At 47.0% G+C, this 127191-nt stretch overlaps 3 protein-coding genes across 7 annotated transcripts in view; 1 reads left to right on the top strand and 2 right to left on the bottom strand.

Annotated features, from left to right (window-relative positions):
• Positions 1–23801: 23801 nt before the first annotated feature.
• PECAM1 (platelet and endothelial cell adhesion molecule 1) lies at positions 23802–87848 on the bottom strand. 4 transcript variants are annotated; one of them, XM_040439015.1, is made up of 15 exons: positions 87657–87843; positions 87529–87555; positions 82046–82339; positions 81582–81869; positions 74458–74730; positions 72889–73173; positions 68639–68932; positions 68136–68423; positions 67671–67778; positions 66161–66188; positions 66004–66074; positions 65650–65706; positions 65488–65556; positions 27197–27219; positions 23802–24592 (listed from the first exon to the last, which is right to left on the bottom strand). In XM_040439015.1, exons 1-15 carry the CDS (start codon positions 87688–87690, stop codon positions 24554–24556), a joined length of 2178 nt encoding a protein of 725 aa, XP_040294949.1. In that variant the 5' UTR covers positions 87691–87843; the 3' UTR covers positions 23802–24553. The 4 variants fall into 4 exon arrangements, with proteins under 4 accessions (XP_040294949.1, XP_040294951.1, XP_040294948.1 ...); XM_040439017.1 differs by lacking the exon at positions 65650–65706 and having other exon boundaries at positions 87657–87845; XM_040439014.1 differs by lacking the exons at positions 23802–24592; positions 27197–27219 and adding an exon at positions 65291–65332 and having other exon boundaries at positions 65402–65556; positions 87657–87846.
• Positions 87849–112414: 24566 nt separating this feature from the next.
• Positions 112415–114289, top strand: LOC121005830. Its single transcript, XM_040438592.1, has 3 exons — positions 112415–112436; positions 112723–113386; positions 113963–114289. Exons 1-3 carry the CDS (start codon positions 112415–112417, stop codon positions 114234–114236), a joined length of 960 nt encoding a protein of 319 aa, XP_040294526.1. The 3' UTR covers positions 114237–114289.
• Positions 114290–114475: 186 nt separating this feature from the next.
• LOC121004805 (ABC-type organic anion transporter ABCA8-like) overlaps positions 114476–127191 on the bottom strand; it is a 525268-nt gene continuing 512552 nt past the window's right edge. For both annotated transcript variants that reach the window (XM_040437168.1, XM_040437167.1), the window contains exons 30-39: positions 120744–120864; positions 120240–120331; positions 116460–116617; positions 116278–116353; positions 116075–116169; positions 115725–115844; positions 115475–115615; positions 115319–115398; positions 115003–115058; positions 114476–114826 (exon numbers count right to left, since the gene is read on the bottom strand). In XM_040437168.1, coding sequence (XP_040293102.1) covers positions 114734–114826; positions 115003–115058; positions 115319–115398; positions 115475–115615; positions 115725–115844; positions 116075–116169; positions 116278–116353; positions 116460–116617; positions 120240–120331; positions 120744–120864 — 1032 coding nt within the window. In that variant the 3' untranslated portion in view covers positions 114476–114733. The remainder of the gene's footprint in view (positions 114827–115002; positions 115059–115318; positions 115399–115474; positions 115616–115724; positions 115845–116074; positions 116170–116277; positions 116354–116459; positions 116618–120239; positions 120332–120743; positions 120865–127191) is intronic.

Genomic DNA, 127191 nt, shown 5'->3' with positions numbered 1-127191 from the left:
TCCAGTGTGACCACCAGTGCGGTGTACGATACACAGTCCAGTGTGACCACCAGTGCGGTGTGCGATACACAGTCCAGTGTGACCACCAGTGCGGTGTACGATACACAGTCCAGTGTGACCACCAGTGCGGTGTACGATACACAGTCCAGTGTGACCACCAGTGTGCGATACACAGTCCACTGTGACCACCAGTGCAGTGTACGATACACAGTCCACTGTGACCACCAGTGCAGTGTACGATACACAGTCCAGTGTGACCACCAGTGCGGTGTACGATACACAGTCCAGTGTGACCACCAGTGTACGATACACAGTCCACTGTGACCACCAGTGCGGTGTACGTTACACAGTCCACTGTGACCACCAGTGCAGTGTACGATACACAGTCCAGTGTGACCACCAGTGCGGTGTACGATACACAGTACAGTGTGACCACCAGTGTGCGATACACAGTACAGTGTGATACAGATGAGTGAATTTTTCTACATTTGTTTCAGATCCAGTTCTATCGATTTGGTTGGAAGATTTAATTTGGGTGCAAATAAATTCAACCCTGAAAATTGGGGCAAGACACTGAGGTCTCCTTTTTTTTTATTTAGATGAGCAGGCAGACAGCGGCAGTGACATCACTGGGCCGGTGATACACAGCTGGTGGCATCTATCCATTGTCAGCAGCTGTCATCTATGTGCCCGATTCATTTTCACAAACCTGATCTTTTTCCACACTTGACAATTTTCCACTACAGCCCCCAACATTCTCACACGTGGATGATGATCGTGATTGTTTACCAGACATTTTATTGTGAGGTCTATTAAAACAAAGAGAAGTCACAGGTTTGGGGTACTGATTATTATTAAATGAGGAAAATTTGCATCATGTTTTTGTGGAAAAAAAGGAGCAATTGCACAACTCCACGACCAAAATATACGCTGCTGGTGGTGCTGGAAAATACTCCTATTTGTACACATATTAACTGGAAAAAATGGTGCAGTTAGACAACATCTACAGCCAAAATATACCCTGCTGGTGACGCAGGAGAATACTCACTGTGCACCTATGGGTTCTAGAAGCTTTGCAACAGATTTTTGGGAAAAAGAGTAAATTACACAGAGACCAGTGAACCATGATGCTTAATAAAACATAAGCTAGTAGATTTATATTATTTTATATTAATTGGGTGCTGGCTTGCTCCTGCACATAAAGGAGTGGACAGCAGAGTCCCTGAGGGACATTTATCCGGACTGCTGATCCCTGTGCGCCGGAGCAGATGCCTCTTAATGAGTAAGTCATATTTCTGGCAGTCCATGTGCCAGAAACTGAAGTCTATGCCAGCCGTAGGCAGATTGTAGCATAATTTATAGTAAATCTGCCCCCCCCCTCCCACTACGCCCTTACCATTTATATAAAAAAGTCCCAAACTATGGCGTAAATACAGGGAGTGCAGAATTATTAGGTAAGTTGTATTTTTGAGGATTAATTTTATTATTGAACAACAACCATGTTCTCAATGAACCCAAAAAACGCATTAATATCAAAGCTGAATATTTTTGGAAGTAGTTTTTAGTTTGTTTTTAGTTTTAGCTATTTTAGGGGGATATCTGTGTGCAGGTGACTATTACTGTGCATAATTATTAGGCAACTTAACAAAAAACAAATATATACCCATTTCAATTATTTATTTTTACCAGTGAAACCAATATAACATCTCAACATTCACAAATATACATTTCTGACATTCAAAAACAAAACAAAAACAAATCAGTGACCAATATAGCCACCTTTCTTTGCAAGGACACTCAAAAGCCTGCCATCCATGGATTCTGTCAGTGTTTTGATCTGTTCACCATCAACATTGCGTGCAGCAGCAACCACAGCCTCCCAGACACTGTTCAGAGAGGTGTACTGTTTTCCCTCCTTGTAAATCTCACATTTGATGATGGACCACAGGTTCTCAATGGGGTTCAGATCAGGTGAACAAGGAGGCCATGTCATTAGATTTTCTTCTTTTATACCCTTTCTTGCCAGCCACGCTGTGGAGTACTTGGACGCGTGTGATGGAGCATTGTCCTGCATGAAAATCATGTTTTTCTTGAAGGATGCAGACTTCTTCCTGTACCACTGCTTGAAGAAGGTGTCTTCCAGAAACTGGCAGTAGGATTGGGAGTTGAGCTTGACTCCATCCTCAACCCGAAAAGGCCCCACAAGCTCATCTTTGATGATACCAGCCCAAACCAATACTCCACCTCCACCTTGCTGGCGTCTGAGTCGGACTGGAGCTCTCTGCCCTTTACCAATCCAGCCACGGGCCCATCCATCTGGCCCATCAAGACTCACTCTCATTTCATCAGTCCATAAAACCTTAGAAAAATCAGTCTTGAGATATTTCTTGGCCCAGTCTTGACGTTTCAGCTTGTGTGTCTTGTTCAGTGGTGGTCGTCTTTCAGCCTTTCTTACCTTGGCCATGTCTCTGAGTATTGCACACCTTGTGCTTTTGGGCACTCCAGTGATGTTGCAGCTCTGAAATATGGCCAAACTGGTGGCAAGTGGCATCTTGGCAGCTGCACGCTTGACTTTTCTCAGTTCATGGGCAGTTATTTTGCGCCTTGGTTTTTCCACACGCTTCTTGCGACCCTGTTGACTATTTTGAATGAAATGCTTGATTGTTCGATGATCACGCTTCAGAAGCTTTGCAATTTTAAGAGTGCTGCATCCCTCTGCAAGATATCTCACTATTTTTGACTTTTCTGAGCCTGTCAAGTCCTTCTTTTGCCAAAGGAAAGGAAGTTGCCTAATAATTATGCACACCTAATATAGGGTGTTGATGTCATTAGACCACACCCCTTCTCATTACAGAGATGCACATCACCTAATATGCTTAATTGGTAGTAGGCTTTCGAGCCTATACAGCTTGGAGTAAGACAACATGCATAAAGAGGATGATGTGGTCAAAATACTCATTTGCCTAATAATTCTGCACGCAGTGTATGTGGCGCTCAATAATTTGCAACTTTTTTTTAATGCCTCAATAGTGGGGTAAACACTTTAGCAAATGACCCTCTGTATGTAAGTGAAGAGCTCCAGCCCTGACCGTAACAGACATATAATACAGTGACTGCCCCAAATAATTCAATCAGCTTAAAGGGGTTGTCTCACCTGGAACATTAGTGGCGTATCGCTAGCATATGACACCAAGGTCAGATTGGTGTGGGCCCCACCTCTAGAATGAATCTCCCAAACAGAACAAGCGCGCGCGGTGCACGCACGGCCACCCTTTGTTTGATTCTACAGGAGTACTGGCTCGGCTTTTTCCAGCAGTTCCACAGGAATGAATGGAGAGGTGGCCTCGCTTCCCTTTCCCTACACTGTCCCTGTAATACCCTGTACTGTACGTTTTGTGTGTCTAATTGCTGTGTCCGTGACAGAGACGCCCTGTCAAATCATTGGCTGAGCTCAAAATGGCGTCTCTGCCAGTGGCTCCTGGGGGGCCCAAGGCAGCTGCCTCTTGAGCCCTGTTGGCCAGTGGTGTAGCGTGAGGAAGGGCGTTCCTCTGGGTGCAAAATTCCAGGGGTGCGCTAGCAGTGCCGCACCGCCAAATAGGCAAAGTGAGGCGATAGCCCTAGGCGGCGCGGCCCTGGTGACAAGTGGGGGGCGGCAGCAGCAGGGCACAGGGAGATGAGCGCTTCCATTGTTGAAGCGCTCATCCCCATAGTCATCTGTATCGCCGTCCTCAGATGTGCTGCAGCAAGGGAGGGAGAAGCGTCTCCCTTCCCCGTTCCTCTGATAGGCTGCAGGCCTAGTGCCTGCAGCCTATCAGAGGCCGGTGCAGGCGGCGCAATGATGTCATCGCGCCACCTGAGCAGTACAGCGTAGGACACAGGCCGGAAGAGTCCCTGAGGGGGACTCAGGGACTGCCATCGCTGCCAGCCTGATGGAGGTAAGTATAAGTGTTTAACTTTTTTATATGGTAATACTTACTAGCACATGATTGGGGGACATCTACGGGGGCACTTGTTACTAGAACATGATTGGGGGGCATCTATGGGGGCTCCTGTTACTGGCACATGATTGGGGGGCATCTATGGGGGCACTTGTTACTAGCACATGATTGGGGGGCATCTATGGAGGCACTTGTTACTAGCACATGATTGGGGGGCATCTATGGGGGCACTTGTTACTAGAACATGATTGGGGGGCATCTATGGGGGCTCCTGTTACTGGCACTTGATTGGGGGGCATCTATGGGGCACTTGTTACTGGCACATGATTGAGGGGCATCTATGGGGCACTTGTTACTGGCACATGATTGGGGGGCATCTATGGGGCACTTGTTACTGGCACATGATTGGGGGGCATCTATGGGGGCACTTGTTACTGGCACATGATTGGTAGGCATCTATGGGGGTACTTGTTACTGGCACATGATTGGGGGGCGTCTATAGCAGCACTTGTTACTGCCACATGATTGGAGGCATCTATGGGGGCATCTACTGAGGCCACAAAGAAGGGGTATTTTATATGGGAGGCTCTGTATAGGGGCATTTTATACTGGGGCACATTATGGTGGGTACTATGGGGAAGGGGAGAGAGGAGTACTATGGGCTCATATATGGGGGGCACTGAGAAGGGGTATTTTATACTTGCAAATTATGGGGGACACTGAGGGCATCTGCTGGGGCACTATATATGGGGCATTTTATACTGGTACATTATGTGGGGCACTAGGAAGAAGGGGGAAGAGGAGCACTATGGGGAAATTTACTGGGGGCACTATATAGGGGTATTTTATACTGGCACATTATGGGGGCACTATGGGGACATTAGCTTAACTGGGGGCATTAAAAGGGGGTATTTTTTGCACTGCCACATTATAAGGAGAATTGTTACTACTGGGGGGGCATTATGATGGCCTTTATTACTACTGGGGGTCTATGGGGAACATGATTACTAGTATGGGCACTACGTGAGCATTATTACTTCTGGGGCACAGTGGGGACATGTTGGGGTCACTGTAGGAGCACTATTACTACCATGTGTGCTCTAGCAGAGAATTATTACTATTGGTGGGACTTTTAGGAGCACTGTGGGGGCACCTTGGCACAGTATCAGCTTACCACAATTATTTTTGGGGGATGTTATATTTGCACTATTAGTGTCAGGGGCACTGTTTTCTGGGCGCAGTTATTTTAGGGCACCGTGTGCCAATATTTATTGAAGGGCACTATCTTCATGGTACTAGTATTATCAGTGGGTTTATCTGTTTCTGCAGTATAGTATTGGGGAGCACAGCGGCACAGTATTGGGGGTAGTAGGATGATTTGTCCAGAAGATGATGGAAAAGTAGTAAACTAAGATTTTGATTGTCAAACTGCAGAGACGAGAAATGGTGTCTGGTCTGAAGGTCTGAAAGGAGATGATGAGGAAAGAGAACGTCTACATCAAAGGATGTAAGAGGAATGGGGCGCTGTAATACCCTGGATGTAGGGGTGGATGGAGGGGTTAGTAGTACAGTACTATCTGCACACTGTAAAAAAAAAAAAGTACTCTGCAAAATACTATATATTTGTGTCAGAAGTTGTGCTTTTTTAGAATAATGATACAGCCATTTTATTAGATACTTTTGTGCTGATTCAGGGACACTATAGTCACCAGAACCACAGCAGGTAAACGTCGTAGTTCTGGTGTCTATAGCATGTCTCTGCAAGCTTTTCAGAAAAAAAACCAGTATTTACATTACTGCCCAGGAACATGTCTAGTGGCCACTCATCATTATTAAAGTGTACTACTCTACCAGGTGTGTGGATTATTTTTCATGTGTGTGTGTTGTGGTGGAGGACGTGACTGCATTCTAGGGTGTGGGAAGGTGGGATCCAGGGGACCCAAGTAAATTCTTGCCCAGGGTCCAATCAATATTAAAGACGGTCCAAATTAAAATGGTTAAAACCAGAGGTCCTTCTTAACAACGCCCTCAGGAGTAGCCCCAAGCCAGATCTGTTGAGTAGACATGGTGGTTCCATGAGGGGAAACTCTGGAAGTTCTGGAGCTTTAATGCCCCTTGTGGGCAGAGACTGTGTGCCGTGTCTCCAGGTCTCCTGGATTATAGGGCTTTGTGGACGGTTTTATTTCCTGTTTGGACATATTATTTTAGGAACCGTACATGTTGGAGCTGTTCCCTCGTCATTCAATCTCTTCACCGAACGAATCAGTACAGCATTAAAGGGTTAAACAACCCTCTCTATAAGGAGTGTTTAGAGGGGATATCACAGTGGAGATACCCAAGTGTACAAAAAACACAAGATCCACAGTAAGGTCCACCAGCTCCATCATCTGTTGGGTCTGGGTGCACTCACCTTGTGGTTCGCAGGGGAACATTGACCGCTTTGTAGTAGGACACATTGAATCTATTGGGAATCTGATGCTCCCTGGTGTCAGCAGGGCGTTGTGGTCGCTTTAAATTGACGGTGCTGAATTGTTGCCTCCAGAAAAATGACTTTTAGATTTCTGGCCGCAGCTAGTATCTCCACTAGGTGGCACCGCCGTTCCATCCTACAGGTCCAGATGGCACCGACAAGGACAGTATTGAGTAGTTTATGTAAAATTCCATATACCATAGTGAGAGATGTAAAGACGGCAAGCGCCGCTGCTCATAATAAGACGCAGGGTAACAAGCGGGTGTCTTAGTACACTTTATACTGGTGATATCATATGCGTTAAATTGTGGGACACTGTCTTTACGTCGAGGTTCTGGAACCTGAAGCAACACTCATGGGCCAAACTATTCCATAAAGCAGGGGTGTGGAAATTTTTTTTTTAAAAACTACTTGTCGAAGGACTAAAGCGGGGGCTCGATCTACTTGTCCCTCATGAAAATCTACTTGTCCTGATACAAAAAATTATTTTAAATCCAAACTATATTTCCACGCAGCGCCACGCTTCCTTGTGCAGGGAGGTGGCTGGCTTGCGTTCCAGTCTTTGTGGTGTGAAATGACTCTAAGTTTAGTCCTCGTTCACACCAGATGATTCTGTCCAGAATGCACTACATGGCGGCCGGCTCACTATGTTGTGGGGCAGGAGGGGGCGTGATGATCCATTGAAGTGAATGGCACCGTAGCCACAGCCGCAGGCGATCGGAGGCACAGGATCGCAAGGCACAATTATGCCTGAGGTTTGTTTGGACTGGACCGCAGCCATAATGTGCCTTGCGATCCTGTGCAGCCGTTGGGCATGGTTATGGTGCCAATCACTTCATCAGACCACTACGCCCCCTCCTGCCCCACAATATAGTTAGCCGGTGCAGTGCATTCCGGACAGAATCAGGCCGGAACGCACTGCCTGGTGTGAACGAGGCCTTAATGTGATCACAGCTCGGGTGCCGGGAATGTTTCTACAATGTTTGCATTGGTGGGCAGTGCGCCCTCCCCTCCCCAGTATTAAAATCATTGGTGGGCAGTGCGCCCCCCCCTCCCCAGTATTAAAATCATTGGTGGGCAGTGCGCCCTCCCCGGTATTAAAATCATTGGTGGGCAGTGCGCTCTCCTCCCCCCATCATTGGTGGCAGCGGCAGTTCCAATCGGAGTCCCAGCAGTGTAATGCTGGGGCTCTGATCGGTTACCATGGCAGCCAGGACGCTACTGAAGTCCTGTCTGCATGGTCAGTTACTCTGCGGCAATATACTTACATGCGCTGTGACCGCCCGGCGCACATGTAAGTATATTGCTGCAGAGTAACTGACCATGGCAGACAGGACTTCAGTAGTGTCCTGGCTGCCATGGTAACCGATCGGAGCCCCAGCATTACACTGCTGGACTCCGATCGGAACTGCCGCTGCCACCAATGATGGGGTGGGTGGGGAGGGTGCACTGCCCACCAATGATTTTAATACCGGGGGGGGCTGGGGCGCACTGCCCACCAATGATTTTAATACCGGGGAGGGCTGGGCGCACTGCCCACCAATGCAAACATTGTAGAAACATTCCCGGCACCCGACCTCTGACAGGGAGCTGCCGTCCGCGCAATTAACCCCTTCAGGTGCCGCGGATGGCAGCGCCCTGTCAGAGGTGCGTCCCCATCACCATGGGAACACCTCGGGTTTAGAATATACCATCGGATCGGAGTTTTCTCCAATCCGATGGTATATTTTAACTTCAAGCGTCCCCATCACCATGGGAACGCCTCTCCACGCCCAGCTCATCGCCGATCCACTGCTCCGGTAAACAAAGCCATCTCAGCCCTGCTACTTGCCCGCAGCAGGGCTAAGCTACTGAACAAACTACCTGCCCGGCGCCTGGAACTACATGTCCCGGGTGTCGGGCGATACGATTTCCACACCCCTGCATAAAGGGAAGGGGTTGCTGGAACTTTGAGTGGAATGTTCCTTTAAGAAAATAAGTTTCCAGGGAACCCGACGTGTTTGGTGAAAAACTTTCCTAAATTTGCGGTTTGGGAAAAGTGAAAGCCAAAGAGATGGAGGAAGTGATTGTCTTCTCCTTCCTGCACATTCCACAAACAAGTTGTTTTGTCCCCTGGCGAACAGTACATGGAGTCATCGCCCCCCCCATGACGTGGTCAGTCAGGGTGTGGTGAACCCCGCCACCACTCCCCTCTATTGTTATCATAAAAATTACCGGCCACTTATCCAACAATGGGACACCAATGTCCTAAGACTTCTTCCAAGATCACCTTGACTTGTGGAAAATCCCCATTGTCCTTGGTGTAGTCTAAACATCCCAAGAGCTTTGGGCCTTGCCATCGTGCCAACACCCGGACGTGAAGGGTTAATTCTGAAAATTGCCAAAATATTTTTGTTTTAGAATAGTCTCAAAGGGAGAAAAAAAACTTGAATGTATGATGTCCTCAACAATATGGCCGCCTAGGAACATACACAACAGACAGAATACATCTGTGGAAAGCGAGCCAAGAACGTAGATCTGGTTAACAGGGCACTCAATGCCAGGCAGCTGCTGCAAAGCTGCAAAGGGTCATTATAAGCATAGGAAGAGGTCTTTACAGTAAGTGTGCTCAAAGCCCTCTCTTAAACTACTCAGGACACCTGTAACCCACATATCTAGGTATGGCTGCTAGCAGTTATTCATAGTAAAGGTAGTTAAGCTGTGGAGAGGATGGATTCTTTACAGTAACAGGCATTCATCTATGAGACACCTATGTGAGAATGGTAAGAGATGATAAATAGTGGAGTGTATATGAGTAAGGATTCTCTATCCTACAGTAAGAGCTGTTAGACTGGAAGGCATATGAGAAGGGATTTTTTGCACTGAAAGGGGTTCAGCTGTGGAAGGCTTAAGAGAAAGGGTTCTTTATTGTAAGAGTGATTGTTCTGTTGAATTACTACAAGAAGATTCTTTACTGTAAAAGCAGTGAAATGCTTATGAGAAGAGATTCCCGACAACACCACCAGACTGCCTATGAGGAAAGGATCTTTATGGTAACAGTGGTTAAACTATGGAATGGTTATAAGGAAGAGGTTTTAACAGTAAGAGTGAGCACAATGTGTAATGCTTATGAGATGAGGTTCTTTACAGTAAGAGTGGTCACAATGCGTAATGTTTATGAGGCAGTGTTTTTATAGAGAAGAGAGGTCTCAATGTGTATTGTCTATAAGAAATTCTTTAGGCCCCTTGCAGACGAGCGTGTCCGGATTAGGTCCGGATGCGTCCCGGTGCATTGCGGAAAACCCGCGCGAGTAGGTACACAATTGCAGTCAGTTTTGACTGCGATTGCGTTCCGTTGTTCAGTTTTGATCGCACGGGTTCAATGCGTTTTGCACGCGCGTGATAAAAAACTGAATGTGGTACCCAGACCCGAACTTCTTCACAGAAGTTCAGGTTTGGGTTCAAGGTTGTGTAGATTGTATTATTTCCCCTTATAACATGGTAATAAGGGAAAACAAGTACAATAGGGCTGGAGGGGTTAAAAAAAATTAAAAATAATTTAACTCACCTTAATCCACTAGTTAGCGCAGCCTGGCTTCTCTTCTGTCTTCATCTGTGAGGAATGGGACCTTTGATGACGTCACTGCGCTCATCACATGGTCCATCACATGCTATTTTTTTACCATGGTGATGGATTATGTGAGACGGACCATGTGATGAGTGTAGTGATGTCATCAAAGGTCCTATTCCTCACAGAACAAGACAGAAGAGATGCTGGCTGCGCGAACAAGTGGATTAAGGTGAGTTAAATTATTTTTTCGCTCGTGTGAAAGAGGCCTAAGAGTGGTCACAATGAATAAGGCTTATAAGAAGGGGCTCTTTACAGTAAAAGTGGTTAAACTGAAGACTACATGCATGCAATGTAATGACTATGAAAAAGGGTTCTTTACAGTAAGAGAAACCACCCCGTGTAATGCTTATAAAAGGAGGTTCTTTACAGTAAGTGCGGTCACATTGTAATGCTTAGGAGAAAGGCTTCTTCACAGTAAAAGTGGTGAAACTATGGACTACCTATATAGAAGGCTTTTTTTTTTTTACTGTAGAACTTATAAACAGGGGAATGCCTTTGAAGAGGGGTCCCTTACAGCATATTTGGATACACAATGTAATGCCTATGAGAGGGGAAACTTTACAGTAAGAGTGGCCCTGCTGTGTAATCAGAAGGGTTCTTTATAGTAAAAGTTGTTAAGCCGTGAACCACAGATACAAAGGGCTTCTTTACTGTAGAACCTATAAACCGTGAAATGCTTATGTGAAGGGATTCTCTGCAATAAGAGCAGTTAAACTTCCCTGCCTATGAGAATGGACTATTCATGTTAAAAGTGGTTAAGGAAGGATTCTTTACAGCAAGAGTGATCAACACTATGTAATTCTTAAGAGAAGAGTAAGAGTGTTCACACTGTGTAATGCCTATAAAGAAGGTGTTCTTTACAATAAGAGTGATCATGCTGTGTAATGTTTATGAGAAGGGATTCTTTACAGTAGGAGCGATCAGGCTGTGCAATGTTTATGAGAAGGGATTCTTTACAGTAGGAGTGATCAGGCTGTGCAATGTTTACGAGAAGGGATTCTTTACAGTAGGAGCGATCAGGCTGTGCAATGTTTATGAGAAGGGATTCTTTACAGTAAGAGTGATCAGGCTGTGCAATGTTTATGAGAAGGGATTCTTTACAGTAGGAGCGATCAGGCTGTGCAATGTTTATGAGAAGGGATTCTTTACAGTAAGAGCGATCAGGCTGTGCAATGTTTATGAGAAGGGATTCTTTACAGTAGGAGTGATCAGGCTGTGCAATGTTTATGAGAAGGGATTCTTTACAGTAGGAGTGATCAGGCTGTGCAATGTTTATGAGAAGGGATTCTTTACAGTAAGAGTGATCAGGCTGTGCAATGTTTATGAGAAGGGATTCTTTACAGTAAGAGTGATCAGGCTGTGCAATGTTTATGAGAAGGGATTCTTTACAGTAAGAGTGATCAGGCTGTGCAATGTTTATGAGAAGGGATTCTTTACAGTAAGAGTGATCAGGCTGTGCAATGTTTATGAGAAGGGATTCTTTACAGTAGGAGTGATCAGGCTGTGCAATGTTTATGAGAAGGGATTCTTTACAGTAGGAGTGATCAGGCTGTGCAATGTTTATGAGAAGGGATTCTTTACAGTAAGAGTGATCAGGCTGTGCAATGTTTATGAGAAGGGATTCTTTACAGTAAGAGTGATCAGGCTGTGCAATGTTTATGAGAAGGGATTCTTTACAGTAGGAGTGATCAGGCTGTGCAATGTTTATGAGAAGGGATTCTTTACAGTAAGAGTTATCAGGCTGTGTAATGTTTATGAGAAGAGGTACTTTATGGCAAGAATGTTTATGCTGTGTAATGCCTATGAAGAAGGGGTTCTTTACAGTAAGGGTGATCACATTGTGTAATACCTAGTATTCTAGCACAATCAAAAAGCTGTCCCATGGCCTATAAATGGTTAATAAAATTAAACTATCTTATATTCAGCTCGCCGATCCCTTGCCGCGGCCATTCTGACGGAGTCCGGTCCCCGTTGTGCTCCATTTCCTGCTTCTGTCCTCGACATGACAGGAAATGCTGGGAATGGTGCTCAGCCAATCACTGGTCAATTACCATGTGAACGGCGGCGGGAGATCAGCAAGATGAATATAAGACGGTGGAAGATTTTTTAACCATTTATAGGCCATGGAACAGCATTCTGATTGTGCTGTTATACCCCTTTAAGAAAAGGATGGGCTACTTATGTCTAAGGTTATTGACATTTATGATCTATTGCAAAGAGATGTGGAGCAACATGACTCCCTGCCTCTTGACCTGCCCGGGTCAGCAACTTCGGAACAGAGGCTACTCCCAGATGTAGTGGTTTGGTGGCCCTAAAGTGAAGTCCATATCTCCGTACTCCGTACCGTTAAAATCAGGGCCGTCTTTAATGCGGGGCCCAAGGCAGCTGCCTCTTGAGTCCTGCTGGCCAGTGGCGTAGCGTGAGGGGGGCCGTTGCCCCAGGCCCAAAATTCCAAGGGGCGCTAGCAGGGCCGCACCGCCAATTAGGCAAAGTGAGGCCATGGCCCCAGGCGGCGCGGCCCTGGTGACAAGTGGGGGGTGGTGGCAGGGCATAGGGAGATGAGCGCTACTCCATAGTCATTTGTATTGCTGTCCTCAGGACAGATAGAAGGAGGCGTCTCCCTCCCCGTTCTTCTGATAGGCTGCAGGCCTAGTGCAGGGGGCGCGATTGTGTCATTGGGCCGTACAGCACGGGACACAGGTCGGAAGAGGCAAGTGTTTAATTTTTATATGGTACTACTTACTGGCACATGATTGGGGGGCATCTATGGGGGCACTTGTTACTGGCACATGATTGGGGGGCATCTTTGGGGGTACTTGTTACTGGCACATGATTAGGGGACATCTACGGGGGCACTTGTTATTGGCACATGATTGGGGGCATCTATGGGGGCACTTGTTACTGGCACATGATTGGGGGGCATCTACGGGGGCACTTGTTATTGGCACATGATTGGGGGCATCTATGGGGGCACTTGTTACTGGCACATGATTGGGGGGCATCTATGGAGGCACTTGTTACTGGCACATGATTGGGGGACATCTATGGAGGCACTTGTTACTGGCACATGATTGGGGGACATCTATGGAGGCACTTGTTACTGGCACATGATTGGGGGGCATCTATAGTGGCACTTGTTACTGGCACATGATTGGGGGGCATCTATAGTGGCACTTGTTACTGGCACATTATCGGGGGGCATTTGTTACTGGCACATTATTGGGGGGCATCTATGGGGCACTTTTTACTGGCACATTATTAGGAGGCACTATGGGGGCACTTCTTACTGGCACATTATTGGGGGCATCTACTGAGGCCACAAAGAAGGGGTATTTTATATGGGGGCTCTGTATAGGGGCATTTTATACTGGGGCACATTATGGTGTTTTGGTGTTTTGATGGACGTTTGTCTTTTTTCAACCGTATTAACTATGTAACTATGGTGGGTACTATGGGGAAGGGGAGAGAGGAGTCCTATGGGCTCATCTATGGGGGGCACTGAGAAGGGTATTTTATACTTGCAAATTATGGGGAACACTGAGGGCATCTACTGGGGCACTATATATGGGGCATTTTATACTGGTACATTATGGGGGCACTAGGAAGAAGGGAGGGGAGTAGCACTATGGGGGCATTTACTGGGGGCACTATATAGGGGTATTTTATACTGGCACATAATGGGGGCACTATGGGGACATTAGCTCAACTGGGGGCATTAAAAGGGGGTATTTTTTCTACTGTCACATTATAAGGAGAGTTATTACTACTGGTGGGCATTATTATGGGCTTTATTACTACTGGGGGTCTATGGGGAACATGATTACTAGTATGGGCACTACAGGAGCATTATTACTTCTGGGGCACAGTGGGGACATGTTGGGGGCACTGTAGGAGCACTATTACTACCATGTGCGCTCTAGCAGAGAATTATTACTATTGGTGGGACTTTTGGGAGCACTATTACTGTGGGGGCACCTTGGCACAGTATCAGCTTACCACAGTTATTTTTTGGGGACGTTATGTTTACAGGGGCACTATTTGCTGGGCGCAGTTATTTTAGGACAGTGTGTGCCAATAATTATTTAAGGGCACTATCTGCACGGTCCTAGTATTATCAGGGGTTTATCTGTTTCTGCAGTATCTGCAAATACTATATATTTGTGTCAGAAGTTGTGATTTTTAAATTTTTCGAATAATGATAAAGCCATTTTATTTGATACTTTTGTGCTGATTCTTTTTTTTTTCCTGCCGCCCTATTGTGACCCCCAAAATTACCCCGATGTCCTTTTGTGACCCCTGAAATCACATCACTGCTCTATTGTGACCCCAAATTACCCCAATGTCCTTTTGTGACCCCTGAAATCACCTCGCTGCTCTATTGTGACCCCCAAAATGACCACACTGCCCTATAGTGACCCTGAAATCACTCCGCTACACTATTGTGACCCCCCAAATCCCCCTCCACCATGTTCTCACCCTCAGGAATACGTTCTGTTCTAGCTGTATAATGTATTCTCTGGAGCCTCACGTGTCGCAGGGAACGTTCCGAGGACGGATATGCACTTATTAGCTAGAAGGAGTAAAATAAGCAAACAATGGACATGAGAGGGGAAGGCCAACATCCCACAGGATGCTCTGAGAAATAATCAGTCCCCCTCCCCCTCCTTATAATAAACATGGTGTGGTCCAGGGCTGCGGTGATCCCGGGGCTGGAGCGTGGCCGAGATCTTCTCCAGAATCCACTGCAGCTAGAGTGTATGCTCCTGGGGCCAGCCAGGCCATGTCATCACTTTGGATTGATCTAACCAGTCTGCATTACAGCTGCAGTTAGGGCATGTTGGGAGTTGTAGTCCAGCCATAGAGTCTGCCATTGCCACCAATATGACCGCTTCGCCTAGGTCGTCATCTTGTCTTCTGCTGAAGGGGTTGTAGAACCTTTTAGACACCATTTTGAGGTTTAAGTAAACATGTAATTGATATGTATTCTCTAACATGACAATCCACAGTTGTTTTATATGCGGTCAGGTATTTTGCCATACTATAAGCAGCATGGACGCGTTTTTGTGAAGATCGGTTGAAAATGCACTTGAGTCTGAACGCCGTTTATGAAAAAAAAATGTACATTTTACTTTTTGCTTCATTTCTCTACATTAATGTCAATGAATCAGAAGAATTTGAGTTATCAGTCATTTCCATACAGTCCGGCTCTCATTCCTCCAATCACAGTCCGGCTCTCATTCCTCCAGTCACATTCCTGCTGTTATTCCTCCAATCACATTCCATCTGCCATTCCTCCAATCACAGTCCGGCTCTCATTCCTCCAATCACAGCCCGGCTCTTATTCCTCTAATCACAGTCCGGCTCTCATTCCTCCAATCACAGCCCGGCTCTCATTCCTCCAATCACTGCCCGGCTCTCATTCCTCCAATCACTGCCCGGCTCTCATTCCTCCAATCACAGTCAGGCTCTCATTCCTCCAATCACAGTCCAGCTCTCATTCCTCCAATCACAGTCCGGCTCTCATTCCTCCAATCACATTCCAGCTGTAGTTCTTCCAATCACTGCCCAGCTCTCATTCCTCCAATCACTGTCCTGCTGTCATTCCTCCAATCACTGCCCAGCTCTCATTCCTCCAATCACTGTCCTGCTGTCATTCCTCTAATCACTGCCCGGCTCTCATTCCTCCAATCACAGTCCGGCTCTCATTCCTCCAATCACAGTCCGGCTCTCATTCCTCCAATCACAGTCCGGCTCTCATTCCTCCAATCACAGTCCGGCTGTAGTTCTTCCAATCACTGCCCAGCTCTCATTCCTCCAATCACAGTCCGGCTCTCATTCCTCCAATCACAGTCCGGCTCTCATTCCTCCAATCACAGTCCGGCTGTAGTTCTTCCAATCACTGCCCAGCTCTCATTCCTCCAATCACAGTCCGGCTCTCATTCCTCCAATCACAGTCCGGCTCTCATTCCTCCAATCACAGTCCGGCTGTAGTTCTTCCAATCACTGTCCTGCTGTCATTCCTCCAATCACAGTCCGGCTCTCATTCCTCCAATCACTGTCCTGCTGTCATTCCTCTAATCACTGCCCGGCTCTCATTCCTCCAATCACAGTCCGGCTCTCATTCCTCCAATCACAGTCCGGCTCTCATTCCTCCAATCACAGTCCGGCTGTAGTTCTTCCAATCACTGCCCAGCTCTCATTCCTCCAATCACAGTCCGGCTCTCATTCCTCCAATCACAGTCCGGCTCTCATTCCTCCAATCACAGTCCGGCTGTAGTTCTTCCAATCACTGTCCAGCTCTCATTCCTCCAATCACTGTCCGGCTCTCATTCCTCCAATCACAGTCCGGCTCTCATTCCTCCAATCACAGTCCGGCTCTTATTCCTCCAATCACAGTCCGGCTGTAGTTCTTCCAATCACTGCCCGGCTCTCATTCCTCCAATCACAGTCCGGCTCTCATTCCTCCAATCACAGTCCGGCTCTCATTCCTCCAATCACAGTCCGGCTCTCATTCTTTCAATCACATTCCAGCTCTCATTCCTCCAATCACAGTCCTGCTCTCATTCCTCCAGTCAAATTCCGGCTCTCATTCCTCCAGTCAAATTCCGGCTCTCATTCCTCCAGGCACATTACGGCTGTCATTCCTCCAATCACAGCCCGGCTGTCATTCCTCCAATCACAGCCCGGCTGTCATTCCTCCAATCACAGCCCGGCTGTCATTCCTCCAATCACAGCCCGGCTGTCATTCCTCCAATCACAGCCCGGCTGTCATTCCTCCAATCACAGCCCGGCTCTCATTCCTCCAATCAAAGCCCGGCTCTCATTCCTCCAATCACAGTTCGGCTCTCATTCCTCCAATCACAGCCCGGCTCTCATTCCTCCAATCACAGCCCGGCTCTCATTCCTCCAATCAAACCCCTGCTCTCATTCCTCCAATCACAGTCCGGCTCTCATTTCTCCAATCAAACCCTGGCTCTCATTCCTCCAATCAAACCCTGGCTCTCATTCCTCCAATCACAGCCCGGCTCTCATTCCTCCAATCACAGCCCGGCTCTCATTCCTCCAATCAAACCCCTGCTCTCATTCCTCCAATCACAGTCCGGCTCTCATTCCTCCAATCAAACCCCAGCTCTCATTCCTCCAATCAAACCCCGGCTCTCATTCCTCCAATCACAGTACGGCTCTCATTCCTCCTGACAACTCCAGAGCATTGTTTCACCCAACTATATGGCAGATCTAGGAAAGTTGGGTGACAACTTCTGTGGGAGCCGCAATGGCGGCCACACTGCTCAACACCCAGCTTTCCTAGAAACTGATAAAAGTTAGAAATGAGTGAATGGAAATGACGGACTTCACATTTAATGAGGGGCATTGTGTAGAGTGTCAGCTTAGTGGACGAGGCTTGGGGCCCCTCTATAGTATGTGTATGTCCCGGGGACGGGTCCTTTTGATGTCTATTTAAAGGGACATTGACGCTGTCTTAAAATAGACTCCTCATTCATGCATCGCGGGCTCGGGGGGACTTCCTGCTCAGTGCGGAGCTGATGACACTTCCTTGAGACGTCTTTTTATCCCTCGGCAGTGCCGCCTTGTGAAGATCAGGAAATACCCTCCTCCATTTATCAATTGTGCCGTCCATGATGTCTGCCCGCTTATCACAGACACCACGACTTCAAAGGGCTGCATATGGCCATGGCGCCCCCGTCCCATCAATCACCCCATGTATGTGCTGTGTGACCGGAGAGAAAGCTCAGCTGATGCGGTTCCTATGGTCTGAACTTGATGGGACCAAACCTGGTAATGTCAGTTCTCAATATCTACCTCATGTCCAGGACAGACCCTCATAGGCATTTCCAGAGATTCAACTCCATTCACACAGGCAGATAAAGCACCTGTAATGAGCGCTGATCGATATTTATTTGTTGTCTTGATGTTTGTGCCCCTCATCAGTCCAGAGTGAAATGGCCGCCTGCAGACGGATGCCTCTGGCTTGGCTCGTATCTTCTAATTCGCATATTTCTTTCCAATGGAGCATTGCTTGAAAAATAATTCTCCATACAGCATTGTGTCTCTTCAATAAGAGACAGAAACCTCGGAGCTACGTCTATTTGTAGCAGTTGTCGGGGATTTTCTTGAGTGAACGACTGAGCACTTTGTCATCGCGTCCTCTCCAATGGTGATGGGTGCTGAAGTGGTGGGACCTTCAGCCATCAGAACGATGCAAGCAGGAATGAGAAAACAGATAGCACGCTGAAGAATAACTGTAGTGCCCTGGAGCAGAGGTACTTTGAAGTCTGGACATTTGTGGACATTTGCCCCTATTTCCCTTATGCAAAGTCATCAACTCTTTATTTCACTTTAAAGGGTTAACTTGCACGGACTTATACTGTTTAATACTGTGTAACTGCATTTTATGTGTTTGTCATATATATCCTGTTCATTTGCACAGCACTGTGGAAAGGCTTAATGAACACTGAGAGACTTTTAGGACTTTGAATAAGAAGCTGGTAATTTTCCACAGCTACCATAAGGGTTAAAGAAGAGCATGTTTTGGAGGAAAAAATCCAGACTTGTTTACCACCAAAACCAGACAGGCTGACCTTGTGACTGTCTGGTTTAGCTGTGAAAACTTGTTTTTGTCTGGAAAATCTGCTGTGTCATTGCCATTGAGTATCATTGAAGCTCTAATGCAAGTCTATGAGAGACAGAAAGTGTAACATTGTATCTGTTTGTGCTGAGCTTCTCCACTCCGCCCCTCCCACTAAAAGGTTCTAGTTCTGCTAGAAACTGTATATAAGGAGAGCAGTCAGAACCCCAGTGTGCTTCAGTTAGGGAACAGTGCTTAGACAAGGAGACTCTGCCAGACTATTAAATGACCAGAAGAAGATGCCGAAACGGGGAAACTCTACCACAGACCCCGAATGTCCAGCCTTTGACCAGGGTACCAGCCTTCTGAGAGAGAGAGAGATGGACAGCTAGCTCAGGCCTTTCCTCAGCATCAAACCCTTCTTCTGCCAGGGAGGAGACCGGAGAAGCCAGCCCTATGCCTCGCCTGTATTGTTTTGCACCTGAATCCCTCCAGTAAAAAAGCCCCCTTGTTTACTGCAGACTCTAACTCTCTGGACTTCCCATTGGGGTGCACCACGCCTTACCATCCGTTCTGGAGAGCAGCAACACGTGGTAACACCTCAATGGTGTCTGGGGGACCCATGTAGCATTGGGGCCACCCCATAATGGGCACAAGGCCTTAAACTGGATGAGGTGGCCCTGAACTCAGGAGCCTGAGGCTTGATATTCCTTGGAGGGTCCACATAGGACCTCTCATCTTTGACCTCAGCTGTTATTCTGGGGTGTCTTCCCAGGGGTTCCTCATCAGTGGATGTTACACTGCATCACCAGACTCGGCCCTGATGACCAAATATGCAGTAAAGGTAAGAGGTATGTCATGAAATGGGTGTGGCCTATGCAATAAGGGGTGCACCAACAACCAAAACAATTTTGCCACAATCACCTGATCCTGAAAGTGAAAAGTATGGGAAATATGTGGTGTATTCCTTTTCCTTTCAGAGTGTACTCATTTTATTTTCAGCGGTGTGCATGAGGACTTTACACATGTATGAGCGCATCATAAATTATAGTTTTGAAGAAAGAAAAGAATAGAAGATAAAAATGTGGTTAAAAAAAAAAGTTTGAAAATTTAAGGAAAAAAAAAATTGTAAAAAAATTACTGCACTAAAATGACACCAAAAAATTTACTGAACGAACTTCATGAAAAAAAATCACATCCACAACTGGGAAAAATAGTCCAGATGCTATATACCACAAAAAAATGGTATAAAAATGACAAAAGTAAATGTAACTGTAAAATTTTCCAAAACTGTTAGATACACTGCATATCTCTCATATACAGTCAGGTCCATAAATATTGGGACATGGACACAATTCTAACATTTTTGGCTCTATACACCACCACAATGGATGTGAAATGAAACGAACAAGATGTGCTTTACCTGCAGACTGTCAGCTGTAATCTGAGGGGATTTACATCCAAATCAGGTGAACGGTGCAGGAATTACAGCAGTTTCCATATGTGCCTCCTACTTGTTAAGGGACCAAAAGTAATGGGACAGAATAATAATCATCATAAATCAAACTTTCACTTTTTAATACTTGGTTGCAAATCCTTTGCAGTCAATTACAGCCTGAAGTCTGGAACGCATAGACATCACCAGACGCTGGGTTTCATCCCTGGTGATGCTCTGCCAGGCCTCTACTGCAACTGTCTTCAGTTCCTGCTTGTTCTTGGGGCATTTTCCCTTCAGTTTTGTCTTCAGCAAGTGAAATGCTCAATCGGATTCAGGTCCGGTGATTGACTCGGCCATTGCAGAACATTCCACTTCTTTCCCTTAAACTCTTTGGTTGCTTTTGCAGTATGCTTTGGGTCATTGTCCATCCGCACTGTGAAGCGCCGTCCAATGAGTTCTGAAGCATTTGGCTGAATATGAGCAGATAATATTGCCCGAAACACTTCCAGAATTCATCCTGCTGCTTTTGTCAGCAGTCACATCATCAATAAATACAAGAGAAGCAGTTTCATTGGCAGCCATACATGCCCACGCCATGACACTACCACCACCATGCTTCACTGATGAGGTGGTATGCTTAGGATCATGAGCAGTTCCTTTCCTTCTCCATACTCTTCTCTTCCCATCACTCTGGTACAAGTTGATATTGGTCTCATCTGTCCATAGGATGTTGTTCCAGAACTGTGAAGGCTTTTTTAGATGTCGTTTGGCAAACTCTAACCTGGCCTTCCTGTTTTTGAGGCTCACCAATGGTTTACATCTTGTGGTGAACCCTCTGTATTCACTCTGGTGAAGTCTTCTCCTGATTGTTGACTTTGACACACATACACCTACCTCCTGGAAAGTGTTCTTGATCTGGCCAACTGTTGTGAAGGGCGTTTTCTTCACCAGGGAAAGAATTCTTCAGTCATCCACCACAGTTGTTTTCCGTGGTCTTCCGGGTCTTTTGGTGTTGCTGAGCTCACCGGTGCGTTCCTTCTTTATAAGAATGTTCCAAACTGTTGTTTTGGCCGCGCCTAATGTTTTTTCTATCTCTCTGATGTGTTTGTTATGTTTTTTCAGCCTAATGATGGCTTGCTTCACTGATAGTGACCGCTCTTTGGATCTCATCTTGAGAGTTGACAGAAACAGATTCCAAATGCAAATAGCAGACTGGAAATGACCTCTGGACCGTTTATCTGCTCATTGTAATTGGGATAATGAGGGAATAACACACACCTGGCCATGGAACAGCCGAGAAGACAATTGTCCCATTACTTTTGGTCCCTTAACAAGTGGGAGGCACATATGTAAACTGCTGTAATTCCTGCACCGTTCACCTGATTTGGATGTAAATCCCCTCAGATTACAGCTGACAGTCTGCAGGTAAAGCACATCTTGTTCTTTTCATTTCACATCCATTGTGGTGGTGTATAGAGCCAAAAATGTTAGAATTGTGTTGATGTCCCAATATTTATGGACCTGACTGTATATATGTGACACCACATACCTGTCACACTGCACACCTGTCACTCACACCGTACACCTGTCACTCACAGTGCCACGTGTGGATTGGCCATAGACCCTACAGGGAAATTCCAGGGGGCCACCCAAGCCCTCCTCTCTGCCGCTGACCGGGTACATAATGAGCTCTCAACAGTAATTAACGCTGTGAGGATCAGGTTCTCATGTACCCGGCCAGTGACAGCACATGCCCTCCTGAATTCAACTACTGTGGCCGCATCTCACCTCCTAAGCCCCCGCTCCATATCAGATATGGACACCTATGGAGACCTACGGACACCTACTTGTCCATATCAGAGAGAACTGGAGGAGGAGAGAAGATGGCAGCCATTGATGGCCAGCTTTTAGGGCAGTATTTTGTGCTACACTGTCTTATTTGGTTCTGCTGGGATGGTATTTTGCACTGTATTGTTGACCCCACCTACTTGTGTTGCCCCACCTTCTGTTAATTTCGACCTGCCTACAGAATGAGGCCACTTTTAGTTGGTTTTTTTACAGTTCCCAGTCTGCCCCTGCACACCTGTCACTGACATCACACACCTATCACACTGAACACCTGTCACTCACACTGAACACCTGTCACTCACACCACACACATATCTATCACACCACACACATATCTATCACACTGCACACCTGTCACTCACACCACACACATATCTATCATACTGCACACCTGTCACTGACATCACACACCTATCACACTGAACACCTGTCACTCACACTGAACACCTGTTACTCACACCACACACATATCTATCACACTGCACACCTATCATACTGCACACCTGTCACTCACATCACACACCTATCACACTGCACACCTTTCACTCACACCACACACATATCTATCACACTGCACACCTATCATACTGCACACCTGTCACTCACATCACACACCTATCACACTGTACACCTTTCACTCACACCACACACATATCTATCACACTGCACACCTGTCACTCACACTGCACACCTGTCACTCTCACCACACACCGCACACCTGTCACTCACATCACACACTTGTAACTCTCACCAAACACCTATCAAACTGAACACCTGTCACTCACACTGCACACCTGTCACTCACACCACACACATATCTATCACACTGCACACCTGTCACTCACACCAAACACCTATCACATCACACACCTGCCACTCACACTGAACACCTGTCACTCACACCACACACATATCTATCACACTGCACACCTATCATACTGCACACCTGTCACTCACATCACACACCTATCATACTGCACACCTGTCACTCACATCACACACCTATCAAACTGAACACCTGTCACTCACACCACACACCTGTCACACCACACACACCTGTCACTCACACCACACACCTGTCACACTGCACACCTGTCACTCACACCACACACCTGTCACACTGCACACCTGTCACTCACACCACACACCTGTCACACTGCACATCTGTCACTCACACCACACACCTGTCACACTGCACACCTGTCACTCACACCACACACCTGTCACACTGCACACCTGTCACTCACACCACACACCTGTCACACCGCACATCTGTCACTTACATCACACACCTGTCACACTGCACACCTGTCACTCACACCAAACACCTATCACTCACATCACACACCTATCACACCGCACACCTATCACTTACACCACACACCTGTCACACTGCACACCTGTCACTCACACCACACACCTGTCACACCGCACACCTGTCACTCACACCACACACCTGTCACACCGCACACCTGTCAATCACATCACACACCTATCACACTGCACACATCACTCATATCCCACATACATGTGTATCTCTATACTCTGCTCACCCGCTTTCTTTTGTAGACTTTGGATCCTTGGGAAGTTGGCAGGATATGGCCATGATGTATCTCCACTGTCAGCTGCATACCCTCAAAACTCCACACCTTGTCATGTAGAGCTCCTCCCATTACTACAAAAACGAAACACCTGTCTGAGCCCCGCCCCCTGTGCACCTAAACAGACATTATGTGCACTCCTGCTGAAAAATGAATCTCCCCATCTCACACACAATGCTTCACTCCCATCATCCCTGACCCCAGGAGCACACAATCTAATTTTATTTACACACAATGCTTCACTCCCATCATCTCTGGACCCAGGAGCTGACAATCAGTTTATAATTTAGAAATTCTGACTTTTGTTTCTCACATATATAAACTTTATTTACAATCAGTAAATACAATAAAGCAATAGAAGATTCCAGTGTCAGAACAGCAGATAGGGGGCGCTCTGTGTTACCATAGCAACCTGTTAAAGCATGGGGAATGCAATAAAGAGGAAGTCAAGATGCGTTTCCTCCTCCTAATGCAGGACCCCAAAATAGAGGTGCTTCTTACACAGGGAGGAAAGGTCATTGGTCAAGCATCATTCTGTATTGGGAACCACAGATTAGGGAGGCGGTGTTTGGCCCCTGGGGGCCCATAGCAGTGGAATGGTCAAGTACACTTCCGACTGTAGTGCTGTCTAGGAGGTTCTAGCCCATCTTTGGTTAGCGTCGTCTTTTTCTATGAACCAGTTGTACATAATGGCCTCCTACAATGGGAGCAGCCATTGTCTCCAGTCTTGGAGACCTGATTAGTTTTAGTGTTTAGTCCTCCTGGTGTGAAGGCTCTGTCCACCTCGAGTCATCCTGAAGGCAGAGGCGCCAGGAACAGAATACTCGGGACCTCAGTGAAGACTGAGCTGGTTCCAGTGGTAACTTGATTCTTTGTCTCAAAAGGTCTTATGGGAAGAGGTCTAATGCCAACCATGAGGATGAGAAGAAGACCTGGAGATGACTTGTGGTGGCCTCCAGTGTCTGGCTTGTATCTACAACATTTTGTTCGGCCCAGGATGGGCAGTAGACACGTTACTGCTGTTATAAATGGCGTGGTTCACTTTGGTAATCAGAATCATCTTAAGGGTGATTGTTGGCTTCGGGAGCCTCTTCTGTTGTCTACAATGGATGAAGAAAGGTTTAACAGGTTAATGAGGTCTACCATATGTTACCTGATGGTGTCTAACTAGAACTAGAGGCTGGCATTTCAGAGAAGACACAAACACAGGGTTGACCTAACTGATCCCCACTAACTTCAGAGGAGGCACCTGCGGTAGAGAAGCAAAAGGCCCAGCATGCAGAAGATCAGATGTGAGAGGTTCAGTAGTAGTGGGTGATACGTGTGGTCGGAGTCCTGAAGTTTCTTTATCCTTCCTTGCGCAGGTGATCCCAAAGAGATAACGATGATGACCTTGGGGAACCACGCGGCATGAATTTCTGAGATTTAGCAGTGCGGTTATTGCCCATACAGACCCAATTTTTTTTAAACAAAGGGAGGGAATGTTCTAAAATTACACAAAATAAAAACTGACTGGCATCCTATTAAGCTCCAGAGGCGTACCTGGGGGCCATTGTTAGGCCCCCAGCTGCCATGACAACACATCGGCAACCTGCAAATACATTTGTGAAACCTCATTCTGTAGGTTTAGTAGTGAGTGTATTTGGCGGTCTCGGCCCCTGCGTCTGACGCTCTTCATTCTGGAGGTTTGTGTATTTGGCGCTCTCGGCCCCTGCGTCTGACGCTCCTCATTCTGGAGGTTTGTGTATTTGGCGGTCTCGACCCCTGCGTCTGACGCTCCTCATTCTGGAGGTTTGTGTATTTGGCGGTCTCGGTCCCTGTGGGTGACACTCCCCATTTTGGAGGTTTGTGTATTTGGCGGTCTCGGTCCCTGTGGGTGATACTCCCCATTCTGGAGGTTTGTGTATTTGGCGGTCTCAGCCCCTGCGTCTGACGCTCCTCAGTCTGGAGGTTTCTGGATTTGGAGGTCTCGGCCCCTGCGTCTGACGCTCCTCATTCTGGAGGTTTGTGTATTTGGCGCTCTCGGCCCCTGCGTCTGACGCTCCTTATTCTGGAGGTTTGTGTATTTGGCGGTCTCGGCCCCTGCGTCTGACGCTCTTCATTCTGGAGGTTTGTGTATTTGGCGGTCTCGGCCCCTGCGTCTGACGCTCCTTATTCTGGAGGTTTGTGTATTTGGCGGTCTCGGCCCCTGCGTCTGACGCTCTTCATTCTGGAGGTTTGTGTATTTGGTGGTCTCGGCCCCTGCGTCTGACGCTCTTCATTCTGGAGGTTTGTGTATTTGGCGGTCTCGGCCCCTGCGTCTGACGCTCTTCATTCTGGAGGTTTGTGTATTTGGCGGTCTCGGCCCCTGCGTCTGACGCTCTTCATTCTGGTGGTTTGTGTATTTGGTGGTCTCGGCCCCTGCGTCTGACGCTCTTCATTCTGGTGGTTTGTGTATTTGGCGGTCCCGGCCCCTGCGTCTGACGCTCCCTACTCTGGAGGTTTGTGTATTTGGCGGTCTCGGCCCCTGCGTCTGACGCTCTTCATTCTGGAGGTTTGTGTATTTGGTGGTCTCGGCCCCTGCGTCTGACGCTCTTCATTCTGGAGGTTTGTGTATTTGGCGGTCTCGGCCCCTGCGTCTGACGCTCTTCATTCTGGTGGTTTGTGTATTTGGTGGTCTCGGCCCCTGCGTCTGACGCTCTTCATTCTGGTGGTTTGTGTATTTGGCGGTCCCGGCCCCTGCGTCTGACGCTCCCCACTCTGGAGGTTTGTGTATTTGGCGGTCTCGGCCCCTGCGTCTGACGCTCTTCATTCTGGAGGTTTGTGTATTTGGCGGTCTCATTTATAAAGAAGCAGGAAAATGGCGTCTTTGAGGCTCTTAGCTGCGGAGATGTAAAATGTGGCGGTCATTAGGGAAGGGAGGGATTTCCTTCCTGCCCTTTCAGTGGCTCTCTTCTGGGCTCGCTAAAGACACGCCGGCCTTTGAAAACATATCTGAGGAAATATCTTAACAATGACAAGGTGTCTTGGCCAAGAATGACTAATGTCGCATTGTCCGTGTAATGTGCTGTCAGCCCCTTCCTGCCTACTCATGGAAATCGATAATCCAGACCTGCTATGTCTTTGGTCCCCGGACTCCCATAAACATTTTTTATTTATTTTTTTAAACTTCAGCCTAAATCTAGTTTTTATTAATTTAGCAGCAACCTTCTCTTTATTGCTTTAGTATTGATTTTGCAGGATCATGTTTTCTACTCCAGTCACATCTAAAGCAAGCAAAGCGTTTAACTGGTTGCTGCTTGTAACCTGACAGCTCTGCCTATTGGTGACCTGATCTCCCACAATGCATTGCACTCAGGTCGCCGGAAACAGGAAACAGATAATACATTTAGCTTTGGATGTGACTGGAGAAGAAAACATTGCATTGTATGCCTCAAAATCAGATGAAGAAAAAATGTAAAAAGCAGATTATGGCAGCTGAGGATTCTGGGAAATTAGTCTAGGGGGCAGCCTGCCAAGGTCCATGGAGAAGCGGAGTCCTAGCTTAAGCAGTTTTCTCAGGGGGTTTGTAAGCTTAAGCTGTGAATTATACCCAAACAGACGCCCCTACATCATGCCTCACATATGGGTGTAGTGGACTGGACCGGCACCAGAATATGGGCCCCAGTATTATATTTGCTCCAGGGCCCAGTCCCCAGAAGGTTCTTAGTACAAGTTATACTTACATTGACGTTATTTTCAGCGGCATCTGCAAAACAAAACACGCCCTTTAATAATTCTGCAACACACCCAATATACATCTATGTTACTGTCTCACCCCTGCTCGAAATATCAGCCGCCCCCCCCAGTATATAACAAGGCTACTGATGACAATCTAATGTGTGTGGGAATAGCAGGACGCCATCTGGTGGCCAGTTTCACACTGTATACAATGTGCTTTGTCTGTGTTACCCCCACAAAAGGAGCAGTTGATATGTGATGTGAAGTAAGCGTCTCTGTACTACAGCCTACCACCAGCCTGAAATGGCTGATAACAGGGGGCAATAGACTGTATTCTCCTGTCCTACAGTCATCCTCTCCCCTGAAATGGCTGATAACAGGGGGCAATAGACTGTATTCTCCTGTCCTACAGTCATCCTCTCCCCTGAAATGGCTGATAACAGGGGACAATAGATTGTATTCTCCTGTCCTACAGTCATCCTCTCCCCTGAAATGGCTGATAACAGGGGGCAATAGACTGTATTCTCCTGTCCTACAGTCATCCTCTCCCCTGAAATGGCTGATAACAGGGGGCAATAGACTGTATTCTCCTGTCCTACAGTCATCCTCTCCCCTGAAATGGCTGATAACAGGGAGCAATAGATTGTATTCTCCTGTACTACAGTCATCCTCTCCCCTGAAATGGCTGATAACAGGGGGCAATAGACTGTATTCTCCTGTCCTACAGTCATCCTCTCCCCTGAAATGGCTGATAACAGGAGGCAATAGACTGTATTCTCCTGTCCTACAGTCATCCTCTCCCCTGAAATGGCTGATAACAGGAGGCAATAGACTGTATTCTCCTGTCCTACAGTCATCCTCTCCCCTGAAATGTCTGATAACAGGGGGCAATAGACTGTATTCTCCTGTCCTACAGTCATCCTCTCCCCTGAAATGGCTGATAACAGGGAGCAATAGACTGTATTCTCCTGTCCTACAGTCATCCTCTCCCCTGAAATGGCTGATAACAGGAGGCAATAGATTGTATTCTCCTGTCCTACAGTCATCCTCTCCTCTGAAATGGCTGATAACAGGGGGCAATAGACTGTATTCTCCTGTCCTACAGTCATCCTCTCCCCTGAAATGGCTGATAACAGGGAGCAATAGACTGTATTCTCCTGTCCTACAGTCATCCTCTCCCCTGAAATGTCTGATAACAGGGGGCAATAGACTGTATTCTCCTGTCCTACAGTCATCCTCTCCTCTGAAATGGCTGATAACAGGGAGCAATAGACTGTATTCTCCTGTCCTACAGTCATCCTCTCCCCTGAAATGGCTGATAACAGGGGGCAATAGACTGTATTCTCCTGTCCTACAGTCATCCTCTCTCCTGAAATGGCTGATAACAGGGGACAATAGACGGTATTCTCCTGTCCTACAGTCATCCTCTCCCCTGAAATGGCTGATAACAGGGAGCAATAGACTGTATTCTCCTGTCCTACAGTCATCCTCTCCCCTGAAATGGCTGATAACAGGGGGCAATAGACTGTATTCTCCTGTACTACAGTCATCCTCTCTCCTGAAATGGCTGATAACAGGGGACAATAGACGGTATTCTCCTGTCCTACAGTCATCCTCTCCCCTGAAATGGCTGATAACAGGGGACAATAGATTGTATTCTCCTGTCCTACAGTCATCCTCTCCCCTGAAATGGCTGATAACAGGGGGCAATAGACTGTATTCTCCTGTCCTACAGTCATCCTCTCCCCTGAAATGGCTGATAACAGGGGGCAATAGACTGTATTCTCCTGTCCTACAGTCATCCTCTCCCCTGAAATGGCTGATAACAGGGAGCAATAGATTGTATTCTCCTGTACTACAGTCATCCTCTCCCCTGAAATGGCTGATAACAGGGGGCAATAGACTGTATTCTCCTGTCCTACAGTCATCCTCTCCCCTGAAATGGCTGATAACAGGAGGCAATAGACTGTATTCTCCTGTCCTACAGTCATCCTCTCCCCTGAAATGGCTGATAACAGGAGGCAATAGACTGTATTCTCCTGTCCTACAGTCATCCTCTCCCCTGAAATGTCTGATAACAGGGGGCAATAGACTGTATTCTCCTGTCCTACAGTCATCCTCTCCCCTGAAATGGCTGATAACAGGAGGCAATAGATTGTATTCTCCTGTCCTACAGTCATCCTCTCCTCTGAAATGGCTGATAACAGGGGGCAATAGACTGTATTCTCCTGTCCTACAGTCATCCTCTCCCCTGAAATGGCTGATAACAGGGAGCAATAGACTGTATTCTCCTGTCCTACAGTCATCCTCTCCCCTGAAATGTCTGATAACAGGGGGCAATAGACTGTATTCTCCTGTCCTACAGTCATCCTCTCCTCTGAAATGGCTGATAACAGGGAGCAATAGACTGTATTCTCCTGTCCTACAGTCATCCTCTCCCCTGAAATGGCTGATAACAGGGGGCAATAGACTGTATTCTCCTGTCCTACAGTCATCCTCTCCCCTGAAATGGCTGATAACAGGGGGCAATAGACTGTATTCTCCTGTACTACAGTCATCCTCTCTCCTGAAATGGCTGATAACAGGGGACAATAGACGGTATTCTCCTGTCCTACAGTCATCCTCTCCCCTGAAATAGCTGATAACAGGGGGCAATAGATTGTATTCTCCTGTCCTACAGCCATCCTCTCCCCTGAAATGGCTGATAACAGGGAGCAATAGACTGTATTCTCCTGTCCTACAGTCATCCTCTCCCCTGAAATGGCTGATAACAGGAGGCAATAGACTGTATTCTCCTGTCCTACAGTCATCCTCTCCCCTGAAATAGCTGATAACAGGGAGCAATAGACTGTATTCTCCTGTCCTACAGTCATCCTCTCCTCTGAAATGGCTGATAACAGGGAGCAATAGACTGTATTCTCCTGTCCTACAGTCATCCTCTCCTCTGAAATGTCTGATAACAGGGAGCAATATACTGTATTCTCCTGTCCTACAGTCATCCTCTCCCCTGAAATGGCTGATAACAGGGGGCAATAGATTGTATTCTCCTGTCCTACAGTCATCCTCTCCCCTGAAATAGCTGATAACAGGGAGCAATAGACTGTATTCTCCTGTCCTACAGTCATTCTCTCCCCTGAAATGGCTGATAACAGGGGCAATAGACTGTATTCTCCTGTCCTACAGTCATCCTCTCCCCTGAAATGGCTGATAACAGAACAATAGACTGTATTCTCCTGTCCTACAGTCATCCTCTCCCCTGAATTGGCTGATAACAGGGAGCAACAGATTGTATTCTCCTGTCCTACAGTCATCCTCTCCCCTGAAATGGCTGATAACAGGGAGCAATAGACTGTATTCTCCTGTCCTACAGTCATCCTCTCCCCCTGAAATGGCTGATAACAGGGAGCAATAGACTGTATTCTCCTGTCCTACAGTCATCCTCTCCCCTGAAATGGCTGATAACAGGGGGCAATAGACTGTATTCTCCTGTCCTACAGTCATCCTCTCCCCTGAAATGGCTGATAACAGGGAGCAATAGACTGTATTCTCCTGTCCTACAGTCATCCTCTCCCCTGAAATGGCTGATAACAGGGAGCAATAGATTGTATTCTCCTGTCATACAGTCATCATCTCTCCTGAAATGGCTAATAACAGGAGGCAATAGACTGTATTCTCCTGTCCTACAGTCATCCTCTCCCCTGAAATGTCTGATAACAGGGGGCAATAGACTGTATTCTCCTGTCCTACAGTCATCCTCTCCCCTGAAATGGCTGATAACAGGGAGCAATAGACTGTATTCTCCTGTCCTACAGTCATCCTCTCCCCTGAAATGTCTGATAACAGGGGGCAATAGACTGTATTCTCCTGTCCTACAGTCATCCTCTCCTCTGAAATGGCTAACAGGGGGCAATAGACTGTATTCTCCTGTCCTACAGTCATCCTCTCCACTGAAATGGCTGATAACAGGGAGCAATAGACTGTATTCTCCTGTCCTACAGTCATCCTCTCCCCTGAAATGGCTGATAACAGGGGGCAATAGACAGTATTCTCCTGTCCTACAGTCATCCTCTCCTCTGAAATGGCTGATAACAGGGAGCAATAGACTGTATTCTCCTGTCCTACAGTCATCCTCTCCCCTGAAATGGCTGATAACAGGGAGCAATAGATTGTATTCTCCTGTCCTACAGTCATCCTCTCCCTGAAATGGCTGATAACAGGGGGCAATAGACTGTATTCTCCTGTCCTACAGTCATCCTCTCCCCTGAAATGACTGATAACAGGGGGCAATAGACTGTATTCTCCTGTCCCACAGTCATCCTCTCCTCTGAAATGTCTGATAACAGGGGGCAATAGACTGTATTCTCCTGTCCTACAGTCATCCTCTCCCCTGAAATGGCTGATAACAGGGGGCAATAGACTGTATTCTCCTGTCCTACAGTCATCCTCTCCCCTGAAATGGCTGATAACAGGGGGCAATAGACTGTATTCTCCTGTCCTACAGTCATCCTCTCCCCTGAAATGGCTGATAACAGGGGGCAATAGACTGTATTCTCCTGTCCTACAGTCATCCTCTCCCCTGAAATGGCTGATAACAGGGGGCAATAGACTGTATTCTCCTGTCCTACAGTCATCCTCTCCCCTGAAATGGCTGATAACAGGGGGCAATAGACTGTATTCTCCTGTCCTACAGTCATCCTCTCCACTGAAATGGCTGATAACAGGGAGCAATAGACTGTATTCTCCTGTCCTATAGTCATCCTCTCCCCTGAAATGGCTGATAACAGGGGACAATAGACTGTATTCTCCTGTCCTACAGTCATCCTCTCCCCTGAAATGGCTGATAACAGGGGGCAATAGACTGTATTCTCCTGTCCTACAGTCATCCTCTCCCCTGAACTGGCTGATAACAGGGGGCAATAGACTGTATTCTCCTGTCCTACAGTCATCCTCTCCACTGAAATGGCTGATAACAGGGAGCAATAGACTGTATTCTCCTGTCCTACAGTCATCCTCTCCCCTGAAATGGCTGATAACAGGGAGCAATAGATTGTATTCTCCCGTCCTACAGTCATCCTCTCCCTGAAATGGCTGATAACAGGGGGCAATAGACTGTATTCTCCCGTCCTACAGTCATCCTCTCCTCTGAAATGGCTTATAGCAGGGGGCAATAGATTGTATTCTCCTGTCCTACAGTCATCCTCTCCCCTGAAATGGCTGATAACAGGGGGCAATAGACTGTATTCTCCTGTCCTACAGTCATCCTCTCCCCTGAAATGGCTGATAACAGGGGCAATAGATTGTATTCTCCTGTCCTACAGTCATCATCTCCCCTGAAATGGCTGATAACAGGGGCAATAGATTGTATTCTCCTGTCCTACAGTCATCCTCTCCCCTGAAATGGTTGATAACAGGGAGCAATAGACTGTATTCTCCTGTCCTACAGTCATCCTCTCCCCTGAAATGGCTGATAACAGGGGGCAATAGACTGTATTCTCCTGTCCTACAGTCATCCTCTCCCCTGAAATGGCTGATAACAGGAGGCAATAGACTGTATTCTCCTGTCCTACAGTCATCCTCTCCCCTGAAATGGCTGATAACAGGGGGCAATAGACTGTATTCTCCTGTCCCACAGTCATCCTCTCCCCTGAAATGGCTGATAACAGGAGGCAATAGACTGTATTCTCCTGTCCTACAGTCATCCTCTCCCCTGAAATGGCTGATAACAGGAGGCAATAGACTGTATTCTCCTGTCCTACAGTCATCCTCTCCTCTGAAATGGCTGATAACAGGGGGCAATAGACTGTATTCTCCTGTCCTACAGTCATCCTCTCCTCTGAAATGACTGATAACAGGGGGCAATAGACTGTATTCTCCTGTCCCACAGTCATCCTCTCCCCTGAAATGGCTGATAACAGGGGGCAATAGACTGTATTCTCCTGTCCTACAGTCATCCTCTCCCCTGAAATGGCTGATAACAGGGGGCAATAGACTGTATTCTCCTGTCCTACAGTCATCCTCTCCCCTGAAATGGCTGATAACAGGGGGCAATAGACTGTATTCTCCTGTCCTACAGTCATCCTCTCCACTGAAATGGCTGATAACAGGGAGCAATAGACTGTATTCTCCTGTCCTACAGTCATCCTCTCCCCTGAAATGGCTGATAACAGGGGACAATAGATTGTATTCTCCCGTCCTACAGTCATCCTCTCCCTGAAATGGCTGATAACAGGGGACAATAGATTGTATTCTCCCGTCCTACAGTCATCCTCTCCCTGAAATGGCTGATAACAGGGGGCAATAGACTGTATTCTCCCGTCCTACAGTCATCCTCTCCTCTGAAATGGCTTATAGCAGGGGGCAATAGATTGTATTCTCCTGTCATACAGTCATCCTCTCCTCTGAAATGGCTTATAGCAGGGGGCAATAGATTGTATTCTCCTGTCATACAGTCATCCTCTTCCCTGAAATGGCTGATAACAGGGGGCAATAGACTGTATTCTCCTGTCCTACAGTCATCCTCTCCCCTGAAATGGCTGATAACAGGGGCAATAGATTGTATTCTCCTGTCCTACAGTCATCCTCTCCCTGAAATGGCTGATAACAGGGGGCAATAGACTGTATTCTCCTGTCCTACAGTCATCCTCTCCCCTGAAATGGCTGATAACAGGGGGCAATAGACTGTATTCTCCTGTCCTACAGTCATCCTCTCCCCTGAAATGGCTGATAACAGGGGGCAATAGACTGTATTCTCCTGTCCTACAGTCATCCTCTCCACTGAAATGGCTGATAACAGGGGCAATAGACTATTCTCCTGTCCTACAGTCATCCTCTCCCCTGAAATGGCTGATAACAGGGAGCAATAGACTGTATTCTCCTGTCCCACAGTCATCCTCTCCCTGAAATGGCTGATAACAGGGGGCAATAGATTGTATTCTCCTGTCCTACAGTCATCCTCTCCCCTGAAATGGCTGATAACAGGGGGCAATAGATTGTATTCTCCTGTCCTACAGTCATCCTCTCCCCTGAAATGGCTGATAACAGGGGCAATAGATTGTATTCTTCTGTCCTACAGTCATCCTCTCCCCTGAAATGGCTGATAACAGGGGGCAATAGACTGTATTCTCCTGTCCTACAGTCATCCTCTCCCCTGAAATGGCTGATAACAGGGAGCAATAGACTGTATTCTCCTGTCTTACAGTCATCCTCTCCCCTGAAATGGCTGATAACAGGGGCAATAGATTGTATTCTCCTGTCCTACAGTCATCCTCTCCCCTGAAATGTCTGATAACAGGGAGCAATAGATTGTATTCTCCTGTCCTACAGTCATCCTCTCCCTGAAATGGCTGATAACAGGGGGCAATAGACTGTATTCTCCTGTCCTACAGTGATCCTCTCCCCTGAAATGGCTGATAACAGGGGGCAATAGACTGTATTCTCCTGTCCTACAGTCATCCTCTCCCCTGAAATGGCTGATAACAGGGGGCAATAGACTGTATTCTCCTGTCCTACAGTCATCCTCTCCACTGAAATGGCTGATAACAGGGGCAATAGACTATTCTCCTGTCCTACAGTCATCCTCTCCCCTGAAATGGCTGATAACAGGGAGCAATAGACTGTATTCTCCTGTCCCACAGTCATCCTCTCCCTGAAATGGCTGATAACAGGGGGCAATAGATTGTATTCTCCTGTCCTACAGTCATCCTCTCCCTGAAATGGCTGATAACAGGGGGCAATAGATTGTATTCTCCTGTCCTACAGTCATCCTCTCCCTGAAATGGCTGATAACAGGGAGCAATAGACTGTATTCTCCTGTCCTACAGTCATCCTCTCCCCTGATATGGCTGATAACAGGGAGCAATAGACTGTATTCTCCTGTCCTACAGTCATCCTCTCCCCTGAAATGGCTGATAACAGGGGGCAATAGATTGTATTCTTCTGTCCTACAGTCATCCTCTCCCCTGTAATGGCTGATAACAGGGGACAATAGACTGTATTCTCCTGTCCTACAGTCATCCTCTCCCCTGAAATGGCTGATAACAGGGAGCAATAGATTGTATTCTCCTGTCCTACAGTCATCCTCTCCCCTGAAATGGCTGATAACAGGGGCAATAGACTGTATTCTCCTGTCCTACAGTCATCCTCTCCCCTGAAATGGCTGATAACAGGGGGCAATAGTCTGTATTCTCCTGTCCTACAGTCATCCTCTCCCCTGAAATGGCTGATAACAGGAGGCAATAGACTGTATTCTCCTGTCCTACAGTCATCCTCTCCCCTGAAATGGCTGATAACAGGGGGCAATAGATTGTATTCTCCTGTCCTACAGTCATCCTCTCCACTGAAATGGCTGATAACAGGGGGCAATAGTCTGTATTCTCCTGTCCTACAGTCATCCTCTCCCCTGAAATGGCTGATAACAGGAGGCAATAGACTGTATTCTCCTGTCCTACAGTCATCCTCTCCCCTGAAATGGCTGATAACAGGGGGCAATAGATTGTATTCTCCTGTCCTACAGTCATCCTCTCCCCTGAAATGGCTGATAACAGGGGACAATAGACTGTATTCTCCTGTCCTACAGTCATCCTCTCCCCTGAAATTGCTGATAACAGGGGGCAATAGTCTGTATTCTCCTGTCCTACAGTCATCCTCTCCCCTGAAATGGCTGATAACAGGAGGCAATAGACTGTATTCTCCTGTCCTACAGTCATCCTCTCCTCTGAAATGGCAGATAACAGGGGGCAATAGACTGTATTCTCCTGTCCTACAGTCATCAGCCATTTCAGAGGAGAGGATAACAGGGGGCAGTAGCTGGCAGCAGTGGTACGGAAGGCTTGTTGCGTTAGTATACACGTCCCCCCAGGTCGGTTACTGTGGATGTTATTAATGAGAACTCACAGTTTCCAGGGAAGGTTCTGGAACGCTTTCTGTTTACAGAGCGGCTCCCCGGGCCCCAGGCTCTGATCTATGAGAGTTTATAGTAGGGCCGGCCTGGTGTGAATGTCGCCCTTATCTGGGCCGCACACACTTCCTGTCCGACCGGGTGCTTTACAAACAATGAGAGGTTTAACCCTTCCAATAATAGTGCTGCCAGTGACTGCACCAGCTCCAAAGCTGCCCGGGGTCTATATGACAGAATAGGGGCCCCTCCATGCCCCAGCAGCCTCTGTAACTGCCCTCCTCCAGCCCCCGGCAGGCAAAGGCCCCAGATGGAAGTAGACGCATCAAAGAACCTAAGGCTGTGTTCACACGATGAGAATTTAGCCCCAGATCACATCACATTCGAAATATCTGACGTGTCTACATGCACCCGGAGCTGATGGGGATATAACATGGCTGCTCGGTCCTGGGAACACTCAGGTTTGTTATTTTAAGACAAGAAGAACATTTCCAGGGGAAGAATGAAGTCATGTGAAGAGGTCAGGAGAATCACTCTCAGTGCCCCTGCAGCAGTGCCCAAAGTCACAGGGTTGGCCTAACAATAGAGCCACAAAGCCAGAATCTTGAGCTGTGCCCCCATAGCAGTGCCAGCAAGCTGCAGGGTTCCCCTAATTGAGCCCCCCTTATTGTGCTGGACAATCATAGGGTCCCCTTAACAGTGCCATTTTTGTAAGAGGCCAACTGTAATGGACCGTTTCAGCAGACAAGAGGTTAAAATTCGTTTAGGCGATATGCCCCTTTTCTGAGAGACAGGCACAGCTACTGCAGAACACCAACCTCCCGAACTGGATACAAAGTAGCACTCCAAACTGGAACCTCACGAATAGCTGCTAGCAGACGAACAGGAATCAGCTTACACTCCTGGCAATCAGTCTCTAACAGCATACAGCGGATCCCCCCAATAACGAGACAAGGCTCCGTGTTGAGGGTCAAGCAGTGGTCTGACTGTACTTCACGTACAGCCTCTTTTATTCATAAACCACAAACATAGTACTGCCCACAGGGTTTTGAAATGCAACCAATCAGTAATTTACAACACATACAATGTAAGTACAGCAACAAATCGTTCACGCCCCCAGAGGACCAGAAGGGAGACTGCGTCACAAGACAGATACAACATATCCCCACAATGCATCATGGTTCCCTCCTCTCTGTCCCGGAGACAACCGAGGAGCAATCCAATTATCTCTCAGGACAAAGGGAAATCACCAATACACATGTGAGGACAACAGAACAGACATCACCATTTAAACACACAATGGCACAATGGGACAATAGAAACACACCCAGCATATTCCTCCCAAGCTGACAAGTTACACTTATTTTAAATTGTTACAACTTTGTGAGTTTACATTGGCCATACACATAACTTACATCAATTTAAACAGTATAACTTGGGGACAAACCTATCCAAAATTCACTTGAATAGGTTCAGGGGTTTAAAAGTTAGTATATGGCCCATAATCCTGGGGCAAGAGGCCAGCAGCCAGGCCTCTCCAAAACCCAATGGCGAGGTTGGTTTTGCCCCACCAACAAATCATGAAGTCCCTCTAAAAGTGCCATCCAGGTGTCATGCCCCAATAACAGTGCCATCCAGGTGTCATGCCCCAAATAACAGTGCCATACATGTGTCGTACCCAAATAACAGTGTTATCCAGGTGTCGTACCCAAATAACAGTGCCATCCAGGTGTCGTACCCAAATAACAGTGCCATCCAGGTGTCGTACCCAAATAACAGTGCCATCCAGGTGTCGTACCCAAATAACAGTGCCATCCAGGTGTCATACCCAAATAACAGTGCCATCCAGGTGTCATACCCAAATAACAGTGCCATCCAGGTGTCATACCCAAATAACAGTGCCATCCAGGTGTCATACCCAAATAACAGTGCCATCCAGGTGTCATACCCAAATAACAGTGCCATCCAGGTGTCATACCCAAATAACAGTGCCATCCAGGTGTCATACCCAAATAACAATGCCACCCAGGTGTCATACCCAAATAACAGTGCCACCCAGGTATCATACCCAAATAACAGTGCCACCCAGGTGTAATACTCCAGTAACAAAGCTGTCAAGGTGTCATGCCTCCATAACAGTGCCATCCAGGTGTCATACCCAAAAACACATGGCATCCAAATCTCATGCCCTTATAACAGGTGCCATCCAGGTGTCATGCCCAATAACAGGTGCCATCCAGGTGTCATGCCCAATAACAGGTGCCATCCAGGTGTCATGCCCAATAACAGGTGCCATCCAGGTGTCATGCCCAATAACAGGTGCCATCCAGGTGTCATGCCCAATAACAGGTGCCATCCAGGTGTCATGCCCAATAACAGGTGCCATCCAGGTGTCATGCCCAATAACAGGTGCCATCCAGGTGTCATGCCCAATAACAGGTGCCATCCAGGTGTCATGCCCAATAACAGGTGCCATCCAGGTGTCATGCCCAATAACAGGTGCCATCCAGGTGTCATGCCCAATAACAGGTGTCATGCCCAATAACAGGTGCCATCCAGGTGACATGCCCAATAACAGGTGTCATGCCCAATAACAGGTGCCATCCAGGTGTCATGCCCAATAACAGGTGTCATGCCCAATAACAGGTGCCATCCAGGCATAATCCAAATAATGCCACCCAGGTGTCATACCCCAATACCAGTGCCACCCAGGTGTCATACCCCAATACCAGTGCCACCCTGGTATCATACCCCAATACCAGTGCCACCCAGGTATCATACCCCAATACCAGTGCCGTCAAGGTGTCATACCCCAATACCAGTGCCGTCAAGGTGTCATACCCCAATACCAGTGCCGTCAAGGTGTCATACCCCAATACCAGTGCCGTCAAGGTGTCATACCCCAATACCAGTGCCGTCAAGGTGTCATACCCCAATACCAGTGCCGTCAAGGTGTCATACCCCAATACCAGTGCCGTCAAGGTGTCATACCCCAATACCAGTGCCGTCAAGGAGTCATACCCCAATACCAGTGCCGTCAAGGATACCAGTGCCGTCAAGGTGTCATACCCCAATACCAGTGCCGTCAAGGTGTCATACCCCAATACCAGTGCCGTCAAGGTGTCATACCCCAATACCAGTGCCGTCAAGGTGTCATACCCCAATACCAGTGCCGTCAAGGTGTCATACCCCAATACCAGTGCCGTCAAGGTGTCATACCCCAATACCAGCGCCGTCAAGGTGTCATACCCCAATACCAGCGCCGTCAAGGTGTCATACCCCAATACCAGCGCCGTCAAGGTGTCATACCCCAATACCAGCGCCGTCAAGGTGTCATACCCCAATACCAGCGCCGTCAAGGTGTCATACCCCAATACCAGCGCCGTCAAGGTGTCATACCCCAATACCAGTGCCGTCAAGGTGTCATACCCCAATACCAGTGCCGTCAAGGATACCAGTGCCGTCAAGGTGTCATACCCCAATACCAGTGCCATCAAGGTGTCATACCCCAATACCAGTGCCGTCAAGGATACCAGTGCCGTCAAGGTGTCATACCCCAATACCAGTGCCACCCAGGTGTCATACCCCAATAACAGTGCCACCCAGGTGGCATACCCCAATAACCGTGCTGTCAAGGTGTTATACCCCAATAACAATGCCACCCAGGTGCGATACCCAATTAACAGTCCCATCCTGGTGTCATACCCCAGTAACAGTGCCATCCTGGTGTCATACCCCAGTAACAGTGCCATCCAGGTGTCATACCCCACCCAATTACAGTGCCATCCAGGTGTCATATCCCAATAACAGTGCCATCCAGGTGTCATACCCAAATAACAGTGCCATCCAAATCTCATGCCATTACAACAATGCAATCATGGTGTCATGCACAATAACAGGTGCCATCCAGGCATAATCCAAATAATGCCATCCAGGTTTTATATCACAATAACAGTGCTGCCAAGGTGTCATACCCAATTAACAGTGCTGCCAAGGTGTCATACCCAATTAACAGTGCTACCAAGGTGTCATACCCAATTAACAGTGCTACCAAGGTGTCATACCCAATTAACAGTGCTGCCAAGGTGTCATACCCAATTAACAGTGCTGCCAAGGTGTCATACCCAATTAACAGTGCTGCCAAGGTGTCATACCCAATTAACAGTGCTACCAAGGTGTCATACCCAATTAACAGTGCTGCCAAGGTGTCATACCCAATTAACAGTGCTGCCAAGGTGTCATACCCAATTAACAGTGCCATCCAGGTGTCATGTCCAATAACAGTGCCATCCAGGTGTAATACTCCAGTAACAGAGCTGTCAAGGTGTCATACTCAAATAGCAGTGCCATCAAGGTGTCATACCCAATTAACCTTGCCACCCAGGTGTCATACCCAAATAACAGTGCCATTCAGGTGTTATGCTCGAATAACTTGGTGTCACTATCAGTGCCAGTAGGTCTGTTCACCTCTGAGTTCTGGTGTCACCCTGCCCTCATTCCCTAACAGTGCCATCCAAGTTTCATACCACAATAGCAGTGCCTTCCAGGTGTTATACCCTCACAACAGTGCCATCCAGGTCTTATGCCCCCATAACAGTACAATCCAGGTATCATTATCCAATAACAGTGCCATCCAGGTGTCACACCCCAATATACCCTAACAAGGTGTCATACCCAATTAACAGTGCCATCCAGGTGTCATACCCCAACAGCAGTGAAATCCAAGTGTCATGCCCTAACAGTGCCATCCAGGTGTCATACTTCAATAATGGTGCCATCCACGTGTCATACTTCAATAACAGTGCCATTTTGTGTGCTGCCTAAGAGTGCTGGAAAGCCATCTGGCTACACGGTCTTCGTAAGAGGCCAACAAGTCATGAGGTCCTCCCAAAAGTGCCATCCAGGTATGTTGCCTTTACAACAGTGCCATTCAGGTATCATACCCCAATAACAGTGCCATCCACGTGTCATACCCCAATAACAGTGCTATCCAGGTCTAATGACCTAATAACAATGCCATCCAGGCCCCAATAACAGTGTCATCCAGGTCTCATGCCCAAATAATGCCATCCAGGTGTCATGCCCTAACAGTGCTTTCCAAGCCTAAAGTTACCATCCAGGTGTCACGTCCCCATCACAGTGCCATCCAGGTGTCACGTCCCCATCACAGTGCCATCCAGCCCCTTATTCCCCCTATCAGTGCCAGCAGGTCTGTTCACCTCTGAGTACTGGGAGCAGGTGTCACCTGCCCTCTTGTCAGGACGTCTCTGTGGCACTATAATGACATTCGCAGCTGATTGAGACAATACAATATTGTTCTACATGTAGTGTGCCCGGGTGGCACTGGAAAGACGATCCGGCCCTGGTCACCGCGTCACATCTAGGAACAATTAGTCTCAGGAGAGGAAGCCAAGACATTGTCCTGGAGCGCGAGTCTCTAACAGATTTCCCTTATAAGCTGCACAGCATCAAACCAGGAAACCCATGTTTCCCAGACCCCCGAGTGACAGATACAATGCAGCATAAAGTACAATACACAATGCAGCCTCCAGCAGATTATACAGTGCAGCCTCCAGTACAGTATACAATGCAGCCTCCAGTGTCATAATACAGTGCAGCCTCCAGTACAGTACACAATGCAGCTTCCTCTACAATATACAGTGTAGTCTCCAGTGCAGCCTCCAGTACAGTATACAATGCAGCCTTCTCTACAATATACAATGTAGTCTCCAGTGCAGCCTCCAGTACAGTATACAATGCAGCCTTCTCTACAATATACAGTGCAGCCTCCAGTACAGTATACAATGCAGCCTTCTCTACAATATACAGTGCAGCCTCCAGTACAGTATACAATGCAGCTTCCTCTACAATATACAGTATAGTCTTCAGTGCAGCCTCCAGTACAGTATACAATGCAGCTTCCTCTACAATATACAGTGTAGTCTCCAGTGCAGCCTCCAGTACAGTATACAATGCAGCCTTCTCTACAATATACAATGTAGTCTCCAGTGCAGCCTCCAGTACAGTATACAATGCAGCCTTCTCTACAATATACAGTGCAGCCTCCAGTGCAGCCTCCAGTACAGTATACAATGCAGCCTTCTCTACAATATACAGTGTAGTCTTCAGTGCAGCCTCCAGTACAGTATACAATGCAGCTTCCTCTACAATATACAGTGTAGTCTTCAGTGCAGCCTCCAGTACAGTATACAATGCAGCCTTCTCTACAATATACAGTGCAGCCTCCAGTGCAGCCTCCAGTACAGTATACAATGCAGCCTTCTCTACAATATACAGTGTAGTCTCCAGTGCAGCCTCCAGTACAGTATACAATGCAGCTTCCTCTACAATATACAGTGTAGTCTTCAGTGCAGCCTCCAGTACAGTACACAATGCAGCCTTCTCTACAATATACAATGTAGTCTTCAGTGCAGCCTCCAGTACAGTATACAATGCAGCTTCCTCTACAATATACAATGTAGTCTTCAGTGCAGCCTCCAGTACAGTATACAATGCAGCTTCCTCTACAATATACAATGCAGTCTCCAGTGCAGCCTCCAGTACAGTATACAATGCAGCCTTCTCTACAATATACAGTGCAGCCTCCAGTGCAGCCTCCAGTACAGTATACAATGCAGCTTCCTCTACAATATACAATGTAGTCTCCAGTGCAGCCTCCAGTACAGTATACAATGCAGCTTCCTCTACAATATACAGTGTAGTCTCCAGTGCAGCCTCCAGTACAGTATACAATGCAGCTTCCTCTACAATATACAGTGTAGTCTCCAGTGCAGCCTCCAGTACAGTACACAATGCAGCTTTCTCTACAATATACATTATAGTCTCCAGTGCAGCCTCCAGTACAGTATACAATGCAGCTTCCTCTATAATATACAATGTAGTCTCCAGTGCAGCCTCCAGTACAGTATACAATGCAGCTTCCTCTACAATATACAGTGTAGTCTCCAGTGCAGCCTCCAGTACAGTATACAATGCAGCTTCCTCTAAAATATACAGTGTAGTCTCCAGTGCAGCCTCCAGTACAGTATACAATGCAGCTTCCTCTACAATATACAATGTAGTCTCCAGTGCAGCCTCCAGTACAGTATACAATGCAGCCTCCTCTACAATATACAATGTAGTCTCCAGTGCAGCCTCCAGTACAGTATACAATGCAGCTTCCTCTACAATATACAGTGTAGTCTCCAGTGCAGCCTCCAGTACAGTATACAATGCAGCTTCCTCTACAATATACAGTGTAGTCTCCAGTGCAGCCTCCAGTACAGTATACAATGCAGCCTTCTCTACAATATACAATGTAGTCTCCAGTGCAGCCTCCAGTACAGTATACAATGCAGCTTCCTCTACAATATACAGTGTAGTCTCCAGTGCAGCCTCCAGTACAGTATACAATGTAGTCTCCAGTGCAGCCTCCAGTACAGTATACAATGCAGCTTCCTCTACAATATACAATGTAGTCTCCAGTGCAGCCTCCAGTACAGTATACAATGCAGCTTCCTCTACAATATACAGTGTAGTCTCCAGTGCAGCCTCCAGTACAGTATACAATGCAGCCTTCTCTACAATATACCATGAAGTCTTCAGTGCAGCCTCCAGTACAGTATACAATGCAGCCTCCTCTACAATATACAATGTAGTCTCCAGTGCAGCCTCCAGTACAGTATACAATGCAGCTTCCTCTACAATATACAGTGTAGTCTCCAGTGCAGCCTCCAGTACAGTATACAATGCAGCTTCCTCTACAATATACAGTGTAGTCTCCAGTGCAGCCTCCAGTACAGTGTACAATGCAGCCTTCTCTACAATATACAATGTAGTCTTCAGTGCAGCCTCCAGTACAGTATACAATGCAGCCTCCAGTACAGTATACAATGCAGCCTTCTCTACAATATACAATGTAGTCTTCAGTGCAGCCTCCAGTACAGTATACAATGCAGCTTCCTCTACAATATACAGTGTAGTGTCCAGTGCAGCCTCCAGTACAGTATACAATGCAGCCTTCTCTACAATATACAGTGTAGTCTCCAGTGCAGCCTCCAGTACAGTACACAATGCAGCCTTCTCTACAATATACCATGTAGTCTCCAGTGCAGCCTCCAGTACAGTATACAATGCAGCCTCCTCTACAATATACCATGTAGTCTCCAGTGCAGCCTCCAGTACAGTATACAATGCAGCCTCCTCTACAATATACCATGTAGTCTTCAGTGCAGCCTCCAGTACAGTATACAATGCAGCTTCCTCTACAATATACAGTGTAGTCTCCTGTGCAGACTCCAGTACAGTACACAATGCAGCCTTCTCTACAATATACAATGTAGCCTCCAGTGCAGCCTCCAGTACAGTACATAATGCAGCCTTCTCTACAATATACAATGTAGTCTTCAGTGCAGCCTCCAGTACAGTATACAATGCAGCTTCCTCTACAATATACAGTGTAGTGTCCAGTGCAGCCTCCAGTACAGTATACAATGCAGCTTCCTCTACAATATACCATGTAGTCTCCAGTGCAGCCTCCAGTACAGTATACAATGCAGCCTCCTCTACAATATACCATGTAGTCTTCAGTGCAGCCTCCAGTACAGTATACAATGCAGCTTCCTCTACAATATACAATGTAGTCTCCAGTGCAGCCTCCAGTACAGTATACAATGCAGCTTCCTCTACAATATACAGTGTAGTCTCCAGTGCAGCCTCCAGTACAGTATACAATGCAGCTTCCTCTACAATATACATTGTAGTCTCCAGTGCAGCCTCCAGTACAGTATACAATGCAGCTTCCTTTACAATATACAATGTAGTCTTCAGTGCAGCCTCCAGTACAGTATACAATGCAGCCTTCAGTGCAGCCTCCAGTACAGTATACAATGCAGCCTTCAGTGCAGCCTCCAGTACAGTATACAATGCAGCTTCCTCTACAATATAGTCTCCAGTGCAGCCTCCAGTACTGTATACAATGCAGCCTTCTCTACAATATACAATGTAGTCTCCAGTGCAGCCTCCAGTAGAGTATACAATGCAGCCTTCTCTACAATATACAGTGTAGTCTCCAGTGCAGCCTCCAGTACAGTATACAATGCAGCTTCCTCTACAATATACAATGTAGTCTTCAGTGCAGCCTCCAGTACAGTATACAATGCAGCTTCCTCTACAATATACAATATAGTCTCCAGTGCAGCCTCCAGTACTGTATACAATGCAGCCTTCTCTACAATATACAATGTAGTCTTCAGTGCAGCCTCCAGTACAGTATACAATGCAGCTTCCTCTACAATATACAATGTAGTCTCCAGTGCAGCCTCCAGTAGAGTATACAATGCAGCCTTCTCTACAATATACAGTGTAGTCTCCAGTGCAGCCTCCAGTACAGTATACAATGCAGCTTCCTCTACAATATACAATGTAGTCTTCAGTGCAGCCTCCAGTGCAGTATACAATGCAGCTTCCTCTACAATATACAATGTAGTCTCCAGTGCAGCCTCCAGTACAGTATACAATGCAGCCTTCTCTACAATATACAATGTAGTCTCCAGTGCAGCCTCCAGTACAGTATACAATGCAGCTTCCTCTACAATATACAGTGTAGTCTCCAGTGCAGCCTCCAGTACAGTATACAATGCAGCTTCCTCTACAATATACAATGTAGTCTCCAGTGCAGCCTCCAGTACAGTATACAATGCAGCTTCCTCTACAATATACAATGTAGTCTTCAGTGCAGCCTCCAGTACAGTAGACAATGCAGCGTTCTCTACAATATACAATGTAGTCTCCAGTGCAGCCTCCAGTACAGTATACAATGCAGCCTTCTCTACAATATACAGTGTAGTCTCCAGTGCAGCCTCCAGTACAGTATACAATGCAGCCTTCTCTACAATATACAATGTAGTCTCCAGTGCAGCCTCCAGTACAGTATACAATGCAGCTTCCTGTACAATATACAGTGTAGTCTTCAGTGCAGCCTCCAGTACAGTATACAATGCAGCTTCCTCTACAATATACAGTGTAGTCTCCAGTGCAGCCTCCAGTACAGTATACAATGCAGCTTCCTCTACAATATACAATGTAGTCTTCAGTGCAGCCTCCAGTACAGTATACAATGCAGCTTCCTCTACAATATACAGTGTAGCCTCCAGTGCAGCCTCCAGTACAGTATACAATGCAGCTTCCTCTACAATATACAATGTAGTCTTCAGTGCAGCCTCCAGTACAGTATACAATGCAGCTTTCTCTACAATATACAATGTAGTCTCCAGTGCAGCCTCCAGTACAGTATACAATGCAGCTTCCTCTACAATATACAGTGTAGTCTTCAGTGCAGCCTCCAGTACAGTATACAATGCAGCTTCCTTTTCAATATACAATGTAGTCTTCAGTGCAGCCTCCAGTACAGTATACAATGCAGCTTCCTCTACAATATACAATGTAGTCTCCAGTGCAGCCTCCAGTACAGTATACAATGCAGCCTTCTCTACAATATACAATGTAGTCTCCAGTGCAGCCTCCAGTACAGTATACAATGCAGCCTTCTCTACAATATACAATGTAGTCTTCAGTGCAGCCTCCAGTACAGTATACAATGCAGCTTCCTCTACAATATACAATGTAGTGTCCAGTGCAGCCTCCAGTACAGTGCACAATGCAGCTTCCTCTACAATATACAATGTAGTCTCCAGTGCAGCCTCCAGTACAGTATACAATGCAGCTTCCTCTACAATATACAATGTAGTCTCCAGTGCAGCCTCCAGTACAGTATACAATGCAGCCTTCTCTACAATATACAATGTAGTCTCCAGTGCAGCCTCCAGTACAGTATACAATGCAGCCTTCTCTACAATATACAATGTAGCCTCCAGTGCAGCCTCCAGTACAGTATACAATGCAGCTTCCTCTACAATATACAATGTAGTCTCCAGTGCAGCCTCCAGTACAGTATACAATGCAGCTTCCTCTACAATATACAATGTAGTGTCCAGTGCAGCCTCCAGTACAGTGCACAATGCAGCTTCCTCTACAATATACAATGTAGTCTCCAGTGCAGCCTCCAGTACAGTATACAATGCAGCCTTCTCTACAATATACAATGTAGTCTCCAGTGGAGCCTCCAGTACAGTATACAATGCAGCTTCCTCTACAATATACAATGTAGTCTCCAGTGCAGCCTCCAGTACAGTATACAATGCAGCTTCCTCTACAATATACAATGTAGTCTCCAGTGCAGCCTCCAGTACAGTATACAATGCAGCCTTCTCTACAATATACAATTTAGTCTCCAGTACAGCCTCCAGTACAGTATACAATGCAGCTTTCTCTACAATATACAATGTAGTCTTCAGTGCAGCCTCCAGTACAGTATACAATGCAGCTTCCTCTACAATATACAGTGTAGTCTCCAGTGCAGCCTCCAGTACAGTATACAATGCAGCTTCCTCTACAATATACAATGTAGTCTCCAGTGCAGCCTCCAGTACAGTATACAATGCAGCTTCCTCTACAATATACAATGTAGTCTCCAGTGCAGCCTCCAGTACAGTATACAATGCAGCTTCCTCTACAATATACAATGTAGTCTCCAGTGCAGCCTCCAGTACAGTATACAATGCAGCTTCCTCTACAATATACAGTGTAGTCTCCAGTGCAGCCTCCAGTACAGTATACAATGCAGCTTCCTCTACAATATACAATGTAGTCTCCAGTGCAGCCTCCAGTACAGTATACAATGCAGCCTTCTCTACAATATACAATTTAGTCTCCAGTGCAGCCTCCAGTACAGTATACAATGCAGCTTTCTCTACAATATACAATGTAGTCTTCAGTGCAGCCTCCAGTACAGTATACAATGCAGCTTCCTCTACAATATACAGTGTAGTCTCCAGTGCAGCCTCCAGTACAGTATACAATGCAGCTTCCTCTACAATATACAATGTAGTCTCCAGTGCAGCCTCCAGTACAGTATACAATGCAGCTTCCTCTACAATATACAATGTAGTCTCCAGTGCAGCCTCCAGTACAGTATACAATGCAGCTTCCTCTACAATATACAATGTAGTCTCCAGTGCAGCCTCCAGTACAGTATACAATGCAGCTTCCTCTACAATATACAATGTAGTCTTCAGTGCAGCCTCCAGTACAGAATACAATGCAGCTTCCTCTACAATATACAGTGTAGTCTCCAGTGCAGCCTCCAGTACAGTACACAATGCAGCCTCCTCTACAATATACAATGTAGCCTCCAGTGCAGCCTCCAGTACAGTATACAATGCAGCTTCCTCTACAATATACAATGTAGTCTCCAGTGTAGTCTCCAGTACAGTATACAATACAGCTTCCTCTACAATATACAATGTAGTCTCCAGTGCAGCCTCCAGTACAGTATACAATGCAGCTTCCTCTACAATATACAGTGTAGTCTCCAGTGCAGCCTCCAGTACAGTATACAATGCAGCTTCCTCTACAATATACAATGTAGTCTCCAGTGCAGCCTCCAGTACAGTATACAATGCAGCTTCCTCTACAATATACAATGTAGTCTCCAGTGCAGCCTCCAGTACAGTACACAATGCAGCCTTCTCTACAATATACAGTGTAGTCTCCAGTGCAGCCTCCAGTACAGAATACATTGCAGCCTTCTCTACAATATACAGTGTAGTCTCCAGTGCAGCCTCCAGTACAGTATACAATGCAGCTTCCTCTACAATATACAATGTAGTCTTCAGTGCAGCCTCCAGTACAGTATACAATGCAGCCTTCAGTGCAGCCTCCAGTACAGTATACAATGCAGCTTCCTCTACAATATAGTCTCCAGTGCAGCCTCCAGTACAGTATACAATGCAGCCTTCTCTACAATATACAATGTAGTCTCCAGTGCAGCCTCCAGTACAGTATACAATGCAGCTTCCTCTACAATATACAGTGTAGTCTCCAGTGCAGCCTCCAGTACAGTATACAATGCAGCTTCCTCTACAATATACAATGTAGTCTCCAGTGCAGCCTCCAGTACAGTATACAATGCAGCTTCCTCTACAATATACAATGTAGTCTTCAGTGCAGCCTCCAGTACAGTATACAATGCAGCCTTCTCTACAATATACAATGTAGTCTCCAGTGCAGCCTCCAGTACAGTATACAATGCAGCGTTCTCTACAATATACAATGTAGTCTCCAGTGCAGCCTCCAGTACAGTATACAATGCAGCTTCCTCTACAATATACAATGTAGTCTCCAGTGCAGCCTCCAGTACAGTATACAATGCAGCCTTCTCTACAATATACAATGTAGTCTCCAGTGCAGCCTCCAGTACAGTATACAATGCAGCTTCCTCTACAATATACAATGTAGTCTTCAGTGCAGCCTCCAGTACAGTATACAATGCAGCTTCCTCTACAATATACAGTGTAGTCTCCAGTGCAGCCTCCAGTACAGTATACAATGCAGCCTTCTCTACAATATACAATGTAGTCTCCAGTGCAGCCTCCAGTACAGTATACAATGCAGCCTTCTCTACAATATACAATGTAGTCTCCAGTGCAGCCTCCAGTACAGTATACAATGCAGCTTCCTCTACAATATACAGTGTAGTCTTCAGTGCAGCCTCCAGTACAGTATACAATGCAGCTTCCTCTACAATATACAGTGTAGTTTCTAGTGCAGCCTCCAGTACAGTATACAATGCAGCCTTCTCTACAATATACAATGTAGTCTTCAGTGCAGCCTCCAGTACAGTATACAATGCAGCTTCCTCTACAATATACAGTGTAGTCTCCAGTGCAGCCTCCAGTACAGTATACAATGCAGCTTCCTCTACAATATACAATGTAGTCTCCAGTGCAGCCTCCAGTACAGTATACAATGTAGCTTCCTCTACAATATACAGTGTAGTCTCCAGTGCAGCCTCCAGTACAGTATACAATGCAGCTTCCTCTACAATATACAGTGTAGTCTTCAGTGCAGCCTCCAGTACAGTATACAATGCAACTTCCTCTACAATATACAATGTAGTCTCCAGTGCAGCCTCCAGTACAGTATACAATGCAGCCTTCTCTACAATATACAATGTAGTCTCCAGTGCAGCCTCCAGTACAGTATACAGTGTAGTCTTCAGTGCAGCCTCCAGTACAGTATACAATGCAGCTTCCTCTACAATATACAATGTAGTCTCCAGTGCAGCCTCCAGTACAGTATACAATGCAGCTTCCTCTACAATATACAGTGTAGTCTCCAGTGCAGCCTCCAGTACAGTATACAATGCAGCCTTCTCTACAAAATACCATGAAGTCTTCAGTGCAGCCTCCAGTACAGTATACAATGCAGCTTCCTCTACAATATACAATGTAGTCTCCAGTGCAGCCTCCAGTACAGTATACAATGCAGCTTCCTCTACAATATACAGTGTAGTCTCCAGTGCAGCCTCCAGTACAGTATACAATGCAGCTTCCTCTACAATATACAGTGTAGTCTTCAGTGCAGCCTCCAGTACAGTATACAATGCAGCTTCCTCTACAATATACAATGTAGTCTCCAGTGCAGCCTCCAGTACAGTATACAATGCAGCCTTCTCTACAATATACAATGTAGTCTCCAGTGCAGCCTCCAGTACAGTATACAATGCAGCTTCCTCTACAATATACAATGTAGTCTCCAGTGCAGCCTCCAGTACAGTATACAATGCAGCTTCCTCTACAATATACAGTGTAGTCTCCAGTGCAGCCTCCAGTACAGTATACAATGCAGCCTTCTCTACAATATACAGTGTAGTCTCCAGTGCAGCCTCCAGTACAGTATACAATGCAGCTTCCTCTACAATATACAGTGTAGTCTTCAGTGCAGCCTCCAGTACAGTATACAATGCAGCTTCCACTACAATATACAGTGTAGTCTCCAGTGCAGCCTCCAATACAGTATACAATGCAGCTTCCTCTACAATATACAATGTAGTCTCCAGTGCAGCCTCCAGTACAGTATACAATGCAGCTTCCTCTACAATATACAGTGTAGTCTCCAGTGCAGCCTCCAGTACAGTATACAATGCAGCTTCCTTTACAATATACAGTGTAGTCTTCAGTGCAGCCTCCAGTACAGTATACAATGCAGCTTCCTCTACAATATACAATGTAGTCTCCAGTGCAGCCTCCAGTACAGTATACAATGCAGCCTTCTCTACAATATACAGTGTAGTCTCCAGTGCAGCCTCCAGTACAGTATACAATGCAGCTTCCTCTACAATATACAGTGTAGTCTTCAGTGCAGCCTCCAGTACAGTATACAATGCAGCTTCCTCTACAATATACAGTGTAGTCTCCAGTGCAGCCTCCAATACAGTATACAATGCAGCTTCCTCTACAATATACAATGTAGTCTTCAGTGCAGCCTCCAGTACAGTACACAATGCAGCCTTCTCTACAATATACAATGTAGTCTTCAGTGCAGCCTCCAGTACAGTATACAATGCAGCTTCCTCTACAATATACAATGTAGTCTCCAGTGCAGCCTCCAGTACAGTACACAATGCAGCTTCCTCTACAATATACAATGTAGTCTCCAGTGCAGCCTCCAGTACAGTATACAATGCAGCCTTCTCTACAATATACAGTGTAGTCTCCAGTGCAGCCTCCAGTACAGTATACAATGCAGCCTTCTCTACAATATACCATGAAGTCTTCAGTGCAGCCTCCAGTACAGTATACAATGCAGCTTCCTCTACAATATACAATGTAGTCTCCAGTGCAGCCTCCAGTACAGTATACAATGCAGCTTCCTCTACAATATACAATGTAGTCTCCAGTACAGTATACAATGCAGCTTCCTCTACAATATACAGTGCAGCCTCCAGTACAGTATACAATGCAGCTTCCTCTACAATATACAATGTAGTCTTCAGTGCAGCCTCCAGTACAGTATACAATGCAGCTTCCTCTACAATATACAGTGTAGTCTTCAGTGCAGCCTCCAGTACAGTATACAATGCAGCTTCCTCTACAATATACAATGTAGTCTCCAGTGCAGCCTCCAGTACAGTACACAATGCAGCTTCCTCAACAATATACAATGTAGTCTTCAGTGCAGCCTCCAGTACAGTATACAATGCAGCTTCCTCTACAATATACAATGTAGTCTCCAGTGCAGCCTCCAGTACAGTATACAATGCAGCTTCCTCAACAATATACAGTGTAGTCTCCAGTGCAGCCTCCAGTACAGAATACAATGCAGCTTCCTCTACAATATACAGTGTAGTCTTCAGTGCAGCCTCCAGTACAGTATACAATGCAGCCTCCTCTACAATATACAATGTAGTCTCCAGTGCAGCTTCCTCTACAATATACAATGTAGTCTTCAGTGCAGCCTCCAGTACAGTATACAATGCAGCTCCCTCTACAATATACAGTGTAGTCTTCAGTGCAGCCTCCAGTACAGTATACAATGCAGCCTCCTCTACAATATACAATGTAGTCTCCAGTGCAGCCTCCAGTACAGTATACAATGCAGCTTCCTCTATAATATACAATGTAGTCTTCAGTGCAGCCTCCAGTACAGTATACAATGCAGCTTCCTCTACAATATACAATGTAGTCTCCAGTGCAGCCTCCAGTACAGTATACAATGCAGCTCCCTCTACAATATACAGTGTAGTCTTCAGTGCAGCCTCCAGTACAGTATACAATGCAGCCTCCTCTACAATATACAATGTAGTCTCCAGTGCAGCCTCCAGTACAGTATACAATGCAGCTTCCTCTATAATATACAATGTAGTCTTCAGTGCAGCCTCCAGTACAGTATACAATGCAGCTTCCTTTACAATATACAATGTAGCCTCCAGTGCAGCCTCCAGTACAGTATACAATGCAGCTTCCTTTACAATATACAATGTAGTCTCCAGTGCAGCCTCCAGTACAGTATACAATGCAGCTTCCTCTACAATATACAATGTAGTCTTCAGTACAGCCTCCAGTACAGTATACAATGCAGCCTTCTCTACAATATACAATGTAGTCTTCAGTGCAGCCTCCAGTACAGTATACAATGCAGCTTCCTCTACAATATACAATGTAGCCTCCAGTACAGTATACAATGCAGCTTCCTCTACAATATACAGTGTAGTCTCCAGTGCAGCCTCCAGTACAGTATACAATGCAGCTTCCTCTACAATATACAATGTAGTCTCCAGTGCAGCCTCCACTACAGTACACAATGCAGCTTCCTCTACAATATACAATGTAGTCTCCAGTGCAGCCTCCAGTACAGTATACAATGCAGCTTCCTCTACAATATACAGTGTAGTCTCCAGTGCAGCCTCCAGTACAGTATACAATGCAGCTTCCTCTACAATATACAATGTAGTCTCCAGTGCAGCCTCCACTACAGTATACAATGCAGCTTCCTCTACAATATACAATGTAGTCTCCAGTGCAGCCTCCAGTACAGTATACAATGCAGCTTCCTCTACAATATACAGTGTAGTCTCCAGTGCAGCCTCCAGTACAGTATACAATGCAGCCTCCTCTACAATATACAATGTAGTCTCCAGTGCAGCCTCCAGTACAGTATACAATGCAGCTTCCTCTACAATATACAATGTAGTCTCCAGTGCAGCCTCCAGTACAGTATACAATGCAGCCTTCTCTACAATATACAGTGTAGTCTTCAGTGCAGCCTCCAGTACAGTACACAATGCAGCTTCCTCTACAATATACAATGTAGTCTTCAGTGCAGCCTCCAGTACAGTATACAATGCAGCCTTCTCTACAATATACAGTGTAGTCTCCAGTGCAGCCTCCAGTACAGTATACAATGCAGCCTTCTCTACAATATACAGTGTAGTCTCCAGTGCAGCCTCCAGTACAGTATACAATGCAGCCTTCTCTACAATATACAATGTAGTCTCCAGTGCAGCCTCCAGTACAGTATACAATGCAGCCTTCTCTACAATATACAATGTAGTCTCCAGTGCAGCCTCCAGTACAGTATACAATGCAGCCTTCTCTACAATATACAATGTAGTCTCCAGTGCAGCCTCCAGTACAGTATACAATGCAACCTTCTCTACAATATACAATGTAGTCTTCAGTGCAGCCTCCAGTACAGTATACAATGCAGCTTCCTCTACAATATACAATGTAGTCTCCAGTGCAGCCTCCAGTACAGTATACAATGCAGCCTTCTCTACAATATACAATGTAGTCTCCAGTGCAGCCTCCAGTACAGTATACAATGCAGCCTTCTCTACAATATACAATGTAGTCTCCAGTGCAGCCTCCAGTACAGTATACAATGCAGCTTCCTCTACAATATACAATGTAGTCTTCAGTGCAGCCTCCAGTACAGTATACAATGCAGCCTTCTCTACAATATACAGTGTAGTCTTCAGTGCAGCCTCCAGTACAGTATACAATGCAGCTTCCTCTACAATATACAATGTAGTCTCCAGTGCAGCCTCCAGTACAGTATACAATGCAGCTTTCTCTACAATATACAGTGTAGTCTCCAGTGCAGTATACAATGCAGCGTTCTCTACAATATACAATGTAGCCTCCAGTGCAGCCTCCAGTACAGTACACAATGCAGCCTTCTCTACAATATACAATGTAGTCTCCAGTGCAGCCTCCAGTACAGTACACAATGCAGCCTTCTCTACAATATACAATGTAGCCTCCAGTGCAGCCTCCAGTACAGTATACAATGCAGTTTCCTCTACAATATACAATGTAGTCTCCAGTGCAGCCTCCAGTACAGTATACAATGCAGCCTTCTCTACAATATACAATGTAGTCTTCAGTGCAGCCTCCAGTACAGTATACAATGCAGCTTCCTCTACAATATACAATGTAGCCTCCAGTACAGTATACAATGCAGCTTCCTCTACAATATACAGTGTAGTCTCCAGTGCAGCCTCCAGTACAGTATACAATGCAGCTTCCTCTACAATATACAATGTAGTCTCCAGTGCAGCCTCCAGTACAGTATACAATGCAGCTTCCTCTACAATATACAATGTAGTCTCCAGTGCAGCCTCCACTACAGTATACAATGCAGCTTCCTCTACAATATACAATGTAGTCTCCAGTGCAGCCTCCAGTACAGTATACAATGCAGCTTCCTCTACAATATACAGTGTAGTCTCCAGTGCAGCCTCCAGTACAGTATACAATGCAGCTTCCTCTACAATATACAATGTAGTCTCCAGTGCAGCCTCCAGTACAGTATACAATGCAGCCTTCTCTACAATATACAGTGTAGTCTTCAGTGCAGCCTCCAGTACAGTACACAATGCAGCTTCCTCTACAATATACAATGTAGTCTTCAGTGCAGCCTCCAGTACAGTATACAATGCAGCCTTCTCTACAATATACAGTGTAGTCTCCAGTGCAGCCTCCAGTACAGTATACAATGCAGCCTTCTCTACAATATACAGTGTAGTCTCCAGTGCAGCCTCCAGTACAGTATACAATGCAGCCTTCTCTACAATATACAATGTAGTCTCCAGTGCAGCCTCCAGTACAGTATACAATGCAGCCTTCTCTACAATATACAATGTAGTCTCCAGTGCAGCCTCCAGTACAGTATACAATGCAGCCTTCTCTACAATATACAATGTAGTCTCCAGTGCAGCCTCCAGTACAGTATACAATGCAACCTTCTCTACAATATACAATGTAGTCTTCAGTGCAGCCTCCAGTACAGTATACAATGCAGCTTCCTCTACAATATACAATGTAGTCTCCAGTGCAGCCTCCAGTACAGTATACAATGCAGCCTTCTCTACAATATACAATGTAGTCTCCAGTGCAGCCTCCAGTACAGTATACAATGCAGCCTTCTCTACAATATACAATGTAGTCTCCAGTGCAGCCTCCAGTACAGTATACAATGCAGCTTCCTCTACAATATACAATGTAGTCTTCAGTGCAGCCTCCAGTACAGTATACAATGCAGCCTTCTCTACAATATACAGTGTAGTCTTCAGTGCAGCCTCCAGTACAGTATACAATGCAGCTTCCTCTACAATATACAATGTAGTCTCCAGTGCAGCCTCCAGTACAGTATACAATGCAGCTTTCTCTACAATATACAGTGTAGTCTCCAGTGCAGTATACAATGCAGCGTTCTCTACAATATACAATGTAGCCTCCAGTGCAGCCTCCAGTACAGTACACAATGCAGCCTTCTCTACAATATACAATGTAGTCTCCAGTGCAGCCTCCAGTACAGTACACAATGCAGCCTTCTCTACAATATACAATGTAGCCTCCAGTGCAGCCTCCAGTACAGTATACAATGCAGTTTCCTCTACAATATACAATGTAGTCTCCAGTGCAGCCTCCAGTACAGTATACAATGCAGCTTCCTCTACAATATACAATGTAGCCTCCAGTACAGTATACAATGCAGCTTCCTCTACAATATACAGTGTAGTCTCCAGTGCAGCCTCCAGTACAGTATACAATGCAGCTTCCTCTACAATATACAATGTAGTCTCCAGTGCAGCCTCCACTACAGTACACAATGCAGCTTCCTCTACAATATACAATGTAGTCTCCAGTGCAGCCTCCAGTACAGTATACAATGCAGCTTCCTCTACAATATACAGTGTAGTCTCCAGTGCAGCCTCCAGTACAGTATACAATGCAGCTTCCTCTACAATATACAATGTAGTCTCCAGTGCAGCCTCCACTACAGTATACAATGCAGCTTCCTCTACAATATACAATGTAGTCTCCAGTGCAGCCTCCAGTACAGTATACAATGCAGCTTCCTCTACAATATACAGTGTAGTCTCCAGTGCAGCCTCCAGTACAGTATACAATGCAGCTTCCTCTACAATATACAATGTAGTCTCCAGTGCAGCCTCCAGTACAGTATACAATGCAGCCTTCTCTACAATATACAGTGTAGTCTTCAGTGCAGCCTCCAGTACAGTACACAATGCAGCTTCCTCTACAATATACAATGTAGTCTTCAGTGCAGCCTCCAGTACAGTATACAATGCAGCCTTCTCTACAATATACAGTGTAGTCTCCAGTGCAGCCTCCAGTACAGTATACAATGCAGCCTTCTCTACAATATACAGTGTAGTCTCCAGTGCAGCCTCCAGTACAGTATACAATGCAGCCTTCTCTACAATATACAATGTAGTCTCCAGTGCAGCCTCCAGTACAGTATACAATGCAGCCTTCTCTACAATATACAATGTAGTCTCCAGTGCAGCCTCCAGTACAGTATACAATGCAGCCTTCTCTACAATATACAATGTAGTCTCCAGTGCAGCCTCCAGTACAGTATACAATGCAGCCTTCTCTACAATATACAATGTAGTCTTCAGTGCAGCCTCCAGTACAGTATACAATGCAGCTTCCTCTACAATATACAATGTAGTCTCCAGTGCAGCCTCCAGTACAGTATACAATGCAGCCTTCTCTACAATATACAATGTAGTCTCCAGTGCAGCCTCCAGTACAGTATACAATGCAGCCTTCTCTACAATATACAATGTAGTCTCCAGTGCAGCCTCCAGTACAGTATACAATGCAGCTTCCTCTACAATATACAATGTAGTCTTCAGTGCAGCCTCCAGTACAGTATACAATGCAGCCTTCTCTACAATATACAGTGTAGTCTTCAGTGCAGCCTCCAGTACAGTATACAATGCAGCTTCCTCTACAATATACAATGTAGTCTCCAGTGCAGCCTCCAGTACAGTATACAATGCAGCTTTCTCTACAATATACAGTGTAGTCTCCAGTGCAGTATACAATGCAGCGTTCTCTACAATATACAATGTAGCCTCCAGTGCAGCCTCCAGTACAGTACACAATGCAGCCTTCTCTACAATATACAATGTAGTCTCCAGTGCAGCCTCCAGTACAGTACACAATGCAGCCTTCTCTACAATATACAATGTAGCCTCCAGTGCAGCCTCCAGTACAGTATACAATGCAGTTTCCTCTACAATATACAATGTATTCTCCAGTGCAGCCTCCAGTACAGTATACAATGCAGCCTTCTCTACAATATACAATGTAGTCTCCAGTGCAGCCTCCAGTACAGTATACAATGCAGCTTCCTCTACAATATACAATGTAGTCTCCAGTGCAGCCTCCAGTACAGTATACAATGCAGCTTCCTCTACAATATACAATGTAGTCTTCAGTGCAGCCTCCAGTACAGTATACAATGCAGCTTCCTCTACAATATACAGTGTAGTCTTCAGTGCAGCCTCCAGTACAGTATACAATGCAGCCTCCTCTACAATATACAGTGTAGTCTTCAGTGTAGCCTCCAGTAGAGTATACAATGCAGCTTCCTCTACAATATACAATGTAGTCTCCAGTGCAGCCTCCAGTACAGTATACAATGCAGCTTCCTCTACAATATACAGTGTAGTCTTCAGTGCAGCCTCCAGTACAGTATACAATGCAGCCTTCTCTACAATATACAATGTAGTCTCCAGTGCAGCCTCCAGTACAGTATACAATGCAGCTTCCTCTACAATATACAATGTAGTCTTCAGTGCAGCCTCCAGTACAGTATACAATGCAGCCTTCTCTACAATATACAGTGTAGTCTCCAGTGCAGCCTCCAGTACAGTATACAATGCAGCCTTCTCTACAATATACAGTGTAGTCTCTAGTGCAGCCTCCAGTACAGTATACAATGCAGCCTTCTCTACAATATACAATGTAGTCTCCAGTGCAGCCTCCAGTACAGTATACAATGCAGCCTTCTCTACAATATACAATGTAGTCTCCAGTGCAGCCTCCAGTACAGTATACAATGCAGCTTCCTCTACAATATACAATGTAGTCTTCAGTGCAGCCTCCAGTACAGTATACAATGCAGCTTCCTCTACAATATACAATGTAGTCTCCAGTGCAGCCTCCAGTGCAGTATACAATGCAGCGTTCTCTACAATATACAATGTAGCCTCCAGTGCAGCCTCCAGTACAGTACACAATGCAGCCTTCTCTACAATATACAATGTAGTCTCCAGTGCAGCCTCCAGTACAGTACACAATGCAGCCTTCTCTACAATATACAATGTAGCCTCCAGTGCAGCCTCCAGTACAGTATACAATGCAGCTTCCTCTACAATATACAATGTAGTCTCCAGTGCAGCCTCCAGTACAGTATACAATGCAGCCTTCTCTACAATATACAATGTAGTCTCCAGTGCAGCCTCCAGTACAGTATACAATGCAGCTTCCTCTACAATATACAATGTAGTCTCCAGTGCAGCCTCCAGTACAGGATACAATGCAGCTTCCTCTACAATATACAGTGTAGCCTCCAGTGCAGCCTCCAGTACAGTATACAATGCAGCCTTCTCTACAATATACAATGTAGTCTCCAGTGCAGCCTCCAGTACATTATACAATGCAGCTTCCTCTACAATATACAATGTAGTCTTCAGTGCAGCCTCCAGTACAGTATACAATGCAGCCTTCTCTACAATATACAATGTAGTCTCCAGTGCAGCCTCCAGTAGAGTATACAATGCAGCTTCCTCTACAATATACAGTGTAGTCTTCAGTGCAGCCTCCAGTACAGTATACAATGCAGCCTTCTCTACAATATACAATGTAGTCTCCAGTGCAGCCTCCAGTACAGTATACAATGCAGCTTCCTCTACAATATACAGTGTAGTCTTCAGTGCAGCCTCCAGTACAGTATACAATGCAGCTTCCTCTACAATATACAGTGTAGTCTTCAGTGCAGCCTCCAGTACAGTATACAATGCAGCCTTCTCTACAATATACAGTGTAGTCTTCAGTGCAGCCTCCAGTACAGTATACAATGCAGCTTCCTCTACAATATACAGTGTAGTCTCCAGTGCAGCCTCCAGTACAGTATACAATGCAGCTTCCTCTTCAATATACAATTTAGTCTCCAGTGCAGCCTCCAGTACAGTATACAATGCAGCCTTCTCTACAATATACAATGTAGTCTCCAGTGCAGCCTCCAATACAGTATACAATGCAGCTTCCTCTACAATATACAATGTAGTCTCCAGTGCAGCCTCCAGTACAGTATACAATGCAGCTTCCTCTTCAATATACAATTTAGTCTCCAGTGCAGCCTCCAGTACAGTATACAATGCAGCCTTCTCTACAATATACAATGTAGCCTCCAGTGCAGCCTCCAGTACAGTATACAATGCAGCTTCCTCTACAATATACAGTGTAGTCTCCAGTGCAGCCTCCAGTACAGTATACAATGCAGCTTCCTCTACAATATACAATATAGTCTTCAGTACAGCCTCCATTACAGTAAACAATGCAGCTTCCTCTACAATATACAATGTAGTCTCCAGTGCAGCCTCCAGTACAGTATACAATGCAGCTACCTCTACAATATACAGTGTAGTCTCCAGTGCAGCCTCCAGTACAGTATACAATGCAGCTTCCTCTACAATATAGTCTCCAGTGCAGCCTCCAGTACAGTATACAATGCAGCTTCCTCTACAATATACAGTGTAGTCTCCAGTGCAGCCTCCAGTACAGTATACAATGCAGCTTCCTCTACAATATACAGTGTAGCCTCCATTGCAGCCTCCAGTACAGTATACAATGCAGCTTCCTCTACAATATACAATGTAGTCTTCAGTGCAGCCTCCAGTACAGTATACAATGCAGCTTCCTCTACAATATACAGTGTAGTCTCCAGTGCAGCCTCCAGTACAGTACACAATGCAGCCTTCTCTACAATATACAATGTAGTCTTCAGTGCAGCCTCCAGTACAGTATACAATGCAGCTTCCTCTACAATATACAGTGTAGTCTCCAGTGCAGCCTCCAGTACAGTATACAATGCAGCTTCCTCTACAATATACAGTGTAGTCTCCAGTGCAGCCTCCAGTACAGTATACAATGCAGCCTTCAGTGCAGCCTCCAGTACAGTACACAATGCAGCCTTCTCTACAATATACAATGTCGTCTTCAGTGCAGCCTCCAGTACAGTATACAATGCAGCCTTCAGTGCAGCCTCCAGTACAGTACACAATGCAGCTTCCTCTACAATATACAGTGTAGTCTTCAGTGCAGCCTCCAGTACAGTACACAATGCAGCTTCCTCTACAATATACAGTGTAGTCTCCAGTGCAGCCTCCAGTACAGTACACAATGCAGCTTCCTCTACAATATACAATGTAGTCTCCAGTGCAGCCTCCAGTACAGTATACAATGCAGCCTTCTCTACAATATACAGTGTAGTCTCCAGTGCAGCCTCCAGTACAGTATACAATGCAGCTTCCTCTACAATATACAGTGTAGTCTCTAGTGCAGCCTCCAGTACAGTATACAATGCAGCTTCCTCTACAATATACAATGTAGTCTCCAGTGCAGCCTCCAGTACAGTACACAATGCAGCTTCCTCTACAATATACAATGTAGTCTCCAGTGCAGCCTCCAGTACAGTATACAATGCAGCTTCCTCTACAATATACAATGTAGTCTCCAGTGCAGCCTCCAGTACAGTACACAATGCAGCTTCCTCTACAATATACAGTGCAGCCTCCAGTGCAGCCTCCAGTACAGTATACAATGCAGCCTTCTCTACAATATACAGTGCAGCCTCCAGTGCAGCCTCCAGTACAGTATACAATGCAGCCTTCTCTACAATATACAGTGTAGTCTCCAGTGCAGCCTCCAGTACAGTATACAATGCAGCTTCCTCTACAATATACAGTGTAGTCTCTAGTGCAGCCTCCAGTACAGTATACAATGCAGCTTCCTCTACAATATACAATGTAGTCTCCAGTGCAGCCTCCAGTACAGTATACAATGCAGCTTCCTCTACAATATACAATGTAGTCTCCAGTGCAGCCTCCAGTACAGTACACAATGCAGCTTCCTCTACAATATACAGTGCAGCCTCCAGTGCAGCCTCCAGTACAGTATACAATGCAGCCTTCTCTACAATATACAGTGCAGCCTCCAGTGCAGCCTCCAGTACAGTATACAATGCAGCCTTCTCTACAATATACAATGTAGTCTCCAGTGCAGCCTCCAGTACAGTATACAATGCAGCTTCCTCTACAATATACAGTGTAGTCTCCAGTGCAGCCTCCAGTACAGTATACAATGCAGCTTCCTCTACAATATACAATGTAGTCTCCAGTGCAGCCTCCAGTACAGTATACAATGCAGCTTCCTCTACAATATACAATGTAGTCTCCAGTGCAGCCTCCAGTACAGTATACAATGCAGCTTCCTCTACAATATACAATGTAGTCTCCAGTGCAGCCTCCAGTACAGTATACAATGCAGCCTTCTCTACAATATACAGTGTAGTCTCCAGTGCAGCCTCCAGTACAGTATACAATGCAGCTTCCTCTACAATATACAGTGTAGTCTTCAGTGCAGCCTCCAGTACAGTATACAATGCAGCTTCCTCTACAATATACAATGTAGTCTCCAGTGCAGCCTCCAGTACAGTATACAATGCAGCCTTCTCTACAATATACAGTGCAGCCTCCAGTGCAGCCTCCAGTACAGTACACAATGCAGCCTTCTCTACAATATACCATGAAGTCTTCAGTGCAGCCTCCAGTACAGTATACAATGCAGCCTTCTCTACAATATACAATGTAGTCTCCAGTGCAGCCTCCAGTACAGTATACAATGCAGCTTCCTCTACAATATACAATGTAGTCTCCATTGCAGCCTCCAGTACAGTATACAATGAAGCCTTCTCTACAATATACAGTGTAGTCTTCAGTGCAGCCTCCAGTACAGTATACAATGCAGCTTCCTCTACAATATACAATGTAGTCTCCAGTGCAGCCTCCAGTACAGTATACAATGCAGCCTTCTCTACAATATACAGTGCAGCCTCCAGTGCAGCCTCCAGTACAGTACACAATGCAGCCTTCTCTACAATATACAATGTAGTCTCCAGTGCAGCCTCCAGTACAGTACACAATGCAGCCTTCTCTACAATATACAATGTAGTCTCCAGTGCAGCCTCCAGTACAGTATACAATGCAGCTTCCTCTACAATATACAATGTAGTCTCCAGTGCAGCCTCCAGTACAGTATACAATGCAGCCTTCTCTACAATATACAGTGTAGTCTTCAGTGCAGCCTCCAGTACAGTATACAATGCAGCCTTCTCTACAATATACAATGTAGTCTCCAGTGCAGCCTCCAGTACAGTATACAATGCAGCCTTCTCTACAATATACAGTGTAGTCTCCAGTGCAGCCTCCAGTACAGTACACAATGCAGCTTCCTCTACAATATACAATGTAGTCTCCAGTGCAGCCTCCAGTACAGTATACAATGCAGCTTCCTCTACAATATACAATGTAGTCTCCTGTGCAGCCTCCAGTACAGTACACAATGCAGCTTCCTCTACAATATACAATGTAGTCTCCAGTGCAGCCTCCAGTACAGTATACAATGCAGCCTTCTCTACAATATACAATGTAGTCTCCAGTGCAGCCTCCAGTACAGTATACAATGCAGCCTTCTCTACAATATACAATGTAGTCTCCAGTGCAGCCTCCAGTACAGTATACAATGCAGCTTCCTCTACAATATACAATGTAGTCTCCAGTGCAGCCTCCAGTACAGTATACAATGCAGCCTTCTCTACAATATACAGTGTAGTCTCCAGTGCAGCCTCCAGTACAGTATACAATGCAGCTTCCTCTACAATATACAATGTAGTCTCCAGTGCAGCCTCCAGTACAGTATACAATGCAGCTTCCTCTACAATATACAATGTAGTCTCCAGTGCAGCCTCCAGTACAGTATACAATGCAGCCTTCTCTACAATATACAGTGCAGCCTCCAGTGCAGCCTCCAGTACAGTACACAATGCAGCCTTCTCTACAATATACAATGTAGTCTCCAGTGCAGCCTCCAGTACAGTATACAATGCAGCTTCCTCTACAATATACAGTGTAGTCTCCTGTGCAGCCTCCAGTACAGTATACAATGCAGCCTTCTCTACAATATACAGTGTAGTCTTCAGTGCAGCCTCCAGTACAGTATACAATGCAGCTTCCTCTACAATATACAATGTAGTCTCCAGTGCAGCCTCCAGTACAGTATACAATGCAGCTTCCTCTACAATATACAGTGTAGTCTTCAGTGCAGCCTCCAGGACAGTATACAATGCAGCTTCCTCTACAATATACAGTGTAGTCTCCAGTGCAGCCTCCAGTACAGTATACAATGCAGCCTTCTCTACAATATACAGTGTAGTCTTCAGTGCAGCCTCCAGTACAGTATACAATGCAGCCTTCTCTACAATATACAGTGCAGCCTCCAGTGCAGCCTCCAGTACAGTATACAATGCAGCTTCCTCTACAATATACAATGTAGTCTCCAGTGCAGCCTCCAGTACAGTATACAATGCAGCTTCCTCTACAATATACAATGTAGTCTCCAGTGCAGCCTCCAGTACAGTATACAATGCAGCCTTCTCTACAATATACAGTGTAGTCTCCAGTGCAGCCTCCAGTACAGTATACAATGCAGCCTTCTCTACAATATACAGTGCAGCCTCCAGTGCAGCCTCCAGTACAGTACACAATGCAGCCTTCTCTACAATATACAATGTAGTCTCCAGTGCAGCCTCCAGTACAGTACACAATGCAGCTTCCTCTACAATATACAATGTAGTCTCCAGTGCAGCCTCCAGTACAGTATACAATGCAGCTTCCTCTACAATATACAATGTAGTCTCCTGTGCAGCCTCCAGTACAGTATACAATGCAGCTTCCTCTACAATATACAGTGTAGTCTTCAGTACAGCCTCCAGTACAGTATACAATGCAGCTTCCTCTACAATATACAGTGTAGTCTCTAGTGCAGCCTCCAGTACAGTATACAATGCAGCCTCCTCTACAATATACAATGTAGTCTCCAGTGCAGCCTCCAGTACAGTATACAATGCAGCTTCCTCTACAATATACAGTGTAGTCTTCAGTACAGCCTCCAGTACAGTACACAATGCAGCTTCCTCTACAATATACAATGTAGTCTCCAGTGCAGCCTCCAGTACAGTACACAATGCAGCTTCCTCTACAATATACAGTGTAGTCTCCAGTGCAGAGCAATCTCCCGTATAGTACACACTGACCCTCCAATGTGGTATACAATGCAGCCTCTTGTTGGTAATAAAAATCAGGGTCACCGGGGATGGTAATATATATGATCTTTAGGGTCACCGGGTGATGGTAATATACGGTATATGATTTTTAGGGTCACTGGGGGATGGTAATATACGGTATATTATTTTTAGGGTCACCGGGGGATGGTAATATATATGATTTTTAGGGTCACCGGGGATGGTAATATATATGATTTTTAGGGTCACCGGGGATGGTAATATACATGATTTTTAGGGTCACCGGGGGATGGTGATGTACACGATTTGTCGGGTCACCTGGGTCGGCGTCTGGACTCGCCCCGTCACCCTCTGTCTGGTCCTCCTGGTGGTTTTGCTGGTTGTTTCCTGCATAGAATGAAATGCACATTACGGTCGTATAATGCCCCATGGATCAATTCAGATCTGCCTCCAGGACTACTGCCCCCAGCATCCTCATACCTGGGCTTTCCTCCGCTGTCTTCAGTATGTGGAGCTCATACTCATTTTCAACCTTACCTGTTAGACAAATAATAGGGTCACACAGGTAAACAGGCCGACTGCAGGGTACCAGGGATGCAGAAGTATCAGCAGTATTGTGAGCGCAGCTCTGGATGTGACCGGTGTATAACACATGATATATAAGCAGTATTGTGAACGCAGCTCTGGATGTGACCGGTATATAACACATGATATATGTGCAGTATGGTGAGTGCAGCTCTGGATGTGACCGGTATATAACACATGATATATGAGCAGTATGGTGAGTGCAGCTCTGGAGGTGACTGCTGTCGCTTAGCTCATTGGCTGATTTACCGTAGTGCGGCTCCCCCGCTTTCATTTCCACTGCCGGCTTCTCCTTTGTTGTGGTCACAGGTTTTGAGGATCTGGTGAACAGAGAGATGAGACCATGAGAACATGAAGAGGGGCCCCGACCAGAGAATGGAGGCGGCCATGATGGCGTGCGTCCTACCTGCTCTTTGCTGAGGAAATGTCTTTTCCTGCAAGAAGAAAACAAGATGATGAAGCTTCAAGGATTTCCACATCCGGCCAGACATACAGTATGTATCACTAGTAAGGGCAGATATAGCCGATTCAGCTGCACAAGGGCCCTCAGGGGCCACACAAACTGTCTCTTGCTGCTGGACTCATAAATGACACAGACCCTGCAGACGTTACTGTATGTCTGAGCTGGTTTGTGATTAGCTGATGATTCAGGGTCTGTCTCAACCACAGAAGTAAGGGGTCCTGCAGCCTTCAGTACAGGGAGATGACCCCTTCATTGCTCTAGACCACCAGGGATGCTATGAGTTACCACTATACACTAGACCACCAGGGATGCTATGAGTTACCACTATACACTAGACCACCAGGGATGCTATGATTTACCACTATACTCTAGACCACCAGGGATGCTATGATTTACCACTATACTCTAGACCACCAGGGATGCTATGATTTACCACTATACTCTAGACCACCAGGGATGCTATGATTTACCACTATACTCTAGACCACCAGGGATGCTATGATTTACCACTATACTCTAGACCACCGGGGTGCTATGATTTACCACTATACTCTAGTATACCAAGAATGCTATGTACTATACTTTAGACCACCAGGGATGCTATGATCTATCACTATACTCTAGACCACCAGGGATGCTATGATTTACCACTATACTCTAGACCACCAGGGATGCTATGATTTACCACTATACTCTAGAATACCAAGAATGCTATGATTTACCACTATACTCTAGACCACTAGGGATGCTATGATTTACCACTATACTCTAGACCACCAGGGATGCTATGATTTACCACTATACTCTAGACCACCAGGGATGCTATGATTTACCACTATACTCTAGACCACCAGGGATGCTATGATTTACCACTATACTCTAGACCACCAGGGATGCTATGATTTACCACTATACTCTAGACCACCAGGGATGCTATGATTTACCACTATACTCTAGACCACCAGGGATGCTATGATTTACCACTATACTCTAGACCACCAGGGATGCTATGATTTACCACTATACTCTAGAATACCAAGAATGCTATGATTTACCACTATACTCTAGACCACTAGGGATGCTATGATTTACCACTCTACTCTAGTATACCAAGAATGCTATGATTTACCACTATACTCTAGTATACCAAGAATGCTATGATTTACCACTATACTCTAGACCACCAGGGATGCTATGATTTACCACTATACTCTAGACCACCAGGGATAATAGCATTAATCCTTTCAGTACCTGAGACCACCAGGCATGATAATATTACCCCGTTACTGCCCTAGTCCACCAGAGATGATGTTGCCACCATCTTTCCATGAACGCGGCGCTGTGCCATGTGATTCGCACGCCCTGTGGCTGCGGCGTCTCACATCTGGACATGACGTAAATTCCAACATCCTAACTGTATCTAGAATAAATATTTGCCCCCCGCGGCTTTTACCCTTCTTCTTCTTGTCCGTGTGCATGTAGGCGCAGATGGCGATGGCGGCTAGGACGATCAGCAAGACAAAGGTGCCAATAACCGCCTTCTTCCATGTGGCGAGGACCGCTAAAAGCAAAAAAAAACACTCCGTTCAGCCAGTCTCCCATAATGCATTGCCCTGTGCTGTATCACCTAGTGGGAGATGTGGTGTTTCCCGCTCTGCACCACGGCAGAGAGTGTTCTGTGCAGATACTGAACCAGCAGGGGTTAACAACCCCCAACCCCCCCCAAAAAAATATATAAAAAATGACAGGATGACCAGTGTATGGGCGTAGCGGGACCTGAATGGGGATCCCTGTCTCTTAACTCAGATATATCTAGTGGGGTTTTTGAAAATGTGTTTTCCACACAACCAACAGCTTTGGATGTGAGTAGAGCATAAGATGTGTGCCCCTGTACCCCGCCCATTTGCAGATTTCTGACCTCTGGCGTCTGCAAAGCCGCTCCTGACCTCCTTGAGCGCCCGGTTAGATGCCACGCAGAAATAGGCGCCGTCCTCGTTCTTGCTGAAGGGGTGCACTTGGTGGGAGGCGTGCAGTTGCTTCGCTTCGGTCACGTTCCGCAGAAGGATCTCGCTTCCTTTCTTTCTATAGAAGAGGAAGGTGATTGGCAGCGTCCCGTTCTCTGCCTGGCAAATCAGGGAGAGTTCGGCGCCCTCCTCTATGTCGCCGTTGGGCTGGATGATGATCAGATTTACGCTGCTGATAGGGACTGCGGGAGAAGAGGAAAGATGGAGGGTGTCTGCTCCAATCACAGCCTAAGCTGGTTCACATTTTAACACTTGGTCATAGCACCGCATATTAGAATTATCTATGCAGCTTTGGATGTGACTAGAGCATAAGATGTGTACGTGTGCCATCGTTTCTCCACCCCATGGCGCCCACTGCACGTCCTTACCCACCCCTCCCTGTACAATGGTTACTTACTGATGACGGTGACATTCACGGTATTGCTGTACATCGTGCTATTTCCAGTATTACGGTTGATCGCCCGGCACCTGAATTGCCCGTGGTCATGTGACCTGGAGGAATTCACTAGAAATCGGGCCCCCATGTGTCCATATACCGTCTTTGTCTCCAGGACATCGTTCCCCAGGAGCAAGCTATACATTATGGGCGGTGTCCCGGACTCGCAGCGACAAGTCAGCTCCAGGGGGTCACCAAGGACCACCGACTTGTTGCTCCTCATAATGTGAGTCAGCACGGGGTTAATTACCGGAGCTAAAAGTAAAAGAAAAATATAAATGCGATATATATAACACCAGAATTCAAGCAGCGCTAAAAATATCCAAAGAAAACTAGCATGCGAGAAGCCGTGGAATTCTGCAGCACTCAGGGCGACGTTTCAGTCCTGACAGACTCCTATGGTCTCTACCAGGGGGGAGGTGTTCCCGTGGTCCGCAGAGCGTAGCCCGCACGCGGAAACACGTGCACAGAGAGCTGCGCCGCCCGCACTTTACACCTGACAACCTAACCCAAAAAATAAAATAGTGTTCTGAAGTGTAGTGCCACCCCCGAGGGGCATCGATGACGCAACTGATGACGTCTCAACTCGTCGCCCAGTGTCTACGTTTTCCACACTGGACATATCCGACCGGCGACATCTTCCCTAATTTTGTTACTTCTAAAGAACTACTTAACCTCCTAAATGGGAAAGAAGTATCTACTGGTATCTGACTGGAAGATGCCGCGGGTCGGTGACGGCAGAGTGTTCGGAATTCCTAATAGAACACAGAAGAGGGGGAAGCGACCCGTGACACACCTCGTGTACACGACCATGCTTTATAGTCAACATTGCAATGTAAAAATCCGCCCCTTTAAAGCCTTGATACGTTCTATCTTCTATGTTGGAGAAACTCCTCCTGATCTTAAAACAAGATGGAACCAACATCGATCTACTATTCGAAAAACCGCGAAGACTTGCCGGTGTCTAAACACTTTGTAGAGGTGGACATTCAGAAGACCATTTGAGGTTTGCAGTTATAAATCACATTCCGGTCTCACGCAAGGCCCCCTTGCGTGAGAACAGAATGTGATTTATAACTGCAAACCTCAAATGGTCTTCTGAATGTCCACCTCTACAAAGTGTTTAGACACCGGCAAGTCTTCGCGGTTTTTCGAATAGTAGATCGATGTTGGTTCCATCTTGTTTTAAGATCAGGAGGAGTTTCTCCAACATAGAAGATAGAACGAGGACACCATAGAACCTATTCTGTGTGTGGAGCCACAAGTCCAGGAGAGCTCCATTCTCTATCTCACGCCTGGATTAGGCGGTATGAAGCGGTCACCGGTAACTGCCCAATCTTCTAGGCGTTAAATAAGATCGCACTGATCTGTCCACCGATAGTCTTTGCCGAGGTGGCCGTCTACATGACATCAAAGGCTCGCCAAGAGAAGCCGTTATGTGCTGATGGCTGCTCCTGACAACTGACCATGGTTTATAGGTAATATCTGTGGTGTTCTTACTCACTTCACTATCACTACCCCTTCTTGACATCTGATCATTCAGTAGTTGGGATATGGAAGGACGTGCTTCACTCTCTCCAGTGTCGCTGGTTACACACGATCTGGAAAGTCCTCGATTTACAGTTACCGATCATTTGATCAATGGCCACTTCTAATCATGGACTACTCTTTTTGCCCTCAATAGGTGACCATATGGCAAAGATTTGAACATATCCCTAGGAGGTCATATCTCAACATTTTTGTCTGTGGGCTTTGTAAATAAATCAGTGGTCACTATTTTGTCCCTCACAGATATCTCCACATCCCAAAAATGTATGTGTTCACAAGAACATTCTAGAGTGAACTAAATACTAGAATTGATGTTAATAAAAAATGTATGAAATGAATGTAAATCCAATTCAGATTCTGTCGAATTCATAAAAACATCATCTATGTATCGCCCCCACCCGAGGACATGCCTAAAGCGGTGGCACGCATAGATTAATGTCTCCTCCATGTCAGTGACCACCATGTTGGCATTTGTTGGGGCCATGTTGGACCCCATGGCGGTCCCCTAGATTTACATAAAAAAAATAAAAAAAATCACATGCAAAAAGAAAATAATTGCGTGTAAGACCAAATGCAGAAATGAAATGCAGAAGATTCTTAAAGTAAATACAGCGTAAAAACTTACTAAAAATACTGTATGTCTCATCAAATGGTTGTTGCTGATTTACATAACTCTTTTTTACACCAAAAAAATAAAAATCCACTTGAGGCGCAGGCAGAAAACGGAACGGATACCATAAAAAACAGAAGTAAGAACGCTCGGAAAAAGAAGACGCCTCCCAACAACAAACCGTGGTAAATGCTTCTTCACGTGTTCTCACTGACATACGAGGGACAGTCTTGGAATAAGGACTTGATTTTTGCCCTACTGGTGACACCACTTGGTTTTGGGAGGTTAAATAGTTCTTTATAAGTAATAACATAGGGAAGATGTCGCCGGTCGGATATGTCCGGTGTGGAAAAACGTAGACACTGGGTGACGACCTGAGATGTCCTCAGTCGCGTTATCGATGCCTCTCGGGGGTGGCACAATTCGGTGATAATTCCCTTTTACTACACTTCAGAACACTTTTATTTTTCGGGCTAGATTGTCAGGTGTAAAGTGAGGGCGGCGCAACTCTCTGTGCACGTTTTTCCGTGTGTGTGGGGATGTGTGGGCTACGGTGGTAACGGTATAGGGGTGCACTGTGGAGCACCATCCCCCCCGGCTTCATCTTTATACAGCCGGCTCTGGTTAGATTACGTTTGGTTTACCCCAAGATGGCCGCATTTGTTTCAGAATGGACCTTTTCTGTTACAGGCGTCAAACTTCTGCTAATCATCAGCAAAAATAGTAGGTTTAGTTATACCGCGAGTATCGGTTCATTAGTTATACCGCAAGTATCGGTTCATTAGTTATACCGCGAGTACTGGTTCATTAGTTATACTGCGAGTATCGGTTCATTAGTTATACCGCGAGTACTGGTTCATTAGTTATACTGCGAGTATCGGTTCATTAGTTATACCGCAAGTATCGGTTCATTAGTTATACCTCAAGTATCGGTTCATTAGTTATACCGCGAGTACTGGTTCATTAGTTATACTGCGAGTATCGGTTCATTAGTTATACCTCAAGTATTGGTTCATTAGTTATACTGCGAGTATTGGATCATTAGTTATACTGCGAGTATCGGTTCATTAGTTATACCGCGAGTATCGGGTCATTAGTTATACCGCGAGTATTTGTTCATTAGTTATACTGCAAGTATTTGTTTATTAGTTATACTGTAAGTATTGGGTCATTAGTTATACTGCGAGTATTGGGTCATTAGTTATACTGCAAGTACTGGTTCATTAGTTATACTGCGAGTACTGGATCATTAGTTATACCGTGAGTATCGGGTCATTAGTTATACCGTGAGTATCGGGTCATTAGTTATACCGCGAGTATTGGTTCATTAGATATACTGCGAGTACTGGTTCATTAGTTATACCGCGAGTATCGGGTCATTAGTTATACCGCGAGTATTGGTTCATTAGACATATGCGGTGTGTGCATGTGATCCGTGCAGGACCTCGGAGTTCACTGCCGACCACACTCCGCACACTTACCACGTGTCGTCACGTGTGAAAGGAACAGGCGCAGCGCCATTAGTTTACACACAACATGGGTCGTATATCTGCAGGTTGTTACACTGATGAATATAATTAATACTATTACAGATAATGATGGTAGATGAAATCCCCGTCAGTGACGGTATTGATGCCGCGCTATGGTGTCTACTGTAATATATATATATATATACACGCCACATGGAGTCCGGTGTCTGAGAATAGTCCCAATGACAGGACTGAAACGTCGTCCCGTCTGGTGTATAAACGAGGGGCATGCTGCAGAATTAATATTTCAGTTTCCCACTCTGCTTGCTGTTAAGTATAAATTCAGTACAAGTTTCAGCCGTTGGATGATATATATATATATATATATAAATAAATTTGCGCCGGTTTAGGCCTACGCCTCCTCTGAGGCCACACCCACTTTTCAAATTTGGCAAGTGAGGAAACAAATTTCGTGCAAATTTGGCGCACATCACAATGCGATTCTAATAATGCCCGTTTACTAGACACAGGAGATTGGACACCGGCCGTTTGATTCTGGCGCCCTGCGGCTCCAGCGTACTCACCATAGACCTGTATCTCCAGGGGTTCACTTATTTTGGTGATGTTGGATATGGTCACCTGGCACACGTAGGACCCGCTGTACCTCTCCTCCGCGGTCATCTCTAACCTGCCTCCACCCCTCGTGAAGGTTCTCTTTCCTCCGTTCACTAGGAATTTGTACTTGAGTCTCGCCGACTCTTCGAAGGATAAACCGGCGACGGAACATTTCAGGACTATGTAGTCGCTCTGCTTGATGTACTCATTCTGACGGTTTCTCTCCAGTGCTAGAACGGGTCTTGGGAAGAGTTCTGAAAAGGACATCGATAAATAGAAAAAAATATCTGAACGAGCCTATAATAACAGCTGAATTACAAATAGAGCTCTGGATGTGGCTGTAGGTTAATACATCGTGTAACAGCAGAGTTGTGAATGCAGCTCTGAATGTGGCTGTAGGTTCAAACATGGCGTAGCAACAGAATTATGCTTGCAGCTGTGGATGTGAGTTTAGCACAAGACATCACATAACAGCAGAATTAAGAATGCAGCTCCGGATGTGGCTGAAAGTAAAGACATGTTATAACAACAGAAATGTGAATGCAGCTCTAGATGTGGTTGGAGGTTAAGGCATGATGTATCAGCTGAACAGTAAATGCAGCTCTGGATGTGGTTAAGGCATAAGACACAATGTAACAGCATCATTTTGAATGCAGCTCTGAAAGAGGTTGGAGGTTAAGACAAAATGTAACAGCAGAATAGTGAATGCAGCTCCGGATGTACCTCTAGGTGAAGACATAAGATGTGGATGGAGGTTAAGACATGTTGTAACAGCAGAATTCTGGATATGGCCAGAAGCTTAGACATGAAGTAACAGCAAAATTGTGAATTCAGCTCTGGATGTGGCTGGTGGATAAAATGTGTTGTAACATCAGAATTGTGAATGCAGCTTTGGATGCGTCTGGTGGATAAAACACGGTGCATCAGCAGAATTGTGAATTCAGCTCTGGATGTGGCTGGTGGATAAAATGTGGTGTAACATCAGAATTGTGAATGCAGCTTTGGATGCGTCTGGTGGATAAAACACGATGCAGCAGCAGAATTGTGAATTCAGCTCTGCATGTGGCTGGTGGATAAAACATGGTGCTACAGCAGAATTGTGAATGCAGCTTTGGATGCGTCTGGTGGATAAAACATGGTGCTACAGCAGAATTGTGAATTCAGCTCTGGATGTGGCTGGTGGATAAAATGTGTTGTAACAGCAGAATTGTGAATGCAGCTTTGGATGCGTCTGGTGGATAAAACATGGTGCTACAGCAGAATTGTGAATGCAGCTCTGGATGTGGCTGGTGGATAAAACATGGTGCTACAGCAGAATTGTGAATGCAGCTTTGGATGCGTCTGGTGGATAAAACATAGTGCTACAGCAGAATTGCAAATTCAGCTCTGGATGTGGCTGGTGGATAAAATATGTTGTAACAGCAGAATTGTGAATGCAACCGTGCTGTGACTGGAGATTCAGATATGAAGTATCCTGGCTATGAGGTGAGATAATGGAGCCTGACATGATGGACTGGTGAGATGGCGGCGCTCTTTACCAGCTATGTCTATCTTGGTGCTGTTGGACTTGGAGGTTCTTTTGCTCTCCACCTTACACGTGTAGTTGCCCATGTCGTCTACAGTGGCCACTCGAAAATAGGAGAGAGTGTTTGTGGTGGAGCTGTTGATGATGTGACCGTCCTTCTGCAGGGTGAGCTTCATGTCTTGCGAACGTTTACGGCCTTCCTGAAAGGAACATTTCACCGACATGTTGTTTCCTTCCGTGAAGTTGAGCGAAGGCAAGACCTCGATTCTTGGCACAGAAAACGGAGCTGTAAAGAAAACCAAGTAGTGTCACCAGAAAATGTGCCATGTCGAGCTAACGGCGGAATTATACCGACAGAGCCAATATAATATACACTGTACTGTGCCTAAATAATACCGCCACATGGAACTAATGTAATAAACACCTTAATAATACTGACAGAGCCAATATAATATACACTGTACTGTGCCTAAATAATACCGCCATATGGAGCTAATGTAATAAACACCTAAATAATACTGACAGAGCCAATATAATATACACTGTACTGTGCCTAAATAATACCGCCATATGGAGCTAATGTAATAAACACCTACATAATACTGACAGAGCCAATATAATATACACTGTACTGTGCCTAAATAATACCGCCATATGGAGCTAATGTAATAAACACCTAAATAATACTGACAGAGCCAATATAATATACACTGTACTGTGCCTAAATAATACCGCCATATGGAGCTAATGTAATAAACACCTAAATAATACTGACAGAGCCAATATAATATACACTGTACTGTGCCTAAATAATACCGCCATATGGAGCTAATGTAATAAACACCTAAATAATACTGACAGAGCCAATATAATATACACTGTACTGTGCCTAAATAATACCGCCATATGGAGCTAATGTAATAAACACCTAAATAATACTGACAGAGCCAATATAATATACACTGTACTGTGCCTAAATAATACTGCCACATGGAACTAATGTAATGTGTCTTTTGCCTAAACAATACAGGCATACGGAGCTGATGTAATACAGCCAGTGCCGGCACATGAAACTTATAATACAGTCAGAGCTTAATTAATACCAACACAAGGAGCTAATAAAATACAGCCAGTGCCAAAATAATACCGTTATATGGAGCTAATGTAAAGTCTGGTGCAGTGCCTAAATAATACCGTTATATGGAGCTAATTAATGTGTCCAGTGCCAAATTAAAAGTGGCATGTAGACCTAATATAATATGTCCAATGCCCAAATAATACTAGTATATGGAACTAATATAATACTAGTGCCCAAATAATACGGGCATGTAGAGCTAATATAATATGTCCAGTGCCCGAATAATACTGACATATGCAGCTCATATAATACAGCCAGTGCCCAAATAGATCCACACCTGGAGCCTATATAATCCTGCCATATGGAGCTCATATAAAACAGCAGGTACCTAATAATACATATGGCGCTAATGTGAAGGAATATGGAAGTAATATATAGTAGTCTAAATGGTGTGGAGCTAATAGAATACATCCTGTGCAGAAATACCAGTGTAAAGAACTAGTAAAATATGTGCGGTACCTAAATAATACTGCCATACAGCATAAGTATAGCAACAGCTCATATGGAGCTGGTCTAATATTTCCAGTGCTTATATAATACCGGCAAACCGGGATCGTATGTAATGTGCCCATATAATACTGTGATATAGAGATAACGGGGGAGATTTATCAAACTGGTGTAAAGTAGAACTGGCTTAGCTGCCCACCGCAGCCAATCAGATTCCACCTTTCATATTTGAAAGCTCGTTTGCAAAATGAAAGGTGGAATCTGATTGGTTGCTATGGTCGACTAAGCCAGTTCTACTTTACACCAGTCTGATAAATGACCCCAAATACGTCTAGTGTCCAAAAATGACCGATATTGAGAGCTAATATAATACAGTCAGGTCCATAAATATTGGGACATGGACACAATTCTGACATTTTTGGCTCTATACACCACCACAATGGATGTGAAATGAAACGAACAAGATGTGCTTTACCTGCAGACCGTCAGCTGTAATCTGAGGGGATTTACATCCAAATCCGGTGAACGGTGCAGGAATTACAGCAGTTACATATGTGCCTCCTACTTGTTAAGGGACCAACAGTAATGGGACAATTGTCTTCTCAGCTGTTCCATGGCCAGGTGTGTGTTATTCCCTCATTATCCCAATTACAATGAGCAGATAAAAGGTCCAGAGGTCATTTCCAGTCTGCTATTTGCATCTGGAATCTGTTGCTGTCAACTCTCAAGATGAGATCCAAAGAGCTGTCACCATCAGTGAAGCCATCATTAGGCTGAAAAACACAACAAACCCATCAGAGAGATAGCAAAAACATTAGGCGCGGCCAAAACAACTGTTTGGAACATTCTTATAAAGAAGGAACGCACCGGTGAGCTCAGCAACACCAGAAGACCCGGAGGACCACGGAAAACAACTGTGGTGGATGACCAAAGAATTCTTTCTCTGGTGAAGAAAACACCCTTCACAACAGTTGGCCAGATCAAGAACACTCTCCAGGAGGTAGGTGTATGTGTGTCAAAGTCAACAATCAAGAGAAGACTTCACCAGAGTGAATACAGAGGGTTCACCACAAGATGTAAACCATTGGTGAGCCTCAAAAACAGGAAGGCCAGATTAGAGTTTGCCAAACGACATCTAAAAAAGCCTTCACAGTTCTGGAACAACATCCTATGGACAGATGAGACCAAGATCAACTTGTACCAGAGTGATGGGAAGAGAAGAGTATGGAGAAGGAAAGGAACTGCTCATGATCCTAAGCATACCACCTCATCAGTGAAGCATGGTGGTGGTAGTGTCATGGCGTGGGCATGTATGGCTGCCAATGGGACTGCTTCTCTTGTATTTATTGATGATGTGACTGCTGACAAAAGCAGCAGGATGAATTCTGAAGTGTTTCGGGCAATATTATCTGCTCATATTCAGCCAAATGCTTCAGAACTCATTGGACGGCGCTTCACAGTGCAGATGGACAATGACCCAAAGCATACTGCAAAAGCAACCAAAGAGTTTTTTAAAGGGAAAGAAGTGGAATGTTCTGCAATGGCCGAGTCAATCCCCGGACCTGAATCCGATTGGGCATTTCACTTGCTGAAGACAAAACTGAAGGGAAAATGCCCCAAGAACAAGCAGGAGCTGAAGACAGTTGCAGTAGAGGCCTGGCCGAGCATCACCAGGGATGAAACCCAGCGTCTGGAGATGTCTATGCGTTCCAGACTTCAGGCTGTAATTGACTGCAAAGGATTTGCAACCAAGTATTAAAAAGGGAAAGTTTGATTTATGATGATTATTATTCTGTCCCATTACTTTTGGACCCTTAACAAGTACGAGGCACATATGGAAACTGCTGTAATTCCTGCACCGTTCACCTGATTTAGATGTAAATCCCCTCAGATTACAGCTGACAGTCTGCAGGTAAAGCACATCTTGTTCGTTTCATTTCAAATCCATTGTGGTGGTGTATAGAGCCAAAAATGTTAGAATTGTGTCCATGTCCCAATATTTGTGGACCTGGCTGCATGTCCAATGCCCACATAATGCAGGCACATGGAGCCATTATAGAGGGCCTGCTTTAGACAAAGTGTGGCCCCGGGCAACATTAAAGCGGGAACCCAAATGCTGAAATACTATACCAACAGCAGTCACATTCAATCAGTTCAGCGGGTGCTGTGCAGAGAGGGTCTGAAAAGATCAGGGGTGCAATCACCATGACATATGTTCCCTTCACACACAACAGATTTACATACTATATATATATATATATATATATTACATAATACCGCCATACCAGGACCAAATATTAACACCATACAGTGATTAAATGTTAACCTACAAAATGCAAATTCAACTACAGCTGCACAGTCCTCTCTATTCCTTCCCTGTGCTCTCTGCCCGATCATAGAGAGAACTGGGTAGCCATACAATTACAGCTTCACAGTCCTCTCTATTCTTTCCCTTCGCTCTTTGCTCAATCATAGAGAGAACTGTGGGGCTATTCAATTACAGCTGCACAGTCCTCTCTATTTCTTCCCTGTGCTCTCTGCCTGATCATAGAGAGAACTGTGTGGCTATTCAATTACAATTGCCTTCAGATGACCCCAAAGATAAAAGTCTAAGGGGGTCAGATCGGGAGACCTTGGGGGCCATTCAACTGGCCCACGACGACCAATCCACTTTCCAGGAAACTGTTCATCTAGCTGGCACGTTCCCCGAGTTTTTCCAGCAAGATGGTGCACCACCACATTATGGGTGTCAGGTCCGAGCATTCCTAGATGAACAGTTTCCTGGAAAGTGGATTGGTCGTCGTGGGCCAGTTGAATGGCCCCCAAGGTCTCCCGATCTGACCCCCTTAGACTATTATCTTTGGGGTCATCTGAAGGCAATTGTCTATGCTGTGAAGATACGAGATGTGCAGCACCTGAAACTACGGATACTGGAAGCCTGTGCTAGCATTTCTCCTGCGGTGTTGCTATCAGTGTGTGAAGAGTGGGAGAAGAGGGTTGCATTGACAATCCAACACAATGGGCAGCACATTGAACACATTTTATAAGTGGTCAGAAACTTGTAGATAACTCATGAAAGAATAAAGTTACGTTAAAACCATTGTTTTTCTTGTGAAATTCCCAATAAGTTTGATGTCACATGACCCTCTTCCTATTGAAAAAACTAAAGTTGGATTCAAAATGGCCGACTTCAAAATGGCCTCCATGGTCACCACCCATCTTGAAAAGTTTCCCCCTCACATATACTAATGTGCCACAAACAGGAAGTTAATATCACCAACCATTCCCATTTTATTAAGGTGTATCCATATAAATGGCCCACCCTGTAGTTTTGCACTAGCTGAAGAGCCACAGTTTGAAGAACATTGGGGTAAGTGATTACAGCGCAGTTACATCCAGTGACTCACTGGAGCAGTTCACTTTCCCCATATTTTCCATCTGGCCCACACAGCCATGATGACCTCTTCCAGCCATGTGCCTCAAAATAAAGATATAATGGTGCCATAACTATAGTCCCCCCAAAAAATAACGGTGCGCCCAACAATAATAGCAGCAGGTCAGAAGTGTCCGATATTGTGGTCCAGACAGTAGTGGTGCCTCAGGTGGTAACAGTGGACCACACAGTAAGAGTGTTACCATTAATGTTACACAGATTGCTCTCCATACCTTCATCTTGCTCCCAGGCTGCTCCCCATGACCCTCTCAGTTACATAGATGTCTCCACACGCCCCCATCTCTCACAGACTGCTCTCCGTGACCCTTCTGTTACACAGACTGCTCTCCGTGACCCTTCTGTTACACAGAATGCTCTCCGTGACCCTTCTGTTACACAGAATGCTCTCCGTGACCCTTCTGTTACACAGACTGCTCTCCGTGACCCTTCTGTTACACAGACTGCTCTCCGTGACCCTTCTGTTACACAGACTGCTCTCCGTGACCCTTCTGTTACACAGACTGCTCTCCGTGACCCTTCTGTTACACAGACTGCTCTCCGTGACCCTTCTGTTACACAGACTGCTCTCCGTGACCCTTCTGTTACACAGACTGCTCTCCGTGACCCTTCTGTTACACAGACTGCTCTCCGTGACCCTTCTGTTACACAGACTGCTCTCCGTGACCCTTCTGTTACACAGACTGCTCTCCGTGACCCTTCTGTTACACAGACTGCTCTCCGTGACCCTTCTGTTACACAAATGGCTCCCTGTTACCCCTCTATTACACAGACAGCTTTACATGGCGTCACTATGTTAAAGAATGCCCCCCATACAACTCTCACACTGACTGCTCCCCATGCCTATCTATGTTACATAGACTGTTCCTCATAATCCATTTCTCACACAGACTGTTTCCCATGCCTCCTCTCTCACAGATTGCTCCCCATGCCCTCCTCTCTAACATGGAGTGCTCCCCATGAACCCTCTCACATAGACTGCTGCTCATGGTTCTTCCCCTTTTACACTACATTCAAGTGACTTGTGTCTGTAGCAGGAAGCTGAACATTGTAGAGCTCTGTTTCCTGTTTCATCCCTGCACTGATCCTATGGATAAGCCGGGAAGAAATAGAGAGGACTATGCAGCTGTAATTGAATAGCCACACAGTTCTCTCTATGATCGGGCAGAGAGCGAAGGGAAGGAATAGAGAGGACTGTGCAGCTGTAGTTGAATAGCCCCACAGTTCTCTCTATGATCGGGCAGAGAGCACAGGGAAGGAATAGAGAGGACTGTGCAGCTGTAGTTGAATAGCCACCCAGTTCTCTCTATGATCGGGCAGAGAGCACAGGGAAGGAATAGAGAGGACTGTGCAGCTGTAGTTGAATAGCCCCACAGTTCTCTCTATGATCAGGCAGAGAGCACAGGGAAGGAATAGAGAGGACTGTGCAGCTGTAATTGAATAGCCACATAGTTCTCTCTATGATTGGGCAGAGAGTGCAGGGAAGGAATAGAGAGGACTGTGCAGCTGTAGTTGAATAGCCCCACAGTTCTCTCTATGATCAGGCAGAGAGCACAGGGAAGGAATAGAGAGGACTGTGCAGCTGTAATTGAATAGCCACATAGTTCTCTCTATGATTGGGCAGAGAGTGCAGGGAAGGAATAGAGAGGACTGTGCAGCTGTAGTTGAATAGCCCCACAGTTCTCTCTATGATTGAGCAAAGAGTGAAGGGAAGGAATAAAGAGGACTGTGCAGCTGTAATTGTATGGCCACACAGTTCTCTCTACGATTGGGCAGAGAGCTTCACCTATATAACAGATGTGTCCCAAGAAAACATAGCCTGCTATTTTCTTCATCGGCTGTTCATGCTTCTGGCCGCTTCTTACCCAGGAGGCTGGATGCAGTTGCAGATGCAATGTTTGAAACTGTTGAGCTATCATTTGATCATGGGGATGCCCAGGCTTGTAAGAAACGCACAGTCCCTCTGTCCCCCCACACCCTTATGTCAATTTCAGGATCTTGCAGCTGTGGTCCCCTAGAGAAGACCTCTCCACAAGCTATATTTGAGCGGTGACTGTGCAAGCAGGTGACATTAGACATCCATGAGAGGCATCATACCTACCCACCACAGGGACAGTCTCCATTTTGCTAGGTGGGGAGTTCTCGCTTAGGAGGACGAGTCGGACATCGCACTGAAACTGTAAAATCTCCTCTCCTTCTTTGATCATAAAGCGGACTTCCTGGTAGTTGGTGTCGGTGGATTTTTGTTTTTCCTCCCTCTGGTTCTTGTTGATCTTGTAGAATGTGAACAGCTTGTAGGACCATTCTTCTGGAGCTTCACATCTTACGGTCACATCATCTCCTTCACTGACCGGATCCTTGGGAACATGAATGAGAGGAGGAGATAGCCCTGGCGAAGGAATACATTGCATCAGTAAAAGAGAAGAAGTGCTCCACAGTCGACCTATACGAGGACAGATCTACAGAAGGTCAGGATCATTGTGATGTTACAGGAAAACGAAGACTTTAGCATTTCACAAAAATATCAGGATGCAGATCTGGAGGGCGCTCCCCTCGTGTACTCACCAGTCACCCTTATTTTTACATCCTCACTTGTTTTTATCCTGCCAGCAACGGACACATCACATTTGTATTGTCCAGTATGGGACACCCTGACCTTCGGGATGATGTAGGACACTTGGTCTTCAGTGGTGCTGTTTGTGTATATCTTTTTATCGTCCATATAAAAGCTGATTGTGCTGTTGAGCACGAAGTCTGTGGTCTTGGCGACTTTCACAACACATTGCAGTTCCAACGCTTCCCCATTCTTCAGTCCAGTGGACGGCAGAGCTTTCAGCTCAATACTGTTGATTGTGAAGTCTTGATGAAGGGAGATAAAAATGGAGGGAAAAATTCAGAAGATTGAAAGCTTTAAACATCCGTCTAAGGGTCCATTCACACGTCCGTTGTTTCTTTCCTGATCTGTTCCGTTTTTTGCAGAACAGATCTGGACCCATTCATTTTCAATGGGTCCTGTAAAAAATCGGACAGCTCAATGTCTGATTTTTTTTTCAGGACCCATTGAAAATGAATGGGTCCAGATCTGGTCCAGATCTGTTCCGCAAAAAAACGGAACAGATCAGGAAAGAAACAACGGACGTGTGAATGGACCCTAACACAATTCTTCCCCACCAGACATGGATACGTGATCTGTATACACACTGGTGAGGCGGCTCAACCTAAACGTATCCGCAGAACCGGTGCACACCCCTGCCAATGTGTAGCGTAAAAAGAGAGATCTAAAGATTGGAGGGCACTCCCTTATCTATTGTTTCATGGAATCAGATCATATAAAAAAGATGAACACCATTTTATTCTAGATCACATATAAAAATTATATAATTACTGGAAAAAATAAAAATAAAAATACTATAAAATCAACTATAACAACCTTATTCCTCATCACTCCATATTTCATTTGCAGTATCATAGATATAATTGTAATGTTCCGTTCACAGCCGTGTGTTCTCATGTATTTGTTCAGGAGTGCGAGGAGATGGATAGGATTGTCATATATTGTGTTCCTCCAGGATTAGGAAGAAATAAATATAACTGTTATATACAATATATACTAGATATATGTCCGATCAAGAAGTCCCACTTGGACTGCGATATTGAACAGATATCACTTCATACAGATGGCTCCTGCTGTGGCACAATGTCCGGTCACAACTTGACTTCTAGGAGTTGATTTACCGTATGACTCCGAAAGGTCTACGTCAGTTTGCATCAGATTCTATACCACAATAGTTCACTTTAAGATCCATTTTAAATATCTATTTCTTCTATAGGTATAATCAATGCGATCTCCGCTGCTCCTTTGTAAGATGTTTACTTAATATCCATCAGATTATAGTAGATGGTTACCTTACCGGTACTTGTGTATGTCCGGGGGGCTCTTACACCATCGCTGCAGCTTTAATATCTGTGTATGTTGTGCTGACTTCGGCGTCCCATGTGCTCCCAGGGGGCCGGCAAGTTCAGCGATCTGCTGCTGATTGGTCGGAAGTCCGGAGCGCTCCTACTTGTCGTAAATGAATATAGTTGCATTAGATCCAATAAATTGATTATTCTGATGGTATTCTTTATACAAGTACTGTCTCCTCAAATCCAGACGCGTCTCGAAGCTGCCTGCTCCTTCATCAGTGGTGGACAGTACTATGCTTCATCAAGTCCTATAAAAGTGGTGGACAGTACTATGCTTCATCAAGTCCTATAAAAGTGGTGGACAGTACTATGCTTCATCAAGTCCTATAAAAGTGGTGGACAGTACTATGCTTCATCAAGTCCTATAAAAGTGGTGGACAGTACTATGCTTCATCAAGTCCTATAAAAGTGGTGGACAGTACTATGCTTCATCAAGTCCTATAAAAGTGGTGGACAGTACTATGCTTCATCAAGTCCTATAAAAGTGGTGGACAGTACTATGCTTCATCAAGTCCTATAAAAGTGGTGGACAGTACTATGCTTCATCAAGTCCTATAAAAGTGGTGGACAGTACTATGCTTCATCAAGTCCTATAAAAGTGGTGGACAGTACTATGCTTCATCAAGTCCTATAAAAGTGGTGGACAGTACTATGCTTCATCAAGTCCTATAAAAGTGGTGGACAGTACTATGCTTCATCAAGTCCTTTAAAAGGGCTTGATGAAGCATAGTACTGTCCACTACTTTTATAGGACTTGATGAAGCATAGTACTGTCCACCACTGATGAAGGAGCAGGCAGCTTCGAGACGCGTCTGGATTTGAGGAGACAGTACTTGTATAAAGAATACCATCAGAATAATCAATTTATTGGATCTAATGCAACTATATTCATTTACGACAAGTAGGAGCGCTCCGGACTTCCGACCAATCAGCAGCAGATCGCTGAACTTGCCGGCCCCCTGGGAGCACGTGGGACGCCGAAGTCAGCACAACATACACAGATATTAAAGCTGCAGCGATGGTGTAAGAGCCCCCCGGACATACACAAGTACCGGTAAGGTAACCATCTACTATAATCTGATGGATATTAAGTAAACATCTTACAAAGGAGCAGCGGAGATCGCATTGATTATACCTATAGAAGAAAAGAGAAAAAAATGTATATTTAAAATGGATCTTAAAGTGAACTATTGTGGTATAGAATCTGATGCAAACTGACGTAGACCTTTCGGAGTCATACGGTAAATCAACTCCTAGAAGTCAAGTTGTGACCGGACATTGTGCCACAGCAGGAGCCATCTGTATGAAGTGATATCTGTTCAATATCGCAGTCCAAGTGGGACTTCTTGATCGGACATATATCTAGTATATATTGTATATAACAGTTATATTTATTTCTTCCTAATCCTGGAGGAACACAATATATGACAATCCTATCCATCTCCTCGCACTCCTGAACAATTACATGAGAACACACGGCTGTGAGCGGAACATTACAATTATATCTATGATACTGCAAATGAAATATGGAGTGATGAGGAATAAGGTTGTTATAGTTGATTTTAAAGTACTGTCATTTTATTTACATTTTTACCAGTAATTTTTATATATAATCTAGAATAAAATAGTGTTCATCTTTTTATATGATCGGATTCCATGAAAGAATAGATCAGTGAGTGCCCTCCAATCTTTAGATCTCTGCATATATTATGTACATGAGGAAAACACTATTATATAAAACATAGCATGTTTTGCCCATTGTTCAGCCCTTCTTATCCATCAGTCATCTCAGGTGATGTTGGACAGGAGACAAGCAGAAGTAGTGGACATGTCCTTCAAAGACTTCAAAAATAAGACCTGATCTGGTAGGAGGAACCATATGAAAATCTTGAGACCAGGCCTAGATGATAACCTTCAGATGTGTATCTACGTTCCTACTGTCTGCATGTGCATGATGGAAGACAGGGGCGGACTGGGAACTTAAAGTGGCCCCGGAAAAAATACTAAAAGTTTTGTAGTCGGGTCCAAACTGATGGAAGGCAGTGCCAGCAATACCATATTGTGGGGCATTATACCGCCCAACAGAGCCAAATGCCACAGTCCATCAGAAAATACTAACAGCAGCACAAAATACATCTCCAAAAACTTCCAGTAGCCAGCATGAGGAGGGCCCAGGTGGTCACCTGGTTATCGGCCCACCGGGAAATTTCCCTGTAAGGTCTATGGCCAGTCCGCCCCTGATGGAGGAGATGAATGGAAGTGTAAGGCACACAATGACAGTAGTCTGTGATAATAGTCACGTCAATTGTTCACTTTTTGAAAAATGTTTTTTTTTTTTTGGAGGCTAGGGTAATGGTTGCAGGAGCTAAGTAGGTATAAATAGCTATATCTGTGAGGTGGGGGAGCATACAGTCATATTTTCTATGGCACCACACGTCCACACCCATCTGCCCATCCCCCCGGTGTTGGCTACATGATGTTGAGTGGGACATTACTGCTCAGATTGTACTATTTCCAGGCAGCAATGGATTGGTAACTGGCTTTGGGTGTTGAAAACCACCTGCTGTGTAGTCACATAGGCAGCTGGAAAAACAGATGAGGTCATTTTCTGTGTAATTTCCATCACATTGTGTTCTTATCTGTGTAAAATGTTGCTGCATGATCAACCCTGCCTTACCCAACGGACCGGCGTCTAATGCAAAGAAAATATTACTCCACTCCATCAACATCTCCTCAGGGCACATGCACACGGCCGCTGACGTTTTTGCGGTCTGCAAAACACGGATACCCACCGCGTGGGTTCCACATTTTACGGAACAGAACGTCCTGCCCTCTATAGAACTGTCCTATCCTTGTCCGTAAAACGGACAAGAATAGGACATGTTCTATTTTTTTGTTGGGCTGCAAAAACAGACATAGAGATGCGGAGAGCACACGGCGTGCTGTCCGCATCTTCTGCAGCCTCCTTAAAGTGAATGGATTCACATCCGACCCGCAAAACATGCAGATCAGACGCTGAACAAAAATCTGTTTGTGTGCATGAGCCCTCAAGATAAGGTTTAGCCTACATTTCATCAAGCAGGTCTACCCTGACACCATCAACATCTCCTTAACCCAATATGTTATCCAACACCAACCACATCTTCTCAACTCCACAACTTACCTAACACCATCCACATCTCCTTGACCAAACATCTTCACCAACGTCATTAACATCTACTCAGGTGAACATCTTAGCCAACACCAACCATATCTCCTCAAGCCAACATTTTACTTAACACCATCTACATTTCTTCAAGGCGACACCATCCTCATCTCCTTATCCCAGTATCTTAGTCAACGCCATCAATATCTCCTCAACCCAACCACTTTTCCCAAACCCAACATCTTAACTAGCACCATCCACATTTCCTTGATCCCACATCTTAGCCATCAACATCTACTCAATCCAACATCTTAGCCAACACCAACCACATCTTCTCAACACAACATTTTACTAACACCATCCATACCTTCTTGGCTCAACATCTTAGCCAGCTCCATCAATCACTCCCTTTCCTTGCTTTCTAATACAGTTACTGATATATATCAGTCCTTTGAAGACCTAAGGGATTATATACATCAGATATGTTCAATGTATGCGCTGGGAAATTCTGGTGCATTCACCTCATGTGATAAAACAGCAAAAATAAAGCTGGGCAACTCCCCCAATGGGAGACATTTATGGGACAGAAGAATCTGGCATATTGGACCCTTTGCCCTCAATGGTACTAGGTGGCAGTGGCTCCTTCTTCCTATTGAGAAGACATGCGTGCTTGGCTCAGCCCCAAATGAATGTGTATGGAGGAGGTCGGGAGAAATAATAGTCAGCCGATCTAGATGTGTATGATCATCACATTAAGTCTTTCTTCTCCAGTTCTTTGATATCATCTACTTGTCTCCAAGATGTCCCAAGCTTTACCAGCCTTCTTTTATATTACATCCACCAGAAACGTGGGTTGAGCGTCTTATGGCATGACTATAACATTAGAGGACAGTGCACTAACCTGCCCCCCTCCAATGCCAAAAATGTATTTACTCACCGCTTGTCTGTCCTCCAATGGTCCACACTGGAAAAGATAAGGAGGAAAAAAATAAAAAAATCACTACTTTTCAATAAAAAAGGAAAATCTCAGTCACATTGTAGAATTATGATGTGGTCAGCACCTACCTCCCAGCAAGGTCACTACTATAGGCAAATACATCTCCACATTGGAAAAGGGAAAAAACACTCAAAATCCTGGAGGAAAAAAGGCAGCAGAATCCCGATTCTCGGGGCACACGAGAACCTGGCAGCGGTCAGTGTGGACTGGCTACTGGAAAGTCTGGAAATACAGAACAGGCAGCGAATATCTCCGCTCACAGGCAGAGCCGCAGGAAACTGGGGAAACTACACTCTTCCTGCAGAGACTCTTCCTGCCTCAGTCCTTAAGATGTGTTCATAAACAATGTGGATGATTGGGAGGTGATTACCCCCCCCCCCCCACCCAAGATACATAGGTGAGGGGTGAGCGCCACCTAGAGCTGGAAATTCATAGAAGTGGAGGGAGGTGATCACAGACAGCTGGATCCAATATCTGATCACATGTCATTATATCAGTGATGTCATCAGCAGGGGGCGGGGCTGTGACAACCTCTCAGACATGATATACAGGCAGGTTGTCAGCAGTAATAGATGAATAGATGTTCCTGTAGTATAAGGTGTGTGGATCTCATGTCTGATAACATGTCATTATATCAGTGATGTCATCAGCAGGGGGCGGGGCTGTGACTACCTCTCAGACAGGATATACAGGCAGGTTGTCAGCAGTAATAGATGAATAGATGTTCCTGTAGTATAAGGTGTGTGGATCTCATGTCTGATCACATGTCATTATATCAGTGATGTCATCAGCAGGGGGCGGGGCTGTGACAACCTCTCAGACAGGATATACAGGCAGGTTGTCAGCAGTAATAGATGAATAGATGTTCCTGTAGTATAAGGTGTGTGGATCTCATGTCTGATCACATGTCATTATATCAGTGATGTCATCAGCAGGGGGCGGGGCTGTGACTACCTCTCAGACAGGATATACAGGCAGGTTGTCAGCAGTAATAGATGAATAGATGTTCCTGTAGTATAAGGTGTGTGGATCCCATGTCTGATCACATGTCATTATATCAGTGATGTCATCAGCAGGGGGCGGGGCTGTGACAACCTCTCAGACATGATATACAGGCAGGTTGTCAGCAGTAATAGATGTTCCTGTAGTATAAGGTGTGTGGATCCCATGTCTGATCACACGTCATTATATCAGTGATGTCATCAGCAGGGGGCGGGGCTGTGACTACCTCTCATACATGATATACAGGCAGGTTGTCAGCAGTAATAGATGAATAGATGTTCCTGTAGTAGAAGGAGTGTGGATCTCATGTCTGATCACATGTCATTATATCAGTGATGTCATCAGCAGGGGGCGGGGCTGTGACTACCCCTCATACAGGATATACAGGCAGGTTGTCAGCAGTAATAGATGAATAGATGTTCCTGTAGTATAAGGTGTGTGGATCCCATGTCTGATCACATGTCATTATATCAGTGATGTCATCAGCAGGGGGCGGGGCTGTGACAACCTCTCAGACAGGATATACAGGCAGGTTGTCAGCAGTAATAGATGAATAGATGTTCCTGTAGTATAAGGTGTGTGGATCTCATATCTGATCACATGTCATTATATCAGTGATGTCATCAGCAGGGGGCGGGGCTGTGACAACCTCTCAGACAGGATATACAGGCAGGTTGTCAGCAGTAATAGATGTTCCTGTAGTATAAGGAGTGTGGATCTCATGTCTGATCACATGTCATTATATCAGTGATGTCATCAGCAGGGGGCGGGGCTGTGACTACCTCTCAGACATGATATACAGGCAGGTTGTCAGCAGTAATAGATGAATAGATGTTCCTGTAGTATAAGGAGTGTGGATCCCATGTCTGATCACATGTCAGTATATCAGTGATGTCATCAGCAGGGGGCGGGGCTGTGACAACCTCTCAGACAGGATATACAGGCAGGTTGTCAGCAGTAATAGATGAATAGATGTTCCTGTAGTATAAGGAGTGTGGATCCCATGTCTGATCACATGTCAGTATATCAGTGATGTCATCAGCAGGGGGCGGGGCTGTGACAACCTCTCAGACAGGATATACAGGCAGGTTGTCAGCAGTAATAGATGAATAGATGTTCCTGTAGTATAAGGAGTGTGGATCTCATGTCTGATCACATGTCATTATATCAGTGATGTCATCAGCAGGGGGCGGGGCTGTGACTACCTCTCAGACAGGATATACAGGCAGGTTGTCAGCAGTAATAGATGAATAGATGTTCCTGTAGTATAAGGTGTGTGGATCTCATGTCTGATCACATGTCATTATATCAGTGAGGTCATCAGCAGGGGGCGGGGCTGTGACAACCTCTCAGACAGGATATACAGGCAGGTTGTCAGCAGTAATAGATGAATAGATGTTCCTGTAGTATAAGGTGTGTGGATCTCATGTCTGATCACATGTCATTATATCAGTGATGTCATCAGCAGGGGGCGGGGCTGTGACTACCTCTCAGACAGGATGTACAGGCAGGTTGTCAGCAGTAATAGATGAATAGATGTTCCTGTAGTATAAGGTGTGTGGATCTCATGTCTGATCACATGTCATTATATCAGTGATGTCATCAGCAGGGGCGGGGCTGTGACTACCTCTCAGACAGGATATACAGGCAGGTTGTCAGCAGTAATAGATGAATAGATGTTCCTGTAGTATAAGGTGTGTGGATCCCATGTCTGATCACATGTCATTATATCAGTGATGTCATCAGCAGGGGGCGGGGCTGTGACAACCTCTCAGACAGGATATACAGGCAGGTTGTCAGCAGTAATAGATGTTCCTGTAGTATAAGGAGTGTGGATCTCATGTCTGATCACATGTCATTATATCAGTGATGTCATCAGCAGGGGGCGGGGCTGTGACTACCTCTCAGACAGGATATACAGGCAGGTTGTCAGCAGTAATAGATGAATAGATGTTCCTGTAGTATAAGGTGTGTGATCTCATGTCTGATCACATGTCATTATATCAGTGATGTCATCAGCAGGGGGCGGGGCTGTGACAACCTCTCAGACAGGATATACAGGCAGGTTGTCAGCAGTAATAGATGAATAGATGTTCCTGTAGTATAAGGTGTGTGGATCTCATGTCTGATCACATGTCATTATATCAGTGATGTCATCAGCAGGGGGCGGGGCTGTGACTACCTCTCAGACAGGATATACAGGCAGGTTGTCAGCAGTAATAGATGAATAGATGTTCCTGTAGTATAAGGTGTGTGGATCTCATGTCTGATCACATGTCATTATATCAGTGATGTCATCAGCAGGGGGCGGGGCTGTGACTACCTCTCAGACAGGATATACAGGCAGGTTGTCAGCAGTAATAGATGAATAGATGTTCCTGTAGTATAAGGTGTGTGGATCTCATGTCTGTTCACATGTCATTATATCAGTGATGTCATCAGCAGGGGGCGGGGCTGTGACAACCTCTCAGACATGATATACAGGCAGGTTGTCAGCAGTAATTGTTAATTTCTAACAATAATCAGATGATTTTCCTATTTCATGACGTAAAGTCATGATTTTATTAAAGACACGGAGGCGAGTATTGCTATTCTCCTTCTTTACTTCTGACCATTAGCAGCAAAGAAAATAGAAAAATATTGAAACATGTCATCAGCCCCTCCCCATAGTCTCTCTATAACAGGCCACACCGCCTGCAAAACCTCCTCTTTCTTTGTAAGTCCAAACCAAAAAGTCCAACAGAACCGCCAACCAGGAACCGGAACAGCCTGGAAACAAAAGCGCCATCCATCCGGAAGCGAACAGGAACAACAGGAACAACGATGAAGAATCTCCTGAAGCTGTCCACATCACACGATCGGCTGGAACCAAACTGCCGACCCTCCGAACCAAGATGTAGACCACAGGATACCGCATAGTAGGCCGATCTCAACCTGAAAAAAGGTGAAAAACAGAAACCATGATAGAAGCAAATTGTGACGTTATATTCACAAAACAAATGGTTGCGACAAACCTACTCAGGAAAAAACTCATAGAGTTAAAGCAATATGCAAATGATATACAGTCAAAATCATTCCTATTTTAAAAACCCCATAGGGAGGGAAAAACGTAGGGTGGGCAATACTCGCCTCCGTGTCTTTAATAAAATCATGACTTTACGTCATGAAATAGGAAAATCATCTGATTTTATTACAAGACCCGGAGGCTCGTATTGCAAGTTCAAAGTTAAGACAAATTCTCAATAATTGCTGTGAAAACTTGAGGACCTGGCCGAAAATAAAATTCCCTAAACGTGGATACTCTGGACCAGTCCGCCAATTTCAAAATGTCTTCCAGTCTGGCGCCAGAAACCGCCAAAGAGGTAGCAGATGCCCCCCTAGCGGAATGCGCCGAAAATATAGAAGTGTCCACGTCCGCAAGTTCCATGATCCACTTCATCCACCTAGCCAGCGTGGGAGTGGTCACTGGGGCAAAAGGACGAATGGTAGAAAGGAAAAGCTGCGGAAACTCTCGTGACCGATAAAGAGAAGTGCGAGCTTCATATTCCTTGAGGCACGCTACAGGACAAAGAGAAGGCGAGGTCGGGAAAGCAGGATAAGCGACCGATCGTATGTGGGTCTTAGTCCTCCTAGAGATATCAAAGGAGACCCCCTCCGGGGTGTACGAGCGTGCATCATAGTCCAAAGCCCGGACGTCTGAAACCCGCTTACAGGAAATAAGACAAAAAAGAGTGACTAGCTTCGCCGACAGTTGCCGCAGGGAAAGGTCCGCATTCTGAGGCCAAGAAGATAAAAAGGAAAGGACACAAGAGACATCCCAAGTGGCAGAAAATCTAGGCCTAGGAGGACGAGACATCCGAGAACCGCGCACGAGACGACATACTAAAGGATGTTGCCCCGCAGGAGTACCATCAAAACCTTGATGGGAGGCAGAAATAGCCGACCTGAACAGGCTGATTGTGCAATAAGCCTTGCCCTGGTCAAACAAAGAAGATAGGAAATGTAAGATCTCTGTTACAGGTGCCGATACGGGATCCAAGTCCCTAGCCACGCACCAGCGAGCCCAAGATCCCCAGGCTGATCTGTAAGATCTTCTGGTGCCTGGGGCCCAAGCATTTTCCAAAAGGACTCTAGCTGTTCCCGAAACACCTGGGATCTCCCAGGGTCCCCTGAAATCCGACACGCCAACAGGCGCAGGGATCCGTCCAGGAGAAGAGGATGTAGCTGGTGATTCGGACCTCGGAGGAGAGTCTGAGATGTCGGGAGCAGGTACGGGATCTCTATCAACATCTCCAGAAGGTGGGGAAACCACGACTGGGAGTTCCAAAACGGAACCAGCAGCACCAGATCCGCCGAATATCGTCGTACTTGAATCAGGGTCCTGGGAATCAGCTGGAATGGAGGAAACGCGTAGAGCAGATCTCTGGACCAATCTTGCAGGAACGCGTCCACCGCTTCGGCTTCCGGGTCCGGGCGCCAGCTGTAAAAGCGGTCTAGTTGCGAGTTCAGACGGGAAGCAAAAAGGTCGATGCAGAAAGGGCCCCAAACTGACATTAAGGAACGGAAAACCGTTGGATCTAACTGCCAGTCGCTGGAATCGGAAAGATACCGAGAACTCCAATCCGCATGAATGTTCTGGACCCCTGGAAGATATTCCGCCAAAACAACCAACTCCTTGTCTAGGCAGTAGTTCCAGAAATCCTTCGCCAAACGAGACAAGATGGTGGAACGGGTTCCGCCCATGCCGTTGATGTACCTCACCGCTGACACATTGTCCATGCGTAGTTATATGCAGGATCTGGCCGTGTCCCTCGTGAAGCTCTTGATCGCGAAAGATCCAGCCAACAGTTCCAGCGCGTTGATATGGAATCCTGCCTCGGCCTCTGACCAACCGCCTCCAGTTGTGATCCCTTCACAATGAGCTCCCCAGCCTGACAGGCTGGCATCCGAATCTACCACGAAATCCGGACGATGGCCGAAGATAGCCTTGCCATTCCAAGCTTGCAGATTGTGAATCCACCAAGAAACTCCTCCTTGGTCTCCTCGTCCAAAGAGATCCAATCCGCGTAGGAAACTCCCGCCCGTAGGTGGGAAATCTTCAGGCGCTGAAGGGCCCGATAGTGAAGCGGAGCCGGAAAAACCGCCTGGATAGAAGAGGCCAGCAGACCTATGATCCTGGCTAGTTGGCGTAAAGGGATCTGGGCAGATGACCTGGCTTTGCACAATTCCTTCCGTATTGATCGAACCTTGGCCGGAGGTAGGCTGAGTGTTCCCGCCGTGGAATCCACCAGAAAACCCAAGAACTCCATCTCGCGAGACGGGATGAGGCAAGATTTCTCCTGATTGATGAGGAAAACCAGATCCGCCAGAAGATCCATGGTCCAATGCAGATGATTCAGCAGTACCGATCGATTCTGGGCAATGATCAGAATGTCGTCCAGATATACGATGAGATGAACTCCTCGACTGCGTAACCATGCCATAGCCGGGCGCATCAGCTTGGTGAAGCACCAGGGAGCTGAAGAGAGGCCGAATGGGAGGCACGTGAACCGCCAAATCCTGTCCTGCCAAGAGAAACAGAGAAGATTTCTGGACGCGTCCTCCACCGGGACAGTAAGGTAAGCGTCCTTCAAGTCCAACTTGACCATCCAATCGCCCATCTGTAGAAGGTCCCGAAGGAGATGGATGTCCTCCATCTTGAAATGGCGGTATCTAACAAACGCGTTGAGGGCGCGTAAATTGATAACGGGCCGAAGTTGGCCCCCCTTCTTTGCCACCAGAAATATATTGCTGATTACCACGCAAGGGGATACAGGAGCCGGTTCTATGGCTCCTTTGCGGACAAGATCCGACAGTTCTGAGTCGACCAGTATGCGGCTTTCCGCTGACAGCACCACGGGATGTGGATGTGGGATGGACAGCGGGGAGGACGTCAGCTCGATGTGGAAACCCCTGACCGTGGATAGGACCCATTGGTCTGAGGTGATACGGGACCAAGCTGGAGAAAAAAGACGTAATCTGCCCCCTACACAAACACTTAAAGAATTGAAATGAGTTGGTAGACTCACCGTAAGGACGTCTGGAATTAGGATTTCCTCTATATCCTCTTGGACGCCAGGAACTTCCTCGTGAAGGGAAGAAGGATGACGGCTCCCGTCTATGCTCCTGGAAGGTAGCTCTCTGAGAAAAGGAGCCTCGGCCCGAACCACGGGACTGAAACTGGGCACGGCCGGACAGGCGGCCCCTAAAGCTGCCGGCCCTGGTAGAGACCCTACCGTGAAAGACTCTCTTCATAGAGCTTTGGGCCTTGTCTAGGGCAGTGAAAGCCCCCACAAATCTCCCAAGGTCCTTAATAAAAGGTTCTCCAAATAATAGGCCCTGGGCCTCTTTACCGGCCTCCGTAAGAGCCAGATTGGATAGTTTGGGTTCTATTTTGAAAAGTATGGCTTTTCGCCTTTCTATAGCCAGGGACGTATTTACGTTTCCTGCTATGCAAATGGCACGTTGTACCCATTCACGCAATTCAACAGGATCAACCTGTTTATTGTCTGCATTAGCTACCTCCGCTAGGTCAAAATTTTTTGCTAATGGTCCAAAGATGTCCAGGAGTTTATCCTGACAGGACCTTAATGCCGACTCCAGACCCCTACGCGGGTTCCAGCCGGATTTTGCGAGGAACTGCGTCATTTTGGGATCGACAGTAGGAGTCTCGCATACCCTGTTAGGGATGACAGGTCTGGGGCATTCCGCCCTAAGCTTATTGCGAGCCTCTTTGGAAAGAGGACAGCGCACTCTAGCCTCCAAATATTTGGAGACGTGCTCCAACGGTAACCACTCAGCCGAGCGGGGGTGGTGGAGCGAATCTGGGTCGAACAAGGGTTCCCCAGAGGGGTCCGTTAAAGATGCAGGCATACCTTCTGCAGCGGACATAAAGGGAGCTACACCCGGGTAGGGGGTCATCATCCATGACCCCTGATGGGTCCTCCTCTGCCTCCTCAAAGGCGTCATCCATAGCCTCCTCCTCGGATCCGACTTCAGAGTCGGAATCCAAATCTTGTAGTGCTCTAGCACTTTTCCAATTGCGCGTGCGTTCTGCCTGACGCGTACAGGCTCTCTTGCGCGGACCAAGCGCGCCAACATTGGTGGAAACATCATCACCTTTATTAATTCTTTTTCTGGAGGCAGAAATCCCTGGCCCGGTGGGTGAGGACACCATGACGGGCTGCGGGGTTTGCGAGGTAGCCGGATGAGCAGCAAGGGCCTGGGCAATAGTTTGGGATATGACCGAAGTCATAGATCCCATGGCTGCAGCTATGGCGTTCGATATTGACGCCTGAAAATCAGATCCATTATCCCCAGGGATCGGGGCATGACCATCTTCCCCCGAAGGGGTTAATTCCACAAGAGGAAAATTCTCCTCTGCAGGGCCCTGGCCACTGAGTACTTTTTTGGGCATGCTGGCAAATCTTTATTATAGATGGAGACTGCTGATGTGGGAAAAAACTAATATATATAGTGGGGCTGATTAGCTGGCAAGAGATTTGCCCCAGGCCAGTAAGGAAGAAAAACGCCGGGGAAACCTGTAAGAGAGAGCCGAGGACGAGCCGATGCTGCCGGAGCTCCGATGTGCGGTGACGTCACGGCGGAAGCGGAAGTGCCCGAGATCTCGCGAGATCTCGGCCGCACTAGCAAGGAAGACAGGGAGAGCCGCCGCAGCCGCACTGAGGTAAGCGGCGGGAAAAAAGAGCCACCCGATAAGGGAGGGGGAGCAGAAAGGAAGGCAAAGGAAGGTGGGCTAAACGCAAATGGGGGATGAGACGGAATACCGATAAGGGGCGCAAAATTAACCTCCAGGCAGGCCAGGAGCTAAAAGGTAGCCCCAGACGAAGCAAAAGACAGTATATATCTATAAATAAACACCCCCAACTTGCCCCAAAAAGGGGGAAAACAAAGTACAGATAAACCAAACAATATCTATATATATATATATATAAATCACAATGACATGAAAATAGCAAATCCCACTACTTATCTCTGCGGTCAGCAGCAAAGAAAGAGGGGGTTTTGCAGGCGGTGTGGCCTGTTATAGAGAGACTATGGGGAGGGGCTGGTGACATGTTTCAATATTTTTCTATTTTCTTTGCTGCTATTGGTCAGAAGTAAAGAAGGAGAATAGCAATACTCGCCTCCGGGTCTTGTAATAAAATTTGTTTTCCCTTAGTCCTAACAGTGGCACAGATGGGGGTATTCTGCCCCTGTGGACTGGTTAGGACAGGTGGAAGTTTTAATGAAATAAAAGAAACTGAACATATACACGCCCTCCCTGCCCCCAATAAAGAGGGGCGTGACCCTCAGGACATCGTGTAATTACAAGTAGACAAAAATAACCACAATTATTTTAAAAAAAACGGGGGAAATTTGTGTGCCACTGTTAGGACTAAGGGAAAACAAATTATCGTTAGAAATTAACGATTCCCTTACGTCCTAACCAGTGGCACAGATGGGGATTTAGTACAGTAGAAACCCCCATGGGAGGGTCCTCATGCCTGGCGGAAGATAACACTGTCTGGCCAAATGAGGAATAACCAGGGGTCAAGTCCTGGGAAAAAAAGTGTGGGAACTCACCCAAGATCCAGTGCCTCCGCGTGAAGTCACGGCACACGGCGTACGCAAAGGGCAGGGGAGGTCGGGAGGAGGAGCAAGCAAGTGCCTTATTTTTCGCCCTATAAGATGCACCTAGGTTTTAGAGGAGAACAATAAGAAAAACATATTTTTCATTACACCTCAGGTCAGATCACCAATCAGACTCCCAATGTTAATCAGACCTCAGCTAACAGCCCCAATAAGATCCCCAATGTTAATAAGAACCCAATAAGACCTCAGATCAGACCTCAGCTCAGACCCCAATATGAATGACCCCCAATGAGACCTCAGATAAGAGCCCCATGCCTTATAGCAGCCCCAGTAGCCTCATAGCAGCCCCCAGTGCCTCTCCACCAGCCCCCAGTGCCTCTCCACCAGCCCCCAGTGCCTCTCCACCAGCCCCCAGTGCCTCTCCACCAGCCCCCAGTGCCTCTCCACCAGCTCCCAGTGCATCAGCCCCCAGCCAGTAGCCTCATAGCAGCCCCAGTGCCTCTCCATCAGCCCTCCCTCGTCACTCTCTTTCTCCTCAATCCCTCCCTCGTCACTCTCTTTCTCCCCCCCTCCCTCCCTCCCTCGTCACTCTCTCTTTCTCCCCCCTCCCTCCCTCCCTCGTCACTCTCTCTTTCTCCCCCATCCCTCCCTCCCTCGTCACTCTCTCTTTCTCCCCCATCCCTCCCTCCCTCGTCACTCTCTCTTTCTCCCCCATCCCTCCCTCCCTCGTCACTCTCTCTTTCTCCCCCATCCCTCCCTCCCTCGTCACTCTCTCTTTCTCCCCCATCCCTCCCTCCCTCGTCACTCTCTCTTTCTCCCCCATCCCTCCCTCCCTCGTCACTCTCTCTTTCTCCCCCATCCCTCCCTCCCTCGTCACTCTCTCTTTCTCCCCCATCCCTCCCTCCCTCGTCACTCTCTCTTTCTCCCCCATCCCTCCCTCCCTCGTCACTCTCTCTTTCTCCCCCATCCCTCCCTCCCTCGTCACTCTCTCTTTCTCCCCCATCCCTCCCTCCCTCGTCACTCTCTCTTTCTCCCCCATCCCTCCCTCCCTCGTCACTCTCTCTTTCTCCCCCATCCCTCCCTCCCTCGTCACTCTCTCTTTCTCCCCCATCCCTCCCTCCCTCGTCACTCTCTCTTTCTCCCCCATCCCTCCCTCCCTCGTCACTCTCTCTTTCTCCCCCATCCCTCCCTCCCTCGTCACTCTCTCTTTCTCCCCCATCCCTCCCTCCCTCGTCACTCTCTCTTTCTCCCCCATCCCTCCCTCCCTCGTCACTCTCTCTTTCTCCCCCATCCCTCCCTCCCTCGTCACTCTCTCTTTCTCCCCCATCCCTCCCTCCCTCGTCACTCTCTCTTTCTCCCCCATCCCTCCCTCCCTCGTCACTCTCTCTTTCTCCCCCATCCCTCCCTCCCTCGTCACTCTCTCTTTCTCCCCCATCCCTCCCTCCCTCGTCACTCTCTCTTTCTCCCCCATCCCTCCCTCCCTCGTCACTCTCTCTTTCTCCCCCATCCCTCCCTCCCTCGTCACTCTCTCTTTCTCCCCCATCCCTCCCTCCCTCGTCACTCTCTCTTTCTCCCCCATCCCTCCCTCCCTCGTCACTCTCTCTTTCTCCCCCATCCCTCCCTCCCTCGTCACTCTCTCTTTCTCCCCCATCCCTCCCTCCCTCGTCACTCTCTCTTTCTCCCCCATCCCTCCCTCCCTCGTCACTCTCTCTTTCTCCCCCATCCCTCCCTCCCTCGTCACTCTCTCTTTCTCCCCCATCCCTCCCTCCCTCGTCACTCTCTCTTTCTCCCCCATCCCTCCCTCCCTCGTCACTCTCTCTTTCTCCCCCATCCCTCCCTCCCTCGTCACTCTCTCTTTCTCCCCCATCCCTCCCTCCCTCGTCACTCTCTCTTTCTCCCCCATCCCTCCCTCCCTCGTCACTCTCTCTTTCTCCCCCATCCCTCCCTCCCTCGTCACTCTCTCTTTCTCCCCCATCCCTCCCTCCCTCGTCACTCTCTCTTTCTCCCCCATCCCTCCCTCCCTCGTCACTCTCTCTTTCTCCCCCATCCCTCCCTCCCTCGTCACTCTCTCTTTCTCCCCCATCCCTCCCTCCCTCGTCACTCTCTCTTTCTCCCCCATCCCTCCCTCCCTCGTCACTCTCTCTTTCTCCCCCATCCCTCCCTCCCTCGTCACTCTCTCTTTCTCCCCCATCCCTCCCTCCCTCGTCACTCTCTCTTTCTCCCCCATCCCTCCCTCCCTCGTCACTCTCTCTTTCTCCCCCATCCCTCCCTCCCTCGTCACTCTCTCTTTCTCCCCCATCCCTCCCTCCCTCGTCACTCTCTCTTTCTCCCCCATCCCTCCCTCCCTCGTCACTCTCTCTTTCTCCCCCATCCCTCCCTCCCTCGTCACTCTCTCTTTCTCCCCCATCCCTCCCTCCCTCGTCACTCTCTCTTTCTCCCCCATCCTCCCTCCCTCGTCACTCTCTCTTTCTCCCCCATCCCTCCCTCCCTCGTCACTCTCTCTTTCTCCCCCATCCCTCCCTCCCTCGTCACTCTCTCTTTCTCCCCCATCCCTCCCTCCCTCGTCACTCTCTCTTTCTCCCCCATCCCTCCCTCCCTCGTCACTCTCTCTTTCTCCCCCATCCCTCCCTCCCTCGTCACTCTCTCTTTCTCCCCCATCCCTCCCTCCCTCGTCACTCTCTCTTTCTCCCCCATCCCTCCCTCCCTCGTCACTCTCTCTTTCTCCCCCATCCCTCCCTCCCTCGTCACTCTCTCTTTCTCCCCCATCCCTCCCTCCCTCGTCACTCTCTCTTTCTCCCCCATCCCTCCCTCCCTCGTCACTCTCTCTTTCTCCCCCATCCCTCCCTCCCTCGTCACTCTCTCTTTCTCCCCCATCCCTCCCTCCCTCGTCACTCTCTCTTTCTCCCCCATCCCTCCCTCCCTCGTCACTCTCTCTTTCTCCCCCATCCCTCCCTCCCTCGTCACTCTCTCTTTCTCCCCCATCCCTCCCTCCCTCGTCACTCTCTCTTTCTCCCCCATCCCTCCCTCCCTCGTCACTCTCTCTTTCTCCCCCATCCCTCCCTCCCTCGTCACTCTCTCTTTCTCCCCCATCCCTCCCTCCCTCGTCACTCTCTCTTTCTCCCCCATCCCTCCCTCCCTCGTCACTCTCTCTTTCTCCCCCATCCCTCCCTCCCTCGTCACTCTCTCTTTCTCCCCCATCCCTCCCTCCCTCGTCACTCTCTCTTTCTCCCCCATCCCTCCCTCCCTCGTCACTCTCTCTTTCTCCCCCATCCCTCCCTCCCTCGTCACTCTCTCTTTCTCCCCACCCACCTCGGGTGTAGCGTGGCCGAGCTCTGTCCGGTCCGTGGTACAGGAGCATTTGTTTTCTGTACCCGGCCGGACTGAAAGGAAGTGCACACTAAGTGAGCACTTCCTGTCAGTCCGGCCGGGTACAGGAAACAAAAGCTCCTGTACCACGGACCGGACAGAGCTCGGCCACGCTACACTTGAGGCGCTTCCCTCCTGTCAGTCCCTCTCTTCATGCTGCGCCAGAGCGGGGCGCCGACAGTGTTGAGGGGCACAATGCGCTGCCCTGCTGAAAGGGAACGGCGTTCCTGCTAAGAAAAAAGTGCAGGAACGCAGTTCCCACGCGTTCCTGCAGGACTCGTGCCCTGGGAATAACTATGTATTCTAGCATCCACTCTATAGTGTGAGATAAAAGTGGAGTGAGAACTCCAAGAAGCTGACTTACAGATCACGTCCAATGGGATCAAGCTTCTCTCTGCAAAAGAAGTGGCCACTGCTCGAGTAGAGTGGGCCCTTACAAATTCAGGGGGCTCCGAGCCCTGAGACATATAAGACTCCCGAATTGCCTCTTTAATCCAACGGCTGATGGAGGGCTTAGACGCTTTCCTCCCCTTATGGGTACCGGAAAAAAGGATAAGGAGGTTTTCATCCTTCCTAAATACCTTGGATCGTTCCAGGTAAATCCTAAGACATCTCGAAATGTCGAGGGTATGGAGCCCTCTTTCCTCAGAGGAGCGGGGTGGAGCCAAAGTTGGCAGGGAGATCACCTGGTTGATATTGTCAAAGGAAGGAACCTTTGGAATGAAAGTAGGCAAACATTTGAGAAGTACCCGATGCTGCAGGAACTTTGTATAAGGCTCAAAAGGCAGAAAAAGCCTGGAGTTCCCAACTCGCTTTGCAGAGGTAATAGCCAACAAGAAGGTGATCTTCCAGGTCAGGAACTTGAAACCCGCCTCCTCTAGGGGCTCAAAGGGAGGAGATGATAACCCCCTGAGCACGACCGATAGATCCCAAACAGGGATAGGTCTGATTACTGTAGGCTTTAATCTTGAGGCTCCCTTCAGGAATCTCTTGATAAGGGGGTCTTGAGAAACAGCTCTGTTGAGATAAGCAGAGATTGCTGAGATCTGCACTTTAAGGGTAGCGGGTGATAGCCCCTTGTCCAGACCGTCTTGTGGAAATTGCAGAATTATCGGGATGGAAGCTTCAGCGGATGTTTGCTGATGCCTAGTACACCAGGATGAAAAAATCCTCCAGATTCTGGAGTAGGCCTTATTGGTAGCTTCTGATCTGGAGTGCTCTAAGGTTCTCAAGACAGACCCTGATAGCCCTTCTATCCTTGGAAGGGACTGATCAACCTCCAGGCCGTCAGGTTGAACATTTGAAAATTTGAGGAGATCTGGGTGTCCCCCGACACCAGTACTCTCTCTGGGGGAAGCCTCAGAAATTGACCCCGACTCATCTGTAAGAGTTGGGTAAACCAAGCTCTTTTTGGCCAGTATGGGATAATGGCGATGACTGACGCTTGGTCCTGCCTGATTTTCATCAAGACCCTTGGTATCAAGGAAATTGGAGGGAAGATGTAGGCCAGCCTGAACCTCCATGGGATTGACAGAGCATCTATAGCCACCGGGTTGTCCTCCCTGTAAAGGGAGCAATATCTCTCCACCTTGGTGTTGAACCTCGTTGCCATGAGATCGATCTCTGGCATGCCCCACCTGAGCGTTATCTCCTTGAAGACCTCTGGATGAAGTGACCATTCTCCGGTTGGAAGACCTCGGCTCTCCGCGATCCCATTGTGAACTCCGCGGATGTTAACGGCTGACAAGTGGGTGAGGTTCATTTCTGCCCAATCCAGTATCACCCCTATCTCTCTCAGGAGACTTTGTGACCTCGTGCCTCCCTGCTTGTTGATATATAGTACAGCGGTCATGCTGTCTGATTGTATCTTCACAGCCTTCCCTCGAATGGAGGGAGCAAAATGAAAAAGAGCTAGTCTGATCGCTCTGATCTCCAGGAGATTCGATGACAATAACCTCTCCTGAGGTGTCCAAGTTCCCTGGACTCTCTTGTCCTGAAGATGCGCACCCCAGCCTACTAGGGATGCGTCTGAAGTAAGTATGATTCAAGAGGGCTGGATCAGGGACTTGCCGTCCTCGAGGTGGGACCACCACCTTAGAGAGGATCAGACTTTGTAAGGCAGGGAGAGCACGGAATTGAGTCCCACTGGACCGTGATTCCACTTGTCTAGTACTTCCGACTGGAGCGGACGTAGATGCCATAATGCCCAAGGTACCGCTTCTGCGGTTGAAGACATTAGTCCCAACATCTTCATCCATATTCGAATCGTTACCTGTTTTGGTACAGAGAGAGAACGGGCTGTTCGTTGCACGGATTGCCTTTTTTCGGGAGTGAGATGAATCGTCATCCTGACTGAATCCACCATGAACCCCAGGAACCTTACCGAGGTGGCTGGTTGAAGTTGGGATTTGTCCCAATTGATTATCCATCCCAACTGATGCAGGAATGTAACAGCCTGTTGGATGTGTTGGGACAGGATCGCTTGGGAAGGAGCTCTGAGGAGCGAGTCGTCCAGGTATGGAACTATACTCAGGCCCTGAAGCCTTAGAGTGGCCACCACAGAGACCACCACCTTGGTGAAAGTGTGTGGGGCTGAAGAAATCCCAAACGGGAGGGCCACAAACTGAAAATGTCTTAGGACCACCCCCCGATGTTTACCGCGATCTTTAAGAATCTTCTGGACCCAGGATGGATGGGAATATGGAGATAAGCATCCTTGAGGTCTAAGGTTGCCAAGAAATCTCCCGGCAAAAGAAGATTGGTCACCGACTGGATAGTTTCCATACGGAACTTCTTTTGTTTTATGAAACGGTTGAAGAACCTCAAATCTATAATCATCCTCCAACCTCCGGTATTCTTGGGTACCAGGAAAATGGGGGAGTAGATACCTGTTCCCCTCTCTTGGAGAGGAACCTCTTCTAAGGCCCCCTTCTGAAAGTATTCTAGCATGTAATTCTCTAGAATCTCTTGCTTGTTGCTGGGAAGAGGCCTTGTTTGGACGAACTTGTCCGGAGGCGGACTGCTCAAGTCCACAAGGTATCCCTGAGAAATTATGCACAGGACCCAACTGTCCTGGATATGAACCTGCCAACAAGGTAGAAAATGCTGTAGGCGACCGCCTACGGGAATGTGGGGAGAAGGGAGCCTGGGATTTCCAGTCAGACCGGCTAAATACCAAGAGCCTCGAGGAGGCCCGCAATCAGAGCGCCGAGGATTTCTTGGGGGGTCTAGAACCCCAAGAGGATTTTCCTCCCCTACGGGAGCCCCATCCCTCTGGGCTCTGGGTTGAGGTTCCGACCTGGAACCGAACCTTTTGCCCCGACCACGAAAGGACTGCTGGGGAAGGGACTTGCCCTTCTTGTCCGACAGCCCTTCCATTATTTGGTCAAGCTCTGCACCAAAGAGTTTGCCGGGTTCATATGCCATGGCACAAAGATTGTGCTTCGAGGTCGTATCGGCCTTCCATGGTTTCAACCAAAGCGGACGCCTGCCCGCGGTTGAGAGAGCCATGGACTTAGATGCCAGCTTCAACTGTTGTGGAGCTGCGTCACACAGGAAGTCTATGGCAAGGCTGGCCGTTTTACATGAGGCCAGAATGTCGTCCCTAGAGACCCCCTGGTCTAGGTCAGATTGAATCTGGGCGAATCTCGTCTTTAGGAAATTCGCCACTTCAGAAGAAGAAATCGCGACTGAGGCGGAGGCCGAGGAATAAGCGCGCCTAAGGGCGCAATCCGCCTTCCGATCCATTGGATCTTGCAAACTTGACCCGTCGTCTGATGGGATTAGGGTCCTTCTTGATAGCTTCGAAATCGCCATGTCCACCTTTGGGACAGGCCCCCAGGAAGATACCTGATCCTCTTTGACCGGAAATACTGCCTTAAATCTTTTGGCCAACACTGGACCTTTCTCCGGCTTTCTCCATTCCGTCTTCATCAGAGACAGGAGAGAACCATCTGCTTTAAAGGCCCTAGGCCCCTTAGAGGCAGAAGATGAGGCTTCCCCCGGATCAACGTCCTGGTCCCCCGACCGGATGGATCTCAGTAGCCGCTGGGCTTTTTCCAGCGGAAAAAAATACGAAAAACCGTCCTCCTCCTCAGAGGAGGAAGAGGCTGAACCGTCTTTCGCATCCTGAACCCCCGATACCTCCATATTGGTCTCCATATAGCCCTTTACCCAATCGACAACGTCGTGGACCGTCGGCTCCAGCTGGGGGAGTGTCTTGGCCCTACAGGGTGGGCACCGGCAAAAGTCATGGCACTGCAGGTGACGTCTCTTGCCAGAGGACTTCCTGCTGGGCTCTCGATCACTGTCCCCGGTAGAAGACATGGCTGAAAATAGAAGAGATATGAATTAACATAAATTCAAAGAAAAAAAGGACCTTTAACAACAAGCTTCAGGATCTTTACCCAGAAGATCGTAGCAAGGTCAAAGAGAAAGGCTTATTAGCAATAACAGAGGATTGCAAGTAGACAGCACTAGCAAACCAACACACACGGACAATCTCAAGGTTGACAGAAATCTGCGCTCCAGAAGACTGAACCTGGAGCCTCACCACGCTTAAATAGAGTGTTTGGGCGCCAAAACTGAAGCTCCGCCCACTAAAGGGGCGGGGTAAAACTTTAAAGCCTACTACCTTGGCTTTATATAAAAACATCCACTGGACCCCAGAGAGGGCCCCTAAATCTGCTAAAGGCGCAAAAAGGCCCTAAACACAGAAATTATTCCCCGGCCGAAGCTGCTGCAATCGGCCGGAGAAAACCGGAAGTCACGTCGCCTGACGTCACTTCCGCAAGATGGCGGCGCCCAGCAGAACATGCAGGACTCCGTTACCGCCGCTTCAGTCCTCGGAACGAGGTAAGGCCAAACGCTCCAGAGAGTAAGGGAGCATTAGACCTTAGGTGGCATAGAAGGAGCGGAAAAGCGCTCCCAAAGGAAATATAAAAACACTCTCCACCGCTAGGGATGGAGGAGTAGCCATCCGTCCTGTCTTGTCCGCAGAAAAAAAACACGATGTCCTGAGGGTCACGCCCCTCTTTATTGGGGGCAGGGAGGGCGTGTAGATGTTTAGTTTCTTTTATTTCATTAAAACTTCCACCTGTCCTAACCAGTCCACAGGGGCAGAATACCCCATCTGTGCCACTGGTTAGGACGTAAGGGAATAGATGAATAGATGTTCCTGTAGTATAAGGAGTGTGGATCTCATGTCTGATCACGTCATTATATCAGTGATGTCATCAGCAGGGGGCGGGGCTGTGACAACCTCTCAGACAGGATATACAGGCAGGTTGTCAGCAGTAATAGATGAATAGATGTTCCTGTAGTATAAGGAGTGTGGATCCCATGTCTGATCACATGTCATTATATCAGTGATGTCATCAGCAGGGGGCGGGGCTGTGACTACCTCTCAGACATGATATACAGGCAGGTTGTCAGCAGTAATAGATGAATAGATGTTCCTGTAGTATAAGGTGTGTAGATCTCATGTCTGATCACATGTCATTATATCAGTGATGTCATCAGCAGGGGGCGGGGCTGTGACTACCTCTCAGACAGGATATACAGGCAGGTTGTCAGCAGTAATAGATGGATAGATGTTCCTGTAGTATAAGGAGTGTGGATCTCATGTCTGATCACATGTCATTATATCAGTGATGTCATCAGCAGGGGGCGGGGCTGTGACAACCTCTCAGACAGGATATACAGGCAGGTTGTCAGCAGTAATATATAGAATAGCTGCTTCCTGCTGAGCAGCCAATCAGAGGATGCAGAGCTGCAGTGGGAGGGAGAGAACAGCAGGATGGACCAATGAGGAGGCAGGAGGTGTGTCTCGGACCACCTGAGACTTCCTGCAGACACCGTAGCAGTGCTGATCCTGACCGTTCTGTGGGGTCTCCTGGGCCTTGGATCAGGAATCTCATCTTCTCGATTTTTTATGTTTTTGATCTTCTCCAGTCTTTAGTTTGTTTCTGGAGCCTGACCCTATGGAGCAGTTGGGGGCCCCGGGCTCTGCCGCTTTGGGTCAGCCTCATTTGTATTCACTTCAGTGCAGTGAATACTGATGATTAGCGGCGTGTCCCTCCTGTTCAGTATGGGATTGGGAGGGGCCCTCTCCCAGCACAGACATTTACTCACTATCCAGAAATACATCTATATTAGGGGTGTTTCTGGCGCAAAGGATAGGATTACCTAAAAAGCTACTAAATAGTATCACTGCTTTCTCCAAAGGCCTATTATTATAGTGACACTCCGGTTCAAGAAAAAAAAATAAATACGCATTAAGTCCTCGATCACACTTCAGTGTTCGGTCAGTGATTTTGACCAGGTGCGTCTCTAAACACAGACCTTATCTCAGTGTAGGCTTCACCTTTGATTTGGGCCCACAAATCACTGACCCAAACACTGAAGTGTGAACGAGGCCTAACCGGGGAGAACAGAACACTTACCTGGTGTCCTCCTTTTCAGATCAGCTGCTAAATGTCAGCCTCTTCTTCTGCCATCCAAGATGGCCGCTTCTCAAACTATCTGGTGGCCCAAGACACTTCCTGCTTGTCCAGCCCTGCTCTTGGATTGGTCAGCACTGATCACGTGAGCAATGCTGGCCAATCCTACGGCAGCAGGGAGTGTCTAGGACCTCCAAACGCACAGTAATCATCAGGTGGTCAGAGAAACTGTGCGGACGGAGCTGTAGCTAAAAAAGAGGGCGCCAGGTAAGTGTTCTGCTCGTTCCCCAGCCAATGTGGGGGGTTTTAGCTGTTTGGTAGAATAATAACAATTTTATTTTTATTTTTTTTGTCACTGCATCTCCATGAACACAAAATGACAAAAAATTGTATTTACCACAAAATAGTATTAATAACAATTGCACCTTCCACCTAAATAAATAAAAAAAATAGCCCCCCGACAGAAAATGAGAAACGTTCAGGGTGTCCACGTGGCGACACCAAGCAATTATTTTTAAAGGTTTGTTATTTTAGCAGCAGCAAAACATAATGAAATCTGTAATCATTTGGACTCGCAGAGTGAGGTCTGATCCTTAAAGGGGGTTTCCGGGAATTCTCTGGTCTGTCACAGATCCGCTCCTGTAGTCACTCACCTCATGTACGTCTTCTCCATGCTTTGGGTTTTCCTCACGTTAACCTCTCCTGACCCGTTTTCACCTTGTAAACCTATCCTTCCGGTTCCTGTCCATCCTGTAGATAGCACTTCCTGTTCCTGTACCCAACCAATCCCAGGATGCACTTCTCCTTCCTCTGACACAGCTCTAGTCCAACGCCCAGCTAGTTTATAGCTCCTCCCACCAGCTGGTTACATAGACACACCCCTAACACTGCCCCGCCCATGGACATGACATCACAGGAAATAGAAAATAGAAGCAAAAAGGGTAAAAAATATATTCTAAAATCACAGAGACCGTCATGAATGATTGTTTTAAAGGCAAATTGGAAAGCCCCTGTAAGTGGGAGGTGATACTCGCCACTTCTGTCCCCTGCGCTCCGGTCCTCCCCGCTGCTGACATCATCTTCCTGGCGCTGTGCACACGTCACTGGTCATCGCCGCTGCCTGTGTGCTCAGAAGAAGGAGGAGGCGGCGGCAGCGGGAAGGACGAAGTCACTGCCTGTAATCCACCCCCTCACCCAGCCATCACTGAGAAACTACAACTCCCAGCATGCAAACATGCTCGGCTGTTATTCTAGAAGTGAATGAAGCATTCTGGGAGTTGTAGTTTCTGAACAGCCGGAGTATATATGGATATGCTAGTATTATCTAGTAAGATTAGATACACAGCCCAGCAGAGGGTATCACACAGGATAGGATTAGATACACAGCTCAGCAGACGGTATCACACAGGATAGGATTAGATACACAGCTCAGCAGAGGGTATCACACAGGATAGGATTAGATACACAGGTCAGCAGACAGTATCACACAGGATAGGATTAGATACACAGCCCAGCAGACAGTATCACACAGGATAGGATTAGATACACAGCTCAGCAGACAGTATCACACAGGATAGGATTAGATACACAGCTCAGCAGACAGTATCACACAGGATAGGATTAGATACACAGCTCAGCAGACAGTATCACACAGGATAGGATTAGATACACAGCTCAGCAGGCAGTATCACACAGGATAGGATTAGATACACAGCTCAGCAGACTGTATCACACAGGACAGGATTAGATACACAGCTCAGCAGACAGTATCACACAGGATAGGATTAGATACATAGCTCAGCAGACAGTATCACACAGGATAGGATTAGATACACAGCTCAGCAGACAGTATCACACAGGAGAGGATTAGATACACAGCTCAGCAGACAGTATCACACAGGAGAGGATTAGATACACAGCTCAGCAGACAGTATCACACAGGATTAGATACACAGCTCAGCAGACAGTATCACACAGGACAGGATTAGATAAACAGCTCAGCAGACAGTATCACACAGGAGAGGATTAGATACACAGCTCAGCAGACAGTATCACACAGGATAGGATTAGATACACAGCTCAGCAGACAGTATCACACAGGAGAGGATTAGATACACAGCTCAGCAGACAGTATCACACAGGATTAGATACACAGCTCAGCAGACAGTATCACACAGGATAGGATTAGATACACAGCTCAGCAGACAGTATCACACAGGACAGGATTAGATACACAGCTCAGCAGACAGTATCACACAGGATAGGATTAGATACACAGCTCAGCAGACAGTATCACACAGGATTAGATACACAGCTCAGCAGACAGTATCACACAGGACAGGATTAGATAAACAGCTCAGCAGACAGTATCACACAGGGTAGGATTAGATACACAGCTCAGCAGACAGTATCACACAGGAGAGGATTAGATACACAGCTCAGCAGACAGTATCACACAGGATAGGATTAGATAAACAGCTCAGCAGACAGTATCACACAGGATAGGATTAGATACACAGCTCAGCAGACAGTATCATACAGGATAGGATTAGATACACAGCAGCAGACTGTATCACACATGATAGGATTAGATACACAGCTCAGCAGACAGTATCACACAGGATAGGATTAGATACACAGTCCAGCAGACAGTATCACACAGGATAGGATTAGATACACAGCTCAGCAGACTGTATCACACAGGATAGGATTAGATACACGGCTCAGCAGAGGGTATCACACAGGATAGGATTAGATACACAGCTCAGCAGACAGTATCACACAGGATAGGATTAGATACACAGCTCAGCAGACAGTATCACACAGGATAGGATTAGATACACAGTCCAGCAGACAGTATCACACAGGACAGGATTAGATACACAGTCCAGCAGACTGTATCACACAGAATAGGATTAGATACACGGCTCAGCAGAGGGTATCACACGTGATAGGATTAGATACACAGTCCAGCAGACTGTATCTAATGTGTATCTAATCCTATAACACTATAGTCACTGGAGCTCATTAGGACACTTCCAGTTGGACATGGAGGCGCTGGCGCCATCTTGTGGTGGTTCTGGGCCTTGCAGTCGCTCATGTAATACCAACGACTTTTTTGGGATCCATTTCTTATCATTATCACATGTCAGACAAGTCCTAAAATGACCTAAAACCATTGAAAGCCTTGATATCCTCCACGCTCCACGCTTTCTCCAGCGCCGTTCCGGTTCTCCGGCCAAAGCTATGGCATGTCTGGAGACGGCACGTGACCGCTGCAGCCAATCACTGTCCTGCGCTGTAGACTGAAAGGGGTGAATACAACAGGCTTTATTTTATGCCATTTAGGGCTGGTCTGGGGGACCCCTTAATGTGGACATGTGAGACCCTGCGCCCCTCCGGATAGTTATGTCGGCCTGTGCTCTCCAGCTGGTGAGTACCACAACTCCCAGCATGCCCTGACAGCAGCGAATCACAGCACATGGATTATAAGAAACAGATTTATTTCCAGGATAATTCATAATAAAAATAGTAAAAATCATTCACATTTTATCTCATGCAGGTAGATAAATCACTGCGTCTCATGGGTCACATCAACAGCTCTGCCCCTCCGTCACCAAACTCAAGATCTCTGCTTGCTGTCTGGGAATTGGAATATCTATTGTTTATATCAGGAGGATGAAAGCCTGGCCTGACCTTGCTCTGCACTGACAGCTGAAGTTTTGTTACAGTGCGTCAGTGTAGACAATCCTCTGGGACAGGGACACAAGTCCTTCCCCGGTCCTGGACTCCGGGCGGATCAATCTTACATATACTGGCACATTGTAACAGATCCTTATCTGTGCAAACAGGATGGGATTTCACCTGCAGGATGTAACTGACAAATGTTTTCATTCACTGTTAGCAAGCAGAGATATTAAGATAGGCTGATAGCCGTTACACGCACTGATACACTATTCTAGTCTGAATACATTGTAACAAAACCCCAGCCATGGGTCAGGACGGATCCTGAGTTCATTGCATTGTATCAGCGCAGGTAAATTTGTAGGACTTTACCTACCTACTATCATTTCAGTCTCTGGATGTAAACAACGATGTTATCATTCACTGACAGCAAACAGAGATCTCGGAAAATAGTGAGGAATTGATGGCACGTCAACATGAAGCATTACATTACACAATGATGCAGAATTGGTCCCATCCATGGTCCCTGTGTCACTTATTAAAGCCAAATAGCGGCAAATATTCTTATTTTCTAATCTGTTTTTTTTTTCTGATTGTAGATTTTTCATTATACTGTTTCCTGTACGGCTGCGGGCCGGCTGCCATCTTGCCTGAGCTGCTGTTAACAGCATTAAGGCCCCTTTCACACGGGCGAGAATTCCGCTCGGGTGCGATGCGTGAGGTGAACGCATTGCACCCGCACTGAATCTGGACCCATTCATTTCTATGGGCTGTGCACACGAGCTGTGATTTTCACGCATCACTTGTGCGTTGCGTGAAAATCGCAGCATGCTCCTCTTTGTGCGTTTTTCACGTAACGCAGGCCCCATAGAAGTGAATGGGGCTGCATGAAAATCGCAAGCAAGTGCGGATGCGGTGCGATTTTCACGCACGGTTGCTAGGAGACGATCGGGATGGAGACCCGATCATTATTATTTCCCCTTATAACATGGTTATAAGGGAAAATAATAGCATTCTTACAGAATGCATAGTAAAACAGCGCTGGAGGGGTTAAAAAAATAAAATAAAATTTAACTCACCTTAGTCCACTTGTTCGCGCAGCCGACATCTCTTCTGTCTTTAACTGTGAGCAATAGGACCTTTGATGACGTCACTATGCTCATCACATGATCCATCACCATGGTGATGGATCATGTGATGGACCATGTGATGAACGCAGTTACGTTATCAAAGGTCCTATTCCTCACAGATGAAGGCAGAAGAGATGCCGGCTGCGCAAACAAGTGGATTAAGGTGAGTTAAATTTTATTTTATTTTTTAACCCCTCCAGCGCTATTGTACTATGTATTCTGTATTCAGAATGCTATTATTTTCCCTTATAACCATGTTATAAGGGGAAATAATACAATCTACACAACAACTAACCCAAACCTTAACTTCTGTGAAGAAGTTCGGGTCTGGGTACCACAGTCGATTTTTTTATCACGCGCGTGCAAAACACGCGCGCGATAAAAACTGAATATCGAAACGCAATCGCAATCAAAACTGACCGCAATTGCGTTCCTACTCGCGCGGGTTTACCGGGATGCATCCGGACACGCCCGTGTGAAAGAGGCCTTAGAGATTTGCTTTACAGAAGGACCATAAGAACTTGGACGCAGCAGATAACTCAATGACTTCTATGGTAGAGTGTTGTGGGCATGCTCTGTGACCTGAACAGAGGTCAGTGTGCAGGGAGGGGGAGGAGGTCAGCTCTCACCCTCACCTACTGACTTCAGTGGTAGAGTGTTGTGGGCATGCTCTGTGACCTGTACAGAGGTCAGTGTGCAGGGAGTGGGAGGAGGTCAGCTCTCACCCTCACCTACTGACTTCAGTGGTAGAGTGTTGTGGGAATGCTCTGTGACCTGTACAGAGGTCACTGTGCAGGGAGGGGGAGGAGGTCAGCTCTCATCCTCACCTACTAACTTCAATAGTAGAGTGTTGTGGGCATGCTCTGTGACCTGTACAGAGGTCAGTGTGCAGGGAGTGGGAGTAGGTCAGCTCTCATCCTCACCTACTGACTTCAGTGGTAGAGTGTTGTGGGAATGCTCTGTGACCTGTACAGAGGTCAGTGTGCAGGGAGGGGGAGGAGGTCAGCTCTCATCCTCACCTACTGACTTCAGTGGTAGAGTGTTGTGGGAATGCTCTGTGACCTGTACAGAGGTCAGTGTGCAGGGAGGGGGAGGAGGTCAGCTCTCATCCTCACCTACTGACTTCAGTGGTAGAGTGTTGTGGGAATGCTCTGTGACCTGTACAGAGGTCAGTGTGCAGGGAGGGGGAGGAGGTCAGCTCTCATACTCACCTACTGACTTCAGTGGTAGAGTGTTGTGGGAATGCTCTGTGACCTGTACAGAGGTCAGTGTGCAGGGAGGGGGAGGAGGTCAGCTCTCATCCTCACCTACTGACTTCAGTGGTAGAGTGTTGTGGGAATGCTCTGTGACCTGTACAGAGGTCAGTGTGCAGGGAGGGGGAGGAGGTCAGCTCTCATCCTCACCTACTGACTTCAGTGGTAGAGTGTTGTGGGAATGCTCTGTGACCTGTACAGAGGTCAGTGTGCAGGGAGGGGGAGGAGGTCAGCTCTCATCCTCACCTACTGACTTCAGTGGTAGAGTGTTGTGGGAATGCTCTGTGACCTGTACAGAGGTCACTGTGCAGGGAGGGGGAGGAGGTCAGCTCTCATCCTCACCTACTGACTTCAGTGGTAGTGTGTTGTGGGAATGCTTTGTGACCTGTACAGAGGTCACTGTGCAGGGAGTGGGAGGAGGTCATGTCTAACAATTGCGTACTGACTTTAGTGGTAGAGTGTTGTGGGAATGCTCTGTGACCTGTACAGAGGTCACTGTGCAGGGAGGGGGAGGAGGTCAGCTCTCATCCTCACCTACTAACTTCAGTGGTAGTGTGTTGTGGGAATGCTTTGTGACCTGTACAGAGGTCACTGTGCAGGGAGTGGGAGGAGGTCATGTCTAACAATTGCGTACTGACTTTAGTGGTAGAGTGTTGTGGGAATGCTCTGTGACCTGTACAGAGGTCACTGTGCAGGGAGGGGGAGGAGGTCAGCTCTCATCCTCACCTACTAACTTCAGTGGTAGTGTGTTGTGGGAATGCTTTGTGACCTGTACAGAGGTCACTGTGCAGGGAGTGGGAGGAGGTCATGTCTAACAATTGCGTACTGACTTTAGTGGTAGAGTGTTGTGGGAATGCTCTGTGACCTGTACAGAGGTCACTGTGCAGGGAGGGGGAGGAGGTCAGCTCTCACCCTCACCTACTGACTTCAGTGGTAGTGTGTTGTGGGAATGCTTTGTGACCTGTACAGAGGTCACTGTGCAGGGAGTGGGAGGAGGTCAGCTCTCATCCTCACCTACTAACTTCAATAGTAGAGTGTTGTGGGCATGCTCTGTGACCTGTACAGAGGTCACTGTGCAGGGAGGGGGAGGAGGTCAGCTCTCACCCTCACTTGTTGACTGTTTTGGGGGAGTGTACTGAGCATGCTCTGTGACCTGTAATCCCCTATTGTCAGTGGTGGATCCTGTATTATTCCCTTCCAGTTTTCTTGATAATGAAATTAATGCTGACCAGCCCCTTTATCATGATAAAGTGATTGCTGCCCCTGCCACTTATGATAATAAAATGACTGCTGCAAGATTTCCGGATCATGAGATGGAAAAATTAGAAATATTAACACAGAAGTAGTTACAAACATATTCCACCTAACACAATGTTTCTGACAACTGGACAGTTCCTGTGCGCTGGTGTGACTGAGGACATAGATATAATTGGGAGAGATAAAAAGAAGATACAATGTAACAGTCGGTGATATTGCAATAAACGTTCCGATACACATTGTCCATTATATAGTAGTATAGGAAACTGGGAGCTCATTAACCCTTTACTCGCCCCTCGTTGTGTATAAGGCCACGCAGAACCCTCCGGCCCTTTTGGTTGGGGAGACACTACTAGTCTCAGCATGCCCTGACTGCTTGTCAGGCGCTCTCCGTCTTCAGGGGCCTCCATTTGAACATGGCGTCCTGGTCACAGTCCTCTTTCTCCTGCTCTTTGGCCAACTCAAGGAAAACCTGGGGAAACAGAGGGAAGCGCAGGTGAAGACTATGACCTCTCACTTAAAGGGGCGTCCACTGTACTATTAGCATGTATGGAGGTAACAGAAGGGGAGTCCTCTGAGCAGAACCTCCCTCTATTAACTCCACGAGGCTTCAATAGCCCTCAGAATGGGCAGTAACGTGTACGGTACCTGCTCCAGGGTGGACTGGGAGAAGCTGTACTCCTCAATGTCATGGGCTCGCTTCGCTGTAGACGGGAGAAGACACAACCATCACTTCCATCCTATAGACGTGTTCACCACAATACATTCTCCCATCTCAGGTTATCACAGAAACGAGCTCCTGTGCCCCCATGACTACACTTCCTGCCCTTATGCTCTGGCCCAGGTCTGACATCTGGTTGTAGATCTTGTGGTGTCACCAGTGGTCACCACAGCTGTAGACCCTCATCCTGCAGACCCCTGCCGTACAGCGCTGGGGTAGGTCCATTGTACAGAGAAGACTTACCTTCCTCCAGCTGAGAGAAAGCCTGAGATAAGGACTGCACGTTCTCCATAGGGATCTTGTAGACCAGCAGCGAGGAGAACCTGTGGAGATGAAATGCAGGTTGTCCTCCGCTCTGATGTGACTGCGTGAGAAGGTCTGAGAAGGTCCTCTCATTACCTGTCCTGCCTGTCTGCCTGTGGGAACATCCGGACGACCTCCTGGTGAATCTCATCCGCCCGCTGGGAATCCTTCACCTTCATCTCCAGGAGGTAACCTTTACCAAACTTACTCTTCAGCTGCTGGATGGACCCAATGCACCTGGAGACAGACAGCAGTGTAAAGCATGGGGGTTTCCATTCTAGTTGTCAGCACCTGGATCCATGAACCAGAGGATGGGATGTGACCCCCTGATATAAATCCCCGTCACCTGAGCTTCCCGGACACCATAATGGCGACGCGGTCACACACGGCTTCTGCCTCCTCCATGTAGTGTGTGGTCAGGATGGCTCCTCGCTCCTTGTTCCGGAAAGCTGCTCGGATGGCTCTCCTGTAATAAACAAGAGACGTGAAGACGGGGGGCACCGGAGATCGCTCTGCAATAGATATCTCCCCGTAGTCCCAAATAACACATTATGATTGCCTGATGACACCTCCGGCGCCGCTTATCTCCAGGGGGGAAGTAATAGAAGAATCGGATCCATGTTCACCGAGCTGGCCACCCCCTGACCATGTACCCAGAAGTCTCATGTCTACGGGCAGCGGTACGATGTCACTCACCACAGTCTCTGCTGCCCTTTTGGATCCAGACCGGTGGACGGTTCATCCAGGAGGGCGACGGTCGGGTTACCCAGCATGCTGATGGCGAAGCAAACCTACAGGGTACGTACAGAACATGGGGGTATTACTGAGCCCCAGCCCTGGACCTGGAAGGAACATAGGGCAGATGACTGGACACAGCCATACATGCGGGGGGCACATACTTTTCTGGAGACCCCGGCAGACAGTTTCTTGGCAGGTTTATTTAGATGCAGCTTCAGTTCCAGCGCCTCTGACACCCTGAAGATGAAAGACAAAATCTTAAAAAAAGCCCGGAGCAGAATCCAGTATGTGGCCTGGACGTGTAATAATGACGCATTTCAGAGTTTTGCAGCAGTCCGATTACCGCTTTATGGCCTGGTCCGCGTCGTCTTTCTTCATGCCCTTCACTGCGGCGTAGATCTCCAGATGCTCCTTCACAGTGAGAGTGGGCCACAGGGGGCTAAACTGCGGGCAGAACCCCATGAAGGCAGTGCTGTCCTCACCTGCACCACACAGAATCACCTGTAGGGGGCGCATAGTGCACATCAGGCTGTGTCGTTTACTCCGCTCACAGCCAAAGCTATGGTCAGAAACCTAAACAGCTTTGACTGTGACTACAGTAAATGACACGAGACAACACTATAGCTTAGCTCAGACCATGCTGGTACCTAATGTAAGCACTACATCTCCCAGCATTCAACAAAGCATGGGTGTGGCGAAACCAACCTCACCACTGGGTTTTGGAAGGGCCTGGTTGCCAGCCTCTTGCCCCAGGATTATGGGCCCTCTCATCAGTCCATGCAAAACTTAAACCCCATGGCGATTCGACTGTGTTTGTGGCATCTGAGCCCTCAGATCCAAGCCATATGGGGACATGTGGGGTTTTGAGGTATGTGACAGAACCATCTGTCTGTGTAATTGTAGTGTATGTTATGTGAGGGCACCCAGATAGCTCATTTTATTGTATTTGTGTATTCTGAGTGCCATTCACCTAATGATATGCACTCAGACTTGAGCTATCTGGGAATATGTTAAATGTCTGTGTTGGCTGGGAGGGTGTGACATTGTGTGTTTGGGTGGTGATTCCTGTCCTGTTGTTCCCACATGTGTATTGGTGATTTCCCTTTGTCCTGAGAGATAATTGAATTGCTCCTCGGGTGTCTCCAGGGCAGAGAGGAGGAAACCATGATGCATTGTGGGGATGTGTTGTGTCTGTGTATCCTGAGTGCTACGTATCTGTCCTGTGTCACAGTCCACCTTCTGGTCCCCTAGGGGCGTGTACACCAGATGGGGACCTGCATAAATACGGGCGGGTAGCCCTCAATAAAGTGTTCCTGTTTTTACACTCAACATAGAGCCTCGTCTCATGTGTGTAGGGATTGCTATACTTGTATACTCCCCTGGCTATTACTCCTAGCTCTTGTAAGAGCTGTTCCTTTTCCTGGTTCCTGTGGTGGTATCGGTGTCGAGCGGAGTCCTCGGGAGGCACTGGGAGCATTTATCACCGAAGGTACCCGGTCGGGGTGCTAGGAGATTCGTTACATTGGTGGCAAGCGGCGGGATCGTTCCCACAGCCAGAAGGACAGCTACAGGAGACACCATTCCCTGGAATTACAATTTGAGGGCAACGCATGTCCCAGTACAGCGACCCTGACAGCAGCAGGATGGAACCAGCAGTGGCATACGATGAGGAAGACCTGGATGGCCGGGATGCATTAAGGAAAGGCATCTGGTACCAGGCCCTGAATAATGTACAATACCAGCGAGGCGAGAGTCTCCCCAGTGAAGAGCAGCGATTGCAGAAGCAAGTGGCCCTGCGGATGCCCTTCCTGGGAGAGCAGCCCCTGGAGGAATGGGTGAAGGAACTAGAGCACCGGGTATGGCAGGAGCTATGGCTGGAGGATGCCTACCAGGCACTCTGGTGGTATATGGCACAGTATATACCCTGGACAGCTGAGCATGACAAGCCGGAGGGAGAGGAGTTTGATGGTACTGGCTTGTTATGGGAGTCCTTTGCAGAGCCTGACTTCGGGAGCCCTGCACAGTCCAGACTTCAGGACATTTTCTACGAGAGGGAGGCTAGGCAGGATTGGGATGACCCCCATGAGGTAGAGAAAGACCTGGCTCACCTAGCAACCCTGGAGTGGGAACTGGAGCAGGACTACAGAGATCTCTTCCACTCCATTGTGAAGGCTCAGCAGGACAGCAAGAAGTCAGACTCAGGTCCAGAGCCCTTCAGCTGGGAGGTTATTGTGGATGTTTACTGGGAAGAACCCCAGGTGGCCGGTGGAGATGGGACCGAGGTCTCTCCACTGCTCCTGCAGGGAATTGGGAGTCCAGTCTCCATTCCCCAGCGGCAGGCTGAGTTACAGGGGGTAGAGACAGTCAGTCCTGTCCCCCAGCGGCAGAGTGTCCTACAGGGAACAGAGAGCCCAGTCCCCTTTCCCCAGCAACAGGACACTGTATTGGGAGCGGAAACGGTCGGTCTCCCTCCCCAGAGGCTGGAAGTATGTATGGGAGAGGAGCTTGTTACCCCCTCTCCCTATTGGCAGTGTGAATTGCAGGGAATTGGGAGCCCAGTCTCCATTCCCCAGCGGCCGTGTGATTTATTGGGAATTGGGAGCCCAGTCTCCATTCCCCAGTGGCAGGCGGAGTTACAGGGGGCAGAGACAGTCGGTCCTGTCCCCCAGCGGCAGAGTGTCCAGCAGGGAATAGAGAGCCCAGTCTCCTTTCCCCAGCAGCAGGACACTGTATTGGGAGCGGAGACGGTCGGTCGCCCTCCCCAGCAGCTGGAAGTATGTATGGGAGAGGAGCTCATTACCCGCTCTCCCCAGCGGCAGCTTAACGCACCAGGGGGAGACAGTAAGCCCCACAACAGTGCAGATGGGACCGTGGTCTCTGCACTTACAGCACAGGGGGTAGGGACAGTTGGTCTCCCCCTCCAGCAGCAGAGCTGGGTATCCAAAGGGGAGACAGTCGGTCTCCCCCTCCAACAACCAGGCTCCAACCAGGCTTCTTCCATGGTAGCGCTGGCACCAGGGCAGAGTACCACTGATCCCTGCCCACAAAGCAACCTCCACTCCAAGCCAGGGAGCAACACAGAGACCTGGAGTACCAGCTACCAACATAACCTTGGTGGACTCACTGGACAGAGACAGGCTACCAAATTCAACAGGTCCAGTATTTGGTTGTGGGTGGGCTGCCAGACTAACTCAGGTACCGACCGGCGTGAGGTCAGGTATCTGGTTAGTCTTCCCTGGGAGGGGGAGATGTGTGGTGAAACCAACCTCGCCACTGGGTTTTCGACGGGCCTGGTTGCCAGCCTCTTGCCCCAGGACTATGGGCCCTCTCATCAGCCCATGCAAAACTTAAACCCCATGGCGATTTGACTGTGTTTGTGGCATCTGAGCGCTCAGATCCAAGCCATATGGGGACATGTGGGGTTTTGAGGTGTGTGACAGAACCATCTGTCTGTGTAATTGTATTGTATGTTATGTGATGGTACCCAGATAGCTAAGTTTATTGTATTTGTGTATTCTGAGTGCTATTCATCTAATGATATGCACTCAGACTTGAGCTATCTGGGAATATGTTAAATGTCTGTGTTTGCTGTGAGGGTGTGACATTGTGTGTTTGGGTGGTGATTCCTGTCCTGTTGTTCCCACATGTGTATTGGTGATTTCCCTTTGTCCTGAGAGATAATTTAATTGCTCCTCGGGTGTCTCCAGGGCAGAGAGGAGGAAACCATGATGCATTGTGGGGATGTGTTGTGCCTGTGTATCCTGAGTGCTACGTATCTGTCCTGTGTCACAGTCTTCCTTCTGGTCCCCTAGGGGCGTGTACACCAGATGGGGACCTGCATAAATACGGGCGGGTAGCCCTCAATAAAGTGTTCCTGTTTTTACACTCAACATAGAGCCTCGTCTCATGTGTGTGGGGATTGCTATACCTGTATACTCCCCTGGCTATTACTCCTAGCTCTTGTAAGAGCTGTTCCTGTTCCTGGTTCCTGTGGTGGTATCGGTGTCGAGTGGAGTGCTTGGAGTCCTCGGGAGGCACTGGGAGCATTTATCAACGGAGGTACCCGGTCGGGGTGCTAGGAGATCCGTTACAATAGGGCTGCTAAGATGTGAGATGTACATACCTCCCCGGCTGTAGGTTTCAGTTCCCCGGCCAACATCAGTACAGACGTGGTTTTCCCCGCTCCATTGGGCCCCAGCAATCCCAGAACTTCACCTGTAGAAAGGAGGGTTCGTCTCAATGTATCAGTGCAGGCAAAAATCTCTCCTGGTCTCCAGACTAATGTCTTCCAGTGGTTCATTAGCTGCAGACTCCAGACTGATCCACTGCCTGCACTGATACATTGTAACAAAATATCAGCACAACAAAGACTGGTGCTGCTGAACTCCCAGACTATAGATGTAGCAAACCTTCAGCTGTGAGAAGTATCAGATCTATCCAGATCTAAGTTTTCTGGATGCAAATAATAAAGTTTCCGTTCACTGACAGTAAACAGAAACCTTGAGGAACTTCGAGACCAAGTAGATCAGACTTGATTACTTGTGATCACGTCTGCTGCACTGACAGAGAGTGGCATGTACCAGTGTGTCAGTAGTCACCGACCACTCGCAGCCTGCCGAGGACACACCCTTTTTCACGCAGAAGGAGACGTGTCTGGCGGCGGCTTTCTTCATTCTTTTCTTGCAGGTAAAACTTCCCGCTTTCTCCTTGAACTCCTTGCGCAGACTGTCCACGATGATGGTCGGCTTCTGGAAACACAAGAATCACAGGAAGAATTGACAGGATGTTTTTTTTTTGTTTTTTTGCTGGGTTTTCATGAAGTTACTGCACATTCTGATGGAAAAGAGAAGATTACGTATATCATGTACATCACTGCTATAATGCATTGTGGTTGGTACAGTTATAGGGGCACTGTCACTGTTATAGGGCACTGTTGTTGATACTGATATCGGGGCACTGTCACTGTTATAGGGCACTGTGGTTGGTACTGTTATGAGGGCACTGTCACTGTTATAGGGCACTGTGGTTGGTACTGTTATGAGGGCACTGTCACTGTTAGAGGGCACTGATGTTGATACTGATATCGGGGCACTGTCACTGTTATAGGGCACTGTGGTTGGTACTGTTATGGAGGCACTGTCACTGTTATAGGGCACTGTGGTTAAATGAATGAATAACTTATATAGCGCTACAATTGCAGACTGAATCGCCTCAAGGCGCTTTTGCAGCCATTGACCACCTGTGCCTTCAGAAGAGGTAGGTCTTGAGCTTCTTCCTGAAGGCCAGATGTTTTTCTTCTAAACGGATCTTCGCGGGTAGACTGTTCCATAGCCGGGGTCCTTGGACTGCGAACCTTCGTTCGCCTTTTGATTTGTAACGGGTCTTAGGGATAAGGAGGAGGTTCTGGTTAGCTGACCGGAGGGAGCGACCTGGGGTGTAGTGCTTTATTTTGTCGCAGAGGTATTGGTGGGGCTTTCCCTTGGGTACATTTGTGGGTGAGGCAGAGGGTCTTAAATGTGATCCGATCCTTCACGGGTAGCCAATGAAGGGTCCTCAGGGTGATAGATTCCCAGGTTTTTCTTCCCGTTATCAGTCTGGCGGCTGTGTTCTGGACGACTTGTAGACGTGAGGTTTGAGATTTTGGAAGTCCTAGGTAGAGGGAGTTTGCGTAGTCAAGTCGGGAATTGATGGTTGTTCCAACTACTGCTGCTGCGTCTCCTTCAGAAATGAAAGAGATGAGTCTACGCAGCAGGCGAAGGAGATGGTGGGATCCGCTGACTACTGATCCTATTTGTGCATCCATTGTCATGTCTGAGTCAAAGATGACTCCGAGGCTTTTGGCTTTGGTGCTGGGAGTGATAGTTTGTCCGAAGATAGTGGGTGGCGTACACATCGTACTATGGTTTTTGTTTCGGTTTGCATGGAAGAAGAGGAGTTCTGTTTTAGAACCGTTGAGTTTGAGGGAGCTCTCAGTCATCCAATCATCGATTAATGAGAGGCAGATTTCCAGGGCATGATATTGGTCTTTTTTGTTGGTGATGCGCAAGTAAAGTTGAGTATCATCAGCGTAGGAGTGATAGAGCAGGTCCTGGTTGCTGATGATTTTGAGGAGTGGTCGGAAGTAGATGTTGAAGAGCACGGGCGACAGGGGTGATCCTTGATGGACTCCGCATGTGATTTTACGTGCTTCTGAGATGAAAGCTCCCATTTCACTTTCTGGGATCGGTTCTCCAGGAAGAATGCAAACCAAGGAAGGTCCGAGTCTGCGACTCCGGCTACTTCTGTAAGACGAGTAAGCAGGGTTTGATGATCTACTGTATCGAAAGCTGCGCGGAGATCCAGCAGCACCAGGAGACATGATTCTCCTTCATCTGCTGCTTCGAGGGCATCATCCCAGATTTTGAGGAGCGCCGTTTCTGTCCCATGGCGAGGACGGAAACCAGATTGAAGTGGGTCCAAAAGATTGTGGGTGTCCAGATGGGATTGTAGCTGTTGTACTACTGCTTTCTCGATAATCTTAGAGATGGTGTTGAGACTTGTGACCGGTCTGCGATAATTTAGGTCTTTGGGGTCGTCGTTGGGTTTCTTTAGAAGAGGTTTGATGATGCCTTGCTTGAGGGAGATCGGGACTATTCCTTCTTGAATGACTGATTTATGAGGTGTGTTATGGTAGGAGCCAGAATGTCGGTGCATTCTTTCAGAAGTTTTGTGGGAATAATGTCGTTTGGGGATCTGCTGTCTCGAAGGCTTCTGATTGATGGTTTTAGTGTTATCGATGGTGGTTGGGACCAGGGTAAATCTCGGTGATTTTTTGTCTTCTTGCCTTACCCGGATGGGGTTGCTTGTTATGTTCTGTTGAATTGTTTCTCGAATGTTTACGATTTTGTCAAGGAAAAAGTCGGATAACTCATTACAGAATTCTTGTGTTTCATTTGCTGGAGGCTCTAGACAGGTAGGGTTCATAGTCTGGGTTGGTACTGTTATGGGGGCACTGTTATAGGGCACTGTTGTTGATACTGATATCGGGGCACTGTCACTGTTATAGGGCACTGTTGTTGATACTGCTATAGGGCCACTGTCACCGTTATAGGGCACTGTGGTTGGTACTGTTATAGGGCCACTGTCACCGTTATAGGGCACTGTGGTTGGTACTGTTATGAGGGCACTGTCACCGTTATAGGGCACTGTGGTTGGTACTGTTATGAGGGCACTGTCACTGCTATAATGTACTGTTGTTGATACTGAAATCGGGGCACTGTCACTGTTATAGGGCACTGTGGTTGGTACTGTTATGGGGGCACTGTCACTGTTATAGTGCACTGTTGATACTGATATCGGGGCACTGTCACTGTTAGAGGGCACTGTTGTTGATACTGCTATAGGGCCACTGTGGTTGGTACTGTTATGGGGGCACTGTCATTGTTATAGTGCACTGTTGTTGATACTGCTATAGGGGTATTGTCACTGTTATAGGGCATTGTGGTTGGTACTGTTATGAGGGCACTGTCACTGTTATAGTGCACTGTTGTTGATACTGATATCGGGGCTTTGTGTCACCGCCAGTTCTGTGAGAAGGTCTGGCAGACGTCCTTCTTTACCTCTTGCATGATGTTCTTTGTTTTGGTTTCACTTTGTCATCTCCTTTCCTTCTGCCAGCTGTCACCTATTTAGACTAATCCTCTTTCCTTTATATTCCCTCCCATACTGCCTCACTTTCCGGTTTATACTACTTCCTGGATGAAGTGTTCACTGCTGGAGGCTGCTGCTGTTGTTTACTAAGTGTTTTCATGTATTGTGTTTCCTTTCCGGCTTGATTCTAGGCGACCCTGACTCCTTCCGTATTAAGTGCAGGGAGCCGGTGGTCATGTCCCCTCACTATTATAGGGATTTCAGGTGTCACACAGTCTAGGTACGTAGGCATGCAATCGTCTACCATTGAGACCCTTGCATGGGAATAGCAGTCAGGGAGAGCTCTTAGGGTTTTATAGGGCTCACCTATATGCTCCTTAGTTTAGGATCAAGCCAGTCGGACGTTTATTCATAAGTTCCAGCTATCTGCAACATCATCCGTGACACTTTGTCACTGTTATGGGGCACTGTGGTTGGTACTGTTATGTGGGCACTGTCACTGTTATAGTGCACTGTTGTTGATACTGATATCGGGGCACTGTCACTGTTATGAGGGCACTGTGGTTCGTACTGTTATAGGGACACTGTCATTGTTATAGTGCACTGTGGTTGGTACTGTTATGGGGGCACGGTCACTTTTATAGTGCACTGTTGTTGATACTGTTATAGGGCACTGTGGTTGATACTGCTATAGGGGCATGTTCACTTATAGTGCACTGTGGTTGGTACAGTTATGGGGCACTGTCACTGTTATAGTGCACAGTGGTTGGTACTGTTATGGGGACACTGTCACTGTCATAGGGCATTGTGGTTGAAACTGTTATGGGGACACTGTCACTGTTAAAAATCACTGCTCACGCATTGCACCCGTGCGGAATTCTTGCCCGTGTGAATGGGGCCTTATGGGGGCACTGTCACTGTTATAGGGCACTGTGGTTGGTACTGTTATGGGGGCACTGTCACTTTTATAGTGCACTGTTGTTGATACTGCTGTAGGGGCACTGTCACTGTTATAGGGCACTGTGGTTGGTACAGTTATAGGAACACTGTCATTGTTATAGGGGCACTGTGGTTGATACTGTTATGGGGGCACTGTCACTGTTATAGTGCACCATTGTTCATACTGTTATGGGGACACTGTCACTGTTATAGGGCACTGTGGTCAGTACTGTTATGGGGGCACTGTCACTTTTATAGTGCACTGTTGTTGATACTGCTATAGGGGCACTGTCACTGTTATAGTGCACTGTGGTTGGTACAGTTATAGGGGCACTGTCACTGTTATAGGGCACTGTGGTTGATACTGCTATAGGGGCACTGTCACTATTATAGGGGTTGATACTGCTATAGGGGCACTGTCACTGTTATAGGGCACTGTGGTTGGTACAGTTATAGGGGCACTGTCACTGTTATAGGGCACTGTGGTTGATACTGCTATAGGGGCACTGTCACTGTTATAGGGGTTGATACTGCTATAGGGGCACTGTCACTGTTATAGTGCACTGGTGTTGATACGGTTATGGGTGCACTGTCACTGTTATAGGGCACTGTGGTTGGTACTGTTGTGGGGGGACTGTCACTGTTATAGTGCACTGTTGTTGATACTTTATAGGGGCACTGTCACTGTTATAGGGCACAGTCGTTGATACTGCTATAGGGGCACTGTCACTGTTATAGGGGTTGATACTGCTATAGGGGCACTGTCACTGTTATAGTGCACTGTGGTTGGTACTGTTATGGGGGCACTGTCACTGTTATAGTGCACTGTTGTTGAAACTGATATGGGGGCACTGTCACTGTTATAGTGCACTGTTGTTGATACTGTTATAGGACCACTGTCATTGTTATAGTGCACTGTTGTTGATACTGCTATAGGGGCATTGTCACTGTTATAGGGCATTGTGGTTGGTACTGTTATGAGGGCACTGTCACTGTTAGAGGGCACTGTTGTTGATACTGCTATAGGGGCATTGTCACTGTTATAGGGCATTGTGGTTGGTACTGTTATGAGGGCACTGTCACTGTTATAGTGCACTGTTGTTGATACTGATATCGGGGCTTTGTGTCACCGCCAGTTCTGTGAGAAGGTCTGGCAGATGTCCTTCTCTTGCATGATGTTCTTTGTTTTGGTTTCACTTTGTCATCTCCTTTCCTTCTGCCAGCTGTCACCTATTTAGACTAATCCTCTTCCTTTATATTCCCTCCCATACTGCCTCACTTTCCGGTTTATACTACTTCCTGCATGAAGTGTTCACTGCTGGAGGCTGCTGCTGTTGTTTACTCTGATAAGTGTTTTCATGTATTGTGTTTCCTTGCTGGCTTGATTCTAGGCGACCCTGACTCCTTCCGTATTAAGTGCAGGGAGCCGGTGGTCATGTCCCCTCACTATTATAGGGTTTTCAGGTGTCACACAGTCTAGGTACGTGGTCATGCAATCGTCTACCATTGAGACCCTTGCATGGGCATAGCAGTCAGGGAGAGCACTTAGGGTTTTATAGGGCTCACCTATATGCTCCTTAGTTTGGGATCAAGCCAGTCGGACGTTTATTCATAAGTTCCAGCTATCTGCAACATCATCCGTGACACTTTGTCACTGTTATGGGGCACTGTGGTTGGTACTGTTATGTGGGCACTGTCACTGTTATAGTGCACTGTTGTTGATACTGATATCGGGGCACTGTCACTGTTATGAGGGCACTGTGGTTCGTACTGTTATAGGGACACTGTCACTGTTATGAGGGCACTGTGGTTGGTACTGTTATAAAAGCACTGTCATTGTTATAGTGCACTGTGGTTGATACTGCTATAGGGGCATGTTCACTTATAGGGCACTGTGGTTGATACTGCTATAGGGGCATGCTCACTTATAGTGCACTGTGGTTGGTACAGTTATGGGGCACTGTCACTGTTATAGTGCACAGTGGTTGGTACTGTTATGGGGACACTGTCACTGTCATAGGGCATTGTGGTTGAAACTGTTATGGGGACACTGTCACTGTTAAAAATCACCGCTCACGCATTGCACCAGTGCGGAATTCTCGCCCGTGTGAATGGGGCCTTATGGGGACACTGTCACTGTTATAGGACACTGTGGTTGGTACTGTTATGGGGGCACTGTCACTTTTATAGTGCACTGTTGTTGATACTGCTGTAGGGGCACTGTCACTGTTATAGGGCACTGTGGTTGGTACAGTTATAGGGCCACTGTCACTGTTATAGGGGCACTGTGGTTGATACTGTTATGGGGGCACTGTCACTGTTATAGTGCACCATTGTTCATACTGTTATGGGGACACTGTCACTGTTATAGGGCACTGTGGTCGGTACTGTTATGGGGGCACTGTCACTGTTATAGTGCACTGTGGTTGGTACAGTTATAGGGGCACTGTCACTGTTATAGGGCACTGTGGTTGATACTGCTATAGGGGCACTGTTATAGGGGTTGA

The sequence above is a fragment of the Bufo bufo genome, chromosome 6, assembly GCF_905171765.1.
Source record: "Bufo bufo chromosome 6, aBufBuf1.1, whole genome shotgun sequence".
Lineage (NCBI taxonomy): Eukaryota > Metazoa > Chordata > Amphibia > Anura > Bufonidae > Bufo > Bufo bufo.
Note: the sequence above shows the minus strand (reverse complement) of the source record. Positions and strands in the feature narration are given on the sequence as shown.

Excerpts from the sequence above, each read along its gene's own strand:
- PECAM1 (XM_040439014.1), bottom strand. The coding sequence starts at position 87,690 with ATGTATTTGCCTATAGTAGTGACCTTGCTGGGAG. Across the intron at positions 87,556-87,656 it reads AGTAGTGACCTTGCTGGGAG|TGTGGACCATTGGAGGACAG; the intron begins GTAGGTGCTGAC and ends TATCTTTTCCAG. Across the intron at positions 65,557-65,649 it reads GACAGCGGAGGAAAGCCCAG|GAAACAACCAGCAAAACCAC; the intron begins GTATGAGGATGC and ends CATTCTATGCAG.
- LOC121005830 (XM_040438592.1), top strand. The coding sequence starts at position 112,415 with ATGCTCTGTGACCTGAACAGAG. Across the intron at positions 112,437-112,722 it reads GCTCTGTGACCTGAACAGAG|AGGTCAGTGTGCAGGGAGTG; the intron begins GTCAGTGTGCAG and ends TGACCTGTACAG. Across the intron at positions 113,387-113,962 it reads TTGTGGGAATGCTCTGTGAC|CTGTACAGAGGTCACTGTGC; the intron begins CTGTACAGAGGT and ends ATGCTCTGTGAC.